Here is a 144,179-nt window from a genome sequence, read left to right as displayed (position 1 = left end):
GATTGGATATATTTTCTATGAGAGAATTTAATAACGCACGGTTAGACAGTTCTGCTGTGAAACAATTTCATTATAACAACAGGGAGCATATTTTACGAAATAATTCTTGATGTTATGAAATATTATTGTATATGCCAACGTCTGTCGGGTCAGCTAGTATTATATAATAATCTAGTGATATCCAGTATAAGTTGTCAAAAAAAATTAATTTTTATCGAGATTTTTTTGGCAAGGAACTGCCGCGGGCGTCCCCAGAACATTATTAAAGCTTAATTACAACAGGTTGTTTATCAGGTAAATGGTAAATGGTTTATCAGGTAAATGGTTTCGGAATGCAAAGGGAAAAAACATACAAATTGATTTTTATTCATAAAGGAAGAAGATGATGTTTAGATTTGGAAGAGCAATTCTCAAGACAGTTTCCTAATATGGAATAATAATAATAATTGAGCAGGCTGGACACAGTTGAACAAATATACCAAGATTTATGGACAATACGTTAATAAGCGTTGGTGGAGACCACGTACGTTAATGTACAGAGACACGAGCTCGATTCCCGCATCTTCCTAAAAATTTTGATAAATTTTAAATCTTACCATATTATATACGAGCAGTTGCTTGGAATTATACCATAGTATACTGCGTAGAATTCGCTTACAATCATCGGACAACGGCAATTTTTTAATCCTTTAATTAAACTTACTATTCCCACGTATGAATTCAGTTCGTTTGTTTCCGTTTCATAGATGTTTATATATGTCTATAAGTATAAATTTATTTTACAATTTTCAGGACCAGAAGTTCTTGCGGCTGATCCACCTCCTGCGGCATATTCCGTAGAGACATTAGCACTAGCTGTCGCAGCAGGAGCTCTAGCGGCTTTAGGAGCAGGATTTGCAGCAGGATATATCTGCGGAAGACGATGCAAGAAAGATGACGATGATAACATGCCATACCCAGACACAGAATACGAATATTTTGAACAAAGGCAAAATATTAATAGGTAAGTTTACATTTATGAATTACTTTAGCATTCATCTGTAGATTAACTTTTTCGTAACAGCAATAATTTCACGAGCTGTATGTTATTTGATAAATTATATTAATGGGCTATCTAACGATAGCACAACACATACTACGAACATTTTAAGAGGAAAAACCTAAAAGTGACGTCCAAATTAATAATGCAAATAGCTAAATGACTTACTCCTTAAGGCCACTCCTTCTATATATTGGTAGCAATCGTGGGCAAAGGAGAAATTGTACTTTTCTTTGCTAAGTAAGTTTTTCCTTTTTCTTGCGTTCATCATCATCTTATGCTCACTTAATGGTACGGGCCTCGGCACTACATAACTAAAATGACTTCATGACTGTTATCAATTTAGAAGGCCAAAATTCCATCCAGGGGTTTCGACGAACATTACGCCATAGAATAAATTATGCTAAGTTACGGTTCAGATTATATTTTAACGGTCATGGATAGATGCTACTGTTAAACGGAAGGGTGTGCTTCTTTCCTCACTTTTACCCATAAAATAATACGAAACATCAAGATTAAATAATTATTGATTGAAGAACTTTACCTATTTTTTATATAATTCCAGAATTCAGGCAGAACCTAAGCTCCTGCAGCAGGTCGAAGAAGTCACATACGCAGAACCAGTTCTTGCCCCTCAACCGAAGCCAGCATCACCAAGAGCAACCCTGCGCAAACACCCTCCATACCACCCTCATCATGAAACACTCTTCCAGTTCCAACCTGACTCATACCGGCGGGACAACTTCGGCACTCTTCGCTCGCATCAGGTCAATGTCAGTTGTGCTTCTTTATATCGCATGGTTTAACCTTTAAATTGTGATCATTACAATTTAATCCAAGAACAAAACATAAACGCAAAAAAGAATAGCGATCTCAAAATGAGGTGAAGTCGTACCCTAATATTATATTGTTAAATTATTTAGTGAACAAAATCGTAACATCATCAAATCAACCATACGACGTCCAATAGGGGATATCTTTTGGTTTGGTGATATTTATCCACCGTGAGAAACCTTATATATTAATTAAAATTATCACTCCACATCAAAAATAAGGAAATTAGTTTTTATAACCATGATCACACTTTTGATTATTATTTTTTACAATTTAACTGCACTAGATCAATGTTGTCATTTTATATTAACACACCTTTTATCATTATTGAATGTCTTATATGCTAACATTAAATTATAGTCATATCTATCGTCATCATTGCTCATCAAAAATTGCTTGAATACCTTAATCTCACATGCAAATTACTTGGTTTTTGGTCTTGTATTAACCTCTGCTTTCATTGTTGGATATATAGCAATTTTTATAAATAAACGATACAATAACTAAGAAGAAAAGCTATATTAGCTATAATTATGTTATAGAATAATAATTAATTAAGATACTTTAGAAAAATACCAAGCCTGACAGGCATATGACTAGATCTGCTAAAAGATTATCATCAAATACTTTTTAAATCTCTATAATCGTGTATTTTGATGATATAATCGTAGTTATTTAATAAAGGTTGCTATATCCGCTTCTCATCACTAACGCGTCATTAATTTCATTTTCCCTGCGGCATGTCAGTTAACGCAGGAATATTCGGACCGCAGGGGGATGGGTACCGGCGCGGGAACGACAACGGGTTCTCGACCACGCGCTCAGTAAAGAAAGTGTACCTCTGAGAAACAAGCGGGGCGGATTCGCGCGAGCAGATGCATCATCACAAACATAGTACGCATCATCACCACACGTTGGGTATGTTTGTTTAAGTATTTTTAGATTATTCAACCCTCAGGATTAATATGCATAGACATATTTTTATTTCACATCACACAAATTGTTTAAAAAGTTTTACTAAACAACTAAAATTAAAACATACCAATATCGTTTATAGCAAAGTAATATTTGTTAAAATACATAATCAAGAATCAGCGTTGCCCAATACGAGACAAACTCGCGCCGTGGTTTAGAAACGTTTGAAATTTTTTTAGATACTTACAGGATAACACATACTTAAAACTGAAAAACCTACCCAAATAACTAATACATAGAAAATACAACATTGAAGAATTAAGATAAATATGATACACAAGAAAACGTTGCGATTAAAATAAAATAGAAGCAAACATAAAATAGAATCTGTATCACTTCGTCGTGACAAATTCGATATAACCATATTTTATAAAATCATAAGTTATATCATTGACGCCCCTGCGTTATTACAGAAGAATACATTTAGGATACCTCGTATATGTGAACGTAACAGTAAAAAAACCTTTATTCTCAATTCCGATCAGTAGAAATTGTTTTACCCACAATAGTTTCATAAGACGTGCCTGTCGACTTTATAATAACTCCTTTAATCATATTGATATATTTTGCAACTCCATAAATAAATTAAAAAGATACCTTAAAATCAAAAACAAAAGTGATATATTTAAATAAGTTACATACTTTCCTATAAGATATTATAGTATCTATACATATTTTATATACTTAAATACTTAATAAAATTCACCTTCTTACACGTAAAATTTATGTATATGAATGCGCCATAACCTGTTTATAACACAGGGAACTAAAGGATTATATTAACTCATAGTTATTAAGATAGTTGTATGAAACTGTTTGTTCCTTATGTAAATAAATTATATAAATAAAAAAATATATATCAAATTCAAATAAAGCCAGTTCAGAAAAAAAAAAATTTAAGAATAAATGTTTATTTTAATAGCACTGGGTATAATAATGAATATATTTTTGCAAAGAAAACATGAATAATCATTTATTGACCGTGTGTGAATATCACAAATATTTATTTTTGTTAATAAAAAAAGGGATATGGGATATTTTTCACTTACTGATGGTTAATAACAAAAGCACCCTGAGCTGGTGCATGTCTAACTAATTTTAATAAATTAGATCTCAGAAATTTTAAACTCATTATGTGCATAAAGTCTATACAAACCCGATTGGTTACTGCTTATGTAATATTAAACAATCTGTCAGTTGTTAATTTGGTTATAAATAAAAATAAAATAAAATAGCCTTTATTGCTGCTTTTCCTTACAATTAGTATATCCATGCCTACTTACTAAACACTTAATTGATTTAATCTATTCTATTATTTGAACTATCGGCAACTGGATGTTTGTGTAGGACAGCTTGTCTGTCGACAAAGGCCACTTCTAAAGATTTCCACGTATTCCTGTCTCTTGCTAAACGTGTCCATACCGGTCCAGCCCCTTTCTTCTTAAGTGTTTAAAACATGGTATAGTTTTTCTGAATTGCCAGTAGCCACAGTGCGTTGGGGAAGTTTTATAGTTACAACAACGCATTGTAAGCCGTTTTATCCCACAGCATCTAACGCCACCTATTTTTGCCGTGAAGCAGTAATGTATACATTATTATTTCGCTCTGTAGGGTGCTGTAACTAGTGAAATTACTGGGAAATGAGATTTAACATCTTATGTCTCATGGTGACGAGCACAATTGTAGTGCCGCTCAGAATGTTTGGGTTTTTCAAGAATGCTGAGCGCCACTGCATTGTAATGGGCATAGCGTATCAGCTGAGCGTCCTGCTCATCTCGTCCCTTATTTTCATAAAAAAAAACTCATCTATTACTCAAGTATAGACGGTTAAATAGAAAGGTTAAATATTATGTATATTTTGTAAATAATCCAGTTCAATAGTGGTAACCAATATTCCAGTGTCTCAGCGCAGCAGTGGCTCGGGGTCGCTGTCGGCCGGAGGGAGCTCGTCGTCCCCCTCGCCCCCCTCGTCGTCCCCGTCGCCGTCGACCGAGCGGCCCCCCCCCACTCCGCCGCCCCCCGCCCCTCAAGCCTGCGCCTACATCTACCGCAACTAAAGCGACCGCCCCGCAACTACCACTTCTCTGACAAATCCCTGAATGGACGTTCCAAAGACATTCCACGAAGGTGCGTGATTGTTATTCCGATTGTGTAAATCTTTGTTATTGGATATGGATGTTTTGCTAATGCAGGAGGTAAATTAGGTTATTTTGGCTCTGTTAAGCGTAAAATATTCGAGTTTTCGGCCAATATAACCTATATTATTCAAACTGTACGTAGACTGGATAAAATGAATTCAGTCGTTGTTAAATATAACTTAATTGTTCATAATATGTACCCTCTTTAAAGTGTGAAATTTGAAATTGCTGTAATTTCGACTGGCTACGATATTGTTTACGAAATACTTCGTGCAAGGAGAATTGCCTGTTATGAATATTAGAGTGGTCGGTATAATTCCAACACTGGAGGGATTCCGTTAGGTGAGTAACGGTCTCTTCCAAAGATTTATAGCCTGCTACGAAACGCAGCTAAGTACATAAAAAATATATTTAAAGACATATTAAATGTAATATGTCTATGGATGAAAATTGAAAGTACAGAAAACATTGTAACAAATTTGTAGATTGTTTAGATTATATTACATAGTTACATATATTATATAGGTAAATTATAAGTTTTGTTGGTAACATGTTGATACGTAGTTAGTGTATATAGGTGGAATAATTGCATTTTTAACCATGCGTTTATACTTACAAAAATATCGAACGCAATAATATAATTAACTTGCAATCTCAGTTACCCATTCATTTTAGTGATGACGTATATTGACCGAAAATGCTTTTACACAAATTCAGAATAACTTTAAAATTTAAAGAAGTAATTCAAATACTGGCAACTTTATTGTCAAAGTTGCATTTAATATTGCATTGAAGGGGATTAGATGTTTTAACTATCGTATATCGCTAAATATGTGATGTAAACAAGTAATTGGTGTATTCGTGTAGTCATTACGAGTTGAACCCGAAGTGTAAAGATTTAATGAAACAACATAATATGCAATTTATACCTACCTAACTTGTATAATTGTAAATATTCTGATAATCATTCGTAACATTAAAGTGCTTCTTATGGATGTATGTAGACTAGGATAGAAACGTTTTGACTATTCGGTAATGTTATAGATTTAGCCATTATAATATATAGATTTATAGTGTAAGCGATGCCAATTGAGATTGTTGGTGCGAACATTTTATAATAATTATTCATTCTATGGACATGTTAAAGCGCGATTCAGTCGATAAATTCACTATGTCCACGTGTAGTATTAGTCGTCGCACTAGCCCATGTTTTGGTATAATTATTTACAGACTACAGATTTTGTAAAACTCTTTACTCTACAGAAAATAAATGCTCGTTGCATATGATAAAAACAATTAAAGTCGAGCTGGCAGCACGCATAATGGCTGTCAGTTGTCACTGCTGTAATCACTTGTCAAGTGACACTTGATATCGAACGCACGTCAGACGCATGTCTGTCTATGAGTAAATGATTACAACAAAACAGGGATGTGTAATACGACAGCAATGATTCTAAATGATAACCATAATTGTGGGCCAAACGTTAAATGAATTTCGTTTTGAAACGTTCCTGTTGCTAATATTTTATAGATGAAAATCTTCTTGGACACTAGTGTCCAAGAAGATTTTATGCTACCTAGGTAGCCTTTTCGATTATAGTGTTCAAAACTTCACATATTGTTGACAATTGGATGTATATAAGAAATGTCAATTCTATTTATAATGACATAGTGCCTAAGTAGGTATGGCGGAATAGTGATGTAACATATGTTATTCAGTCCAGTTAATCGCACAAGTATGTACGTACTCTGACAAAATTTCTTATCTTATTCTAATTTTTTTTAATGAGGTTAGTGGCTCGAGATGCAAGTCCATAGGCAGTCTTATTGTAATTATTTTCAAAATGTTATATACAAAAACTACTTGATACGAACTTATATAATTTTCTTTAAAGCATGTCAATAATGCATGGAAATTACTATATACTTGTGCGTTTCATTGGGCCCTTTTTATATATTGAGTCGACTGAGTTAGTACGACGTAGATTAGAGCGACAATAGTATTTAATATGTTAGGCTGGGTGCACATGTAACGAATCCGGTGAAAAAAAACTTTGGAGTGAAAGAGAAAGAGTATGCGTCGCAATGCGAGTGAATGGAAGGAATACTTTCGTTTGCTGTTGTTCGTTATATGTGGACAAAGCCCTATACAAAGGTTTCGCTTAGTTTTTATATTGCCAGCCCATTCTTAACATCTTAAAATTGTTCTTATTACCATCTTTATTTTGATGACTCCATTTTTTTTATTTACCTTTTATTTCAGTATTTTATTATAGTATTGAAAAAGTTCTTAGTCCTCTCTCCCGATCTTTTATACATTATAATTATAAGTTTAGACATTATAATAATGGAAATATTTATTATAATGTAGAAACAGACATATTAGAAAATTTATAGCGCCTCATAGATAGGTAAGATGGCATTCTAAAACCTTATTAATATTTAACAGAATACTCAAAGTAACTTACGATTACATACCAAAGACGATTGTAAAGAGTAATAATAATTTATATTTGATATTAGTAGTTTAGCGTGTATTCCTTTGTATTTTTAATTATTTTTTATCGATACTGCCAATTTTAAAATTTACATAAAACGCACAGCACTTTGGTTAAACTTATTTATTCTATTAAGGCTTTCGTAGACTTTTCAACATTAGATACCGTTGGACTATTAAAAGCGGTATTGGTAAATATAATATTAATTTCAATGAATTTTAAAATGTCAACGCAAAGCAGCGTCCGTTGAAACTTCAAAGGATACTTATCTGAATATTTACCTCATTTTAAAATTCTGAGAAATTTTCTTAAGAGGAACACGCAAGTAACGTAAATGTATATAAAAAGATTTGTAATTTATGAAAACGTGGAGAAAATAGAGTGTTAAGCGTTAGGAATTAAGTGCTAATTTCGAAGTGTTACGAGTTGTTTTGTAATGACAAAAATGATAGAATGTACAATAACCATTTCTACGTTCAAATAACTGAACCACATTTTTATACTCGTCAAAACATGAACATGCCTAGGTAACTTATGTAAGCGTAAATTATTTATTAAATATTGAAAATTATATTAGAAGTATCATACCTACCTAACGTATTTAAGGATTATAGACCGCTTAATTTTGTTTGAAAACTTGACGCCTTAGTGTTAGAATTTGAAGACTTTTATTATAAATATGTTAAATGTAAGTACAGAGAATTCGATTTAATTAAACATCAAATAATTTAATTAAAATAAAATTATGGTTAATAGCGCATTAACATAACACTGTTCTCAAAGTTAACCATCACGTAAGTAATACAAGAACATATTTCAATGCATTTCAGGTTAGATTAGTTTAAATATCCAGATGGAGTATTGTGTTTGACATAAACGTTGAACCGTGCGTAGAGGCGCTTAACAAGATGGCTATAGCTATGTCGGCTGCGTTATTCTGTACTCTGGTAATACAACACCAAATATCCTATTTTATAATACTATTGTAATAGTAATTGTAAAAATAATTAAATCGTACTAAAAACAATAAAGCTCAATCAAAACAACTTGATAAAAAAATTGTTACGAAGCATTCAAAGGATTTCAAACAACTTATAATTTAAGCAAATAATCCATCTAGATATTAATAATTTAATAATACAAACTAATAATGTACGTTATATAATTATTAACTTGTGTTATTTTGTTTTTGCCAATTATGATTAAATCAATGAATTTCGGTACTATAATCTATTAACACCTATTACGCTGCCGTTAAGCTGCCCGTCACAAACAGTTTTACCAGCTTCAAGCGTAAAAGCGTTCTTGTTTAAATTGAATTAATGTGGGTGCTATGACGTGCATTTGCTAAAATTTCTAAGCACGTAAGCACTATAATCTGAGAATACTCGATTATTTTCTCTCTCTCTCATCCTGAATGAAATAGTTAGGTCTTGACCAGACAGTAAATGAATAAACAGAAATACACCTATCACGCTGTGTAAATTAATAAATGAGACACTATAATAGTTATTTATGCAACTGTTGAGTAATATGGGGTATAAAAACGGGAATGTACGTTTGAGAATAGTATCACATGAGTGTTTTAATACCCAATTATCAACAGTAGCAAACAAGACTTTATCTGCACCCATAATATGAATCCTTAAAAAAAGCCAGTCCTAGTAACCATTACATCATCCAAACGAGTGTTGTAATGTTGTACTGAATTTCATTACAACATCCGTTTGGATGATGTAATGGTTATTAGGATATTGGGTGTTTGAATGTTGGCAATAAGCTTAAGAATGTTTAATAGAGCAAATAAAGCATGGGTGTAGATAAAAGTTTATTTAAAAATTATAATTTAAAATAACATAGGTACATGTCTTTGGCCAGCACATTAGTTTTGCTTACTGTTAATAAAGTTAATAAGTTCTGTGCTGACCCATATATAAATATCTATTAATATTTTATGTTGATGCATTTCTCTAATTAGTTCATAATTGTTATTTACACCGAAAAAGTGACGGGACGAGGAAGATGACATTGATAGACAAAAATATTATCCGTGCGTATAGTATGAAACTTCATTGATTAATTATATTTATATTTCTGTTTGTGCAATATTTTTCTATTTCCATTTCAAATAGCTTTCAATTCATAATTATTTTATATTTGAGAAGTCAGTACTATAAAAGTGCCTATGTAATTTTGATTGCGTCTCTAGGGGTACATACCCTTACTTACATCCATCAGTTTGCATCCGCTGTTTCAGTCTTAGTATGTTTTTAGCGTGCCTTTAGCTATATCTAGTTACCATAACCATCAGAATGGCGTTAGCTTGGATTTGAAGAAAAAATTTGCGTACACTTTAAAACGATATACTAGTGGTGCGTTATATTATTCACATGTATTATAGTATAATGATAATGATACAATCATATCAAAATTGAGTTATGAACACAAAACTGGTCACGTGATTCATATTAACGGACTGACAAAAATGACAGCCCTACTGTCACTCTTTAAATGAAATCATGACTTAGTAGCCAAACCCACACTTTCTATGGTATACAGTGATAATTATTAAACTTTAACCACGTATTCTTATCCGAGCTTGATGCTGATAAGTCGATCGTGTTCGCAACACCCTGCCTCTCATTTTTACAGCATTTATATTTAATAATAAAGACAGTGGGTATTTAAATAAAACACTTTTTAAAGGATTAAAATGCATGGAATTGTTTTTGTATTTTTTTACATTAGGGTTTTGCGTAAAAGTTACAAATTTATTATTATTTAGTTACGCCGACCTAAGATGATCTAAGATTTAAAAAGTATTTGTTTTAATAAATGTGTAAAACTCGTGTTAATAAAAAGAAATCTAAGACGGTTGTAATCACAACCACACGATACAAGTGAAAACAAGACGAGGTTAATAATACGAAATACAACCATTTTAATGTTCTATATTCACTATTAATATTTGTAATATTATATATTTAATTAATTATTCAATGTGTATAAATAATTTGGTCTGACTGATCGCGCTCCATTCCAATTGTCTGGAGACGACGTTACCCGAATGAGCGTTACACGTGCGTTACAAAGCCGAACGTGAAGCTTAGACTCATACAAAATATGCACAGCGCAGCAGCGAAGATTTTCACTTATAAATGCCTCATTTAAATTCTGGAACATTTTGAGACGCAGAGTGTAAGAGAGCTATTGAAATCTACAAATCTAAACAAAGACTGACATTAAAATAGGGTTTTTGAATTATGAGGAAATGCACACAGCATTAATGCTTCACCATTTAATAGGTACCTTATTAGATATTTACTTAAACAATACAGTCTGTGTTCTAAAACACTGAATAAACTTTAAATACATTATCATTATGATAAGTTTTCATTGAAAAAAAATGCCAATTTAGCTAGATTTGATGTAACTTTATTCAAACACCAAGCTAATCGTCATTTGAGTGGTTCATTTAAAATATTTAATAGCGTATATCTTTAAAGTTCCCTTGTGAATATAACTCATTCTAAAACCTACCTAATTAAGTTAAATACGGCATTGGTTTGCTTCTTAGACACTCCATAGGATAAGTAGGAGTTTTATAATGCAAAGCGCAGTGATAGGACTGTTACACGACAATCGCTGCCAATATTTATAGAGTGCAATTTTTATAACTAGGAGCAAGATCAAATGACATTGATTTGTAAAATACAAAATGGTGTTGAGCGATATTTGGACATTTTGTATTTTCCTCATCATGTTGCAAATGTTATGATCATTTTCTCATTAAATATTATTAATATATGCTAAATATTTTAGCAAAGGATAAAGTGTATTCCTTTTCTTTAGTAAATAAAATATTGAAACTTGAATTTTTCATTTTATTTTACGCCTATTATACGTGCAAAAAGCCAATTGCATGTTTTAACACTACCGTTGACTTTGTGATGTCGAAAGTTGAAAGAATCATGGCCAAATTTGTATAGGAGCTGGACTCGACTTTTATTTTTGATGTCCCAAAATAAGTTAGATTTGATTGTGCTCTAAACATAATTCCGTTTGAGAATTATGTCTAAATAGCTACGATTTTTTATAATAACGTTAACACTTATTTTGAGGTTAGAATTAAGAACTACCTTTTCCCCGACTAAGGTGTAGCCTACAATTGTATATTCGGCGATCTCGTTTCTAATTAATTCAGTTTATTCTAGAGTTATATACTCACAAAATAGAACATTTGCCAAACCGCAATAAGAAACTAAAAACACTAGTGAGAGTAAGTCGCTAAACGCCCTCTTAAAATCTACTATTAAGTCACACTATAATATAACTTTTATTGCACCAGATTGCCTCGGTGGTACAGCGATACCATAAGCGACTGCGAACCATAAGGTCCTGGGATCGATTCCCGGGTCGGGCAAGTGTTATTGGGTTTATTTGTCTGGAAATGTGCCCGGTAAACGGCAATAGGCCAGCCCCCTATTTAAAAACATAGTTGGCGAAGCGTGGGCGTAGTAATACACCTCTGCCTACCTCTTTGGGAATACAGGCGTAAGACTGTATTATAACCAAAAAATGGAATAATTGAATTTTATAGAAATAAATAATAAATATAAGGTACTATAAAAGTAGGATTTATGAGTACATAAATGAAAAATATGCTTGATATAAACTCTTTATTCATAATTCTCTCTTACAACTACAGCATCAAGGAATATTGTGGGCTGATACCTAGCCCACCCGAGATACCACACCAATGTCATTAAATGTGCACAGCCCCCAACCGTTCTTCTTCCAACTAAACAATTACAGCAATATTCTAGTATAGCTTTTCTTCCAGACTCATTATTTTCAATTAATATATAAACATAGTATATTTTGTTTGAAATGTGTTTGGATTTAATTTTACCTTTTATTAGAGAATTATTACCGCTTCCTCTCAAACCATACTCTAAAACATTTATGTTTTCTTTGCTTATTTCAATTCTATATCCTCCATGAAACCTTGTATGTTCACTATAATAGGATCTTGCTTGTCGGATCTGGTATGTTCCTAAGGCAAATAATATTATTTCACTATATTCTAGATGGGGAAATATAAAATTATTATTGGAATGAGCTGAAATACTAGTAAAATCAGATGATTTTCTATTCATGATGATGGTTTATCATATTTACATAATCAGAAATATTATTATTTTTAATGGAAATGGTTCCCTAATAAGGTTAATAATTTGTTCAGCATCATTCCTATTTTTTAATCGAACACCGAATTTATTTAAGAGGCTTGCAGCTATACTGAACATTTGCATCATATGGGGTACAGATTTATTAAAGAAATCTTGTCTAAATATTTTGTAGTCTCGTTTGAAGTAGCCATTAACTACTTCTACTACCCAACGGCATATGGTCACGCAGCGACTCCTATTTGCTTGTTCAGTGGTTAGCTGATGTTCACCCTCAAGCAGCGAATCTGGCATATATGTTTTAAAGTTGCAAGCATCTAACAAATGAATTGAATCTCTAAATCCCCTGTCTAGAACAAAAATATTATTGTTTTGAAAGTATTGTCTGAGAGAAAAGTTTTCATCTCTGAAAAGAGACTTCATTATATCTGCATCAGATGTGGTAGGTTTGTATGGGCCAAAGCAATCTACAATATAGCCATCAGGAGCCACCAGCAAAAATGGTTTTTACAAGTTTTTATATTTATGTAATGAATATGTGTCCTTTTGGAACATATAATTTGAACTTTTATTTATATAAATGTAGGCCATCACATATAATTATTGTATTTTCATTATTTCTTTATAAATTGCATTTGGTATCATCAAATTATGTTGCAACAATTGCTGTCGAGATATGTGTTGCAGTCCCAGATTTCTAGGAACAAAATCCTGCACTAATATTTCTCTAACTGAGTCCATTAGTCTTTCTAAGGTTCACCTTGGAACCATTAATAATTGGGATAAGTGTTCATCTGAGTCACCAGTTCTCATCTTTATTAAAAGTGCTCCTAAGCCCAAAATGCCTCTATGTGCTTCAATGAGTCGAGGAATTTCATATAATATCCGCTCAAATTGAGCTTTACTCATTCCAAGCCAGTAATGAAATAAATTCTCATCAATTCTTTGAATAGTTTCCATACTTGAAAAATCTAAAAATGTGTTCGAAGCATTGATAAGAGAAAAAGCATGTTCTATTTGTTGAGCCGTAAATGTACTATTTTCTGAATTGTACAGCATATCCCAATCTGTACTAAATGTATGTTCAATGTAAATACAAGCATTTATAGGCAAGTAATATTTGTGCTGGCTCAGAGATCCTATGTAGATCTCTGGTTTGGCAGCCAGAAAAAACACAATGTGCTGCAGTATTACCGCTCGTCTATAATGTGGTAAACTAATTAATGTAGGTTCATCACCATGCTCCTCAATGTTAGGAGGGCTTTGAGGTTCTTGGGGTGGAGGCTCTAACTCTGGCACTGGTTGTGCTTGCTCAATATCTTATTGCATATTGCGCATTGCAGCCCTTTTGAGTCATAACCAACATGCATGACATGTCTGATGAGGTTGCCTGAAACAAAAATTCAACATTATATATATATTATAACAAATGTTTGGGCTCATTATCATTATACACAAAGAAAAGAACCAGCTGCTAAAAAACAAGTTTAGATTAGAGTGATTAATTAAATAAATATCCCCGGACAATTGAACATGGCCTCCACGAACTCCACAAACATAACCGTCCTTTTGGAGAAGTCGGGTAAAAAGTACATAATAAACAATTCATAATTACCGGGCGTGGAGCTATTCTATTTTCAAATTCTATATGTATTGATTGTTGTAAGCGAGATGGATTCTCTCTCACAATGCGGTCGCGTTTGCGATTCCGCAAAGAACACCCACAAAGTGTAACTAACATGTATGTGGCTACGAGAGGATGAGGCGAGTTGACATATTGCATTGCCAATTGGTTGCAGGCATCACATATGTAATCTTCCTCGGTGATCTAAAATAAATATAAGAGTTATATTATGATGTGTGACAGTTGTTGTTATTTGTATTAAAAGATGTTTAAGTACGTACTATTATTAAAGGATTCCACTCGCAGATCGTAGAAATCACTCTCGTATCAAGATTAAGAACGAGATGACGACGAAATGTCTCAATGCGAATGTTACAATTAACACATTGCAATAGCAGAGCTTATTGTGAGGACTCCATGATGTCTTTCACAAACAATCCAATCCAAGAAGCAATATCGGTGTCCAGATGTCGAGCGCACAAAATAGTCGTAGTTATCAGTCCGTAAACAAAGCCAGGGTTAAAACAATAGAAGGATATCGAAAACAGTACGTAGGTATCACAATTCACAAGAACAAGGCAAGCGAGTAAGATGCGAATGATCGCCGGCTGTCAATCAATAGGTAACCCGGGTCGATAACAAATGATGTTCCGTTGTAAGCATTAAAAAAAAACAAAAATTGTACATATTATGATTTTTTTATTTTTAGCATAGTTTCATTTATAATTATTTTTAACATAATTTTATCGCTATTATATTATAGTTTAATATAATTACAAGTAATAACTTGACAGAAAACGAAAATATTTCTTTTTTAAAAACCAAGTCATTTTATACGTGAAATGAATCGTGGATGCAGGGTGCGTTCTGAACAACGCAACGTAGAGAACATATAAAAGACAACAACGAAACTAAAATATATTGATCTTTTTTGTGTGGCTATTTAAAGACACATTTCTATGTTTTTCGATGCCTTAAAATATTAGGGAATTTTTCCTACTAATGGCATATCGGGACGCCACCTTTTATCATCTGGTACGATTTGGCCATAGTTCTTTGCACTTGACATTCTTCATATAAAATTATCGAATTTAATATATTAAAACGATTAAAAAATAATTTAGAAGCAGTTGTTTGACAGCAGTAAAGTAAGTAAACGAAATAAAATAGGTACTCTATGCTGTTGCGTTCCTTGGAGTTTTCTTTTACGGAGAAGCAAACTGTGCAAGAATATCCTTATTTTTATGGAATAGGAGGACAAACGAGCGTAAGGGTCACCTGATGTTAAGTGATCACCACCGCTCATATTCTCAAGCAACACCAGAGGAATCACAGGAGTGCTGCCGGCCTTTAAGAAGCCTACTCGAATAGCATTATCAGCACACAGAAATGTATAAAATCGCAAGAAAGAACGCCTGTCTGAACAAATTAACGTTTTTTTTGGGATTTTATGACCTGGTAACTAAGACCTTTAAGTCAAAATTAACGTCATTATACTGAGTCTACCAAGAGGAATGTCATCCACGTCTGAGAAAAATGCTGCTTGATGAAATGAGAGATTCTAGAGGCGAACTAAGTCTAATAGTCATATTATGTACACATCTGTTACATTGTACAAGGATTTCATTTTATCTTTCTCTTTAATAGATCGGAAAGCAGAAATAATATAAAAATAAAGTTGAGGTTTGAATTACGAATATGTACCCAGCCTTGCCAAAATTTGGCAAACTATGCAATGGTGCTGGACAAGTCAAATGAAGAAGGTAAGTCTCCTGGGCTAAGATTTCAGTATCTGAAATTTGCTGATTCGCATACTATAACGAAGGTACTACTATACTATTGTACAGGATGTCCTAGAACGTAACGCTAACCTGGCATCGGGGGAAAGGTCCCCTTATGATGAGCCAGTTATGCTTGTATGTTTTAATGCTGTTGCGGCCTCGAGAGAGGCCAAACTAGTTTTTACGGAATCAAACAAACTTGAAACTAATGTTTTTTAAAGAAAAATAAGTAAATATCATCGTTACAATATGTGTATGCTTTTAATTAGCTATCCCTTAACTTTGACTACTCGTACTAAAGAGCAGCCGATTAGATTAGTAAAAAGAAATCGAGGGTTGTAACGAATCGAGCGCTTCAGATTGAGGTTCAAGTTAATTATATGTAGTAAAGTGTGCATTTCAATAATCTAACAATTTGAGCGTCACATAAGGAAATCGGAAAGTCACAAAGCTTCAATAAACAAATTTGAAGCCGTCAGGTAAAGGGAATTCCTCCACATAATATTCAGAATATGGGTCAGGATGACAAGGACATTACGATGAACCGTCTTTATAATAATCAGACGCGCCTGAGTATTTTATGGTCACGATTTTTTTTTGCATTTTCAAAAATCGTTCATAACTTTTGGTCACGTCCAAATCATCAGTCTTTTGAATAGGAGCTACAATGGGGTTCACTTAATATCTCGTTACCCTTCGTATGGCCACCCCCACCATGCAAACCGGCAGATTAATATTTTTCTGTGATGAGGAACACTATTAAAATTATCTGGAGCGCTTGAGTATTTCTTCATAACTGTTTTAGGGTTCCGTAGCCAAATTACAAAAAACGGAACTCTTTTGGATTCTTCATATCTGTCTGTCTGTGCGTCCGTATGTCACAGCCAATTTTTTCAGAAAATACAACCACTGTTTTTTTGTTGAAACTTGGTAAGAAGATGTATTCTGTGAGCCGCATTAAGATTTTCACACAAAAATAGAAGAAGAAAAAGTTTTGGGTAGTTTTAGTAGGTTTTAGTTTTCAACCACCGACGAAAACAGTGATCGACTGGCAACGGCTGGAAAAGGATCTCGAGTCTATCAAGTCCGACGACCTTGACCTTATACCGGACGTCATCGACTCGGTCGACACGGCTCACAGTGCTATCTCTCATGTGACGTCACATATACAGAATAGGATCAAGGCCTGCTCCAGGCAGGTTCCGACGATGCAACCGCATCGCCTAAACCTGCCACCAGAGGTCAGGAACTTACTCACACAGAAGCACAGAGCCACTAGACTTTACGATAGGTATCCGTCGATCGAGAATAGGCGCCACCTCCGCTACCTACAGCGGGTGGTACGGGAACGTATCGCGGAACTCCAAGTTTCCGAGTGTCCAGCTCGCTCAGTACGCTGACGACACGGCACTCTACTTTGGCTCCAACCGCTCAACCTTGAGCAATAACATTAAAGTGCTTCAAGCCGCCGTGGATGAACTAAAGTACCCGTCACGAGAAGCTATAAATTATGTAAACAAGCATCTTTTACTAAGTAAACATTTTATACTGCGAGATAATAATAAATTGACCCTATTCAATCGACATGAAATATAGACGGGTTATATGAAAGTAACAACCTATTTAATTTAGTCGGATCATATTTTAACGACGCAAAGCGCTATCGTTTGTTTTTCTTGGTACCGGAGCACGTCCGTCGCAGGGATTGTAAACTATAGGGACGCCATTTTGAAATAAACGCGTCATTCGAGTTTCGAATGCGTACGAGTTTGTTTCATTGCTTTGCATATATCGCGGATCTGGATGTTATTGTTAATTTTGTTAATGTTTCGTTATCACTTTTTATTGTTATTACTTTAATTGTTGCGTTAATTTTATTCGTTATTACGTATAATGGAGCCAGTACATCTAAGGAAATAAATTCGCCACGAAAAAAACGTCAAAAGGTGCGTAATACAATTTATCTAAAATATATAATAAGTAAAAAGAAAGAGTTGTTTGTTCAAACGCGCTAATCTTTGGAAACTTAAGGTTAATATTAGAAGTAGGTTTTAAATTCTGAAGTAATTGGTTAGGTTAATTTATATACCTGGAGATATAGCTTGAGCTTCGTGTGACAAGTGACTACAGGTGATTTTTACAGGTGACGAGCTTTACGGCTAATGAGAAAAATATGGTGATCAACGTATATAAGTACGTGAAAGAAAATTGGCCATCGAATGAATATCCCTACAAAGCTGAAATAAATAATAAAACAGCATCGATTTTGGGAATTGGCATAGCATCTGTGTATAATATATTAAAGGAATATAAATCAGAAGAGGGAATAAAATCACTTTAGAGACTGGGCGTTTGGCGATTAAATAAAACAACTGCTTGACTGTGAGGAATATGTGGAAGATTTATGGAAGATATGATTTATTAAAAGTTACACGATATATATATATATATATATATATATAAACAAAATCCTTAAAACTAGTTACCCAATTACAATCGTTACTTAAAAAATATTTACAAGTTCAGAAAATACACACCAATACTAGAGCTTACATTTTAACCAATAGTAAAACGTTTCATTCAATAAAATTTGAGAATAATATTATGTGTTCTATCACGCTCTAAAACTAATGCTATCGCAGTTTGTGTAAACTCGCGTCGAACCTCGATCATACGATGTCAATGAGCATTCCTACACCTACGGCTGTTGCTCATTGATTAAAATTGCATGAATAGCGATCGACGCCCGAATCCCGACGCGTCATTCGAGGACACTCGGCCTTACTATGCGGTTGTGTAACGCGGAGTATATGACTGATCACGTGAGTATATCTGCGATCGTCGAGAGAAAGTACGATGCTTGAAACTTCACTGCGATGACTACTGGTGATCTGTATGATTCTATGAGTTGATGTACAGCATTATGAAATGGTTCTTATCAGAGCTAATGTTACGTTATACAAAATAAAATGTTCTTATCAGAGCTAATACTACGTTATATAAAATAAAATGTTCTTGTCAGAACGAATCTTTCGGCATACGCTTATTACAGTTATTATGCACGATTACTATTTCTACGATCTATAATGCTACGTTACAAGTTAGATATTAGACATTTGTGTTAATTGATATTATTGGTAGTAGGTACAGCTACATCACCTATCAAGTCTAAAGACGGGCCTAAATTTTATCAGAAAGTAGACGATTTTGATAAATCCGTAATTAGGAAGAAAATTCACAGTTTCTTTTTAAATGGCCAATTACCAACAATTCCCGAGATTCTTCAGGCAGTCAATGACGATGAAGATTTGACAAATTTTAGCGAAACAACTCTCAGGCGGCTGATAAAGCATTTAAACTTTAAATATATAAAACGACAGCGAAATAACGCACTTATTGATAGAGATGACATAACAATATGGCGGCGAAAATATTTGAAATCTATTAAAGACTATAGACAACAAAATCGCCAGATATTTTACATGGATGAAACATGGGTGAATGCAGGTTAGTTTGTTTTTTTTTATTGCAGTGAAACGGCAGACTACCATACGGTTCGCCTGATTGTAAGCAAATACCGTCGCCTTTACCGTGAAGTGATGTGTATAATACTGCAAATCTATTTGCAGAATATAACCCACGCACCGCCGACCTTGAGACATTAGTTCTTAAGGGCTATCACAAGTGTGTATTAATAATAATATACTTGAACTCTTTTACTGCGCAAGACGCTAATTAACAAATGTTTAATTGTTTTTACAGGACATACCGTAAATAAAACTTGGGCAGACAAACAAGTTAAAAGTAAGAAGCAGGCTTTCCTAGAAGGACTTAGCATTGGTGCACGTAACCCAACGTCAAAATGTAAACGATTAATAATTACCCATATCGGCAATGAGAACGGTTTTGTAGAGGGCGGTGAAAATATATTTGAATGCAAGAAGACGGGATTACCATGAATCAATGGATGCAACACATTTTGAACAATGGTTTGAAAACGTTCTCCCAAAACTTGGAGAAAATGCAGTAGTGATAATGGACAATGCACCATACCACTCAATGCGTCTTGAAAGAATTCCTACTACCGCCTGAAAAAAAATGATATACAAAATTGGCTTGTAAGTAAGAATATTTCTTACGACGACAATGAAATTAAGACTGAATTACTGCTAACAGTAAAAAATGTTAAAGACAATTTTAAAACATATGTAGTGGACGAGCTCGCAAAAAAATATAAGGTGGAGGTATTAAGACTCCCGCCATATCATTGTGAGCTTAATCCAATTGAGCTAATTTGGGCCAACGTAAAAGGATATGTTGCTCGCAAAAATACAAATTTTAAATTTGACGAGGTAAAACAATTATTACAAGAGGGACTGCAGCAGATTACTTCGGAAAATTGGAAGCGTTGTGTGGAGCATGTTATCAAGGAAGAAGATAATTTTTATTCCAAAATCGATGAGATGATTGATAAAACTGTAGACAGTTTCGTGATACATGTCACTGATTCTGACACAGAAATGGAAACATCGGAATCTGACGAATAATTATTCTTAAATAATATATGTTAATTAATATTTGTTACTTAATAATTTATTAAATCTTAAATAAATTCATTTTTTTTGGTGGTCCAAATGTTGTGAACTCCTGAACACTTGTTTACAAAATTTATAGCTTCTCATGACGGTTACTTTAGGCAACTGGTTCAGAAAATGGCGGATTGAAGTGAACCCCACCAAGAGTGCAGCAGTACTCTTCGGTAATGCGAATAGCATCCGCGCTAAAAAACAACCGACCGATGTTATTAAACTGTATGAAACACCCATACCGTGGGTGAAGGATAACAAATACTTAAGAGTCACGTTCAACAGCAATATGAACTTCAAGAAACATATTGATACGGTATGCAATAGAGCCCGATTTGTCCTCAGTCGCCTTTATCCACTTGTGTGTGGGCGAAGCAAACTTCCGCTCAAACACAAAGACACGGTGTACAAAACCATCGTACGGCCCATACATCATACGCAAGCGTCGTTTTCGCGCACACCCGACCGAGCTACTTACGTCGCTTGCAAGTAGTTCGAAATAAATTCACGCGCATGGCAACCGGAGCCCCGTGGTTCATCCGAAACGTAGACCTTCACCGCGACCTAGAGCTTCCTATGATAGCTCAACACTTTAAAGAGATCTCGCGACGCTTCTTTGACAAGGCACCTAACCATCCCAACATCTTGGTTAGGAAGGCATGTGGGTACACCCCCCTTCACCATAGTCTCATCCCAATAAGACGTCCCAGACACGTCACGGTAGACCCGGATGACGACATCACCATCGCGAACGCGACACCCACACAAACACCGACACAGACACGCACACACCGCCTTCGCAGGCGTAGGCGCGGTCAACCACCGCAAACCACTGGCACTCGTCACTCTGACGATGGCCAGTGGCCCGCACCCTAGATACACCACACATTGTTTTGATACCCGACGAGGCGTTAGTCCTCGTCCTGTAATCGTTTCACTACACTCACTCCCACACGGACTGACATACAACACTTACACAATCACAAACACAATCCACAAACAGACACAAACACTAACATACATGCACACAACATTCCCATTACTTACATACATATAAACATACATACATACAATCATAATCACATACATACACACCTACATACATTACACAAAACATCACAACACTCGCCGGCAAATGTGTTCTTCTCATCTTCATCTTCATTCTCTCTCCTTCCCACAAGCACACAGCCGGTCCGAGGTTCGAGTCTCCTTAGGAGACGCCCCGCTACTGTTGTTGCGTAGTCTTTGCGGCCTCCACGGCCCACGTCCTACTTCGCTGTGAAAGCCAGGGCTAACAGCACAGAGGAGGTTTTAGTTGGTATGGGGCGTCCGCTTACGCGGTCACTCGAGTCCGACATATTACGCCCTGTTCCGGGGCGAAAATACGTAACAGTATTTCCTCCTCTCAAAAAAAAAAACCCGACGCGTCAGTCGAGTACGCTCGGCCTTGCTGTGCGGTTGTATAACGCGGAGCATATGACTGATCACGTGAGTATATCTGCGGTCGTCGAGAGAACGTGACGATGCTTGTACTTCGATGAGCTGACTACTGGTGATCTATATGATTCTATGAGTTGAATTTCAGCATTATGAAATGGTTATTATCAGAGCTAATATTACGTTATATATAATAAAATGTTCTTTTCAGAACGAATCTTTCGGCATACGCTTATTACAGTTATTATGCACGATTAATATTTCTACGATCTATAATGCTACGAAGGTATTACGTTACAAGTTAGATATTAGACATTTGTATTAATTGATATTATTGGTTGTAGGTACAGCTACAGGAGTCCCCTTCAAGTGAAACGCACCGGCAACTTGATGTGTCGGCCTGTCCTTGACATTTTGATAGGCTGGGACGTCAAGTTGTTCGTAGGGTCCGGTAACGTGGTATTTTGGGTATTGGTGGTATGTTTTTCAGGTATGGTATTGGTAAGGTTTTGGGTAACTTGTACAGGTAAAGGTAATGAATATAATGTATTGTTTTCTTCAGTTTCATTTAATAAATATGCAGGTTTTAAACGGTCGATCGATATGTTTGTTTGTCGACCTGGTAACTGAATGGTATAAACTGTACCGCTTCGTTTGATAAGACAACCTCATGAAAACTATGGGAGTTAAACGGATACGAAGTACTAGCTATAACCCAAAGAGTAACGGAAAGGTAGAACGCTTTCATCGTTGCTTGAAGACAGCCCTTCGTTCAAGGTTAACGAACACCTGTTCATGGATCAATGAACTACCAACCGTATTATTAGGCCTGCGCGCAGTTCTACGATCGGACACAGGCGTTAGCGCCGCCGAACTAACATACGGCTATAACCTTCGTCTACCAAGTGATTTCTTCGGAATAAACATACAAACATCATATACCTCATTGGATCATACCTACGTTGATAAATTACGTACCCATATCGCAGCTAAAAAACCACACTCACCTACTTCACATCGTAATAACAAACACATATTTGTTCATCAAGACTTACATACATGCAGTCATGTGTTTATTAGAATAGATTCAGTAAAACCACCACTACAAACACCATATGAAGGACCGCACCGTGTTATCAAACGAAGCGGTATAGTTTATACCATTCAGTTACCAGGTCGACAAACAAACATATCGATCGACCGTTTAAAACCTGCATATTTATTAAATGAAACTGAAGAAAACAATACATTATATTCATTACCTTTACTTGCACAAGTTACCAAAAACCTTACCAATACCATACCTGACAAACATACCACCAATACCCAAAATACCAAGTTACCAGACCCTACGAACAACTTGACGTCCCAGCCTATCAAAATGTCAAGGACAGGCCGACACGTCAAGTTGCCGGTGCGTTTCACTTGAAGGGGACTCCTGTAGCTGTACCTACAACCAATAATATTAATTAATACAAATGTCTAATATCTAACTTGTAACGTAATACCTTCGTAGCATTATAGATCGTAGAAATATTAATCGTGCATAATAACTGTAATAAGCGTATGCCGAAAGATTCGTTCTGAAAAGAACATTTTATTATATATAACGTAATATTAGCTCTGATAAGAACCATTTCATAATGCTGAAATTCAACTCATAGAATCATATAGATCACCAGTAGTCAGCTCATCGAAGTACAAGCATCGTCACGTTCTCTCGACGACCGCAGATATACTCACGTGATCAGTCATATGCTCCGCGTTATACAACCGCACAGCAAGGCCGAGCGTACTCGACTGACGCGTCCGGTTTTTTTTTTGAGAGGAGGAAATACTGTTACGTATTTACGTCCCGGAACAGGGCGTAATATGTCGGACTCGAGTGTCCGCGTAAGCGGACGCCCCATACCGACTAAAACCTCCTCTGTGCTGTTAGCCCTGGCTTTCACAGCGAAGTAGGACGGGGGCCGTGGAGGCCGCAAAGACTACGCAACAACAGTCGCGGGGCGTCTCCTAAGGAGACGAACCTCGGACCGGCTGTGTGCTCGTGGGAAGGAGAGAGAATGAAGATGAAGATGAAAAGATGAGAAGAACACATTCGCCGGCGAGTGTGGTGATGTTTTGTGTAATGTATGTAGGCGTGTATGTATGTGTTTATGATTGTATGTATATATGATTATATGTATGTAAGTAATGGGAATGTTTGTGTGCATGTTACGCATAGCTAACCCTAGCGAACCGCTGCATAAGCATAGTCCCATAAACGTTGCACACGGCACTCGAGGCACGAGGCGCAAGCGCAGCAGAAACGTGACTTAGGTGACATCATGACGGCGTTTACCCGATCGTGGGAAATATAATTGTGTGCATTACTTGATCTAGCATCGATCAGTAGACATTAGGATAATTAATTATAATTAGTGATAACTTTCTTTTAATAAGTTGAAGTAAATTTGCATTTTTTTGCATCTCCTGGCTGCAACCAACGTAATTGGCGCAGTCGGTAGGATAGTCTAAAATAATAGAGTCAGTGAATCGATCACCGATAAGGGCTATTAGAACCTACTTGAGTTGCGGCGAGGTAGAGTATCCGAAAATCGATACAGCAGAGAAATGCAGATGATTTGGTAAGTACCTAGATCTTACTAGAGTTGCGCACCCTTTTTAATTGTAATTTTCCTGTGATTTTTTTTCTTTCCTTTTGTTTTCCAGTGTAATTTCCTCTGTGTACCTATTAAATTTAAAAAAAAATCCATCCACGGAAACCGAGGACCACTAGGTCAATTAGTATTAGTAGAATCTCGCAAATTGATGCAAGTAGGGATTTAGAGGATATATTAGAAAGTAGCGATAGCATAGAATTTTCTAGTTTATTTAATTTGCATAACATATTAATTCAAAAATGAGTGTAGATTTAGTAGACCAAGTTTTCAAGGCCTTACGCTTGTTACCCGAGTTCGATGGAAATCCGAACGTACTTACGCGGTTCGTGCATTTGTGTGATCAACTGGTAGCCCAATTTATTAGAGTGGAGCCAGGATATGAACTCAGTAACCTTTCCTTATTAAATGGTATCCTTAATAAAATTACCGGACATGCCGCGCGCACAATAAATTCAAATGGCATCCCCGAAAATTGGCAGGGTATTAGAAATGCCTTAATTAATAAATTTGCTGACCAGCGATATGAGACCGCTTTGTATAATTTTTCTGGGTTAAAAGTGCTACTTTTAACCCAGAAAAATTCATCACCTCAAGAATTTTATGAAAAATGTCAGAGTCTGTTTAGTACAATAATGACCTATGTTACACTTCATGAAACGATAACCACTGATGATGATGATGTCCTCCCAGACGTATCCGTCGACAGCGACACCCTTAGCTCGTCTTCGTCTGGGCTCTTGCATGAGCGCGAGCATGACTCGCAAAACCAAATTTTGTTTTGAAGGTCCTATTGCAAGAAGCGCAGTAAAGAGACCCACTTGAATTGCGAGTATAGTTGTAGGAGGGCTTGGGTCGAGTTTTTCGGATCAGGCGTTTGGCGTCAAGGTCTTCAAGACGGGAACGCTCAAAGTTTTCTATACCCGTGTTGACAGCAGTTCGCCACTCCGACCTCTGCGTTGCAAGCTCCTCCCATGACTCACTAGACATGCCAATAGCAGTCAAGTGGCGTTTTAAGACATCCCTGTAACGCAGAAACTGTCCTCCAGGCTTTCGTTTACCTGAGCTAAGCTCAGAGTAAAATACCTTTTTTGGTAATCTGGAAGACTCCATGCGTACAAGGTGTCCACACCAGCGTAGTTGGCCTTTCATTAGCGTACACTCCATTCCAGCGAGCTTAGCTCGACGTAGAACCTCCGAGTTTGGCATACGATCCTGCCATCTCACCCGAAGAATCGCCCGAAGACACTTCATGTGGAAGGTATCAAGGTGTCTGATATCTCCCTTGTAAAGACACCAGGTCTCCGAGGCATAGAGCAACAATGGTAAGATTATGGCCCTGTAGACAGCGAGTTTTGTGTGGAGTTTCAGGTCATGTGATTTCCAAACTCGTCGGTTAAGACCACCGAAAGCTGCAGCTGCTTTGGCGACTCGCGCAGAGATCTCAGACTCTAGACGATTATCACTGCGGAAAATAGTTCCTAGGTATCGGAATCTACTTCTGGCAGTGGTGTTCCTCGTAGGTAAACAACACCATCGTCCGCAGATTTACCTTTCGCAGGTTGTTTTAGAATCTGGGTCTTAGAAGCACTGATTACTAAGCCGAATTTATGACAGGACTCATCTAATTTGTCCAAAAAAACTCTGTAGGTCGTTCAAACTGTCAGCCATAAGTGCTACGGTTACGGGGGGCTTAAATGAAACTACCCGTACCGGCCTTTAAATGATGTTTATTTAAAAATAATTATAAATACAATTTGAGCAAGGGTCGTAGGGTGTATTGTTGGTTGATCTAGTTTGTCCTTGTAGCTCGGTACTCCCCTGACGTTGAAGACGCCGGTGCAGGCCCCTCAGCTGGAGGTTATGACTCGACGTGTCACAGGTGATTCCCGATACTCGGTGTCCGGGTAACTAATCACCGGAACTTGGTGGAATCATATCTTTTAACGTTCCAAAATCTTATCCTGGAACCCTGTGAATGATGTCCACAGTTAAGACCACATTCTTATGTCTCCGTTGATTGTGAACCACGTGCGTCCGTGTCTATCATTAAGGGTGAAGCCGTAAGCAGGAGGTGTAGTTGTTCACAATCAGAACGGAGTTACAATAATAAAAAAAAGAAAAGAAAGCGAAAGCAAAGAAAGAATAATTAATTTTGAAAAGAATATTAAATGTTTGCTAAATTTAAAATGTAGTATTTTAATACTACATTTTAAATAACTACTTCAAAGTTTTACAATTACTCAAATAATATTAACACGTGTCCAACACTTACCCTATCGGGGTGACGATAATCCTTGAAACTTATTTTTATATTATGTTAAGACAACCGGTGATTAAAAAAATTATATAACTAGGTATTTTACGGCAAACGTGATAAGTCACTGCACATAATATAATGACGTGTTGCTATTACCGAGCGCAGCCGTGGTATGGCGATAGCCGGGCGACGGGTGACGCGAGCGAGCCATGCATTTTTTATGAACCGCAAAAAAACTCGCCTACGCTCGCGCACAAAAGTGTTTACGTTTTATTATTTATTAGTTTTATTATTTTATGTTATTAGTTTATTTTTATTTCATTAGTTTATGTAAAATAACGTATGTAATGTAAATACAACGTTACAAAGGCAGACATCGTCGGCATACAGAACATCTATTACTGAAACAGAGTCTATTTTGCGTTTTGCTCTGAGACGTGCGAGGTCGAAAACGCTTTTGTCCATGCGGACATTTATGGTAATCTTGTCATTACAGCTTTTAAGAGCGTCATTCATTACTGCAGCGAAGTAGATAGCGAAAAGGGTCGGAGCTATTACACAGCCTTGCTTGACACCGCTAGTGACCGGGAACTGGTCTGTAAAGTTGTTTTCGTGACGCACATGGGCTGTCATGCCTTCGTGGCGCACTAAATTGACGAACTTTGCAGGACAGCCATATTTTTCTAGAACAATCCAGAGGGCGGTCCTAGAAACACGGTCAAAGGCCTTTTCCAGGTCCACAAAACATAAATAGAGGTCGCGGTGTTGTTCAAAACTTTTTTCTTGAAGTTGCTTGACTACAAAAATGGCATCAACCGTACCTCTTTTAGGTCTGAACCCGCACTGGGTCTCCGAAAGGAAGCATTCAGCTAAATTACTAAGGCGACTATTGATGATGTGCGCCAGAATTTTGCCAGCTGTGGAAAGCAATGCAATGCCTCTAAACGAGCCATAATTGGAGAGGTCCCCTTTGCCTTTATATAGCTTGCTAGTAGAAGCATCCTTCCAGTCTTGTGGAACCATCTCAACATCCCAAATCAGTTTGATAAGTTCAAAAAGTCTGGACCTGATACTCGGTCCACCATATTTGAAAATTTCAGAAGACAGACTGTCCGAACCAGGTGATTTACCATTTTTTAAACGGTTGATCGCAGTAACGAACTCAGCGTACGAAGGCGGGTCATCCAAGCCCGAAGCAGATAGCAAGCTCTCAAGTGAATTAATAGAAGACAGATCTGCTCCTTGACTACCGGGATTGAGCACTTCATTAAAATGTTCAGCCCATCGAAGAAGTACCTCATTTGGATCTGTCAACTTCTTAGCTTTATCTCGCGAGTAAACAGGGGCAGTCCTTTTAGCGCGGGGTCCGTAAACGGATTTTAGCCCTTCGAAAAATTTTGCTGTTTGGCTAGTGTCAACTAACCATTGTAGTTCTTCGGCTTTACGGCGCCACCAACTATCCTTTTGTTCTCGGATCTTTGCTTTAAGATCCTGCTGAAGAGACTTGCGCTGCCCTGCACTGATGACTGCTCTTAGAGCGAGACGATAGTTTTCAACAAGCTGCCGTATTTTCACATCAGAATCATCGAACCAGTCTTGATGTTTTTTATGTGGTGTGCCAATAACTCGCTGAGAAACACCATAGAGAGCCGTGGAATATGTACGCCACCTGGCATCCACTGAGGTAATATCATCAGTGCTGGGCATTGCTGCCTCAAATTCCGCATCTAGCTCACGACACAGTCCCTCATCACGCACCAAACGCACACAAGCAAGTCGAGCTGGAATCCTGTGTTCTGCTCTACGCGGAGGCTTGTAGTAAAGCTTCATCCTGGATCTAATAAGACGATGGTCAGTCCAGCCTTGGGCACCACGCATTGCTCTTGTAATAAGTACATCTCTCAGGTCTCGCCGGCGTACAATGATGTAATCAAGAAGATGCCAGTGCCCAGAGCGTGGGTGCATCCAAGATGTCTTGTATTTATCGGGTAGCCTGAAGAATGTGTTTGTTATGCTGAGGTTGAATTCGGAGCATAACGTCAGGAGAGCAACACCGTTGGTGTTGCACTTACCCACTCCATGTCTCCCCAGTACGTTCTTCCAGGCGATATATTCTGTGCCAACACGCGCATTAAAGTCACCCAGCAGAATCAACTTGTCATAATCTGGAATCCCCAGCAAAACATCACGCAGATTCTCATAAAATTGAAGTTTGTCCTCATCAGGTGTTGTCATAGTAGGCGCATACACGCTTACAAGATGTAGGTATTTCCTGGGAGCCATGTGGAGTCGTAGTGTCATGAGCCTGTCATTGATCCCTTTTGGAGGCTCCACTAGCGATCTAGCGATGTTGTTTCGGATCGCAAATCCAACACCATTTGCGGCTCGTTCATTTGCAGGTTAACCCTCCCAGTAATACGTATATCCACCCAATTCCTCACAGAGCTCACCGCTATCCGCTAAATGTGCCGCACTGAGTGCGGCTATGTCGATGTTATAGCGGGACAATCAGGACAGAGGTTGTTTTCATTGTCCAGTAGCGTTCTTACGTTCCACGCAGCTAAATTTAAGAATGCATTTAATTTATGTTTCTTTCGACCGCTTTTAATTGGTGACCAGATGACCGCGGTTAGCCACCTGGGTTGCATTGCGATCCCTAAATAGGGCTGCTTTGTCGTCGGGTTAGCTGCCGTACCAGTTCTCTCGCCTCTAGTGAGTTCCAATACGACCATCACCACCCAACCGCCGTACGTGCAAAGATCTAGCTAGGGACCAAACTCACCTGCTCAGTGCCCACCGCCAGTCCTCATCGCCGCAGGACTTGCACTCTCCGTCCAGTAATGAGCCAGGGGTCATCAGCGCGGGAATATATTAAAGTGGGTAAGCATTTGCGCATACACGAACCTACTCTCTCGTCTTCCAGTCCTTGTTACCAGTGGGGTGGAAGTCCGCTACGACTGATAAGCACTAGAAGATGCAGTGTCTGGCCGCATATCTCTTGGATCCCGACATACCCCCTATCAGGCATGTCACAGGTGCCCTGCTGCAGCGCCACGGTCGCCGGGTTTGAAGCCATACTGACGGTGTCCGCCTTCCGAGACGCTGCTGACTTTATGCAATTTATGGGGGAATCAGCCCATTAAACTAAGTTTGTGAAACTCAGTCCCCTTCACTGGATTTAGCCCGTGGATCGACACGGTTTACCGGGATACGGCCGCTGCATGCACAACAGCTACTTGGAGCCACCAGTGAACAGATTTATGGAATGTTTATAATGTAGACAGAATCCACCATCTGCGATACAGATCGATCGGTAGTATTCTGCAAAATTCCACTGCAAAACATCCCACTTATATACTGAAACGATAACCACTACCGTAGCAGAAGCAAAGCGTATATTATATAAAAAGTTAACCCTACAAGCGTTTGTACGAGGTCAGAAAGACCCATTAGGTTCACGTATTCGGTGCATGCGACCGGATACAATAGAGAAGTTATTAGAGTTCGTACAAGAGGAAATCAACACCTTATATTTACAGCAGCGCAATGACCAATTACCAGGTGAACGCAGAGTGCAGTCTACGTCTTCATATGACGCAACAAACAAGTATAATATTAAGCCTTTTAATTTGCCACCCTCGCGGCCTTTTACTTTTAATTCATTCAATGTCGCACCAGGAACTCCAAAGCAAAATTTTCAGCCATCGGGGCCATTGCAAGTCTGGCAACCCCAAGCACCGCCTAACAGGGGCCCTACGCGTACACAACAAATTTACAGCGCACCTCCACCTAATTACAGACGGCAAAGCAACGTGTTTAGAGTTCCTCAGCAAAGGTTAGGACTCACACCTAATAATGACGGTCCTACACCCATGAGTGGCGTAAGCCACTATGTTACTAAGCCATTGCCTAGACCGATGATAGGACGTGACTGGAGACAACATGGAAATCCACCCCCATCTAATTATTTCAAGACGCGTGAAATAAACTTAAACGATGTTGACTATTGCAATTATTACGAATACCCTGAATATGACTATGACTATTACGAACAGACGTACTCAGAACCTTTATATTATGAGCCAATGTACGAGCAAGCGTATAGTGCTCATACTCCCGCTTACGTCGAAGAGAACCATGATGAACATCCTTCTGATAATCAGGATTTTCAGGAAACTCAAAAATCAGAAAAACCAAAACAGAAATTAATCTACAAACTCAGAGACAACTTCCATTCATTCAAATAGCAGATCCACCCTTAAAATTATTAATTGATATAGGTGCGAATCAGTCCTTTATCAGCCCTGAAGCTGTCAATTTTTTTTTTCAAATGTTCCGTGTAATTATGAACCCTTTGAGGTAACTAATATTCATGCGACCACTAGGAATAATTATTCAATTACCATACCGTGCTTTTCTGAGTTTAACGAAGATAGTGAAATAACTCTTTTTATATATAAATTTCATAACTATTTTGATGGTTTAATTGGCTTAGATTTATTAGAAAAATTAGAGTCTAGCATAGATTTAAAAAATAAAGTCTTAGTTACACGTAAGTCGACCAACCATTATTATGTATGTATGATTCGCGAAATTGTTATCTTTATGAAGATATAATACCGGTTAACACATCCAAATTGATCCGAATACCTATTAATTTTCATGATGGTGACGTTTTAGTGACAGAACAAATAATATCCAACTGTACTATTCGCGATTGTATTACCACATTCAAGAACAATCGCGGTATAATAGAGATTTTTAAGTAACGCAACGTCTAGTATGTCGGATCGGTGGGCGACGTCATCCGGATAACGTGTTGGTTGTCAGCGTGTCTGTAAGAGAATCTAATAAAATTCCGTTTCTATTTCTGGCTCTACTGTTCCAGCTGGAGTGTTTGGCGTTAAGATCGCGCGCACTATGACTGCGGCCCCGCGGCCGAGTAATGCTTCTATATCTCTGTCTAATATTTGTTTGTTAGGCGGAAGATAAGCTGAAATAAGAGTGATCGGCTGGTGATTCGCCATACTGACTCGGATGGCAGAGGCCTCGATGTTAGTGAGGACCGGAGGATCTATAGGTATACAGTGTAGAGACGTTTAAAATAAATGAGGGATACGCGGATCGCGTATACTGGTTTTAGAAATGTCTCTTGCACTAAGAATAGGTCTAATTGATGTTCGTGAGCGAACTCCTTCACCAAGTCTAGTTGAGGCTTAAGGCCTTGGGCGTTAAAATACGCTATACGGAGCGTTTGTGGTTTGACCCGTCCGCTATGTAATTAGGCATCGCGAATGTTTTTAAATTTTCCCCTTATATCGGAGATGGCACGGAATATTTTGGCGTTGTCTGCCATAAGTTGTAGGAGCGACGCCGGGTCGTCCCGGGCAGTCACGAGCCTGTTGGCCAGGGCCGTGATTTCGTCTATGTCGTACTGCTCCGACAGCTCGAACATGAAGGCAATGGCGGTGCCGCCTAGGTTGCCTGTTGACGCGGACGCGGACGCCGGTGGCCTCGGTCGCGGGACCGACGCCGCCGGGCGGGACGCTAGCGGTGGCCGGAGGGGCGCGGGGGCCGTGGTAGGCGCTCGTGCTGTCTCCTTGATAGGAGACTTTTCCCAGGAGTTCGTCTTGGGCGGTGGGGCCGGAATGAAGGCCTCTGGCTTCTTGTTCGGCCCCTGGGCCTGACGCAGCCTGGGCGGACCCTTGCGCTTTGGTTTGGGTGCCTTGGGACACCCGCTGTAGTTTGCAGGGTGTCCTTCGGCAACACAGAGCACGCATGCCGGAGGCTCCGCGCACACTGTAGGGCGGGTGCACTCAGGAGTGCCATGGTTGCCAAGGCACTTGACGCAACGAGGTTTCTCTTCGCAGTTGCGGGCAGAGTGGCCGTATAACTGGCAGCGATGGCACTGCCCTGGACCGCCGCTTTTGTGCGGAGCCTCCCTTTGATGCCGTGTAGAGAGCACACGACCTTCAGATCGAATATCGCCTTGCCCTCCTTAGTAAGGTCGAGAACGACCAGCACCAGGTTCAGCGACGCGTCGGGGGTCGATCACTATTCATGCAATTTTATTCAATGAGCGACAGAGTAGGTGCTAAATGCTCATTGACATCGTATGATCGTGGTTCGACGCGAGTTCACACAACCCCGCGTTCGTTGGCCGGCTTACTGCGATAGCATTAGTTTTAGAGCGTGATAGAACACATAATATTATTCTCAATTCTTATTGAATGAAACGTTTGGCTATTGGTCAAAATGTAAGCTATAGTATTGGTGTGTATTTTCTGAACTTGTAAATATTTTTTAAGTAACAATTGTAATTGGGTACCTAGTTTTAAGGATTTTGTGTATATATCATGTAACTTTCTAATAAATCATATCTTCCACATATTCCTCACAGTCAAGCAGTTGTTTTATTTAATCTCCAAACGCTCAGTCTCTAAAAGTGTATCGTGGACAAATGTTAAAAAAAGTACGTTCACATTTCTAAAGGTCTAGCAAAGCTCTTTTCTCCATAAAAAATCCTGAGTATCAAACGGGCAAGTTGGTATGATTTTTAACAATTAGATTGCTTTGTATTACGTAAGATGTAAGGCATGCCTACCCCACAATTCTATTTTATCGATACTTTACTATACATACACCAACAAGATAAACGAAGCCTACAAACTATAACAAATATTAATAAATTAATGAATGGGTAAATTTTGTAAAAAAGAAATTATTTTCGTAAGTTTAACTTACAAAACCACTGTTTTCTGAGTGATTTTTTTGAGCAGCAAATAGGTAAGTTGGTACGATTTTGTTTAGGTTGCTTTCAAATTACGTAAGATGTGAAACAAGTGATAAATCGTTATTGTTAAGTTCTTCCTTATTCACAATAATTATCTCTCAACTCCTTTATAATTTATAAAAACAAAATCACGAAGCTGTTTAGTTTTAAATACCTGTAGCTGTACCTACAACCAATAATATCAATTAATACAAATGTCTAATACCTAACTTGTAACGTAGCATTATAGATCGTAGAAATAGTAATCGTGCATAATAACTGTAATAAGCGTATGCCGAAAGATTCGTTCTGACAAGAACATTTTATTTTATATAACGTAGTATTAGCTCTGACAAGAACATTTTATTTTGTATAACGTAATATTAGCTCTGATAAGAACCATTTCATAATGCTGTACATCAACTCATAGAATCATAAAGATCACCAGTTTAGTCATCTCAGTGAAGTTTCAAGCATCGTACTTTCTCTCGACGATCGCAGATATACTCACGTGATCAGTCATATGCTCCGCGTTACACAACCGCACAGCAAGGCCGAGCGTCCTCGAATGAAGCGTCGGGACTCGGGCTTTTTTTTTTAGGAGGAAATACTGTTACGTATTTACGCCCCGGAACGGGGCGTAATATGTCGGACTCGAGTGTCCGCGTAAGCGGACACCCCATACCGACTAAAACCTCCTCTGTGCTGTTAGCAGCCCTGGCTTTCACAGCGAAGTAGGACGTGGGCCGTGGAGGCCGCAAAGACTACGCAACAACAGTCGCGGGGCGTCTCCTAAGGAGACTCGAACCTCAGACCGGCTGTGTGCTTGTGGGAAGGAGAGAGAATGAAAATGAAAATGAAGATGAAATGAAGATGAAAGATGATAAGAACACACTCGCCGGCGAGTGTGGTGATGTTTTGTGTAATGTATGTAAGTGTGTATGTATGTGTTTATGATTGTATGTATGTGTGTTTGTATGTATGTATGTGTGTTTGTATGTATGTACGTAGTGTAAATGTTTGTGTGCATGTATGTTTGTGTTTGTGTCTGTTTGTGGAGTGTATTTGTGATTGTGTAAGTGGTGTATGTCAGTCCGTCAGTCAGTCCGTGTGTGAGTGAGTGTAGTGAAGCGATTACAGGACGAGGACTAACGTCTCGTCGGGTATCAAAAGAATGTGTGGTGTATCTAGGGTGCGGGCCGCTGGCCATCGTCAGAGTGACGAGTGCCAGTGGTTTGCGGTGGTTGACCGCGCCTACGCCTGCGAAGGCGGTGTGTGCGTGTCTGTGTCGGTGTTTGTGTGGGTGTCGCGTTCGCGATGGTGATGTCGTCATCCGGGTCTACCGTTACATGTCTGGGACGTCTTATTGGGTTGAGACTATGGTTAAGGGGGGTGTACCCGCATGCCTTCCTAACCAAGATGTTGGGATGGTTAGGCGCCTTGTCAAAGAAGCGTTGCGAGATCTCTTTAAAGTGTTGAGCTATTGTCGGAAGCTCTAGGTCGCGGTGAAGGTCAACGTTTCGGATGAACCACGGGGCTCCGGTTGCCATGCGCGTGAATTTATTTTGAACTACTTGCAAACGACGTAAGTAGCTCGGTCGGGTGTGCGCGAAAACGACGCTTGCGTATGACAGTATGGGCCGTACGATGGTTTTGTACAGCGTCACTTTGTGTTTGAGCGGAAGTTTGCTTCGCCCACACACAAGTGGATAAAGGCGACTGAGGACAAATCTGGCTCTATTGCATACCGTATCAATATGTTTCTTGAAGTTCATATTGCTGTTGAACGTGACTCCTAAGTATTTGTAATCCTTCATCCACGGTATGGGTGTTTCATACAGTTTAATAACGTCAGTCGGTTGATTTTTAGCGCGGATGCTATTCGCGTTACCGAAGAGTACCGCTGCACTCTTGGTGGGGTTCACTTCAATCCGCCATTTTCTGAACCAGTTGCCTAGTTCATCGACGGCGGCTTGAAGCACTTTAATGTTCTTGCTCAAGGTTGAGCGGTTGGAGCCGAAGTAGAGAGCCGTGTCGTCAGCGTACTGAGCGAGCTGGACACTCGGAAACTTGGGAATGTCGCTCGTGAAGAGCGAGAAAAGAGTGGGAGAGAGGACCGAACCCTGTGGCACGCCAGACCTGATGGGTCTGGGTGAGGATAGGGTGCCCTCTACTCGATATCGGAAGGAGCGATCGGTAAGGTAGGCTCGAATGATGCGCACGAGCCTGTCTGGCACTTCCAGTTGATACAGCTTGAATACTAAGCCGTTGTGCCATACCTTGTCGAAGGCCTTCGCGACATCGAAAAACACGGCTGCCGTGGTAGCGTGAAATTGACGCCGTATGAGAATGTACTCGGTGAGTCGGTGAGCCTGCTGGGGACACGAGTGAGCGGTTCTGAATCCGAACTGTATGTCGGGTATCAGGTTAAGCTCCGCGATGTAATGATTAAGACGCGCGAGAATTAATCTTTCGTAAAGTTTCCCGATCGAGTTAATTAAACTAATAGGCCTATAGCTACTCGGATTAGCTTTATGTTTATTGGGTTTTGGGATACCGATAACAATGGAATCCTTCCATTGTTCGGGGAACGCGCTATTATACAATAGAATATTAAAAATGGTAACCAATAAAGTAATAAGAGTCGAGGGTAGGATTTTAAGAACCCTATTGTTTATAGTGTCGGGCCCCGGGGCCTTCTTGGAGTGAAGCTCCTTAATGATTAGTTTCACCTCTTCGTAAGAGGTGGGTTTTATTACGTCGCCTGAAGGGCTCAGAGCGGAGCGACGTTCAACTTCACGATCAACTTCGTCAACGTGTGTCGGGTCGGCTGCTGCATTTGGAGAGCACTGACTCTTGAGACTATCGGCGAGGCATTCAGCCTTCTCATCGTCATCGAGCGCCGGCTGCAGTCCCGGTCTGTCCAAAGGAGGCATGACAGTGGGCGGCTCCTGTTTGAACGCGCGAGGCAGCTTCCAGAAAGCCACATGTGATGGCTTAAGGTTGCCGAGCAAGCGGTCCCAACGTTCGCCGCGGAGTTCCGCGATACGTTCCCGTACCACCCGCTGTAGGTAGCGGAGGTGGCGCCTATTCTCGACCGACGGATACCTGTCGTAAAGTCTAGTGGCTCTGTGCTTCTGTGTGAGTAAGTTCCTGACCTCTGGAGGCAGGTTTAGGCGATGCGGTTGCATCGTCGGAACCTGCCTGGAGCAGGCCTTGATCCTACTCTGTATATGTGACGTCACATAAGAGATAGCACTGTGAGCCGTGTCGACCGAGTCGATGACGTCCGGTATACGGTCAAGGTCGTCGGACTTGATAGACTCGAGATCCTTTTCCAGCCGTTGCCAGTCGATCACTGTTTTCGTCGGTGGTTGAAAGTTAACCGGTGGGCCTAGATTTAGGACGACGGGCCGGTGGTCTGACTCTAATTCGTGAAAAACCTCGATTGAATTTACATTGAGCGTTACGTTTTTAAGTAACGCAACGTCTAGAATGTCGGGTCGGTGCGCGACGTTATCCGGATAACGTGTTGGTTCGTCGGGTGCTATTACTGAAAAGTTCCGCGTGTCTGTGAGAGAGTCTAATAAAATTCCGTTTCTATTTGTGGCTCTACTGTTCCAGCTGGAGTGTTTGGCGTTAAGATCGCCGCCCACTATGACTGCGGCCCCGTGGCCGAGTAATGCTTCTATATCTGTGTCTAATATTTGTTTGTTCGGCGGAAGATAAGCTGAAATAACAGTGATCGGCTGGTGATTCGCCATACTGACCCGGATGGCAGAGGCCTCGATGTTAGTGAGGACCGGAGGATCTATAGGTATACAGTGTAGAGACCTTTTAAAATAAATGAGGGTGCCACCCATACGGGTGGTGCGATCATTCCTAACTAAGTTATAATTAGCGATACGCGGATCGCGTATACGTGGTTTTAGAAATGTCTCTTGCACTAAGAATAGGTCTAATTGATGTTCGTGAGCGAACTCCTTCACCAAGTCTAGTTGAGGCTTAAGGCCTTGGGCGTTAAAATACGCTATACGGAGCGTATGTGGTTTAACCCGTCCGCTTACGTAATTAGGCATCGCGAATGTTGTTTTTATACTTTAGCCCTATATCGGTGAGGGCACGGAATATTTTGCCGTTGTCTGCCATAACTTGCAGGAGCGACGGCGGGTCTTCCCGGACAGCATCGAGCCTGCTGGCCAGGGCTGTTATTTCATCAATGTCGAACATCTCTGACAGTTCGAACATGAACGCAAAGGTGCTGCCACCTTTGTTACCTGTTGCCGCGGACGCGGGCGCCGGTGGCCTCGGTCGCGGGACCGACGCCGCCGGGCGGGACGCTAGCGGAGGCCGGAGGGGCGCGGGGGCCGCGAGAGTGGCCTCTGTGGCAGCGTTGGCAGCCGGAGGAGACCTCGCCCAGGCGTTTACCTTCGGAGGCGGCGCAGGTTTGAAGGTTGGGGTGAACTCCACCTTCTCTGCTCTGCCTTGCGGCTGGCGGCGCCCTGGGTGACGCTTGTGTTTGGGTGCCTTGGGACACCCGCGATAGCTCGCGGGGTGCCCCTTTTCCCCGCACAAGACGCAGGCCGGGGGCTCCGCGCATTGCGCTGGTCGAGGGCACTCTGGCGTGCCGTGTTTCCCTAGGCACTTCACACACCTCGGGGTGTGTTCGCAATTGCGTGCCGAGTGCCCGTATAATTGGCATCTGTGACACTGACCGGGCCCCCCGCGGTTGCGAGGAGCTTCGGTACGGATGCCCTGAAGGGAACAAACCGATTTAATGTTGAAAATTTCCTTTCCCTCTTGCGTGAGGTCGAGGACTACGAGAACCATGTTAAATGGTTGTTTGTTGTTGGTTCCGCGCATACGGTGCACCTCGTGTGCAGGGTAACCCTGCTCTTTGAGGTCCGACAGAATGTCGGCCTCGTCTAACTCTTTGGGGACGTTTCTAATAACGACCCTCAGACGCTTCTCCTCAGGCAGGGCGTACGTGTGGAAACCCACACTCAGCTCTCTAAGAAGAGATGTCAGGGCGCGGTGGTCCGCTACCTCTCTGGTCTCTAGTTTGATTAGAGATTGGTACGCCCTCGCCTGGAAGGAGAGCGTCTTCGGGATCCTGTTTTTGATGGCTAACCATCGGCCTCGGTCCCCTATAAAAATAGGAGGCGGGCGCTTGGTCGGAGGCGGTACGCGGGCTTTAGCGGGCGCGGGCGCGGACGCGGGAGCGGAGCCAGTCGTGGCCGCGGCTTTCTTCGCGGGTGTGCCATCAAGAGAAGGCGATTCACGACCGCGCTTCTTCTTGCGACTGACGGTGATGAAGCCGTCAGTATCCGACGCGACACTCTCCGCTCTCGACGGTAGAGCGGTTTCCGGCTGGGCCGGTGAAGCACTGGAAGCCTGAGGGGCTTCCGTGCGGTCAGGACTGACCGCGGGGACCTTAGGGGTCGCCTGCGCGTCAAAGTACGCCTGAAGGACAGGCGGACGGGCTGATCGGGTGATCACTTTCCTCGGTTTGACCGAGGCCACGGAACTTGCGTCGGACGCATTACCTATATCCATTTCGGATTCCCCGTCGGAACTCGAAACGTCGGATGATGATTTATATTTTTTGGATTTCGCTTTAATAGCGGCATCCACTGACACATCTATAGATTCCTTAATTAGCGGAACGATCTTCTCCGTAAATAACTTATCTAGCAGGGCGCTTAGAAGGCCCTCGTCGGCAACCATTGGTGAAGCCATGGTTGTTATTAATAAGTTAAGCGGGTGACAACCCCCGCTGCCCGAGTCAGGCAGAGGGGGAATATAATGATAAAGTGGACAACTATAGTTTAGTTGTGCACTTGCACATTAATATAATACTATTAATAATAATAAAGTGTGCAAAATTAAAAGAAATTAATAATAATAATTAAGCCTAAGACTTAGCTTTGCTGGATGTAGACTGGCTGGGCCGGAACCCCGATGTACGCTGTGCAGGCCCCCACGGAGAAGACACACACGGCACGATCTGCAACACTCACAGCACACACGATTAGCGTGCAGAATCGCGAAACACAGCACAGGTGCTAACTAACACGATCGTAAATCCGGGTAATTAACACTTATAATAACTAAGCTACGTTCCGCGAAGGAACCTAACAGGTGCGAGACTCAAAGAGTCCCGAACAATAGCGCGCGATAACAATAGCTAGCCCAGGTGGCCTGAGCAGATAGTGCGATAACGCAGGTAATAAAAATATTCGAAGGAGGACAGATAACGCGGCACGTGTGCTCGCGTTGCCTGCCTGAATCGAACTCTGGGACTCGGGCGTCGATCGCTATTCATGCAATTTTAATCAATGAGCAACAGCCGTAGGTGCGGAATGCTCATTGACATCGTATGATCGAGGTTCGACGCGAGTTTGCACAAACTGCGATAGCATTAGTTTTAGAGCGTGATAGAACACATAATATTATTCTCAAATCTTATTGAATGAAACGTTTTACTATTGGTTAAAATGTAAGCTCTAGTATTGGTGTGTATTTTCTGAACTTGTAAATATTTTTTAAGTAACGATTGTAATTGGGTAACTAGTTTTAAGGATTTTGTATATATATATCGTGTAACTTTTTAATAAATAATATCTTCCATATATCTTCCACATATTCCTCACAGTCAAGCAGTTGTTTTATTTAATCGCCAAACGCTCAGTCTCTAAAAGTGTATTTTTACAACAATTATTACAGAACAATTTTAAAATAAACTTAAACAACTTATTGTTTATCGATTACAACTCCCTTTAAAGAAAGCTAATTATCGATAGATGTCTTTACGCTACCCCGCCCGTACTAATTTCGAGCTAGCTTTGAATCGCGCCGCCCGCGACAGTCAAAGAGTCACCGCCGGCACGTGTACGCTGTCAAAGAAAACTGTCACTGGCGGCAAGGCCGTCTTATGACATTATTGAAATATTCATGTTCATTGAACCATTGACCCAGATAACTAATACTACACAATACGTATAAATTTGCGCAAAATGAAAAGTCTACTTTTTGACAAAACCAATGCACGGATTTCGTTAATTTTTGGTATATCGTCAGCAAATATGCTAACAAGTATGTACCTACATTTAATTCATAGAAGTTAGTTCCATACTGTAGATGCATAAGAATAGTGGTATTGTGGTATTCTGAACTCCCTTTTGAATTAACCCGGCTTGTTTTGGGTTGTTTAAAATATAAGGTTTATGTCGATTTCTTTGACACATTGCAATCTCTGCACACGGACGAGTAAAAAAATAAGGACTCCGTGTCACCTTACATAACAGTGAGGCACAAAAATAAGCCGGTAAACGTGTAAATACATAGCCCCACGCACACACACTAATACAAGCCAATCGGCTGCCATTATGGGATTTGCCATCGTCTGTGACAGACAGGTTTGCGTCGCAATAAAATATTTTAAAAATGCCGTCGTGCGTTGTGAAAAATTGTAAAAACAATACTATAAAAGTATTTGTGGATATATGATTATTTAAGGGAGAAAAAATTGTGTAACTGGTATACCCCGTAACCGCACACACACTAGCATATAGGTGGTTCACTTGCTAATATCACGGCGCGAAGTCCTTCTTTTTTTACTAGTCCGTGTCTCTGCATAATATTATGTACTGCTTTTTGGCTGTCATTTTACACAAAAAGGGGGCCGCTCCAAATATGACTGGACTGATGGACTGATATATATACAACCTTATACAACCCACCTTACCAACCCACAGTTAACTTACCAATACAATAGCGTCAAAACCATAGATAATACCTATACTTACTGAGCGAAGCTGAACGGAGCTCCCACCAGGTGACTCCAATTAATTTCTGTGTTAAATTGTTTCTCGGCCATTTCTGGACCGATTTTAAAATTTTTGAACTCATAGAAAGCTTTCGAAATTTTCTAGGTTATTGTCGAGACAGAATTTTGAATTCCGACTTGATTCAATTATTATAATTAAAAACAAACATGATTTAATTAGCACGCGCTATTTGATTTTTTTTTTAAATTGAGCCGGTTGATCAAATCTTATTTTGTTTTTGTACAGAGACTTACTTCGCTTTGCTCAAATATACGCCGCAACGAAGCGGTAAGACGAGCGACTGCCGCATCCTAGCATAACTAATTATCTAGAGAGTCAGATCTATAAATACAGAAGCTCTGTATTTAGAATATTCAGCTTGAGCCATAGACCCAGTATAGTTACTAGATATGGGCTTGGCCTGGCCAACATGAAACAGATAATATCCTATATACATACGTACATAATAAATACAAGTATTCTTTCACTATCACTTTTACATCGTAAAATACAACATCGCACCATATTTCCTTCGATTCTACTTAAAATTGTCACTGATGTTGAATAAATAGTGGGTATTTTCAGACATTCACAACAATAATAGCTATTTTTATAGACGCAAATATAAGTAAATATAATATCTGTGCAGCGCTGTCAAGTTTGTTTAGCAAACTGTGTGTGCTGACATTGTACAAACCAGCACGCATGGCGAAACAAAAATCTTTTCTTTTTCTCGTGTGAGTGAGACGGAAGCTATTTATTATATAATATATGGCTTGATCACTCACTGGCAAAGAAAATAATACTCAGCAGCAGTCACTCATACATCAATCAATACGTCAAAATATTATTATGAGGTAGACTTTTGACTTTTTCATTCAAAGTCAGAAATCAGAATTCAGATTGTCAGATCACAGAGATGTTTTGTTTTCAAATTTTAATTCACATGTTCACACTTCACAGTACATTATTTGTAATTAATATTACGAACATATTTCAATATATACAATAAGTGTGGTTTTAAGAACTTCATAAGATGTTTGCCAATCCAAAAATATCGGCTAATGTAATAAATACATTCTTTTTAGATCACAAAGCTATAATAATTGATGAAATAGCACTAAATGGGTTAGAGGGAATTGGCTTTGATTACTTGTGGAAATGTGTAAACAAACGTCTATCATGCGAATTAACACCTAAAATAAAAGAAAAATTTTGGAATTTTATTGTCAAAAGTAAAAGTATTTCTTTTTATTCACTTCCAAATCCTTTGCCTTTAGTAGAAATCTATGACAGGTTTAATATAGTCAATGAAGAATTTGGTCAACTGATGGATCCAGTGAGTACTTCCACATCTTAGTAGAGTTTCTCTGTACATATAAATTAGGTACAATAAGTTTTAACATTTCTAATGCTGTTCCATCTTCAATCTCCTCATATCGATATAGCTAGATGGCAGGTTTATCATGATTAAGATTTCGCAATAAGGTTTTCTTTTTAAAATAAAAACACATTTTCATACAACCATGACTTTAGATAATAACAGTATCAGAAATTCAAAGTAAATTAAAAGAGAAAAGTAATTGGTACCTACTTGGCTTTCCATTACAAAAAGCACAAGGTCGTATTACTTATGATGATTCTGTAAAACATAAAATATTGGTTTTGTCTGAGTACTGTTTATTTTCATGTTTTATTTATTCAACATTAGCCTATGAATTGGCTATGGGCTGGGCATATGAGTAGAGGGAAGAAGAAGTGGAACAAAAAGTTCACATAGAATGGTATCCTAGGAATGGCATAAGAAACAGGGGAAGACCCCTCCAAAGATAGGAGGACGACCTTGCCAAATTTGCAGGAGTGAAAAAAAGAGAAAGGAGTGGAAAAGGTTGGAGGAGGCCTATGCCAAATGGCAAACAGCTGAAGACTAGCTGGATTTTATTTAAGTTAGATATAAGATATTGTATTGTTTGTTTTGAGTTGAATAAAAGGCTTTATTATTATTAGCCTATGAATTAGTTAGTGCTTAATCTCATAAAGCCTTCCCAGAGATATATACTTATATGAATAATATAATTCTTTTAAATCATATTAATATAATTATAGACTGAATATCTTGATGGGCCATATGAATATTGTCCAATAAAAAATGAGCATGGATCCTGTTCAACATATGAGAAAAGGAAACCAATTCCCACAGATACACTAGAGAAGCCATATGAAGATGTATATAAAACACATGGTAACTATTTGGTGATGGTTGCATCACTGGAAGAAAGATGGAAAGCTCTTGCCTCTCACCTTCCCATTTCAACACTGTCATGTCTTACAAGTGTCCATTATTGTATATTGGAATTAGTTGGAAAAGGAAGAGAAAATGTAAGTTGTTTCTGCTTTTACTACATATACAGTATGACTTGTGAGACACTAACAATACTTGACACCTGTTTATTACATTAATGCCTGTTTTTAAATTTTGGTTACTAAAAATTATATGTAAGAAATGAATTATTATATAAGTTAGATATTCAATGCTTGAAAAAATTCATCATCGTGCTTTGTGTGAGGCTGGGTATTGGGCCATTGGGTGTTATCGGCCAGTTGCTGAATTCATCTTCTTCACCATAGTAATAATATAATAATGGTTTCTTCACTAAAAGAAGTACATTTGTTTTTTAAATTAGATTGTCTACAACATTTTTTTATTTATGAAAATAAGGGATGATACGAGCATGATGTTCAGCTGATGGTAATTGATACGCCCTGCCCATTACAATGCAGTGCCACTCAGGATTCTTGAATAACTCCAAATATTCTGAGCGGCACTACAACTGTGCTCGTCACCTTGAGACATAAGATGTCAAGTCTCATTTGCCCAGCAATTTCACTGGCTATGGCACCCTTCAAACCGAAACACAGTAATGCTTACACATTACTGCTTCACAGCAGAAGTAAGCGCTGTTGTGGTACCCACTATCTAGCCGGCATCCTGTGCAAAGGAGCCTCCCACTGGCAACATCCCTTTTTGAAATTATCTGAATTACTTGGAATATACCGTATAATATACAATATCTAGTTGGTAAGCCCTTTTTATAAATTAATTTTTTTAAGGGACAAATGACAGTGGGTAAAACGAACTTGAGCAAGATAATAAACGAATCTAAACACCTGTTCTATAACCGGAGACATTTACAACAATTGAATTTAGTGAAAACGCAGAGTATAACACAGATTTTTATGGGTAAGGGAATGAAAACCTTGATGTTGCGCCTACCACGTTTTCACCAACCATTAATAAAATCTCAGCCAAAACAAGGGAAAATCTTTGATAAAATAGAATACTTAAAAAACCAACCAAATTTGTGTGAAATAAATGATGAGATGATTCGTAAAGGGCTTTTAACACCAAGTGAAAGTAAGAGGCTGCAGAAGACAGTAAATATATTTAAATTTGTAAGTAATGTTCGTAAACCTTTCCTAGCTCATATGGTATTTATTTCCAGGTTCAGTACCAAACTGTATTACATATTGCTTTGTGAAACTTGAATGTAAAAATGATCTCAGAACTTTATTTCAACATTCCACAGTAGTACTCTGTGATACAATAGCACATAGCAGGTTATTGCAAAAGATTAAAAAGCGATTAAATTACCCTTTGCTGAATTGCTTATAATGCCACAAGCCCTTACTTAAAAGGGCCTTGGCCCCTGGACTGTGGATATCCGGGGGTGGTAACTTCACCATTTTCCATCACATGAGACTCTTTCCTGTTTGCCCCAACTATATTATATTTATAATCTTAAGCACTACATGGCTCCAATTACGCAGGATATTGTTTAATCCAGCCCTAACCTGGTGTTAAGTGAACACCGCCACCCACATTGCAACACCAAAGGAATAACAGGAGCGTTGCCAGACTTTAATAAAGGTGTACGCGCTTCTTTGAAGGTACACATGTCGAATCGTCCCGGAAACACCGCAAAACAATTTCCACCACTTGGAAGAAAGTTCCTTGAAAACCGCACTGAGGACACATCCAGATGGTGGCGATGATATCCTAATTTGTGGTGTGTCGTGCGAAGTTGGAACTCGGCGGCAGGAATCAGGTGAAACAGCTCTTCGAAGCACTCCCCATGATAAATGCGGTAGAAAACTCACAATGAAGTGACGTCTGTACGCAACGCGATCTAGCCGTTCTCAGAGCACTGGGTGCCCGACCATTCGAGCTGCTCTGCGTTACACGCGGTCAAATGGATCGAGACAATATTAGGGTACGCCAGACCAGAGATGACAGCAATACTCCATATGTGGCCGGACCTGCGCTTTGTAGAGCGCTAGTATGTGGGCGGGCTTGAAGTATTGCTGTGCTCTATTTATGACGCCCAGCTTCTTCCAAGCCAATCGCTCGAGATTTCGAGACCCAGTATTCCGATGCTAATAACCACAAAACAGTATAATAAATAAACGTGATTTGTCATCCTAACGGACAAACATTTTACATTTTATTTAACATGAAGTAGAGGGAATAGCTAGACATAAGTAATTATATAATAACAGAGAGCAAAAAATGTTGAAAATTTGAACTCTTGCTGAAATGTTTTCCATATGTTCTCATATGTGCTAATTGATCGAAGTTAAAGAAAGCGTAATGACGGTAGTAATTTGGGGAATGTTCACTTACAATTAAAAACGAACCATATACTTATCCGTTAATGGCTATGAAAGACACTTAAATTTACTAAAAATAATTCACAGGATGAAAGAGAAACAGAAGTTTTTTCTAAAAGCAAGAAATCTAAAGGTACTACAAAAAAGAAATACATTTCTTTGCAATACATCAGTGAGGAATCTTCGAACTCTGACGAAGAATATAGCAGTCCTGAGCTTAAATGTCAGTATAAAGTTGGTGTGAGTATCATAAGGCAAGCATACGATTGCTTTTTAGAAGCTGGGCTCAAAGGCTTAACGCAGATAGAAATTGCCCAACTGCTAGGCGTCGAGTTTTACACATGTAGAACAATTTGTAGGATTTTTAAAAAAAGGGGTCTGGTACGGGAATTTTTAGAAGATAAAGGACGACAAAGAACTGCTAGGTAAGACTACGTAATTGTAAGATTACCATAAAATAATAATAAAATCGTAAACGTAAAATATGTACTGATACTAAAATTTATATTTTTTATGCAGATATATTGCTATTGCAGCAACTAACGAAATTGATATGAAATTTGCTGCAGAAAAGAAGAAATTATTGGAATATTTACACACTAACAAGAGAAAATCTGAGAATATTGAATCGAATATCGAAAAGAAAAAAGCGAAATTAAGTAAAGACAGTACAGACACAGCAGTTGATGATATAAGCAGTAGAATTATACCAGTCACACTTATTGATGGGATAAAAAACCAAAATTGTGGCTCGTTATTAGATAGTTCAAAAAAACCAACATTACGACAGTTGAAATTTGCGACGGGTATTTTGAAAGTGGTTAAAGAAAAGAAAATTGTTGCTGGTTATCAGACATTATCTACATTGGTATCTCAAGAGACTGGGGAACCAGCGATGGATACAAAGTCACTAAAACTGTTTTTACAAAAACTGATCACAGATGGTCAACTAAAAATTTATAAACTGAAAATCTCAGTCTTTGATAAAGAAAGGTATTGCATAAACATCTGTCCACCTTCCATTATGCCAGATGATCCATTACTGAGAACCAGATACAAAGAACTCAGTATTAAAGCTAAGCACAATTATAGGAAGACACGAGTGAACAAAGTTATAAATAGGCCAATGACTACCTACACATACCCACGCTATCTGAAAGTCCAAAAACTGCATGAACATATTATTAAACTTACTCATTTCAATACAGTAGAGTGCAACCTCGAACCTGGCTTTATCTCTTTATATGATATAATACCAGAAATGACTGTTGAATGTGCATTAGGTAATATAACGTTTGTAAATGCTGCATATAATGTGGTCAATTTAAAAATAAGCGACGTTGTTCTAGAACAGAAATTAAAAAATGCACCTGAAAATATCAGAAATATGGTATTGAATTCAAAAAGTTTGCATAACTCAGTAAGAGATTGCCTCAAAATCCTAGCAGTCCTAGGACTCGTTCAACTTATTGGTGATCCAACATCGAAATCGGCCGAGCAGGGCAATTTCGCAAATTGCGTGTTTTATGTAAATCGAAGAGCTAAAATACTGGATACGACTGGTGTATGGCCCCGAGCAAATGAAAATTCAGCAGTATTAGAAAACTCATATTACTTTAATACCTTTGATGACGTAGTCAGCTTTTGGGAAACCGTACAAAAAATAAGCGTTAGTACGACAATAATTACTGGTACTCAGCGCTGTAAATATAAAATCGTTTATCCAATACGAAGACAGCAAGATGTGCTTGACAATGACGTTGGTAAACGGTTTGGAGATGGTTGTGGCCCCTGTGGCTTTGATTCTTCAATTTTTATGGACCTAACGCGATACTGGCGTTCATTTGCAAACAGAAATATGTCTCCCAGGTTTTTGAGTATAATGAGAGCTCAAACAAAGCCTGAAAAAAATTTAAAAGATAAAAAGAAAGTGAGAACACGAAAGGTTAGATCTCGTGCCTCTCGGTCAACTGCGAAAACCAAAACAGCAGTGAAGGAAAAGATAAAGCGAAAAAATAGAACTGATCCTTTAGTGAAATGGACAAAACAAGATGATAAGATACTTACCATGCTGAAAGTAGTAGTAGCAATAATGGGACCAGTGTCTGGTTGTATCACGGTTAGAAATAATGTGGCTAAACTAATATTAACATCTAGGGATCCAAAAAAAATTGCATCTCTTTGCCATAGACGATCTGTCCATCTCGAAAACAATCCAGCCTTGTTGCATGAAAAACTTTGTGTTTTAAATGAATTGCGACGGCGTCGAAGCTTAATTGAAAAATACGACGGTCTGTTTAAAGTATTGCGTCTACGGCATTTTGGTAACTTTCCTAAATTTATACAAGAAGCAAAGTTGCATGTGATGGAATTACTTTGGATCTCTTTACAAGTAGCTAAAATTATTCCGTTTATTCAGCGTACACCATCAGTTGCTGCAAATCTTGAAGAATTTCATAGTAAATATGCCATCAACGCAACATCTGCTCACAGGTGCCTCAGTTCGTACATTACTACACTAGATTCAGACCCTACACTAGCTGTCTTAAAAGAAGGAATTATCCTGACCGTCATGCTTTCATTTTATAAAGAAATAAATGCAGAGACATCACAGCAAATTTACAAAATTTTTAAAAATTATACAGAAAAATATTTGCGTGCGGCAATCGAAGACCTACGAAAGTGTGGAGCAATTTCGGCAAAAGAAAAAGTATTCAACAGTCATTTAAGTAAAATACACTACAATGATATTGTTCAGTCGTCGTATAAAATGTCATTTGTTTATAAACGTCGATGGCAAAACAGACTGTTATTAAAATTTTGTGACAGTTTTGCTCAAATAATAGACTCCGAAGTACCACAGAATGGAATTAAAGGGTCATCCGTGATCAATTGTTTGTTTTTTGAAATGCAGGCTTGTGACTTATTGGACATAACATCTGTAACAGTTCCAGTTATAGTCGGTTCAGCTGGATCCTTGATAGAGGAAGAAAAATTGAATGTGATTGATATCGAGGCGAAGTTTAAACTAAAATCAGGCACAGTCGGGTGGACGGATCTATCAAATGTAAAGAAATTCTCTAATTTATGGCGAGATCATCCCATAACTTCCATATTTGCTTCAATGTCTAGGTAAGCTTAGTTTGTAGTTGAGAATGGGTGGGGGAAAGTATTTTCGCATATAGTTGGTATGTATAATAAATGTGTAAATAATCTCTTTGCCAGTACTGTGTGCATGTGGATGGTATTGATGACACTAAACAGGTTACGCTTAAAAAAAACAAATTAGGAAAATTTTGTTTCCACCTTTTTTTGCTATGGTTATCTTTCTGTCGAAATGAGTTAGTCTATTGACGGATTTTTTTTTTATTCGTTTTTTAACAAAAAAAGAAAACATGGTACGCAAGCCGCGAAAAAAATGTTACCTTTATCAGGCCTGTCTCACTCCCCGTGTAGGTATCGAAATCGTTAGTATGTGTGGCGACCTCTACACAGTAGGCCAGTCAGTAGGGAATCTCGAGCGAGCAGAGACGCACGCGCAAGATTGGTTGTCATCTAGTTCGCTGATCCGATCGATATTTTAAAACTGGAAAAACAAATAAAGCAAAGTATATTAAAAGTCATTACGATCCAAATTTAAATTTTTTAAGCTTCTTAAGCCAGTCTCGAACAATGTGTGATGTTGACATGCCACATGTTTTGTTCAACTTTGCTAATAATTGAAACTAAAATACCGGGTTGTGTAGTAAAACTTTGTAAAAATAATACTACAAGATATAAGAAAGACACTGGGGTCACATAATATCCTCAGTAAGTGTTTTGTATTTTATTAATTTCAATGTAAAATAATACCAAGCGTATGTTACAAAATTTGAAAGATGCCATTGAGTGTCAAGATACAACGCACACGAGCATCTAATAGTTGTAATAAAAAAGCTATTGTTCTTAGGTAGTGCGGTATCTACTTGGAACGCAACGGATAGCGATGCTTAATCTAAGACTGACACATTTAAAAAAATCTATATATCTACACAAAAAACCGTGTACTTATTTGCGATTCTTTATTGAAACCAAACCGTATATGAAGAGATTAATAAAACGATGATAAATGTAGATCACGTACGAAGAGAACTTCTAAGAAAGTTTGTGGTCTAAGGTCGTTCAGGCTTCGCGGACTGGCAACAACTGGGTGAACTTACAATTAGGTGATGTCGTGTTTATGGTGGGATTAAAAGGGCATTGTATATGAGCTTTTACCGCCGGATGGACCATAGATTCGGAGCTCCACTGTCTACACCGTGGCCGGAATTAATCAATAGAAAGGGTGTGCTCTTTCATTACGATACCGCTAGACCTCACGTAGTTTTGCCAAACCGATATGACTTATGGCACTGTAAAACTAAAAGTATTCTTCCAACTTAAAGGCAGGCAACGATTCCTTGATGCCTTGTTGCGGATGTCAATGGGCGGTTGCCTCACCATGTCCCATCACATGAACCTCTTGCCCGCTTGCCCCTTATTATTCATAATAAAAAACCACTCGGCAAAAATTAAAAGAGTTTGGTAGGGAGGTGCCAATGCAGTCGCCACCTATTTATTATTATAAAAAATTAAAACTTTTAAAACTCCCGTTAGAATTCAATCTATTTAGTTTCTTCCCTTTTTGTAATATTTACGACCTATAAATCAAGGAACCGTGTTGTCTACGGCTGCTGTCAACAGGTCGACTTGGTAGGTACCTACTGAAAATCAGTGTTGGAATTGGGGTGATCCTTATTTCAATTCCATAAATGCTGAGTGGGTGTCCTTTTCGTAACGCCGTATTTTTAAATTTGTTAATTTTACTATGTATATAATGTTTTGTGATGTCGTGAATAAATGAATACTTTACATAGCCCTGACTTTGCACCTTTACATTTCCAACTGTTAGTGTATCTTCAAAATTCTTTAGACATTGTTAGATTTAAATCAAGAGAGGACTACCAAATTTACTTGCCCCCTTTTTTTAATGAAAAATCGCAAAATTTCAACAGCAACGGGATCATATCACTGATGTTGATAAACATTCAAACACAAATGTCTTGAGTTTTCATATTAGATGCGAAAAAACTTTATCCCCTACCTATTATGAAGTATTTGGAAAATTTGTAAACCGAGGATATCCAGGAATTGCAACCTTTTAATTTTTAACAATAATGAACAGTGGTTACTTAGATCATTTATACGTCTAGAAAGACTAGGACAGCTGTGAAAGCGTCGAAAAAAATTGAGTTTAGAACTAACATCTATTTTGAGAAATTCACGCATGCTAACACAAAGTGTCATGCAAATCGTGGGCGTACGACGTAGCTTGTCACGCTCACTAAACTTATTTTCCTGGCCTGTTTTTATCGCTTATCTAACAGCAAGAGACTATCTAGATGTATAAATTATCTAAATTACAAAATATCATTCGGTCTATCTGGAAAAAGCTCATTTGAACACATTCACGTAATTTTTTTATTTAATTTTAGCAATTTTTGTGTCGATGTAACTGTTGGTGATGAGGTGAAAATCGTGGATGAAACTTCAGTTATTGTGGACTTTGTCGAAGGTTCTGGTGAAACAGGGCGCACTTTTAAGGAGTTGCAGGTATGTGTATATGTATAATGATAATCTAGCAACTGGACTGTATTATTTGAAATTAGAAATAATTTTCTCATCAACTAATATTTCTTTACCATATTATTCTTTAATTGAAATTCAATCGATCTAAACAAATTTGACTGACTAAAAATTAGTTCGTTTCTAGTCGGATTTAATTTGTGTTAGTAAAATTTATTGAATTAGGCCTTATCTTCCGGGAATCCGTAATTTTCTAAGTGTTATTAGTTATCTTAAGTGTGAATTCCGCTAATATTTTTTACCCTCCTTCTAGCTCTAACTACTACTAGCTCTAGCTTCGAAGCTGTCCTTCTAGAGTTCGGAAATTCAAAACTCTTGAGGATGCCTCGTATAGAAGCGTGTCGAATTTGTTGAAGCAGAGTTTTACGTTGCCGATTAAGGCCCGATTTCCACCAAAGCGAAGATGAGATGTGTAGCGGGGTAGAGATGTGAGTTTTGTATAGCAGGAATGTGAGCTGTGAGAGCTCGAAATCAGTCAACTGATACTTACAAAAGGAAGACGATCTCCTTTTTTAAAGTTAAAATGCGTCGCTTAACTAGTAGAGGCAGTTAAAAAAACGTAAGGAACGTCTTTTGCATTCAAGATAAGTCAATCCAATAAATGACGCTTCGGGTGTGCGATACGCGGGGAGAAGGTGCTGGGAAAAGAGCACAAGAGCGCGGGCGCCGCACTGCCCGTGCGCCCGGCTGACATCTCACATCTGCGCTCGCGGCACAAAATCAAAGAAAAATGAGACATCTCCTCTCCTCTCCGCTTGATCCATTTCCACCGAAGCTAAGCGGAGAGGAGATGTGGAAATAACGAAATCTGATTGGTTATCAAAACGCATCTCCTCTCTTCTCCGCTTTGGCGGAAACCGGGCCTAACCCGGTCGTTCGGTCGAAGGGATTAGGGCCCGGCCACAACACTGCGTTGCGGCGTCGCATCGTAAAAACTTACGACAGGTGTCAGTAATGGGTGCACCCAGTACCTTCTTTTCTGTTTCTTTTTCTTAATTCGTCTAAATGCAAGCAGAAGTAGAACACGCGCAGTGCGGTCCATGTCTACTAGCTACACTGAAGAAAATGAAGCGTTGGTTAGCGTCTTTTCGTACGATGTCGTATCCGATGTTATTTTTGCGATACGACGCCGCAACGCCCTTAAGCGTGAACTGATTCTTGTTTGGAGGACGCTTATAAGCCCTAACTTTAAGCCATGGCTTTCAGTGCATTAGGCATGTTGACTAACCAATATTAGCGAAATTAACCCGTAAGATACTCATAGATTCTACTCTTATTTAGATCTTTTGTTAAGGTTTAGACACTCGTTTTATCTTTAATGCAGGGTCAACCTTGTAATTCATCTTGAAAGGATATGATAAAATAATTGTTGGTTGCCAATGTATTCCCAATATAGCAGTCATGCCATAGTTTTTTTTAATCATAATTTCATACTTGATCCTCAATTGTTTTGTAACTTACACTTAAATAAGTGGTACGCTGTAATGGCCCTATATTTTTGGGAGCTTCATAAATTAAGATTTTAATACAAAAAAATAATTTAATATTCTTTATTGACCAAATTTTTAACGATAGCAATTTGACGTACTATAATCACATCTATCATTTGCCATAGACTTAGAAAGTACTTATAACCCGATAATGGTTTAATATCCAAAATAGATAATAATAATAAGCAGATAATACCAAGCTGGCTGTTTACGACTTGTCAATCAAAATCGGTTACACTAACAATAGATTCGCGTTTTTTCCTTGCTGTATCTCCGTAAGATATATATTTTCTCTGTGGCATTCTTTGTTAATATTTTTTTAATAGTTTTGTCAGTCAATGGTCCAAACTGCCATTATAGCGTATCACTTTCATAATTTCAGGTATGATTATGTAATAATTATAAATCTTATTCTGCAGAATTCAACTGGCTTGGATAATGATATTCTGAGAGAAAAACTGACAGAGTTAGAATCTGCCAACATAATAATCCGTGTGGGTTACTTTGACAACCGTGTTGTTCATAAGAAATTTGTGAAAACCTGGCTCTTCCAAACAGACCCAGATAAATACATAGTGCCCGCACCATGGCTTAATCTATCCGGAGAAATTCAACATAAGATATTCCTGAATTGGTTATCCACTGTTATGAACAAGATATTCGAGTGTCCTGGGTCATCGATACAATTCCTCTGTGAGCTCTTCGAATTCATATCAATGAGAAATCTCACATATTTGTGTACATTCTTGGAGAAGTGTGGATTTGTTTCAATAAAATGCATCCGAACTTCAGATGTAGACTTGTTTTCAGACGACGATAGTGTGCAAGAGTTGGTTGATTATAATCCATACGAATCCTATGAATGCACTTTAGTGTTTCCTATGAGAGATTCATTGACAAAGTTTACTTTTTTGAAGAATAAATTATCTGAAACTGTCGATGCTTAATAGAATAAGTGTTACGTTAGTCGAATAAAAAATATTTATTATTTAAAAGATTTTTGTTTCTGTTATACCATTTCTGATATTATCTCTAGTGGGTCCAGGCGCACGCTTCAAAAATAGCGTTAACTAAGCGAAACTCTATGAAAAAAGCGATTCACTCGATATAGGAAACGTGCAGATTCACAAATGACGGCTATAATCTTGTAAAAAACGGAGATAATCGAAATCCACTACTTTTAATACAACTGTTCGCTTTCAAACTTAGCCGGATTATACTTAGTCGCCAATCGCCATACTGTAATCACCTACTATTTAAAAATTTATGTCAAGTCACTGCACGTTTCATACTCAACTAAATTTTTAGGCATCCCGTCTCTTATTACGTAGTATTTACATCCTCTTTGAATAGCGTTAGGCTAATCAAACGAGTCTGCTGACATACCGCTTAAATGCAGACTTACTATGACCAAAAATCATGATTATATACCGGAGGTTAAGACCGTTGTTAATACACGCTTGTTAAAAAGTGGTATTCCTACTTTTATTGCATTGTCATACACTCATTCTCTGTTTTGATAAATTTGATGTGAATTTTTTAACGGCGGAGACTTCTATATCTTATAAGGCATGTGCCATTATTAGCCTAAAACCCACGATAGTAAACAAAATGGCCGATATTTGTTTACTATCGAAGCTGTTTTTTCTCCGCATTTATCACGGGGTGTGTTCCGAAGAGCTGTTTCACCTGATTCCTGCCTCCGAATCCCACCTTCGCATGAGACGCCACAAATTAGGATATCATCCCCACCATCTGGATGTGTGAAGGTCCTCCACAGTGCGCTTTTCAAGGAGCTTCCTTCCACGTACTACTACACTTGTGCGGTGTTTCCGGGACGATACGACATGGGTACCTTCAAAAAAAGTGCGTACACCTACCTTAAAGGCCGGCAACGCTCCTGTGATTCCTCTGGTGTTGCAAGAGAATGTGAGCGGCGGTGACCCGTACGCTGGTTTGTCCTTTTTCCATCAAAAAAGGTAATTTTGTATAAGTACGATAGAGGTATAATACACAATAATCGAAGGTTTAACGAACGATTACGAAAAAATAATTTTATCGTACGTTTGATAGGCTTAGGTAGGTACGTTGTGCCTATTATACGTTTAATCCTTCGACAAGCGTTTTATATTGAATAAGGTAGTGAAACTAAAAGGATTAATTAATATCTTTGAAGAATTCTACAAATTTTATACGATTCGGACGTGGCTTTACAGCAGTACTGTTTTCTAGGACCTTTCTATCACGTACAACCATTCAGTGCAATGCTTTTTCTTGCGCGGGTTTCGATAAGGGTAAGAACGCAAAATGCACGCAACCCAGCTCAAAAGCCGGTAACACTCGTGTGATTTCTCTGGCAATGCAATGTTATGCAAAGAGTTTGCTTAAACGTCAGTAACCCGTTCGTCCTTATCCCATTAAAAACAATTCGATAAATTTAAAAAGAAAAACATTCTGCAAAAACAACAAATATTAGCAATCACCTTATTATCTTTCATAATATAAATAAGTAAATAAAGCTTTCATAATAATATATCTTTACTATTATATAACTAGATTGGTTGAGTTCTTGTGACAGGCTTCGTCATGTTCGCTTAAATGTCGTTCCCTATAATTTGGTATTTATATATTAGATAGTGTGGTGCACCATGTTCCTGAACGGGTGCTACTTGTGGTGGTAAATGTTGTCTCAAATTGACGTTAAGATAAGATAAGATCATTTATTTGTAGTCATGGGTATACATAGATGTTTCAAATCACAATAAAAGTTCTCCATTCCTTGCCCGCATGCTGTGGCGTACAAATAGTAATTAATAACAAGTCAAACAAATATGTTTATACACAATGACAGTTAATTAATGTACATATCAATAATTGAATATTTTGAAATAACATATAACAAGTGAAATTGGTAAAAAGAAATTAAATTAAGTAATATGATATTTAAAAAATGTTAATTGAGTGTTGTATCTGAAAAGAAGTCTTTTATGGAATAGTACGATTTTGTCACTAGCATATTAAATAGTTTCTTTTTAAAACACTTCAACTTAAGTTCTGTGATAGTTGTAGGTATCTTGTTAAATATTCTCGGCGCCATTTCAAGAATACTATTGTACATCGAAGCTGTGTTGCTGCCATGTAAACGTAATCTATCCTTGCTTCTCAAATTAATATTGTGGATTTGAGATGTTCTGACAAATGTATCAGGGTTAGTTTTTACAAATAATGCTATTTCATAGATATATAGTGAGGTCAAAGTAAGAATTTTAAGTTGGATAAAGAAGGGTTTACAACTATGCCTTATTTTAAGACTACACATTGACCTAATGCAGCTCTTTTGGGCTTTAAAAAGTATATCTTTTTCGCATGACTTTCCCCAGAAAATTATGCTGTAACTTAAGTTGGATACAACAAATCCATGATACGCTGTCAGAACAATTTGTCTATTAGCGACTTTTGAAAGCTCATGCAGTGCGTACGAGAATTTACTTATTTTCTTACTAAGTTCTATTGTATGTGCCTTCCAATTTAATTTACCGTCAATGTTAAGTCCTAAAAATTTTGTTGTTTCGACACTTTCTACAACACAGTCATTGTATGTGACGTTAATTTTTTGAGGTGTGATTTTTGGTTCTCGCAAACGAAAGATCATAACTTTAGTTTTCTGTAGGTTTGCTTGCAAATTATTAATGTTAAGCCAGTGTAGTGTCCTTGCTAGAGCATCATTTATATTTACTTGAAGTTGTTGCAGGCTGTCACCTTTAATTTTTTTTTTTTTTGTATTTATTATTGAACCAACAGCACACAAAAATTAAACTAATAACAAAAATATTATGCGATGGCCGACTGCCAATTACAGGTTCACACTATTTATGGTATAACATTTAACGCTCTAATTAAACTATGATTAAATCAAAATAAAAAATAATTAACTAATAAATATAAAGGTGTGTATGAGTGTATGTGTGTATGAGTGTATGTGCGTATGAGTGTATGTGCGTATGTCTTAAGTCGTTTTCAACTCTTCGATTACAGTATACTTAAAATGATTTCCTTTTTGAAAGAGCTTTTAGTATGGACGAATATATCTATTGGTAAGAAATGTTTATTATAGCAGCTAAGGGTACGGCAGACCACCGAATTCTGTGCATAAATAGAGTGAGTAATTGGGACATTAAAAAGGGTGGTATGCCTTGTACGCTTAATCGGGATTCTAAATTGCATGAATGAAGATGTAAGTTCGGGGCAGTCAATTTTGTTGTTGCACACGTCATACAGAAATAACATATCTAGTAAAGTTCGCCGGTCTTTCAATTGCCTTAATTTATGGTGGCTACAGGATTCCTCATAACTAGAACCATAATGCTGAAGGCGATATTCTAATACCTTTACAAATTTTGATTGTATATTCTCTATTTCATCGATATATATCCTACAGTATGGGTTCCAGATATTACAGCAGTATTCTAAGACGCTACGAACATATGAGAAATAAAGAACTTTTATACACTCTAAACCTGAAAAAGGTTGACTTACACCTAGATTCCTGTAAGCTTTTTCAGTTACTGCAGCAATGTGATCTGACATTGACATTTTTGTATCAAACACTATTCCTAAGTCCCTAATGCTATTCGTTCGTGTTAAAGGAACATCAAGTAATGTGTATTGGTATTCTAATTTATTTCTTTTTCGCGTAAAGGTGATTTGAAAACATTTAGTTACATTGACTCCAATACGGTTGTCATGACAATAGTCACACAGTCTGATTAAATCACTCTGAAGGTTTATTGAATCTATTTCAGTCTTAATGCGAGCGTAAATTTTAGTGTCGTCAGCATACATAAGAAATTTAGCAAACTGGAAACAGTCGCCAATATCATATAAATAAGATAAATATAGTAATGGTCCCAAAATTGACCCTTGCGGAACTCCAGAAGGAACATCCACAAGGTCAGAACGATGCCCAGCCAAGACCACAGCTTGCGATTGCACAGGTAAGACTCCATCCAACGAAGAAGATCACCACGAATCCCTAGTTCCTGCAACTTGCGTAAAAGTATAATATGGTCGACTCGATCAAACGCCTTCTCAAAATCAGTATAAATTACGTCAATTTGATAACCATCATCCATTCCACGCTGAACGTAATTAGTAAACAGCAAGATTGGTATTAGTGGAGCGACCATGTATGAAACCATGCTGCTCTAGAGGTAAGTGACGAATGATTATGGGGTACAGGTAATTGTGTGTTACCCTTTCCATTAATTTACCTAACGTATTAAGTATTGATATAGGCCTATAATTTTCAACAGATGCTTTAGACCCTTTTTTATGTATTGGTACAATATTAGCAGTTTTCCATATTTTTGGGAAATATCCTTCAAGAAAGCAGCGATTAAAAATTAGTGTTATAGGCGCTGATGCAGAACAAGCGACCAGAAAGCTTGGTGGAATTTTATCACAACCCGGGCCTTTTGATGTATCAAGAGTTTTTAGTAATTTTTTTACCTCGTCAATCGTAAGTTGAATATTGCTAATTGTATCATGACAAATAGACCGTTCCTCTGAAAAAACTTTATATTGCGATGCAGGTGAAACAAAATTTTTGAAGAAGAAATCATTAAAAGCATTACAAATATCATATTGATTTGAGATAGTCTCATCTTTATAAAGCATCACGCCAGGGTAAGCAGATTTATTATTTCTTTTGGATTTAACATAAGTCCAGATTAATTTAGGTGTAGATTTTATTTTATCCTCCGAGTTCCTAATATATTCTGAATAGCAACTTTTTTCAACATTTTTAACACGCCGACGTAATTTAAAAGGAAGCATAGTCGTTCGGATTATTGTATTTTTTCCATAGATGATGATATTTTGCTTTCTCTTTTATTATATTTATGAGAGCCTTAGTGTACCACATAGGATATGTGTAAGTGTGCGAAACAGTTTTATGAGGTACAAATTGCGATATCGATTCATACAATATGGAGTAAAATTTATCGATCGCGTCGTGCAGTGGTAAGCATTCAAGCGAAGTCCAATCGTAATTAGAAAAAAAGTAGTTTACAGCATTATAATCTACCTTATTATATAAATAACGTTTCGTATTAGTACGTTTTATTGACGGTAATACGATATCAATAACACAAATATCAATTGCAGGGTGGAAAATATCCTCTTTAACTAAAGGTGATTTTGATTTATTGATAATTAAAGATGTATTGGAATAAATTAAGTCTAGTAGGTTGTTATGGGTATTAAAAAAGAAATTATATTGTATTAACCCAAGAAATGCTGTTAAATTTAATAACTCCGAGGCAGTATTCTGGATAACGATGCTTCCTTTTTTTAGTACAATAGGATGCCCCTGTTTCCAATCAATACATGGCAAATTAAAATCCCCTGCCAGAATAAAATGATCATCAGGGTGGGAATTAAATAATTGCGATAATATCTCGCAGAGTTTCTGTATCCATGATGGAAGTATCTGGTTAGGAGGAATATAAGCACAAATGATATTTAAGTCACATAGTGAGCCTAGAGTGCGGGCAGGTATAGATATGCACATACATTCCAGATCATCGTGTTCAAGGTCAAAGCGCCGGCGAGTACCGAATCGGTTCGCACAAGCAATTAATACTCCCCCACCAAACGCATCACCTCTCGTGGTACGGTCACGACGAAATACGTCGAATCGCGCAGAATCGCACAATTCCGAGTCTAAAATACTAGGACATAACCACGACTCAGTAATAAGTGCTATATCTATTTGTGATATTGATAGGTTATTAAAAAGTATGTTTGTCTTTGTCCGCAGTCCTCTTACATTTTGATAGATTAAGTTTAATCCTATATTTTGCCTATTCAGTGTGGAAGACATAATGAATAAATAAATAAGTAATTATTTTAAGCATTGTCACGTAAAAGTTAATGATAAATTGAATAGAAAATAATGATTTAAATTTTATTTGTAATTTTATGTAATTATTAGTTGATTGTAACCGAGAGTTATCAGCACTAACTAATATGTGACGGGAATATAATATATATACAGTATCTACTATCAGGAAAATAAGTATAAAAAATATAGATACAAAACTTTTTGCAAGTGTTTGGAAATACATTATTATTTTTGAAATTACTGTAAAAGAAATTGTTTTGTGAAAGAGTTGTGATGTATTATGTGTGTAAAACAGTTTTTTAGTGTGAATGTGAGTTATTACTAAGTTGTGTAGGTATACTTTCGTATAGTTATTGTATGTGTTGTTGTTGTGTAAAGTGTATGGTGTGATGCATATTAAATTACAACAAGTGATAAAAACGAGAAACAAATTAAAACTAAACAACTGTACATATAAACGAGGTTATAATAGAGATAGGTGGCGAGGTTTCGTTGCGACGTACAAAAATTCGGCAGTTTTTTGTCCAAATAAATTTAAAATTCATATCTTTACATTTTTGTTTGCATTCTCTGAACAGTGTACGGTTATTCTTAGTAAGATGTTCATTTATCTAAATTTTGGTATTATCTAATGTACTAACCTCGCCACGTATTCCAACATCAGACGGTTTAACATTCCGGTTTTTACGGGATGCTGCTATGATCGCGTCCTTAGTACAACGATGACGGAAACGAGCAATGATGGTGCGACCCTTAGCGGCACTACTTGTTCGACGGGCCTGGACTCGGTGCGCAAATTCCACATCATCACTCTGAATGCTAATACCTATCTTTTCAGCCAGTTTAAGCACTATGTCAGTAGTATCTTCATCTTTCGATTCTGGTACACCCACCACCTCAATATTCTGCAAACGACTCCACTGTTGTTGGCCTGCATTTTCTTCCTCCAAACGTTTTATACGCGTGGTATGCGTGTCGACATCTGCTCGTAGCCGTTCGTTCTCTTCCCTCAGACGTTTTAATTCGGCAGAAGTGGTGCTCAGATTTTTTATCAAATCGTCATATTGATTACTTATGTAAGTGAGAGTTGATTCTATAGATGAAATTTGGCTTTTAACCGACGACAGTTCACTTTTTATAGCATTAGAAATTAATAAAGGTAGCTCGTCTTTTAGCGCACTCGGGCTGCCCAAACTGTATTCCGTGGACCGAGCAGTTGATGGATTAGCCTTCCTGGTTGTGATATACGATACATCCTCGAGACATTTTACCGGAGTATCTGTGTTGTCACCAGCTCTGGGCAGTTTGCTCACACATAATGGACATGTCCACGAAGGTATTTTCTTAGCATTGTCTAAACTCAATCCGACGCATTGGTAGTGATAAGATATCGTACAATTAGGACGACAGCAGATAATTTTCTCAGATTGGCGCACTGATTTTTTACATGCGTTGCAATTAGACATTTCAATAGAAATCAAGTGTAGCAAGCAGTATTAAAAAACAGACGGTAGGCGTCAACCGGTTTGTCCGCTAATGCACAACGTGCTCACTGCTATTCACACAATGATTCTTATATTCACAAAACTTTGCAATTGTTTATTTATTACAACATCATTGTTTGAATTGTATTATCTATAATTAAATTTATTCACTAATTAACAATTGAACTGTGTACAATTTGACCACAACAAAACATTTGAAACCACTTATTAATAATTTAAATTAGGAGATACCGAAAGAGCGTCTTATCTAATCCGCGACGGTGGTTAATAACTATAGTACTGTCATCTGCAAATAAAATCGTAGGATATGGTATATTTGAGGGCAAGTCGTTTATATATAACAAAAACAACGTTAGATGTCGTAGAGCATGAACAAATGAGTACAGGTGAAAGGATGAGATATCAGTTATCATGTAATTTTAAAACCGTCACCATATCTAGTAAATATAAAGTATACTCGTGTTGGGTGAATATTTAATATAGAATACCTCCAGGTAAGAAGACGATCGAAGGTAGGAATTTTATACTTATTTGAACATCCCGTAGTGCGAGTACACCGAGCAACAGCTTCAACTAAAGTTGTCATTTAACAGCCGCTCAGAATTTTTGGGCTTTTCAAGAATTCTGAGTGGCACTGCTTTGTAATGGGCAGGGCGTATCAATTACCATCATCTGAACGTCCTGCTCGTCTCGTCCCGTATTTTCATAAAAAAAAACAGTTCTAAGATATGTATGTGATAATCGAGCGTTCACTCCAGTTGACTTTTGACAGCTCTGTGAAATTTTGCAAATTTGTCTTCTGCCTGAGCGGTTTTGAAGTTTCAAATCCTGGGTTCGAAAAGGTTAATCTCGCCAAAAACGATTCAAAGCAGCGGCTGATAAATAGCACTGGCCGCTTGTAGTAAAGGTTAAGGGAAATTGCTAATATTTCCCCGTATCAGGTATTCTACAGGGTCAAAGTACCAATCAATCCTGGAACTGTTGCGGCCTGTCTTTAACATTAATTAGACACCACCAATATCTACTACTAACATAAATAGCTACCTCTTTATAAATTAATGAATAATTATTTGATTTGGTGTATTGGATTGCTTCTTCCGTTTTTATATATTTTTTATTATATTCTATTCAAAATTAAATTTTAACACACAATCACATCTAGGTATATTTTATTTTAATTTATCAATAGGCCGTTTATTGCTTATAAAGGATCAAATAACACATCCATGACTGCCCTCTGAATATACTGTTGCAACAGTATGACATACAGATAGTTTCTAATAAGCGAGATATAGATATTTTTTGAATATATAATATAATGTTATATAAGTTAATATACTTAACGTTTTTTTAAGTTAAAGAATGAGAATTAATTTTAAATAATCTGTCCGAAACGTAATTAAATTTTTTATGAGGTCGTATAAGATCGTTGAAATTGAAACAGTAAATAATGGAGCTACAAGAAGGTGAACTGAATTCTTATCCAAAACATTAATATTGAGGGCCAGAACATTAAATTTATTGGTAATATCAACCCGGTCTGAAATTTGGAAATTTTCGCCGATAAAAAGTTTTAAGTTAAAAGATTGAGCGAAACTTTCTATTACAACTTTCAAATCATCTAAAACAGAGTTAACTTCACCACCCAAAGTACCATCATCCAAGTACCAAACATTAAATTTTGATTTTAGTTTTGTTATGGCGGAGTGAATGGCTAGGCTAAATATTGCTGGACCAAGAGGGTCGCCTTGCTGACAGCCAACGGAAGACCAAATGGACCTAGTTATGCAGAAAACAGCCATAACACATTTTTTCAAAAAATGTGTTATAAAAGCAGCCATGCTAATTTAGACATGGCGGTTTTTTTACAAAAACACATGAAAATTGTGTCTTCTATCGAGTCCTCTCTTGAGAAGAATTTAAACCCCAGAAGACTCAAGTTTGCGTTGACCCATTGCACATAATATGTGAAATCTGATTTTGACAATGAATTTAACAACTGTTTGGACAAATGTCGTGATTCGGCCAATCTAGAAAGAGAATATGTCTTTACGCCCCTGTTAAGCAAATTATGGCCGAATGGAAAACCTATCGCAGAGTTAGGCTCTGGCTACGTTACATCATATCAATAAGACATCTAAAATTAGAGGATACTCGATATTTTAATAATTATATATATTTTATAATTACAATAATTTGACAAGTGGACAATATATTGAAGACGACATCGACGGATTTAACACTTGAGTTAGATTTCTATTTTAAGAGTGATCACGAAAATTTGTCTAAAGTTCAGTCTCGATTTTTTTTTAAACTTAGCCACATTTAGCTTCACATAATTTTAACTGGACAAGTGTTTTGTATTAACAATACGTTATTACTTGCAAAATTTCATAGTTAGTTTAACGGAAAATAACCTATAAATTTTAATTCCCTTGGGAGTGTCGAAGTATACGTTTTTTCGGCATAAACGGCTGTAACTTTTGTTTACGTTAATTTAGAAGTTTGATTTTTTACAGCTTTATGAGACGAAGGACTTGAGTATATCGTTATAACTGTTATATTTCAACTGAATACCTCCACAAGTTCCCGAGATATAGAGTCTTGACTGACAAACAGACAGACAGGAGGGGCAACAAAGTGATCCTATAAGGGTCCAATTTTTTCCCTTTGAGGTACGGAAACGCAAAAATACGAAAGCAGCAAAATAATTTCGATTGTTTTGTATTTTAGTTTTGTTGCTATGGATTTTTCGTATGCTTTTTTATTTATTTTGTTCTTTAAAAATAATTCAAAATACAGCCAATTCATGTGGCTGGATTAAGCTTTATTGTGATAAGTGTAAAATATGCCTTTCTGTATGAAACACGTCTAAAACGTAATTATTTGCTTTAATAGCAACAGTTCATAATACTGGATAGGATAAAAAAATAAATAATACTTAAATAAATATTGTTCAACTTAAAAATTACCAGAAAAACAAAACATAACCAAAGTGTAACTATAAATAGAAAAATGCTTATAAAATATCTGTTCGTACTTTTACCCACATGGCTGTTTTTTGCGTAACGAGGTCCAAATATTATGATTTTTGAATAATAATTTCGATGGTTTACTATGACATTGCCAAAAATAATGATAGATTGGAGGAATTGAATTTTTTACTTCTCTCAGCAGAGCTCCCCTATCAACGGAGTTAAAAGCATTTTTCACATCTAATTTATATCACCAGAGTAACTCTCCAAAAAAGTACGCGCTGCGTGGACTGCAGCTTCGCAACCACCTTTGCAGCCGAAACCCCTATGTAGTTAGGATGAATTCAGTTGATAGGAAAGGAGAAATATGTCTACAACAAATTTTAGAAAAAAGGCGTCGAAAGGTGCTGCCCACGGCTATAGGACGAATACCACCACCTTTTTTCTTAAGATTACATATATTCGCTGGGGTGTCAGTCCATTGGGGCCGCCGGCAGAATCAGTCTTAAAGGATTATTGCTTTTAATACATAACCATCATTAGCCCGTAGATGGTTCCAAAGATGAGGATGTTTGGGTCAGAACAACTAGGGCAATTCCGGGGAAACCCGGACGGATGGCAACCCTAAATTGTACGAGCACAGCTAGAGCTCATGAATTTTGGTTTTTCATCCCGTGCCATAAATTAATTAAAAAAATATTTTGCGTATTTGGAGAATGTCAAATGTCAATGATAGTCGAAACTCGAAATCCGCTGTCCGAGTTTCGTTCGACTTTCAACAGATCGCCATTTTTATTGTGCAGTGAAAAGAAATTCATTTAATTTATCAAGCTAAAACTGCCAATATTCACTGTATATTGTAATTGATTTTTGATAGTGTGAAGCGTTTTTGAAGTGCATATAGTAAAAATTTTATTCCTAGCGTTTTTATGTGTTGGTGTGCCGCTCAGCTACTTCAATGGCTCTAATATTGAAGTATTAATAAGTTGAGTAAATTTACGTAGTTCGGGAGAAACTCCGTACTGTAAGGACGAAGTGGTGAAGTGGTTAGAAATGAGCAGGCCTCAAGGCGGACGCATTCAAGTCCCGGATGACCTTAGAGAAATTCTATTGGAATTCACCATAAGTTACCTATTGGAACAGCCCGGCGATGTTATCAACTATGCTGTCGAATTCTTCACTAGGTTACAAAACAATCGGACCACCACTATAGCTCGTGGGCCGGCGGCGGGCACACCCGATGAATCTATAATATCAGATGAAGAAGGTAACATAATATGAGTATGGTTTTTATTGTTAATGTCAGAATTTATCACAGGATAAATCAAATGACCCATATTTTGCATGAGTTATAGATTAATATGTCTTTGTCAAATGCCAAATATCATTCAGAATTCATTGCAATTTTCATAAGGTCTCTCAAAATATAATTAAACATTCATCATACAGCTATTTTACTTATTGTATTTACAGTAGGAACTGTTGCTAAAAACTTGAAATTTTACAAATGAACCCTAATTTAATTAAAATTCATCAAATCACGCAAAAGCAGTACTTTTGTGCAAAGTGTTGCTGTAGTTGGAACATTACATTCTACGTTGAGCATTATGCCTGCATAATGCGCTTTAATGCTGTCATTGAAAAACAACCATATCTTGCTGTCTGGTTATACTAAAAAAATGTTTAAAGTAGAAAGTAAAGCATATATATTTTCTTGTACTTGGCTAGACCTTAAAATTCAACCCAAACTGCCAAGTGTCCATCTGGAGTGGTACGGAGATATAATGTACCTCATTTGGTTCCTGACAATAAATAATGGCTTCACATAATTACATTGACACTTTTTTCTGTCATCTAAATTTACTAATAAATCTCATCTAAATAATTTAATCTACATTTACTCTATTCTATAAATTTGTGTAAGGCATAAAAGCATTGAACACATTAAACACGGAAACAGTCTTGTTAAAAAAAAATTCACATAATTAAGTCACAATTCAGTAAACTATTACTGCACAGTAAAAAGAGTATTAGGGAGCACAGTATTTTATTGTATTTTTAAGTAATATGTCTACTTACAATCTGTATAATTTCTACACCACTTTAACACATAAATGTATTTTAAATCCTTGTTTTATCTGTTTTTAAAATATCGTCTGGCAGGGTTTCAATGGTACCCACTCGCTTAATCAAACTGATCCCCGATCAGGTACAGTTTGTAAGCCCTGCCCACTAACAGTATAGTTTTAGTTGGCTATTTTAAGGTGTCAGAAGTGCTTCCATTTTTTATATGTAAAACTGCATAAAAGGCATTAATTTTCTCAAAATTGATTCCTTTTTAATTCTTTATGATGTCATTTCAAATACAACTACCGCTTCGGAAAAAAATGGTGGTCTGAGAGAGAAGAAGTGGCGCAAGAAACTTTCCCAGCATTCTTTTTAAGAACATATACAATATTTTACTGTCAATGTTATTGCTATGAAATAATTAGAATCTAGTCCCAGGCTGTCTGATCACTTAGATATTCAGTTGTGGAGTAGTAGGATTTACGACATAACCATTTCTTAATAAATCATTTAAATTTATTTATAGATAATGTCCAAACAGTGGCTGAGTCTTTATTATAAAAGTGTATACATTTAATCTTAAAGCTTTTATGTAACTTATGTATGTAACAAATCTACCTTCATCCCATTCTGTCAAGACCAATTAACTTCAAATTTTCATAGCTAATTAATTGTTAGCTTAATTTATTATAAACATCTTCTTTTGTGGCAACCTTTAGAAAAACAAATATTATAATCTATTTCTCCAATATTATTTGTTTTATATATTATATATATATTATCTTTCATCCAAAACATACTTGGAATATTCTGCAAAAATACTTTTGGCAAGAAGCCATTTTAATTCTTGACTTATAAAATTTTGCATTAAAAGTAACATGTAGTAAATATAGGTTATTTTACAATAAAATAAACTGCACATTAGCATTGTACGTTACCAGCTGCTAAAAATTATCTACAATTTAGTTACATTTTCAGAGAAATCTGTTTACATGTTGGCAGTCTGCCATACCTGATCCATTCACTTGTTTGCATTGAACTGAACAATGTTTACATTGGTTTTATTATAATCTACATGGTGATAAAAATTAATTAGTATTACTGGGTTAATGATTAACACTCAATTACAATTTGAATCAAACAACTTAACCAGTGATATACTAGGTATCTTATACTTATTTATTTATTAAAGCACACCACATCATATACAATATTCTTAATCTTATGTTACAATTCGTAGTTCTAAATTTTATGTCAATTATGGTGAACATAAAAATAACAAAAAGTACTCCCTAATTACTTCTGAATATAGAACTAATACTATCACTACAATAAAGACAAAATAAGAAATGAAAGTACAAATTAGAAATTTAACTTATTAATTGAAATAATGGAGATGAAAAAAAAATACTTATTTGACCAATGCAGATTGAGTAAGAGCTAAGTGTTTAACAACACTTTCTTTAAACCAGACCAGCCCAATATTGGCTATCGGTAGTGACGGAATATTTTAAGTTCTGAATTGGTATTGTTTAACTTATTGTACTCTCAAAGAATTCGAGTGAGAGAAACTCCAAAATTTTTCATTTATTAATATTTATTAGCAGTGGTATACCATTCATCAGCTGGAAAAAACTAAATCTAGATTGACAAAGAACATCTAAACTGAAAAATAATGGATAGATGTTCAGTTCCAAAGATATAATTTAACCAAAATTCCAATAATAAATAAATAATTAAAAATATTACACTTTTATTTGTAATTATTCAGACAATGGTGTCAATGAAGTTTCTAAATTGGTGACTCATGTATAAATTTTGCACACAAAAAATACTCACTCTATAGGCCGTTCCCAATATTCTATCTCTTACTTGAGATAAAAATCGTAACTATCATTGGCTTTTCTGCCCCAATAAACTTATTTCTGGTAACTCACCTTATCCGTGCATTCTGTCTGTCAATGGGACAACATATAGCTTACCAGGGATCTTGTTCTTCTTCATACGGGCGCTTTCCGCAACTCGACGTCCATATGCGCCTATTTTGCGTGCGAGGGTGGTAGAAGCTACTCCAAGAAGTCACCCAACCTATTAACGTCGCGGAAGACTTCCTGCTTCGCCCTGTAGTTTGCCACCTCACTGCATTCCAGCAGAACGTGAGCGGCTGTTTCCTCTGCCCCCAGGCAACCTCTGCATAGAGGGCTGTCCGTGACACCTAAATTAAACAGATGCCTGTTAAAATTGCCGTGACCTGTGGCCGCACATAATATTAATCTTAGTCGACACCAATTAAGTTGTAAGATTTCCCTGGTAAAACGCAAGTCGGCGCAAGGTAAAGCTGCTTTGGCTTGCCTGCACTCCTCAAGGCTATCCCAGTATTGTTGATGTAGTGCTTTTATCGTTTGATTTAAGTGGTTCCTGAACCAACTATGTGGCAGAGGCAGGAAAGGCTCTGGTCCAAGCGGTTGGGTCTCAGAACCCCTTCTAGCTAGTTGGTCTGCTGCCTCGTTGCCCCTGACCCCACTGTGACCTTTAATCCACTGAAGTGTTAGGTTGTTGTTTTTACCAGCCACCATATTTAATGCTGAGTGGCATTCAAGTAATAGGCTGGAATTGATTATCTTACCTTGAAGGGATTGTAATACTGATTTGCTATCAAAGAGTATTCTAATGGAGATATCTTGAACCTCTCTGGCCAAGATAGCGTTGGCAGCTAGCAAAATCCCCATGCATTCAGCCTGGTATACAGTGTTAAGCTTACCCAAGGGCTCGGATATGCTGATATTTAGATCTTCCGAGAAGACTCCCGTACCTGTGCCTGAATATGTCTTCGAACCATCTGTGTAGAGGTCGAGCTCATAATGTGTAAGGACACTGTCGTTCCTTTCCTCGAGCTCTATTCTGTCAAAAATGAAAGTCCGCTCTATTTTATCACTAGCTCCTTCCACAAGTGGCATAGCTGACCATGCTTCTGAAAGTATGCTAAGATGTCTTACATTGTCAATTCTCTGTGTTTTCAGATGTTTTAATCTTAGCACAGCCATTGCCGCTTCTTGATATATAAATAAGTGTAGCGGAGGGATGCTCAGGGCTATTTCTAAGGCGGCGGTAGAAGTTGTTCTCAAGCATCCCGTCACCGCACAGCATGCCTTTGAAATTTTTGTAATTTGGCGATGCAAGTTGTAAATCTGGTCCTGGTCCACCACACTACACAGCCATAAGTGAGCTGCTGTGTAAAGCCATAAGGTGAGCTTTGGTTGGAGACCCCATCTCTTGCCAATCATCTTGCGGCATTGCCATAAGGTGATACTCGCGGAGTTGATTTTGTATTCAAGGTGGCTGCTCCAGTTCAGTTTGCTGTCTAGAATCACACCTAGGTATTTGACCTCTTTTGATAACTGAAGTCTTGTATTGAAGATAGTGGGCAGTCTGTGGTTCCCTACCAATCTTTTGTTAGAGAAGAGTACTACCTGTGTTTTCTGTGGGTTTACAGAGAGTTCATGGTCTTTACACCATTCCTCACATACCATGCTGGCATTATCGCTTGTGTTTAAAATGGTGATGTCATCGGCATACTCTATTGTGTAGAATATAATCTCTCTCTCATAATCTCCTCTATATCTATGAAGCAACCTAGACAGACTAATTTATTTTGTAAGGCATGTTCAATTTTTCTTACTACCTGGTGAAGAGCCGATTCTGTTGATCTGCCTTGGCAGTAGGCATGCTGATGCCTGTGTATGGGTGTGTTGCGTAACGCGTTATCTCTCAGGTGTATGTCGCATATTCTCTCTAAAGTCTTTAGGAGAAAAGACGACAGACTGATAGGTCTAAACGATTTAGGATTAGTGTAATTACTCTTACCTTGCTTGGGTATGAAGATGACCCTAACTTCCCGCCAGGCAAAGGGAGTGTATTTGAAGGCCAGACAGGCCTGATAGATATATGTCAGTATGTACATCAACTTATCTCTTCCCCACTGTAGCAGTGCAGGAAAGACGCCATCTGTGCCCGCTGACTTGAAAGGCTGGAAGCTGTCCACCGCCCATTTCACCTTGTTGTAGGTGACGATCTCATAGGCGGTTTGCCAGCAGTTTCTGTAACCAAGCTGTTAGGTATCGTCCAAATTGGTTCTTGTATTATTTTACAGTCTGGAAAGTGTGTTTCTAGCAGTACCGTGTTAGTCTCCTCCTGGCTCAGGGTCATTGTGCCATCGGCTTTCCTCAGATTTCCGACAACGCAAGGACCCTGTTTAGCCGGTACCTTCCTAATGCGTTTTGCTTGTGGAGTGGAATTAATGTCTTCACAGAATTTTCTCCATGAGTGAGACTTCCAAAATCTAATGCGTTTTTTATATAGACTATTGTTCTCCTTGTAGGCATCCCAGTCTACATCAGCGCCTGTATTCATTGCTCTATTGAAGGCTTTCCTTACTTTTGTTCGCAGCTTTTTAAGTTCTGTGCCCCACCAGCCCATGGATATGACCCCAGTAACCCCAACAATCGGTGTTACCAGAGGACAGGCTTAATGGAAGCAGTTTATTAAGGTGCTGTTTAAGTTACTTACCTGTTGATCAATTGTTTCTATGCTATCTAACCTAGTGGTAGGCGGCTGTTTTCCCAGCTCTAGTTCTACTAGAGATCTATAGAGCCTCTTGTCAGTCTTCCTCGGGTACCTTGTAGGTTGTTCGGGGTTACTGGTATTTTTTAAATCGTATCGAATCCACCTGTGATCAGAGCATGATGCCTCTGATGAGACATGCCAACCCGCTATTAGACCAGCAGCTCTGGGGGTTGCCAGTGTCAAGTCAATTATTGTTTTGCACCGCCTACCCACAAATGTGGGCTCGTTACCTTTGTTTAATATATCTAAATTAGTAGTAAATAGGAAATCAACTAGATCATTACCTCTAATTGTTCCTTGCTTCTATCCCCCATAGCGGATGATGGGCATTGGAGTCCGTTGACACAACAGTTCCCATCCATTATGTTCGCAGAATCTGACGAGTGTGTTGAGTCCTTCAGGTGGTACCGCATCCGCCTCATGCATGTAGGCTGATGCAATAACGATGTTGAGTTTTTTTATGTCTTGGTTGGAATTCAGCCTTATGGCACACAGATCTCTGGAACAGAAATCCACAAGAGGCTGTATATTTATATTCCCTTTAACGTAAATGCAGGCTCTCACCTCTTCGAAATTGTTTTGGAAGAGCTTACCACCAATATTGGAGAGTCCGCATACGTTGCCGTCCCTAATCCACGGCTCTTGGATCAGTGCAATGGCTGGTGTAGTAGATGCAACCTCCAACCATCTTCGAAGTTGAGCAGTAGCAGTAATGCTATGATGGAGGTTGCATCTTACCAGGGATATAAAGTTTGAAATTCGGGCGCCGTAGCTAGTGAAATTACTGGGCAAATGAGACTGAACATCTTATGTCTCAAGGTGACGAGCGCAATTGTAGTGCCACTCAGAATTTTTTAATTTTTCAAGAATCCTGAGCGGCCCTGCACTGTAATGGGCAGGGCGTATCAATTACCATCAGCTGAACGTCCTGCTCGCCTCGTCTCTTATTATCATAAAAAAAAATCACACGTCCCAATATAAGGCGTTAAGAATTGTAGGCATTCCGATAAGAATGACTTATCGGATATATTGGGACAGCGTCAGATTATTGACAGTAGAAGGTAGTAATTAATCTCTATCTGTAGATAGTATATTGGGAATGGCTGTAAAAGAATCTAACAAAGTGATAATGATGGCCATCTGAAAAACTTCTGTGTATCTAATTCTAAATTAATAATATAGTAAATATGTTGATTATACTGCCAACAGATGGCACTGTTCATATTTCATTATCCTTTTTTTAAGGAGAATCTATTATTTTAAATATGTCTGTTTTTCAACAATATCCTTTCAAGTGTCAAAGTGAATATGGTCCAGAATTGGGCAAGTGTGGAGCAGACAGTGTAGGACAGTGCATACTTGTTCACTTTATCACATCTCATCTTTTACCTTAGTTTGACAGATGTTTTTAAAGAATGAAAGCTCTCAGTGGCTCTTAAATTTAGTCAATTTAATCACCATGAAAATATGCACACTAAACAATACCAAAAATGCATTCTGTTGAGAAAAAAACAGGCCTTATACCACTAAATAACCAATCCTTTGTAAGCCACATACATTAAACTCTCACCCACTTGTCATTATTGAGTTTATTTTGTTGGCAATTTAGTGCCACATCTGGTTTATTCTGTTGTTATTTGATTAAAACATAATTTATTCATTTAAGTGCCTGTAACCCCAAGCTGGGGCAGAGGGCATCCACAGTGCATCTCCATAGTGATCGGTCCTGAGTATCTCTCTTGATTTGAACCCAGGTCTTTCCGTGTCTTTTGCGTCATCAACGACAGTCCACCGCCAGGTTTGGGATGAAGGGGTCGATGACCTTCGAAAACCCATCCATGATAACTTTACATACCACCTTGGAGGGTATTGATAGTAAAGTAATGCCTCTCCAGTTGTTGCGTTGTCTGAGGTCTCCCTTTTTTGGAATGGTGACAAGAAGACCTTTTCTTCGTCGTCGCCAGATGCGCTGGAGCAGGGGCGTCACCGCATTTGCGGCTGAAAACATGTCCGCCTTAAGCATTTCCGCGGTGATAAAATCAGCTCCTGGTTATTTCAGGGTGTTAACTAATGTAAACAAATTCATTCTTTGACCCGAAAGTAACAATGAAGACTCTAAAATACCCTTTATTCCTATAGAAAATTATAGTGATATATAGACTAAAACATTTTCTTTGTTTTGCAAAATTGTTACAATTATTAACACAGCATAAAATATGCTATCTCAAATAAATACAAACAATGTTTTATTCATTTACAAATCAAAACTTTTTCAACACTCAAACTGAACAAATTTTTGAATTGAATTGAAGTGGAGAGCTTAGTATAGATTAGGCTTTTTGCACAAATAATTGCTGTAAAATTTTAAGCAATACAATATTTTCGTATGATTACTATTAAATTACTGGCTGTCACTGTCAAGACCATCATCATTAAAGCCAAGAAAAACATGATTAAAGCTGTAAAATTTATGCATAAAATAAACGCATTTTTGGCACATAAAATGTGAGTGTTTATTGCAAAAGACATTATACTCACAGATTCGAGAGTATCAAAGACAAAATGTCTTTAAACATAAAGGAGTCGTTAACCCCACAACGAAACTCAAATACTTCGAAAGTGTTCAAAATTGTCAGGTCTGGGTTTCTCAAAATTGGCCCATGAGTGGTTGTTAGGATAGCAAGTTTTGATATGCGACTAGTTGGCAAGATTTCAGAGCGTCAATAAGATCTTCGAAAGTTTAGTTGTGTTGTCGAAGGAATTGAAGCGTATACTAAGGTATATTATTCTTATTATTTGCACCTACGTATCACAAAAACAATTCATAACTTTTTTTCAATAATATCAACAAAGTAAGTAATCCATGTTTCCATGACACATTTTTCGATATGACCGTCCATATGCGTATCTATACTAGCCAAAAAACAATAATACAACTTTTGGCGTCATTGCGTGTCTTACTTGAGTGTCGACTGTAGCCGTCCGGCACGTGGTCAGTGAATATGCATGGTTTGTTTTTGAGTCGAAATATGAGAAACATAGTCATTTTACATACTTGGGAGGCATTCTTATGATATAAACATTACATTTCTATAAATTCTTATGAGTATTGGGCAGCAAATACAAAAACTATTTATAAAATAGCAAACAAAAACTTTTGGTTAACCAACACTCAACACATTAAAATTTGTGTAAAGATGTATGAAATGAGTAACACTGAAAACCTCCAAAGCAACAACCACTTCACATAATAAAGTTTGCAACTGAACAGAATTCTTGAAGCAAACTTTAGACGTTATTTACTAACGATTTTGTAAGGACTTATGGGAAATTTTATGTTGCTTTCTTTATCATTTCAAAGCGATATTCTACAGATTGAAAGGATAGAAATTTTAAGTCATACACAAATTCGGTTTACACAACCCGCTTCTGATTGACTGTTCCACGGCAGGTAACACTTCGCCATTAATTTTTTCGGCGACACTTGAGGGTAGAATATCAAACATAGGCTGATGAAATGAAACCTTAAGGAAGTTATGCTACCCTGAAACACTTCTAATGTTACAAGCAGTACCAACTACTGTGTTAAACTTCCATTTACAACTGTGTAAAAAGCTCCATAAAGAACAGCAGCTTATACTATACTCACTTTTGGGAATTGATTAGTAACACAAGTCCAAGTTGATAAATTTATCTCCATTGTTATTATAATTCTAAAAAAAAATTTGTTTCATTAGTATTTTTACTGACATATTATACAGGGAATATTTTCCCTGTATATACCAAGGCTCTAAGGTTCGTTTGGTAGTATTAACAAAATTGTTAATTTATGCTGTGAATTTTGTATAACACAGTATATATGTGGCAGTGGCAGGATGTGTCCTGTTATCAGAAACTCTTCTCTTCATGTTATTGTAGTTTAAATTATTTAATATATTTATATATACTTAGGTATTTTTATACTCACCAATAAATGCTTGCACAAAACCTTTATTTATATTTACAGTGTGTGTAGATTGATGCATCTACTGTACTCAATAACTATTGTGTTTTTACTTATTAATTTACATTACTTTTTTTCAATTGCTCATTGAGAATTAGATGTTTGAGAATTTTTGTTGCATCACTTTACATTTAATATTTTTGTCAAATTATGAAGCTGTGAATGTTGATTTAAAAAATAGGCAGTGAGTTTCTTGCCACTTCTTCTCATTAAAGCTCAACCTTTTTCAAGGAGATGTAAAAGGAAAAAGAAAACTTTTGACATTCATAAGTGTCATTTCCTTGACCTACATGAATAAATGGATTTCGATATGATTTATTTATGAAATATCTCAAAGTCCACAATTCCCGAACTAAAGTGAATAGAAATCGATTTGCAGAGCTAGTGAATTGCCCATATTCGAGCCCTAATTAGATGTGTAACAATAACAATATTATTGGTAATAATTGTATGTTTGGAAAATATAAATTTTTATTCTTATAGTGTTACTAATTCTTATCATCAAAGCTTGGTTAGAGCTGATTTCAAACTAAAAGTGATGTTTTAAATAGTTTTACAAAGATTCACACATTTTTATGGCCCTAAGATGAATTATTCTTCCAACACATAAATCAATGGTAAAAATAGATTTTTTAAACATAGATAAGTATTTTGTTTACAGTAAAATGACCTAATTTCTTTGTTTGTTGCCATACTCTTTGAAGTTTTCTTGCTTAAATAGATCTAGTTTTTTACCATTCATATGTAGGTTCAGTGGATTAGTTCTGTGTAGAAGTTTTATTTTAAATACTGCTATATGGTGTACCATTTTTGCCGAACCGAAATAATAACATATGAAATGAATCTGTAACTGACCAAAATATATAAATTATTTACCTTAATATTAGCCTAACTTTTATATCTTACTTTCAATTCCTACGGATTTGGTCCAAATTAAATGACTATTTAAATAAAAAGAAAATTTTTCTCATAAAACTATTTAAATAGTTGCAATTACAATTAAGTGGTAAATGAACCTGTCTGACACTTCCTTTATCCTAAAAGGCTGGCAACAATAGTGATTCTGTAATTAATATTCCGTCACAACTTGCAAGATTGTTTGTGTGACAGTGATCACTTAACTTCAGATCACCTATACACTTGTTTGTCCTCCTCTTACAATTAAAATGATTAACACATTAAAAGCTTTTTATTAACATCAAATACTTGTCTGTAAAATAATCTATATTTCAAATCAACGCAAAAGATGTGACATGTACACCAAGTTTAGATTAAGGATTGGTCTCCTCTGCGATCCAACTAGATACCGCAGGAGGAGTCACAAAGTGGGTGTACTCGAGCCAGTCTCGAGCAATGTGTGACATTGACATGCCACATGTTCTGTTAAACTTTGCTAATAATTGAAACTAGTAAAACTTTGTAAAGGTAATACTATAAGATAATAGATAGACATTTGCAAGCAGACAAAACTGAATATTACTATGTCCAAAGTGTTGTATCGAAAACTCTGCCAAATAGACGCGTAGGCAGAGTTTTGCTTCAGACAATTTTTGAGCGTGATTGTGTGTAATAGTTGCTTATTGTATGTCAATGCTTTTAGGTTAAAAAAAATATTAAAAAATTACAAGTACATTCTACACACTACACACCATCACTCTACACACTACACACACATTAGGTAGGTTCGGTGGAAGCTAGAGGTTCCAGGTTCGAATCCCAGTAGGTGCAATCATTTATATGATGAATATGAATGTTTGTTGCTGAGTCATGGCTGTTTATGTAAGTATATTATATTAAATATATTGTTGTCTTGTACCCATAATAAAGGGTATGCCTAGTTTGGGGCAAGATAATTTATGTAAGACTGTGTCAGTATTATTATTATTATATAAAAAGTAAAATTGATACAGCATTGAAATGCTGTGAAACAGGTGCACATTGAAATATAAGTTGCTATGTTTCATGTAGAATTACTATTTTTAAAATCACACATGGTCTACATTGCAGTAACCATTTTGCAATGTTAGATAAAGGATTGGTCTCCCCTGCGCTCCAACTAGATACCGCACTACCTAAGAACAATAGCTTATTTATTGCAATAACTTTTAGATGCTTGTGTGTGTGGCATCTTGACACTCAATGGCATCTTTCAAATTTTGTATCCATACCTTTCGTTATTTTTACATTGAAGGTAATAAAATACAAAATACTTACTGATTCCAGTGTCTTTCTTATATCTTATAGTATTATTTGTACAAAGTTTTACTATGCAACCCTGCATTATATTTTCAATTATTAGCAAAGTTTAACAGAACATGTGACACCTCAACGTCACACATTGGTAAAGCCATGATGTAGTGCATTCAGGATCTATTGTTTAGTTTAGTTTTAAACTCAATGACGCAATAATTTCACTGTCCCGTGATATAAACATTTCCATTATTATCTATAATTTATTTCATGACACAACGTCCTCACTAAATCTGAAGAATCATGACATTTTAAGCCTGGCTTTAAGAGTAACATTATTAGTTGTTGGATTAAGATGTAGCCAATGTTACATCATGCAAATGTGTTTTATTATCGTCTGTGCAATGATTTTTCTCAACAAATTGTCGGTTTTAAGTTGGTAGTAAAGATGATTGAAAAATGCCGGTAGTGTGTAATTAATTTTTGGAATTATTCACAAGAAATAACATGATTAAAAATATAAAACAAAACATCTCGAAAAAAAGTGTGTGCGTCAGCTCCGACGCACGACTGGAGTTTACTCCTCAAGAACCTCTTCATTATCGAATCATTAATTATCATAACTGAAACTACAAAAATAGTTACTTACTAGAAAATAAAAATTAATAACTTTAAAAAAATTATAGATATTAAAATAATAAAATAATAGGTTAAAAATTGTCTATTTGTCGTGTAATGCGCTATATATACTCTCCATATCAAATTAAACATTTAATTATGTGCATAGCTCATATAAATTTGTATGACCTATATTGATAATTCAATATTAATAAATACAAAGCACACATGTTTATATATACAATATATGTTATATTAATGTATGAATTGTAACTTACTTAGTACCCACCAGCTTATCAGATTTTCCGGCACTATTATTTTCACCACTTTCTTCCATAATTTATAGAATTTTCACTTAACTTTATGAAAGTATAATAATAAGTAAATTTCAATAATCTAATATCTAAAATTCTCGTGTCACGATGTGCGATGTCCGAACTCCTCCGAAACGGCTCGAAGAATTCTCATGAAATTTTGAGTGCATATTGGGTAGGTCTGAGAATCGGACAACATCTATTTTTCATCCCCGTAAAAGTTAAGTTTTTGACATTTTTTTTTAAATTTGTTTGATTATGAGTCAGCATTAAAAAATACATATCTACAACTACAAATTTTCACCCATCTACGATCAACGGTTACTTTTGTATCGCGATTTTAATATCGGCAATACAATGTTTGCTAGGTCAGCTAGTATAATATAATAAAGCTTCAAAATACAAGAAAGTGAAAGGTGCGCGAGAAATGATGCGCACCAATAACGTTACTATTCCATTTGATGAGTAGGTTTTACTCTCCATATTTTTCTCCTACCGGGCGCCTTATATGAAAATTGATTCTTAAGGACTAAACTATATCCTATAAACTCCAACAATTCTTTTTATCGGTGCGAGACTGGATTCAGAGAGAATAACATGTAATTTGTTGAAGGAATTGAATTGCCTAATCAGAGGATATTTTTGGATATAAAAATGGTGTCCGAATATTATATTAGGACTGATTTAAAATAGTACCATTTCCATTTTATTTTTATATTTTGTCCTTATCTTTTTAATCAACACATATATGTATACACAAGTACCAGAAAAATGAACTACTTGAGTATAACATAATATAATAAAAGGGTGATTTAACAGTTGGCCAATTAGTATATCTCTAATGTAAACATGGTATTTGATGCGATATTTGTGACACTTATTTTTTTATGAAAACGAGACGAGCAGGACGTTCAGCTGATGGTAATTGATACAGCCTACCCATTACCATGCAGTGCCGCTCAGGATTCTTGAAAAACTCAAATAATCTGAGCGGCACTACAATTGCGCTCGAAAAAAATTGATCACTTTTCGATGTTACGTTTGATTTATGGTGATGTAGATAATTATTGCAAAACACGAACACCTGTATAATGGTCCCAGCAAAAAACGTTAAGTTTTAATTAAAAAGTTCAAGTTTCAGCAATGAAACATAAAAGAGCAAAGTCAATATTGTGTGCTTTTCTATTGAATGTATGACCTGTTGGTTGGTGGTCAATAAAGTATGGACATACTTTCTTGCAACATCATCATCATCATCAGGAATCACAGGAGAGTTCGGGGTATTTTTAACCGACTTCAAAAACGAGGAGGTTCTCAATTGGAATGGTGTTTTTGAAGTTATACTTCTTTAGGCGCGTTATTGGTTCCTAACATTTTCTGACGTTTGACGTCATTCTTTATTATTTTTTGTTTTCTTCGTCCATTATTAGGATAGGCAAAGGGTACAAGCCCATACAGCCGTATTCATTATCTAATAATTAATTGTCAAGGCCATCCTTGCAAGATTTTTACAAAATTGTTCTTTCTACAAACGTAGAATAGCACGAGGAATAAATCATTTTAATGATTTTTGCTTCGTTAGGCCCAAGAAGTATAACTTCTTGCGTGCGTACATAAGTACCTACACACACACTTTTGTTTATGTATGTACACCGATTACGCTGAGATTTATGAACAATTTACGTGATTCTTAGAATAGTTGCCATTTGGTCCCATAAAAATAATTATTCGTATAGTTTGGTCCAGTAGTTTTCATTTTATGAAATTTTTTTTATGAACATTCATGTTTACGTGGACGATGTAATTTTATTTTGTGTAAGGCTTTTTAAGACTTTTAATTTTAGTTGGATTTATATATTATTGACCCGGGTCCCGATAGGTGGGTCTTAGGCTACCTGTCATTCATAACTAATAAACGTTCTCCACGATGTTTCACTAACGGCCGTTTTCAATAACGTAACTCTAGTTACGGATACATTGCTGTCACCGTTTAATGACAAGATCTTATCTATCCATAGTTATGTCCAATGTAGTTATAGTCCAATGCTTTATAACCTTTTGAATAACCCTGACCTATTTTGTTTAGCACTGGTTTTTTTATTTATTTATTTTATGAACACGTTAAGATATTAGAATTCTTCATAACTTCAAGCTTCGATTAACACCAGGAACAAATTTAAACTTCATATCCATTCTAGTGGGTGGGTTTAGTATTTTATTTATGTTTTATCTTTTGTTGGAGAATATCTTTATATATATAATTCTTCTGTGGGTGTATGTCACTGAACTCTTCCTTAACGGTAGGATCCATTTTGATGTTTTTTTTAATGTTCTTGTGAATTCGAGTATGTCTTAGATTCACAATTCAGTCCACTGGAAAATAAAACATTTTCGATTCTCAACAGAACCACCAGTGGCCCGATTCAACAACCGCCGCAAGTCAGTGTTCGCGGAGACGTATGACCCTGAAGAAGATGACTCCGACGAAGGTGCTCCGGCGGTCTTCCCCAAGTCTGACGCCCAGCGCTCCAGGCTCGCGGAGGCAGTGCGCGGCATACTGCTGTTCCGCTCGCTTGACGCTCAGCAGATGCAACAGGTAAGCAAAATAAAAAAGCTTTTGAAAAAAATACTTAATTGAGCGACATCTACCACATCTACCACGGGGTGAGACCTGATTGGTGCCCTCGAACTCCAACATCTCCATATCCTCACCAACTGCATGAGTAAAGTTCCTCTAAAGTCCAGTTCCAAAAAAAAAAATTCAAAAAACCATGTACACTTTAAAAGGCCAGCATCGCTCCTGTGATTCCCCTGTTGTTGCGCCAGAATGTGGGCGGCGTGACCACTTAACATCAGGTGATCCGTACGCTTGTTTAATATTATATACATATACCTCGTCTGTTCGAGAACATTCCAGACTAATCCTTACATGTATCAATAGAGGCGTATTTTTTTTTGATTAGTAAATAGTTTATAAAGATTGGTTAGTAATATTACTGACTAATGCGAAAGAACGGACTAGTAAAAAAAGAAGGACTCCGCGCCGTGATTTTAGCAAGTGAAGCACCTTCATGCTAGTGTGTGTGCGGTTACGGGGTATACCAGATACACAATTTTTTCTCCCTTAAATAATCATATATCCACAAATACTTTTATAGTATTGGTTTTATACTTTTTCACAACGCACGACGGCATTTTTAAAATATTTTATTGCGACGCAAACTGATCTGTCACAGACGATGGCAAATCTCATAATGGCGGCCGATCTGCTTGTATTAGTGTAAGTGTATGCGTGGGGCTGTGTATTTACACGTTTACCGGCTTGTTTTGGTGCCTCACTGTTATGTAAGCTGACACGGTGTCCTTCTTATTTTACTCGTCCGTGTGCGAAGTGTAATAAGTTATTAGCGGAATAATACTGGTAGTTTCCTAACCCTATTGTACTGATACGTAACAGTATGTATCATTATTACTATCCGATGTTAGGTTACATGTTAACATTTAATTATATTTAAACTAAGATCTAAGATCAGACAGATATAATGCGCTCTCCTTTGTATTTTGCTCTACGAATCGTATGAGCTATGTGTTCTTTGAATTGGTATCATGTTGCATTTTATAGCCGCCTATTTATTAGTCAATCTCGTAATTCAATTACTTTGTTTTATGACACGATGTTTTATGGTCCCATTCATTTACATGCCATGCTTATGAGTTATTGCTATCGACGTGAATATATTTTGTTATTTATTACGTTAGCGACCAAGAAATCGAGACCAGAATTGAAGTGGCTCGGAGCAGTAGTAAAATGAAAAAAGTACTTTACAACCGCGGTCTTTAGATTTCATTGCGCACTCGTTTACTGCGCTGTTTCATCTGGCCTATACTTGTACTATATGACTATTAAAGAAGACCTCAGGAAACGTATAGAAGCTTTTGAAATGTGGGCATATAGACGTATAAGATCACGAATGTGGAAGTTCTGCGCCGCGTCAATCAATAACGCGAACTCATGCAAATCATCAAGATGAGGAAAGTCGCATATTTGGGGCACGTGCTTAGCCATAAAAGGTACGACCATCTTCAACTCATCATGATGGGAAATGTAGCCGGAAGAAGAAGAAGAGGCGTAGATCGCAGAAAATAGTCTTGGCTGCACAACATGCGCGAGCGGACAGGAATCGTTAGCTCTAAGCGGTAATACGACAAATGGGGTTGTTAAGTGGTAAACGCGCAAGTCTTCTGGGGGTTAAATTGGACAAGGTTCAATTCACCCCATTCCGTGACCTTCTCAAGAGAGGATTTGATAGAAGACACAAGTTTCTCCCCGCACTGGTCGACGATTTCCTCGGAGAGACTTGCATGGCCCGTGTATACGACATCACTAGTGCTGTCGTCTGCATATCAATGTATGTTGGAGGTATCTAATATACCATTGATACACATAAGAAACAGTGTAGGAGGTAGCTCACATACTCCAGCGTTCACGTGGTTCGGGTTTTTGTTTCATGGTTCTGTGTAGCGAGGAGCTGGCAATGTAATAATGGTGTTATCGGTTGCAGGTGCTGGACGCTATGTTCGAGAAGCGTGCCGCGGCCGGCGAGTACGTCATCCGTCAAGGAGACGACGGCGACAACTTCTACGTGATCGAGAACGGCGTGTTCGACGTGTTGGTCACCAGCGATGACGGCGTCGAGAAGGTGAATTACATTACATTTTAATATAAGTACAATCAGCGCTACAAGCAATTTATTTTTATGTGAATTATCTAGTTCGGCGGTATCGTCAGACCTGACTTGTATTCTCAGAGGCGTACATATCATATAGGCAATTCTCATTATGAATCTAAGTAAATATACAATTATTTAGCAATAAATATTAAATTAAATTTAGTTTTATTTGGTGCGGCTATTTTGTTACCAAACTTCTATTGAACACAAAATCATAAAAAAATTTCTTACTCTAGATACTAAATACCTGCGGTAAGCAATATTTACTTATTCCAAAGCTCATCTACGACTAGTTAGATCCACAGTGCCTACCTTACTACAAAACCAATGCACGCCCCTGCTTGTATTTCAAAACAACTCTTGTGTAGCGTAATACGGTGTGTCGGATCCATATACTAAGTATATGAATGATTTACCAGTGGGAGGCTCCTTTGCACAGGAAGCCGGCTAGATTATGGGTAGCACAACGGCGCCTATTTCTGCCGTGAACCAGTAATCTGCAAACATTACTGTGTTTCGGTCTGAAGGGCGCCGTATCTAGTGAAATTTCTCGGCAAATGAGACTCAACATCTTATGTCTCAAGGTGACGAGCGCAATTGTAGTGCCGTTCAGAATTTTTGGGTTTTTCGAGATTTCTAAACTGCACTGCATTGTAATAGGCAGAGCGTATCAATTACCATCAGCTGAACGTCCTGCTTGTCTCGTCCCTTATTATCATAAAAAAAATAGCTCTACAAGTAATTTATTTTTATGTGTATTATCTAGTGGGCAGTATCGTCTGGCCTGACTTGTATTTCAAAACAACTCTTGTGTAGCATAAATACGGTGTGTCAGATCCATATACAGTCAAAATCTGTTATAACGACATCGAAGGGACTACTCATATTGAGTCGTAAAAACCGATAGTTGTAACAACCGGTGACAGGTATTAATAGGAAAGATAATATGTATATTCATGTAGGAAATTAAACTGCATTTTGTTTACTTCAATACAAACAATATCATTTTTCCATCATTTTTGTATGCATAAAATCTGTAATTTTAGTTTGTTTGAAACACTTCTGTCGTGCATACACATTTTGTAATTCACGTTGGATTTTAATCAGCGTATCGTCACAATTTCCCTGCATGTGGAACTCTTCATTAAAAAGAACAATCTTTCGTAATACACTAACAGCATTGAGACCGTCAATCAAAGTTGGCACTGTAAATTGTTCTTCCGAGTCTTCCTGTTCATTTTCATTTTCCTCTTCAACTTCACGTACAATATCATCCTCCGTAACTGGTGCACAAATTGCAATAGACTGATCTACATCAATGAACTCGTCTGTTTCAGTAGTAGATAAAGCAGGTCGTAAATTTTGGGCTAATTGAGCCAAAGAAATATTGTCCTCTTCATCGTCGTCAATCACATCATCTGAGGTTCTTGTTATAAGACTTGTAAGATATTTAAAACCTGCATGCCCAAAGCAGTTATCTATAGTTTTTTGTGAAACTTTTTCGCATGCTTCGGATATCATCAAGATGGCATCAAGAACCGTAAAGCTGTTCTGATTATTACTGTCAATGCTTTGTATTAACTTTAACACTTGCAGTCTTCTATAATGAGATTTTAAACATCTTATTACACCTTGGTCCATAGGTTGCAGTACAGAAGTAACATTTGGTGGTAAGAACACGAGTTTAATACACTTCAGATTAGTAACAGCCGGATGAGCAGGACAATTATCAACTAAAAGAAGAACTTTCTTATTGTTTGCTTTTAATTCAGCGTCCCAGTTTCGTAACCATTTTTCAAAAATTTCCGATGTCATCCATGACTTCACATTGTTTTCATACGTTACCGGCAGTGAGCGTATGTTTTTAAAGCATCTTGGTTTCTTAGATTTTCCAATAACTAAAAGCTTCCTTTTACAGGATCCTGTCATATTTGCTGCAAGCATGATCGTTAGTCTCGTCTTGGACATTTTTCCTCCCGAACAATTCTCTCCTTTGAATTTTAAAGTCCTGTCTGGTGTCATATTGTAAAAAAGTCCGGTTTAGTCTGCGTTATAAATGTCTTCTGGACTGTAGCCTTCGCATAATGTAGGCCACTTTTGCGTAATCCATTCGTCTACAGCATCTTTATCCACACTGGCAGCTTCACCACTCATTTTCCCGCCGACAATGCCATGTCGAGCCCGGAAACGTTGAATCCAACTAGACGAGCAAACAAAATCTTCACCAAAACGTTGAGCAAAATCGTTTGCTTTTTGTTGAAGAATTGGTCCATTTATTGGCACATTATTTGTCCTTTGATATTTAAACCACTTTAACAAAGCATCCTCAATCTTCGTATGCCGCGTTGTTCTGGCTCGTTTCATTTTCAAAAAATTCTTGTCGTAAAGGATTTGAATTTTCTCCCTTTCTTTCCAAATGGTTGAAATTGTCGAGTGAGATACACCATATTCTTTTGCCAGGTCTTTGTTTGGAATTCCTTTCTCTAGCTTTGAAATAATATGCGATTTTTCTTCGATACTGATTTGTTTTCTTTTTTACGACATGTTACAATTTTCACAGTCAACTCAACAATAATGTTTTGGTGCGTCTTGTGTAAAGATAAGTAACAAACTGACTTAAGAGATAGGACGAAGCGGGCCTTAAGGCTACGGCATGCATGTGCTTTGTTTCTAAGAATTACAAAAGACCCTAAACTTTGTTTACTTTTACGATAATAGCCATTGACTATTATACTGTGCCAGATGTGTATACAGTTACCTATTCAAATTGTTTACAATACAGCTGAGCCGGTCGTTCTACAGATATAATTCTCCGAAAACATTAACCAAATGTGGTCGCTTAATGCGGTATGTCGTAGTAAACAATGTCGTAAAAACCAATGTTTTAGATAAGGCGGTCATATAACATTCAGCCAGGACCTTTGATTTTGGTAAATTTAACCGGTATGTGGTTCTAAACGATGTCGCCATAAACGGTTTTGACTGTATCTTTTTTTTTATGAAAATAAGGGACAAGACGAGCAGGAAGTTCAGCTGATAGTAATTGATACGCCCTACCCATTGCAATGCAGTGCCGCTCGGGATTCTTGAAAAACCCAAAAATTCTGAGCGGCACTACAATTGCGCAGTCACCTTCAGACATAAGATGTTAAGTCTCATTTGTCCAGTAATTTCACTAGCTACGGCGCCCTTCACACCGAAACACAGTAATGTTTACACATTCCTGCTTCACAGCAGAAGTAGACGTCGTTGTGGTACCCATAATTGAGCCGGCTTTCTGTGCAAAGGAGCTCCCACTGGTGAATAGTATATTTGCCTAGTATATACTTTGGCATAGACGACCCGGCAACCTGGCAATGCGCGACTAATAATTAATTACCTACTGTTAATATAAAAAATTATAAAAAAAAATTTGTGCTAATGTCAAGCGTGGCTGACTGTTTACGACTTGTCAACCAAAATAGGTTACAGTAACAATAGATTCGCTCACCTTTTCCATCTAGCTGCATCTCCGTAAGAGATATTCTTCTCTCTTGTATGCTTTTTTGTCTATACGGTAGTATATTGTCTGTGGTCGGAACTCGGAACACATTAAACTAATCACTTTTAAATCAGGTTGGAGCCTTTAAATGGGTCTTGTTAAAAGCAACTCGTACGAATAGCATATCTTCTATGGGCTATGTTTTTCTCGGTCGAGTCATTCTAAGAACGTTTTCAATAGTTCCATGTCTTCTATAATGGCCAATAGCATTAAAAACTTTCCTTACAGAACATTTCAAATTGTCGGCTATTCTCCTGTACATCAATTTTTGATCGAAATGCAAATTAACAGTTATTTGTCTAGTTGAAACGTCACAACTTTTATTTTTGCCCATTTTTTACAAAACTTATTGTGTACAAAATTCCAATTTGATGTTCAATTGCCGCCAAATCGGTAAAAAAAGCGATAAAAGAGGTTTTTTTCACTGACCTGTATAAATATACAAATAGACAGCAAATTTTTGTGCTTATTTGAAGCGCCACTCGCGAGTGTACAGAGAACTAACTACTAACTACTTTGACGTATAATGCAAATGGCTGCAAAGGATCGTACAATACTCTGAAGTATTTTCGCATTTTGAATTAATTTGTTTGCTGAGGTTGTCATCACTAGTTTTAGTACCGCACACTCTCGCTACGTGGCCAACAGCGCCAGATTGGCGAATATTAAACAGGCACAAAAGCACTTTGACAGCCGCCAATCCAGTGGTACATAGTAGAGGTCAGTGGTTTTTTTTGCCATGATTTCAAGAAGGGATCGAACCATGGATGTTTTTCTAAATTGTTTCTAATTAGCCGTCAAAGCGGTTGGTAACATAAAATACACCTATAAAGGCTTAAACTCTTTTTGTGATTAAAGTTACATGTACTTTGTTTTTTTTTTTTATATATTTTTTAGAGTATTTTAATTGAGCGGCTATATTCTTGCATGAATATTAATTATTGGATTTAGATATTTTTCACGAAATTTTCACGTTGATAATGGCTCCTCCTTTGTTTTTGCTTAGTGTTATTTCTGACCTACACGTAATATACTATACTAGCTGACCCGGCAAACTTTGTTTTGCCATATAAAGTATAATTCACGCGATAGTTTTATAAGTAATAAAATATTGCCTATATTATAGCATCATTTTGTTCTATTGTCAATAGTTTTTGCAGCGCTCGCAAAAATAGGTTTTTGATTTTACACCTTGTGTTACAAAATAGCAATTTTATTACGGATCCCTAATTTTGAATGGACTACCCAACACTGAAAGAATCATTCAAATCGGACCAGTAGTACCAGAGATTAGCGCGTTCAAACAAACAAACACTGCAGCTTTATAATATTAGTATAGATACTGTACATAGAACCACTGTAAAGAGTAAAAAACATTCTCAAGTATCTAATTTTACTGTAACAGTTTTTCTTTAGTCTGTATGGGTTCCATATCATATGGAGCCGAGACTTGTGATTTTAGTCGCTTTCACATTTCAAAAAAATTTACACCACATTTCACATAACAATAATTACTTATGTAATTTTGTAAATCATTTGTGCTCATAAAAATGAAGTCTAGAAAAGTTCTTGAAATAGAAAATTACTGTCATAACACACACAGTAGACTGTATTTATATTGTTATTTGTTAAGCTAACCGTACCCATTAGCAAGTAGCCTATTTGGTTCCATAACTTCATAAATCTATTGACATTATTATTCATGACACAAATGAGTATTGGCTCATTAAAGGAAAACATTAACGCAAGCCGAATGAATAACATCGTAAGGAGAAAAAAAGTTCCTTGGTAATAAAACCACGTTAGAAATCGGTCGCCATACGAGGTGACTTGTGAATAGGCTGTGTCGTAATAGCAGTTGTACCAGATTACTGGGGACCTAACAAGTACAGTCAACATCAAAAGTGTTCAGTAAAAATAGTCATTGATATTTTTTATGATGATTACTTAGCCCCTGGCGCAAATGGCGAGGGTTCACTGAGCAACTCATTTGAGTGTGATTTAAAGAGCGGGGTGATCATCTACCGACCTGTGAAACCTATGCTCGTCTTTTAATGGCTGAAATAAAAAAATACATTCCATCATTGCATCAGAGTCGATTTATCAATGAATCGCGAATTTGAATCGATAATAATATGCTAGATAATGTTTCTCCACGCCCCATGAGTGTATTTAATGCAATTCAAGTATTTTTCACGGGTTAGGAAAGAATAATGTTCCAATGCGGTCGTGAAATATATCTGACGGTTTACATCTAGTAATAGTATTGTATTTTCTCATACTTTTAGTGGCATAAAAATCTTATTTTATATATAACTAGCTGACCCGACAGACGTTGTTCTGTTCATAATAACCAGTGGGATGCTCCTTTGCACAGCACACGTGGTATCACAACGTGTGTCAAATGTGTAAGCCTTACTATGTTCCGGTCTGAAGGGCGCCGTAGCTAGTGAAATTACTGGGCAAATTAGACTTAACATCTTAAGGTAACGAGCGCAATTGTATTGCCGCTCAGAATGTTTGTGTTTTGGGCAGGGCGTATCAATTGCCTTATGTTTCCAGAGATACCGTGATGAATCAATATATGGGTGGAAATATATATCTCATATATATAGAGATTACTAGGAATCTAGCAAATGTCAAATTACACAAAGTGATCGACTGTACAAATCATTAAAGTTTTCCTAGCCTCTATACAAGTGCTTATAATGACAAACTCGGATAAAGGCTACTTGAATTCAACCTTGTTTTTATGTTACTTATTGACAAACGTGTTTGGAGCTAGAAGAGTATTATTGATAGTTGGAACACATTTCATGAAGAAACAAATACATTGATTCAGAAAATTACAAATTGTTTTATTCATATTTGGTTTACGTGGAATGCTTTTTTTATGAAAATAGGGACGAGCCGAACAGGACGTTCAGCTGATGGTAATTGATACGCCCTACCCATTACAATGCAGGATTCTTGAAAAATCTAAAAATTCTGAGCGGCACTACAATTGCGCTCGTCACCTTGAGACATAAGATGTTAAGTCTCATTTGCCCAGTATTATCACTAGCTACGGCGCCCTTCAGACCGAAACACAGTAATGTTTACACATTATATATATTGGTATATTGCTATGGGGCAACGCTGCCGATATTAATTCAATATTTGTGCTGCAGAAGAGGGCTATTCGCGCTATTTATTACCTAGGTCCTAAAGAATCATTGAGAGAAAAATTTAAAGAAATTAACATGTAATGTATGTTCATAGGCACATAAGTGAATTTGCCAGAAACTGTCATAACCATAATGTTAACACCAGGGACAGACATAAACTTATGATGCCTACTACTCGGCTAAGTCGAGTTAGTAAGTCTTTTGTGGGGCGATGTATATGTTTTTACAACAAGATCCCAGAAAATGTTCAAAACAAAAGTATAACGTTATTCAAAAGAATTGTTAAAAACCGTTTGTGTGGTAAAGGTTACTATAACATAAATGACTTTCTTAATGATACCACAGATTCAAATTCAAATATTTTTATTCAAAATAGGATTTAAAATCACTTATTGAACGTCAAAATCTACCAGCCATTCAAAAGAGACTGCCTCAGACCTGAGAAGAATGGGCGCAAGAAACTCAGCGGGCTTTTTTTTTTAAATATAAAATATGGATTACAATGTAATATCGTACAATAAACATTTATAATTAAAGAGCCTGAGGGTGTTCGCTTTATTCCCAGTCCGTGGTGTCATTAAGAAAATCGTTTATGCTATAATAACCTTTCCCACACAAACGTTTTTTAACAATTCTTTTAAATTTCGTAACACATTTGTTTTGTACATTTTCTGGGATCATATTGTAGAAGCATATACATCGTCCAACAAAAGACTTACTAACTCGACCCAACCGAGTAGTAGGCATAACAAGTTTATGTTTGTTCCTCGTATTAACATTATGAATGTCACAGTTTCTAGAAAATTCCTCAATGTGCTTATGAACATACAAAACATTATCAAAAATGTATTGAGAAGCAACAGTCAAAATGTTTATTTCTTTAAATTTTTCTCTTAATGATTCTTTAGGACCTAGGTTATAAATCGCGCGAATAGCCCTCTTCTGCAGCACAAAGATAGTATTAATATCGGCCGCACTGCCCCATAACAATATACCATAGGACATAATACTATGAAAATAACTAAAGTATACTAATCTCGCCGTGTCTATGTTAGTAAATTTTGCCCATTCTTCTCAGGTCTGAGGCATTCATTTTGGAATGGGTGGTGGTAGTTTTTGACTTTCAATAAGTGATGTCACATCCTATTTTGAATAAAAATATTTGAATTTGAATATTCGAATTTATTACTGCTTCACGGCAGAAATAGACACCGTAATCAAACTAGTATTATGTCGAATCTTTAATTAAACTAACTTTCGTTCAAGCGCTGACCAACTACGCTCTTTAATTCAAGATCAGATAAGATAAGCCGTATAAAATGAGACATAAGGTAGTTCAAAACAGAGCGATTACAAGCTGTTTTTATATCAGCCCATTCTGTAGAACTCGCTAGCCCCACTACTCCCAGAAACCTGAGAGGATTTAATGAAGCTTCTTCATTTTTTGGGCGAAGTTTGACTGGAGTATGGTGCAACAGTGAACGACCTTCTTTATCCGAATGTGAAGTGTTCCTTTCCTGTTATTCCTGATACGTAATGTGTAAATCGTCGAAATCTAGCCGGAATCCTGTGTAAAGAAGCCTCCCACTGGTAATGTTATAACTTCCGACGAGCCAGATAATTATATTATCCTTGATGTATTTGTACAGGTGGTGCATACATACGAGGGATCAGGCTCTTTTGGCGAACTGGCACTGATGTACAACATGCCGCGCGCTGCCTCAGTCCGCGCGCAGACTCCCGGCGCGCTCTGGGCCATGGACCGTCACACCTTCCGCCGCATACTGCTCAAGAGCGCCTTCAAGAAGCGCAAGCTCTATGAGGAGCTGCTCGACAAAGTGCCCATGCTGAAGGCTCTGCAGGTATGTACTTTACGCCATTATTGCAGGGAAGTAAAATTGGCACCGGAATGAAGACCTGCCAATCTCGTTACGTTGTCGCAGTTTTTGGAGTTTATGTGAGTTTACTCCTTAAGAATCGATTTTCGTATAAGGCGCCCGGTATGAGAAAAATATGGAGAGTAAAACCTACTCATCAAATGGGATAGTAACGTTTTGGTGGGCATAATTTCTCGCGCACCTTTCACTTTTCACTTGTGTGTGTGTGTGTATATACTTGTGTGTAGCCAGCATACACAGTATCCTGCGTGATAGCTTACGCATGTAATATAATATACCTAGTAGGGTGTGCCAAATTGTAACTTCCTTGAAGGACCTTTTAAAATTGGATTTTTGAATTCTGCTTTTAACAGGAGGACATATTTTGAGATTTAAGGATTTATTTGATTTTTTTAATTAATACGCTTTTATTAGCTTCTGCTGTATGTCTGTTTGTAACCGACTCCATTGGACTTGATTTAGTTTAGTACCTGTTCAAAGACAATCGTTCTTGAGGAGTAAACTCCAGTCGTGCGTCGGAGCTGGCACACACACTTTTTTTTTTCCAATAGTTTTAGCGGTTTCACCATGATTGTGATATAAAAATATTTTTTTGTAATTGCATGTTTTTTCGTATTTATACAAAAACTCGAATCGTCGTCGACCGAGTGCTCTGTGAACGGCTGAATCACTTGGTGTTGCGTAGAGACGTCGCTTTATTGTGCGTCTTCTACCGCATTTATCGCGGGGAGTGTTCCGAAGAACTGTATCACCTGATTCCTGCCGCCGAATTCCACCTTCGCACGACACGCCACAAATTAGAATATCACCCCCACCATCTCGATGTGTGGCGGTCCTCCACTCTGCGCTTTTCAAGGAGCTTTCTTCCACGTACTACAAAGCTGTGGAATTAGCTTCCTTGTGCGGTGTTTCCGGGAGGATACGACATGAGTACCTTCAAAAAAAACGCGTACACCTTCCTTAAAGGCTGGCATCGCTGCAGTGATTCCTTTGGTATTGCAAGATAATGTAGGCGGCGGTGATCACTTAACTCCAGGTGACCCGTACGCTCGTTTGTCCTCCTTTTTCCATGAAAAAAAAAAGAATTAACGGTATGGTTATGCTTTGCATATGACGTCATAATTTTAATGACGAGTTTGGGTCAATTTATAAATTAACATTTTCGCAAAGTTTCCACAAAAAAAATGCATATTATACTGTAAATGTGTACCAAACTGATGAAACTGCTTTGGCAAGTGAATAATAATCGCATTGATCACTATTTTTCGATATTTTTTATTTAGCTTTTTATTGCTTTATTTTAATTAGTGTTTAATTGTTTTTGTCCTTTATGTAAGTGGTACTATGTTATTTAATAAGTTACAATAATACTCTTTATATTATTATTCAAAACAAAAGAGCTTTTTCTGAATTTATTTCCGATTCAGTCGTGTAAAGTGGGTGGCTATAAAGTCTTTCTTATAGACCTTAGCTAAGGTATAGTGGCACACTGCTGTCGTTATAATAGTAGAGGATCCGGCTCAGCCTCGACCTTAACTGAACACCCAACCAGGTGAAAGTTTTTTTATACAATGAAATATATTTAAACAACACATGTTGCGAATGGGTTCGCTGAAATATCCTGTCAAGCTTAGATTAAGGATTGGTCTCCGCTGCGCTCCCAACTAGATACCGCAGGCGTAGTCGCAAACTGCGGCAACTAATACTACGCCCAAGTGGGCGTACTCGAGCCAGTCTCGAACAATGTGTGACGTTGACGTGCCAAAAAATTGCTGTATTATGTTTGACTTAAAAGACCTGCTGAACAAAAAAAAATCACACTCCCACAAAACAACTGTAAATGGACTTGTGCTATGATATGACCAACAGGAGTATAATGTAGTTTAAAGCGATAAGGTAGGTCCGGTGTCGATGTGTGTGCTGCTTGCATTTAGTTGAGCGAGTATGTGGGTGACCCCCCCACGAGGATCGATAGACGTGTCCGTCAAACGAGACACGCTAGGATATTATTTTGCGTTATAATATCGCCGGCGGGTCGTAACAAATTATTACTTACATTCTAGGTACTGAAAATGTTTAATTTGGAAGAAACATCTAAACGGGAATAGATAAATTTTTGCTCAAGCAAAAAATACGATGTTCAATATTTGATTGTTATATTATCTATGGTAGAATCCAAGACTCTCTAAGTAGATAATATTTACTTTTGTAGTTTCGCTAGATTCGCGTCGAGGCTATATATGGAATCCAGGCACCGTGCCAATAACCCCAGCTATTGTTACTTTACTGGAATGCTACAACGACTCGTGTTTTTAACGCCTTTAATAATTACGAATGGTTGTTACATATTACTCGGTATAAGTATGCTACAGTTATTTTTATACAAATATTTGCGTCTTATCTAAACAATATCGTTCCATTCGGAGATATGGCAGTGCAGTTTTCAAATAACATTTTTGCTCCAACACATACTACTCCTTTGTACAGAATGCCGGCTAGATTATGGGTACCACGACGGTGCCTATTTCTGCTTGCTTAATGCTTACACATTACTGTGTTTCCGTCTGAAGGGCGCCGTAGCTAGCGAAATTACTGGGCAAATGAGACTTAGCATCTTATATCTCAAGGTGACGAGCGTAGTTGTAGTGCCGCTTTTGGTCTTTCAAAAATCCTGATCGGCACAGCATTGTAATGGGCAGGGCGTATCAATTACCATCAGCTTAACGTCCTGCTTGTCTAGTCCCTTATTTTCATTAAAAAAACATTGGTTTTTTATGAAAGAGAAGGAGAAACGAGCAAACATAGGGGTCACCTCATGGTATGTGATCACTGCAGCTCATACTCTCTTGCAACAGAGAAATCACAGGATAGTTGCCGACACATTCGAACCAAACCGGGGCACCATCCCTTTCTAACTATTGCGCAACTAACGCTAGAACGTTAACAAAAAAAAATACTCCGGGAGTGGCGGCAGAAGTGAAAACTTGAACATTGACTTTGCATTTTTGAATATTTTGGAATGGTTAGGGAATAATTTCGCACGCATTGCTTTATTTATTAAAGTACCTACTAGCATTTATGTGGATAAATACAATATTCATTAATTGCGCTATCCTACACAAAAATGACAATTTAATTTTATTTTATTTTATTTTGGCATCAAACAGTCACAAAATTACAATTTTAATGTTAGATGTGATACTGCAGGGCATGGATATTTTTATACCAAGCTCTGTAGTACCGATCGGTGGCAGATCATAGCCCTGGTTCGATGCGTCAGTTAAAGCAGCATCTGACTGCAAAAAACAGGCGTATCGAACTTGGGTTGCGGCGCTGGGCACAAAGGATCCGAACTGCAAAGTTCTTAAGAGGAAATATAACCGTGCCTCCAGATTTTTTAAGCGGCAAATCGCCCGTGCGAAGTCTAAGCACGTCGTCAAAATCGTCGAGCAGCTTTCCAGTTATCCGACCGGAACACGCAAGTTCTGGTCGTTGTCGAAAGCTGCTCTTGGTAACTTCAACCAGCCGTCCATGCCGCCGTTGCACATGAGGAATGACACCCTGGCCCATACGGCAAAAGAGAAAGCCTAGCTCCTGTGCGCTCTTTTCGCCTCCAACTCGACTCTTGACGACAACGGAAAAACACCGCCGACCATCCCGCGGTGTCAGAGCTCTATGCCTGAAGTACAGTTCAGACAGAAAACTGTTAGGCGAGCTCGGTTTTCGTTGGACGTCAGGAAGTCGAACGGGCCGGATGGCATTTTTCCAATCGTGATAAGAACGTGTGCCCCTGAGTTGACGCCGGTGCTAACGCGTTTATTCCGGCACTCTTATTCCAAAGGCGTAGTCCCTGACTCATGGAAGTCAGCCCTTGTCCATCCGATCCAAAAAAAAAGGAGACAGTTCGGATCCAGTGAACTACAGGCCTATTGCTATCACCTCCTTGCTCTCTAAAGTCATGGAGAGCATAATTAGCCGCCAGCTTTTAGTATACCTACAGGGTCACCAGTTGATCAACGACCGACAGTACGGCTTTCGCCATGGACGGTCGGCAGGTGATCTTCTGGTATACCTAACACATAGATGGGCGGCGGCTATTGAAAGCAAGCGGGAAGGCCTGGCAGTTAGCCTGGATATAACGAAGGCCTTTGATCGTGTATGGCACAAGGCGCTCCTCTCAACACTTCCATCATTTGGTCTTCCCGAGAGCTTGTGCAAGTGGACCTCCAGCTTCCTCACTGGGCGTAGCATACAGGTCGTTGTCAAAGGATATTGCTCGAACCCGAAGCCCGTGAATGCTGGAGTGCCCCAAGGCTGTGTGCTATCTCCTTCGCTGTTTCTTCTGCATATCAATGATATGTTGGACACCTCCAACATACATTGCTATGCGGACGACAGCACTGGTGATGCCGTATACACGGGCCATGCAGGTCTCTCTCGGGAAATCGCCGACCAGTGCCGGGAGAAACTTGTGTCTTCTATCGAGTCCTCTCTCGAGAAGTTCGCGGAATGGGGTAAATTGAACCTTGTCCAATTTAACCCCCAGAAGACTCAAGTTTGCGAGTTTACCACTAAAAAAACCCCATTTGTCGTATCACCGCTCTTCGAGAACACTTCTCTTAAAGCCGCGCCTAGTATCGGAATACTGGCCATCTGGAGGGCAAAGCCAAATTGGCTTCGAAGAAGCTGGGCGTCATCAATAGAGCACGGCAATACTTCAAGCCGGCCCACATTCTAGCGCTCTACAAAGCGCAGGTCCGGCCACACATGGAGTATTGCTGTCATCTCTGGTCTGGCGCACCCCAGTATCTGCTCGATCCATTTGACCGCGTGCAACGTAGAGCAGCTCGAATTGTCGGGGACTCAGTGCTCTGTGAACGGCTCGATCTCTTGGCGTTGCGTAGAGACGTCGCTTCATTGTGTGTCTTCTACCGCATTTATCACGGGGAGTGTTCCGAAGAGCTGTTTAACCTGATTCCTGCCGCCGAATACCACCTTTGCACGACACGTCACAAGTTAGGATTTCATCCCCACCATCTGGATGTGTGGCGGTCCTCCACAGTGCGGTTTTCAAGGAGCTTTCTCCCTCGTACTACAAAGCTTTGGAATGAGCTTCCTTGTGCGGTGTTTCCGGGACGATACGACATGGGTACCTTCAAAAAAAGCGCGTAAACCTTCCTTAAAGGCAACGCTCTTGTGATTCCTCTGGTGTTGCAAGAGAATGTGGGCGGCGGTGATCACTTAACACCAGGTGACCCGTACGCTCGTTTGTCCTCCTATTCCATAAAAAAAAAAGATAATTACTAAAAAGAAGACTTATAGTGCCGAAAATTACAATGTTAAATTAAATACCTAGTGCTAAACATAAACATATAGAGTTAACATTTACAACAAACGCGTACAATACAATTACTTAACTATATTTTATTAATTAACTAACAATTTCTATATTTTATTCTCTATTCGTAACAAGATTACATAAGTTTGAGAATTAATTTCTTTCTAAATTCTTTATAAGGTAACCCAAAAACATCCATATCAGAAAGAAATTTAACACTTCATAACTATTACAATTATTTTACATTAAAAAATTTACATACATACATAAAATCACACCTCTTTCCCGTAGGGGTAGGCAGAGACCACTTCTTTCCACTTGCTACGATCCTTACATACTTCTTTCGCTTCGTCCACTTTCATTATTCCTTTCATACATGCTCTCCGGTTTAGGGTACTCTTGACCTGGCCTTTTTCAAGACGTCCCTGATTTGATCTTGAAACGTCCGCCTAGGTCAACCCCTTCCAACATTTTCATTCACACTGGCGTTATACACTTTCTTCGTCAATCGTTCTTCATTCATTCTCTCGACATGTCCAAACCATCTCACCATACCTTTCTCAATTTTTGTCACAACATCTTCTTTCAGACCACAACGTTTCCTTATCTCACTATTTCTTATCCTGTCACTCAGTTTAACTCCTATCATACTTCTCAACGCTCTCATCTCAACTGCATTTATTCTGCTTTCATGTTTCTCCTGCCATACCCAACTTTCACTTCCGTACATGAGTGTTGGAACCAATACCCCCTCATGCACAGCCAAGCGAGCCTTATTAGACACCTTCTGACTGTTCATAAAGGAGTGCAAAGCTCCATTCACCATGTTTCCTGCATTCACTCTTCTTTCAATATCACTCTCATACTTTCCATCTCTTGTAAATTTAGAACCCAGATACACAAACTCATTCACCTGTTCAATTTTTTCATCTCCAATCACGATATTGCAGTCTGTCACTACCTCATCTCTTTCAAACACCATCACTTTCGTCTTCTTTACATTCATCTTCATTCCCTTTCTACCAAAAGCTCCATTCATAGCAGTTACCATCTCTTGCAACTCCTCGGCTGAAGATGCAAGTCAGCATAGAGAAAACATTTGACGAGTAACTCATTCATTCTCAACCCACTGTCATTCTCTTCTAAACCTGTCAAGCAATTATTCATGAACAGATTAAACAGCCACGGTGACGCTACACTCATCACTCTGAGACATAACATGTTGTCTCTGTCAAGCCCACTAATATCACTATTAAAAATTATAAAAAATATTGCAAGCATTACTATTAGAAACATTGATACTTCTTTACACATCTATTGGTCCACCTTAGAGTTTAGGTTTCGATGGCCCTACCTAAATATGATTGCTAGATTGAACAAAAACTATTGATGCAGTTTTCGATCGTATTGTTTTAAAATTTAATTCAGAATACCACATGACATGGAGCTACGCCTAACAAGTCGGGTATGCGCCTTGATGAAGGCAGTTGAATTTTGAATAAAAAACATGTTTTATCAAATAAAGGTTTAATTTAATAACGCGTGTTGCATCCATGGGTATCTACGACAGCTCTCATAAGATTAGGCAACATATTATCAACCGCTCTATGAAATTTTAAGGGATCATCTCCTATTCCTCTTCTATGGCAAGTTTTCAACTCCTGCATCGTCTGGGCAACGGGCTGACGAGCCCTAACACGTCTTTTTAGCTCGTCCCACTCACCACTGAGCTCAATCGGGTTCATGTCTGGGCTTCTGGCTGGCCAGTCCATAACTGTGATGTTCACATCCCGAAGATATTCCCTGACGATGCGGGCCGTATGGGCTCTTGCATTATCATGCATAAAAAGGAAATTTGCGCCCACATAGTCCGCGTATGGCATCACGTGAGGTTCTAAGCACTCACGAATGTACCTTTCAGCATTTAATGTTGGCAGCCGTGGTCCCGTAACAACCTCAAGTTGAGTTTTGCCGCTCGTGGATATACCGCCCCAGCCAGTCCATGAGCCACCGCCATAAGCAACCCTCTCTTCTAAGCAGCATTGTGCAAAACGCTCACCCTTACGTCGGTAGACGTTCTTCCTTCCATCATTGCCATGTAATGCAATTTTAGACTCATCAGAAAAGAGTACACGGCTCCAATGCTGCTGAGTCCAATTTAAATGAAGGCGCGCTGTTCGATAGGCTCGCGTTAGTTTGGGACCATTAGCTGGCTTGTGTGGTACCATATCGCGTTCTTTTAACCTTCGCCGAAAAGTTCGAGCGCTCACAGATATTCCGTGGAAGTCGCGAAGATGGTTTTGTATCTCAATGGAGGTAAGGTGTCGATTTCTCAAGCTGGTCGTCACGATGAATCGATCCTGCCTTTCAGTTGTGACCCGAGATCATGGCCTTCCTTGGCGACGAACAAAGCCGCCAGTATCTAGGTACCTCTGATAAACATTTCGGACCGCAGATCGACTTAAATTAAGCACTCACATTTGTTTGGCTGTGTCCGGCCTGGATAACTGCCACAGCTGGGCCGGTGACTTCAGGCAAAGTGTCTATAGATTATTGATATATATATTAATGTTTGTTGCAAAACCAAAGATTATATTGTTATTACTTATATTTTTTTAAGAGAGTTTGGTCAGCAATATGGAAGAATATGTTATTAGTCTCGTGCCAGATTTTGGTGACTCATCATTTCCTGAGGATGCCTCATGTAGAGGCGAAACACGTGTCGAATCGTTTGAATGACAAATATTAGCGCAATTAACACTAAAGAAAACTCAAAACATTTGGATATGTTATTTGTATATAAATGAATAACGTATTGCCCAGTTAATGTTCTACGGGTGCGGTTGGAGCTTTGATCTAGATTCATGCGTTTATTTATATAATTTTGCATATTTAGCCTTGATACTCACTAGTGCCACAGATGGGACTGTAATAACATAATATTGATAGTAAATGGTAATCTAATATTATTGTTTCCAGCTCATATCAGTTCAAATACCTACTGTCTGTATTTTATGGGTGTGTAGCATCACTATAAAAAAGTAACAAATTGTTTAGATTTTCAAGAGCGACATCTCAAGTCAATTTCCTAATATGCAAATATTGGGGTTGAGCAGGTTATCAAGTGTAAAGTAGATCCTGTAGATGAAGCCACAACCTGACAGTTGAACAAAGACATAATATTTATGAAGCTTACGTCACACGAACGGTTGGCTCAGTGGAAGAGCGCTCCCACGGAACGCGAGTGGTCGCAGATTCGTAATTAATCCCAGAAGTAAGGATTTCTCAAAATTTTACAAAAAATAAATAAATTGTGTAGCATACTTGATAGTGAAACTGTCAAGGGACTTTCGTGTGCTTTTTGGGCGGCGGTGGTCGCTAAACGTCAGCTAAACCACATGTCTTTTTGTCCTCTTATTCGCTGAAAACGTGAGAAACCCAAACACACCCAGTAGGAGTCATTTTTTGACAGTTAGTGGGCTAGCTGGCTTCCACAGCGGCGCCTTTTTATACCGTGAACCAGTAATAAAAATAATAATATTGACACACAACTTAACTAACTTACTTTTAACAAAAATTATCTTGCCCCAAACTAGGCATAGCCTGTACTATGCGTACAAGACAACGATATATTTAATACACACTTCAGTATACATAAATACATATAAATATATGTACAAGAATTATTGTATTTCGATTTGAAGGGCGTCGTGGTAGTAAAATTACCAAATCACTGGGCTAATTGTACTTAACATCGTTTGTCTCAAAGTAACAAGCTCAATTCGTCTTTTTCGTCTCAAGAAATATTTGAAAATACTTGGAAAATCCACCTACCGCTACCAGCTATGACTAAAATCAAAGAGACTTAGATTATTTATACGTCTAGATAGACTATATGACAGCTGTGAAAACATCGTAAAAAATTTAATTTAGAATTAATCTCTATTTTGAGCAATTCACGGACACTAAACTAATATTCCTGGCCTGTTTCTATCGGTTGTCTAACAACAAGAGACTCTATCTAAATGTATAAATTAGGAGATACGAAATTATTTCATCAAAATCTAACACGCGCTCCAGTCTTTTCTACATAGGCACCATAGTACCTACGCTAAAAATCAGCAGTAGGATTAAATCGAGCAATTCATGGGAATGTTTTGATTGTAGTATTTGCACACATTTATATGTTTCAATACAATTACAAAACATCGTACCATAAATTTATAGAACGAGATAAGCAACCACAATTTACCGCCTTCGCATTTCGTCAGTTTTTTTTAATAATTTGTTTATAGCGTCACGGCATAAAATATGTATAATAACGGCTACGCTGCGAACGCGATTGACGCAATGAAAACGTGTTTACGTGAAACTGTTATAGCTTATGGTCCCTTTAGATATATGCCTTGATGAATACTGAAATCAGCGATACTGCCGGGCTTGTTTGTAAAGGATGGGCCATCTAATGTTTTAAATTTGAATCGGCTATACAAAAACTTGTATTGTTTTATTGGATAGGTTGAATTTTGTCATTTAAGAATGCAAGACAATATCATTCATATGACCAAGACGACTGGCAGGTAGTACCCCATCCGATCAACCCAATTTTTCAGTACATTTTCGATTGCTTCTGCTTGAATCACTTCAATGGCACCTTCAATTTCACGTTTCAACGCTTCAATTGTCTCTGGATGGTTTGTGTAACATTTATCGTTGATGGTTCCCCACAGAAAATAATCCAAAGGGCTCAAATCACAGCTCCGAGCTGCTTTTCAAAATATAATATAATATACTACCCATTCGAAAAAGTAAAGTAAGTTTTTAATATTTCCCAATTTTGTTCGAGCATATAGCGTCCTACTTTGCTAATGTCAAACATAAAACTAACTTCCTGTCAAAAAATGAATGTTATTCTACATTTTAAAGTAAAAGTAATCGGTTATTCAAATTTAAAACCCTTTATTTCCATTTATGAAGTAGACGCAAGCGATGTGTGATTTTTATGCAAATATCGCATCCAGCGTATTCGCGGCACGCTGGTTCACTATCACTGTTCCTACGCGACTGTAGGTAATAACTGAGTGTTTTTTTCACCCACTGCTTAAGATCTATTTCTATATTATATTTGTAACCAGCGACAAAAAGAAATATATCGTGTGCGTTGCCATCGGATGACATTAAAAAAATCCTTCCTTTAACTTCCTCCATATTTTCATGTACTTGCTATATACATTTTGCTGTCATTGTCCATAAAACACTTCTTTTAGGTCCTTCTTTGTTAGGTCTGAGCCAGGCTTAGAACGGAAGAAGTATATATCATACTAGCTGACCCGACAGACGTTGTTCTATACATATTAAATGAAATACTGTTTTTTATGAATTTGTCAATAAAATATTCTCATAACATGAATAATTATTTCGTAAAATATGCTGTTGTTATATTGAAATTGTTTCACAGCAGAACTGTCAAACCGTGCGTCAATATAGAAAATATGTCCATACAAAACAAATATCGGAAATTAAAAATAATTATGGGTCCCAGATCGAAATGAAAACTATAGGTATATCCTATCTCTCAAGTTGGACTTAACTGCACTCCATGAAGTAATCCCCACTAAAATCCGTTCATTAGTTTAGGAGTTCTCTGGAAACAAACATCAGGACATTGGATTTTTATATATTAAGATTTAAAATCTTTATATATAAAATTGTAAAAGTGATATAGCTGCGGGCACCCAGCGACGTAATAAATTCAGATAATAACATTCCCGACGCGTCGCTGGGATTGATAAGACAAGTCTTAGCGGCGAGTTCAATATAAATGGATCGATGTTTCTGTCCCACAAGTCCTGATGAGCTCTTCACAATCCACAAGGATCGTATTTGATTACGTGCTTTAATAATACAATAGAATTCAGGGTAAATTGTTAATTTATCAATATATATATTTAACTTCATTAGATTAGTAGCGTTTACGATTATTAAAACACTGAAGACGATGTCTGCACCAATAATTTACCACCGTACCGTATAAATCATTTTGTATACAACACATCAGTCATTAAGAACTGTTGTATTCATCGGAAATCAAATTCTAAATAGTTGCTGAGATGTCGGATCATATTTTTTAATTCGGAAACTTAGCGTAAAACCAGAAAACCATTTTTTTAAGTTTATTATAGGTACCAGTGGGAGGCTCCTTTTCCTGTGAAGCCGGCTAGATTATGGCTACCACAACGGCGCCTATTTCTGCCGTAAGGCAGTAATGTGTAAACATTACTGTGTTTCGGTCTGAAGGGCGCCGTAGCTAGTGAAATTATTGGGCAAATGAGACTTAACATCTTATGTCTCAAGGTGACGAGCGCAATTGTAGTGCCGCTCAGAATTTTTGGGTTTTTCAGGAATCCTGAGCGGCACTGCATTGTAATAGGTAAAGCGTATCAATTACCATCAGCTGAACGTTCTACTCGTCTCATCCCTTATTTTAATTAAAAACAAAGAAAGTTCGGTAGTTAATATTGTAGCGGCCGCAGCTAATACTTAATTAAAAGGTATACAATATATTTATTTGTTCGCAAGTTTTTTTTTCATAATACAAATTATACAGGAAAATCTATGCACTCTCTGTTTCCTTATTACTGCCATAACAAAGGCTGCACATAACTCGTTCAAAGGTCCTGCGTTACTTAACGTTAGTGTATAGATATTACCTTCTTCTGCAAGGACCCGTATAGTGGATACTTTATTCAACTATGATATTAAAATTCCATCAGCATAAAGCGAACGGAAACTTATTCGACGTGGTGTTCAGCGTGTGTTCAGTTTTGAAGGTGAAACTATAATTAGTTGGAACATAGTTTGTGGTACGACGGAGCAGTTCTCTATATTATGATGTGTATCTTTGACACAAGTATTTCGTAATGTTTGCGGCTACAATTCCTACATATCTTTATGAAGAATTATAATTTGTTTATTAGCGTCGTCAATGTTAACAAGATATACACGACAGCGAAATTACCACTTGTGGCTTTTGGTGTTGCCGAAGCGACCTATTTTTGCCTGAACTGCCTTCATCTACAGTCTTGTTCTGCACACTTCGTTCAATGGTTTCTGGTCGGCTTGTGCATGTTTTTGCATATGGTGGCTGAGTTTGAAGCTATTTTCGTTGTAAGGTTTTTATGAGCTCATTAACTTGTGGGCGAAGTTTATCAGATATTATCAAATTAATCTCACGCGTGTATACCAATTCTCGCCTCGATAGCTAACACTCTCTTCTGGTTTCGATTGGATTCCTTGATGATCCTTACTCGTCAGGGTATCGTCTCCTTAACAAATTTACTGGACTTGCTCCAGCAACGCAAGTTATATAAATTTAAGCTTCATATTAAGGAAATTTTAATGAGGAAAGCGTATTATAAAGTTCAGGAATCTATAGATGATACATATGTATGGATACTGTGAAAACTAAAGGGAGGATAAACTGGTTCTTCTCAGAACAAGGCCTCCTCCAGTAGTCTCTTGAACCGATGGCATCAAAATTTAGTTTCATAAGCGTACAAATTTTACTTAAATGAATAAAGAAATATCATTTTTATTTCAACGAAGTGTGAAGTGGCTTACTTTAGAGAGTTTTTAGAAATGTGTTTCCGGCACCTGAGGTGAGGCTGTCCTTGAAAGTCCTTAAGGCGTATTTTTTCGGGAATATTGTGGTCGCTAGCTAATTACACGAACTAGTCGTTCTGATTTATAATTGTCTTTAATAGTTGCAAAATGTCGCTGACTAGAAGAGAAGTATAAATCTAAAACTAGTTCTTTTTTAAAATAAAATTAATCATGCTCATACCATGGCCAGTAGAATGACTCAAGAATTGTTAATCAATATAATACCTTGAAAATTACAGTGTTAGATCGTTGAGTCACACAGCGGTTGCTCTTGTGTTTTTGTTTCAAGATACAATCAAGTCACATGTTTGAATTATGAAAGTAATGTGATCGTTTTATGGCTCTTTGATCGTTAAGTTACTTTACGTTTGAGTAGTTACGGACGTACATATAACTCCTATTTGAATGAAATATTTAAGCTGCAAAAAAGAATATTAAAAAACTTTTGCCTAACAAAAATTATAGTGACTATTCCGCAACCGAACTTTAAACATTGCAAAATTTTACCGGTGCAGGTACTGCTGATATATTAAATTTTAAAAGAAAACTTTTTCCTACTAAACTAAATACTGGGATAAAGTGTTACATCCTATATGCACGCGTGCCGTCACTCGGGGCCGCTTATGCGCTCCTCAATAGATAAGGCGAACGCACGAATGCTTACCTAGTTCCTCGCCTAATTAATGAATTATCCACTGATGTACGTAACTGTATGAATCCTCGTAATATTAAGAAAAAACTGAAATCATACTTTTTAAGTCACTTAAAATAAATATATACACAATTTATTTAACTGGCGCTAATGTTCTGTAGTTAACGTACCTAGATTTAACTCTTTGTTTGCATATATGACAAACCCGTGTGGTTTTCTGATGCTAGCTTTAAGTATTTTCTTTCTTAAATTTAATATAAATAAATAAATAAAAAAATGTCTAAGCTAGTCGGTGAATTTTATTCAAATCCAAATAGTTTATTTCTCAAAATAGGATAACTGATCTCTTTTTAAAGTCACAAGAAAATATATATATATATATATATAATTGAATATACTGCTTAAGAATTAAAATAATGCAGAACTTAAAATTATTTACATTGCTTCAATCCCATGCACTTTTATCTATTAAATAATCTTTAATTGTATATTAAGCTTTTTCAATAGTTTCTGTTTAACAAATATTTTAATCTTTTTAATTGTAGTTTTCAATTTCTTCAGGGATTTTATTATAAAAAGGGACAAAATGTCCCCTAGATGATTTGTCTATTTTAGTTAGTCTTGTGTGAATCAGAGTAAAATTATGTTTATTTCTAGTGTTACAGCTGTTATGAATGTGACTGTTTTTTTTAAACAGTATACATTTTTATGCAACAAATATTATTTTTCAAATATGTATTGACATGGTACTGGTAATATTTTGATCTCCTTAAATTTATCTCCCAGTTAATATCAACTAGATTGTACATTGCTCGAAAAGCTCTTTTCTGCAGCACAAATGTTTAAATATTAGCAACGTAATATACCGTTGTAAGTAAGTACCAGTAAGTAACACAGTAATATGGAAATAACTAATATATACGACACGTGCTGTGTCTTCGTTTGTGAGCTGGCGAATTTTCCTTACGCCAAATGCTGCAGAACCAAGTTTATTCGTCAAGCCAGCTATATGTGGGCGCCATTGAAGTTTCACGTTTAAAGTAATGGCTAAAAAAACTGGTGTCTGCAACTTAGTTTTATGCCTCAAGAAATATTAAAAAATTACGTATAATTACTTGCCTATATCCATTTCATTCCTTATCCATTAACTTAAGTGTGTGTCCTCAAAGGAACATTGTCTCAATAAAACACTTTTAAAGAATTAACACGCGTGTAATTGGAACTGTTTGATATTGATAAAAAATGTTTTATTCAAATGTGTAACACTCGCGTTAATCAAAGAAACATTGTCTGAATTTGTAATTAAAATGATATAGAACGGGGGACATTATCCGCGTGTACTTCGTTGCTTGAAAGTGTGTTTTGACGGCCGGTTATCCACCTTATATTTCCGGAACCGATAGCGATGTTTTTAAAGCAACGGTTTTTTGTTTTGGTGTTTTGAGAGGACAATTATTGTCCCCACAAACACTGGATCATTTCACATCTCATGTTTAGTTTTAATCATTTCAATGTTTTAATTATTTAAATTTTATCAATGTGTTTAGATATTTAGTTTTTATTATTTCTTTTCTATTTTATCATCGGCCATATTTTTAGAAGCTCTATCAAGAATTAACACGTTTTTGAACTTGTTGCGCAACCTATCCTTACAAAAAACACAGTGAACTGCCTAGTAAAATCATAACCCAATCTTCAGCGAAGTTTTATCCTCCGCACCTATTGACTACTTGTTCGAATCGATTCTGTATTTAATCAATAATGTTTCTGATATCCTTCTGAGGCAGTTGATCCCAGTGAAATCTGAGCTGGTCTTTCAGCTGCTGGCCCGTTGGCCACGGCTGATTTCAAATATTTTCCTTCTGCAGACATTTTTATGCATCGATGTGAAATTAGGTCCTATTTTTTGTGGAATAGAAAATAGAACAGCGCAATGATTCAGCACATATTGCATTTATTTTTAGAATTCAGTTTGTCATTTGTAAGAACGAGTTTAGTTTTACGGTTTATAGCTATTCCAGCGTACTAAAGTCGAGCCGGTGTATGGGTGGATTTCCTTGACACATCTCGAACTTTCAGCATTTTCTGCGCGACTATAGACCCTCACACTTCTCGTATCGGAAAACCGAATCGAGATTCGTCGCATTGTAATTGTTAGCCATTGTTGTTGCGGCCTTCGAGCTTATTGGATGCCGTAGACGTGATACTCATGCAGTGTGTTTCGAGGAGTTTGGAGAAAGACAGTAGCACCATCAGCATTCTATAGCCTTGATGTGATCTCTAGTAGAGTCAGTTTTGGTTCACGTCTCTTACTGAGATGTAAATCTATGTGTTTTGTTCAAAAGGAGAATCTGCGTCATTATTATACGAGGGCTGCACTAAAAGTATCGGGAATGGCATATTTCCACTGTTCATGTCATATTAAAATCTTTTTAATTGAAAACTCTTTGGTGTTAAAAATCGAATACCATTTATATATTTAAAAAAAGGTTCTCGGTCTTGTCACAAGGTCTTTTCAAACTTGTTTAGTCGTTGAGAAAATATAATTGACTCGAGAAAATTCTAGAGCGATGATTGATTATGACTTTCGATGTGGTTTAACACAAAAACAGTGTGTTGACCGGATGATTTCTGCATTTGGTGATGAAGCCCCATCCAAAACCACAATTTATCGCTGGTTTGCTGAATTTCAACGTGGACGTGTCAAGCTCAGTGATGATCCCCGTCAAGGTCGTCCAAAAACTGCAGTCACCAAAGAAAACGTTGATGCTGTGCGTAAGCTGATTGAGGAAGATCGACATGTGACATACCGCGAAAGTCAGCCTACTTTAGACATTGGCTTGAGTCAAATACAAAAAATCTTGCATGAACAATTAGGTGTAAAAAAGTTGTTTTCCCGATGGATACCGCATTTGCTATGTGAAGAACAAAAAGCGGCTCACGTTACTTGGTGCGTCAGAACTCTCGAAAGATTCCACGCAGGATCCTCAAATGCTGTATACAACATCGTATCAGGTGATGAATCCTGGATATACGCGTACGAACCCGAAACAAAAAACCAATCACGAGAATGAGTTAAAGCCAACAAAAATTGTTCGTTCACGGAGTGTTGCAAAAAAAATGATGGCCATGTTTGTCTCCAAAACCGGCCATGTTGCGACTATTCCTCTTGAGGGACAAACAACGGTTAATGCAGAATGGTATGCTAGCATTTGTTTGCCACAGGTCCTTTCTGAACTCCGTAAAGAGAACTGCAACCGCCGCAACATCCTCCATCACGACAATGCGAGTTCTCACACCCCGCACAGAACAAAAGAGTTTTTAGAGCAAGAAAACATAGAATTATTAGACCATCCGCCGTACAGCCCCGACCTAAGCCCTAATGATTTCTATACTTTCCCTAAAATAAAGAATAAATTGCGTGGTCAGAGATTTTCATCACCTGAAGAAGCTGTGGACGCCTACAAAACGGCCATTTTGGAGACCCCAACAATGATTGGTTCTATCGTATGGAAAAATGTGTCAAATTTCGCGGAGAATACTTCGAAAAGCAATAAATACATTTTGAAATAGAAATGTTGTGTCACTTCCTTCATTCCCGAAATTTTCAGTGCCGCCCTCGTACCTCCGGAGTAGACAAATTATACTACTATGGACGCATTATACATCATATTAAAAAGTAAATGTACACACATGCGAAACATGTTGCATAGTAATTTAGTTGAATTGCATCATTATTCAATCACATGTAATGTTTATATACTATAGAGCTTGGAGCACTACTGACTACCGTTAATTGACAATTTGAGTCTCCCTTCAGCCGCGAAAATTGGTCAATCGTGCTTCCATACATTCTTCTAAGGTTTCCTTTCTAGTACTCAATTCGTGCATGAGTAGAGGGAATCCCAAGCTCAATCAATTGCAAATAAACCGATGTACCTCGCGGAGATTCCGATGCCCATCGCGGCTCGCTGAATTTTATGCTCATAGGAATTAATGCCGACAGTACCTATTATGTTGTTTTTATTACAATTTGTGTTTCGTGAAATTTACGTCATGCAAACGATTATTCCGAGCAGTTAATGATAAGGCGACGATACAGGAAGTACTCAGTACTGTTGCTATAATGTTTTTTTGTCTGATTTTACTTGCTAAGCCAAGGTGACGCCTCACCTTTAAGTCGAAGCGTTAGGGTACCTAAGTAGCAAATTCCTTGCAGTGGTAGAAGTATTTTATTTATTTATTATTAAATTGCGTTACATGTCAAGAAGTGCTTAAAACAAATAGTTTGACACAGAATATTTCCTTCTAATGCAGTTTCCTAAATTTCGTAACGATTGGTTACCTAATATATGGAGGAGGTAATTTTGAACCAAATCTTTAATTTTTAGCTTTTTACTCCCGATTTTCAATGGGAGCTGCTTGCAGTTGTCCTTATCTCGCTGATAATCGTCTCGCACCCGTTAGCGCGAAAAAATGTTCTAGAATTGTTAAATGATTTCCGCAATAATTCGACAAGAGCGTTCAACCTAATATGTTATCGATGCAAAATCTCTTGCAATTATAAAAGGCATTAATTTTCTCAAAATTGATTCCTTTAGAATTTTTTTTATAATTGGCGTAAAAGCCTAACAAACAAAGTTACATTCATATTTATAATATTAGTAGGGATGTTTATATACAATTTAGATAGATTTAGATTTGTCAGAAGTCAACGTCATGATGCCGTTAACCGTCTCTACAGTAAGAGCGAGCGAACGTCGACGGCTACTGACTAGTAATAAGTAGATGGGCATACATCGACGTTAGGTTCTCGGGTAAAATTATACGGTACTGAGGCTTGTTTGATCACGTTACGTAAACTTGACGTCTTGGAGTATTCAACCAAAAGAAGAACTATTTATTTATTAAAGGCTATTACAATATTAAAACTGTTAGTAATTAATTTACAATATTTTATATATCCTCCCACTGCTGGGCAAAGGCCTCCCCTTCTTCTTCCATTCGTCCATATTGTTTGCTGTGCGAGACCACTCCTTCGTAATTTACTAGATCATATGTCCATCTAGTACCAGGTCGACCTCTTCTTCTTTTGGCATCTAATGGATACCAGTTTGTTGCTAAACTGCTCCATCTTTCGTTACTTGCCCTTGATAGTGGCCTGCCCAAATCCATTTTGCAGTTTTTGTGATTCTTATTATGTCTTTCAGTTTACTTTTTTTCCGTATTTCATTCTTTTCTTATTTTGTCTTTTAGTCTAATACATAATAAGTTCCGTTCATATACTTTCAATATTTAATAAGTAAATGAGTATTTCATAGTGAAGAATGTCCGTGACTGCCGCCTCCAGTCAGTTTAAAACCGCACGGCAAACATATTGGTGCCAACGTGCCAGGGCACAAATATGAATAACAAATACAAATCAATTATTCCCAACTCGGTGCACAAGGCCGTTACCACCTCCAACTGCTAATTGATATGTATCTGTAACAAGACATACGTATTTAACAAAATGCTGAACACCGTTTGCTGGTTTATTGATTTATTCGTGCAAACATCAAAGCTTATCGAAGTGATGCTTCGCTTATATTATCAACTTCCGGCTTCAATATTACCGGGAAGGTACAACTTTGAAATCTTTTATATCAGACGAATGCTCTCAGCCAATGACGTTCTATACATATAGACAATGCACGCTTCAACTGCTATGTCTATACATTTCTTATTGTGTCCTTTTATCTGTCCCATTCTGACAAGCGGCTCTTGTCTGGGGACTTGTCAATAATATTGTACCATATTTAAGGACACGTGGAGCGAATGAGTGAAGAAAGAATGACGCATCAAATATATAAGGCTAGTGTGTGTGGGCAAGTCGGTCGCAGGAGACCTCTTAGAACATTCGTCGACCAAATTGGGGACATTTTGAGAAAAGGAGAGGTCCGAAGCACCCGCAACCGGCGAGCATGTCTGAAAAGAGTAATGAATGTAGAGGAAGCGCGTGAGGTTTGTAAGGATAGAAGCAAATGGCATTCTATTGTCTCTGCCTACCCCGACGGGAACAAGGCGTGAGTGTATATTACATGAAAAATATTCGTGTTATTAAATTACTTCCGCTTTTTGCATATCAATCTTGTATAATAAAATAACCTTACCGATGGATAAGTCACACCATCTTTTTGAGTCGTTAATGTATTATTTAAGCACTTTTTATAGCACACTCAGGCTTGTTGATTAACACACAGTTGACACCCGACTAAGGTGAAAAGTGTGCTTTCATTGGCTTTAAGCACAGTTTTGCCGTTCCGTTATCAGACTGCGAATGATATGTCCATATGTACAGAACGTCATTGCTCTCAGCACATAAACGTATCTGACTTTTTGTGTTACAGAAGTCAAGTGAGATCTTAGCGTATTCTACTTTCTAGGCAAATTCTGGGAGGGTGATAGACCCTGCCAGAATTTTGCGGGTAATAATCGTCGCGAATAGTTTCCTCTAAACCCTATAATAAAACTTATTATTTGCGAGCACGATTATGTTGCAAGAACCCAATTTATTAATTATAGTTATTTTAGTATTATAATAAATATTGCATTCACGTTCATACCACAAACTTGGATTTCATCGGCATGCCATACATCTGGATGTGTTCCCGCTGGAATGAATGAACTATCTTCCAGGATGATACATCTTGAGTATCCTTAATAATGCACATAAACCTTCCTAAAAGTTCGATAATGCTCTTATGATTCCTCTAGGGTTCCAAATTAATTTGAAAGGCGATGACCCTTCTATAAAAAAATACTTCTAGTCTTAAAATTCCCAAATTTGCCTCCGTATATCTGCCTAACCATGTGGGAAACAGGTCTACAGATTTTATTGATTGTATTAACTAGCCACAGTTCATGCGCATGCAGCTTCTTATCATTAATACGTACAGAAACATATTAAATAATCAAAATTCCTCGTTCGATAGATAGCAACAAAGACACGCCGATGATATCTCGTGATATAATACGTTACGGCTCTGTGATGTCATTTTGCTATCAATGATATATTGAATGTGTGACGTATCATAAGTATTATTCAAGGAAATGTATTCAATATACGTGCAATTGGTGCGAAGGATTGTCGATATATAGATATAATCATAATATATAAACTCTATAATCAATAAACTTTGTGAATACATCATTACATAGAAGCCTTTCATAAATTATTAGTAATCATAAGTCTATAGGTATATAGCGTAAGGGTAACGTGGTGTCCCACAATGGTCACTTCTAGTCCCACACCTTTTTTTTTTTTATGGAATAGGAGGACAAACGAGCGTACGGGTCACCTGGTGTTAAGTGATCACCGCCGCCCACACTCTCCTGCAACACCAGAGGAATCACAAGAGCGTTGCCGGCCTTTAAGGAAGGTGTACGCGCTTTTCTTGAAGGTACCCATGTCGTATCGTCCCGGAAACACCGCACAAGGAAGCTCATTCCACAGCTTCGTGGTACGAGGAAGAAAGCTCCTTGAAAACCGCACTGTGGAGGACCGCCACACATCCAGATGGTGGGGATGATATCGTAACTTGTGGCGTGTCGTGCGAAGGTGAAATTCGGCGGCAGGAATCAGGTTGAACAGCTCTTCGGAACACTCCCCGTGATAAATGCGGTAGAAGACACACAATGAAGCGACGTCTCTACGCAACGCCAAGTGATCCAGCCGTTCACAGAGTACTGGGTCCCCGACAACCGACCTATTTAATGTGTTAATTTCATCAGCTAATATTTTCTAATTTTTTTTGCTGATTGAAGATGATTTTAACCGTTTTGATAAATATTGCACCATCCTGTACCTCAACTCTGTCAACTGTTACCTTTACATGCAGACTAAATCCCGTCATTACCTCACGCTTGCTAAAAAATACCCTATAGCGCACCATGACACCATGAATATAAAGACCTCAGGATAATATCTCATGATTCTGTTTATATCTTCGACAGTCAACCATTGTCACTTAAACACATTGGGTGCTGCAACAGAGTTGTTGGGTCAACGGAGTAGCGAGAAAGGCTCGTTTTGTTATGTTTATAATAGATGTGTTGTTATATCGAATATAGTTATGTATCGAAAGTCAAAAATAGCTCAATCGCAGTAGTCTCCAAATTTTAGGCGTGTGAAAACTATAAACGTATTACTGTACCCACTTTTGTTAGAACAATTTTGAATACTTTGAACGAGTTTATTGTATACTTTAAGAATTGGTCTTAGTTCTGCAGAATAACTGCATGCAAGCATCGTCATTACCTTCCGTTGAATATAAGGCGAGAGAAGAAAGTGAATCTAATTTAAGTCTTTTGTTAGACTATGTACATAGTATGCTCTTACAACAGGATCCTAGACAAAACACATGTGTTGCGAAACTCAAAAGAATCGTTAAAAACTTTTATGTGGACTAAGGTAACATAACATGACATTTTGAATGATTACACACTTTGTGAATGCAGCGACCGCCTATAGGATATGAATTGAATAAATTTTATTGTAAGCTGTTTCGCCCGCTCTTCTCATGATGGGAGATTTTGATGTTAAATGATTTCATAATCCTTAAATGTCTAAATGTAACTGATTTGATAATAATTTGTTGATATGAAATAGATTTAATATTGTTTGTCCTTCAGTCGTACGAGCGCGCCAACCTGGCGGATGCCCTGCTGCCGCGCACGCTGATCGACGGCGAGCTCATCATCCGGCAGGGCGACTCCGCCGACGGCATGTACTTCGTGGAGGACGGCTCCGTTAGCATCCGCATCGCGCGCGAAGACGGCAACGAGCACGAGATCAAGCGACTCGGTCAGTCAACGATTCAATTTATTTTGTCAATATTGTTACCCGTGAGGACTGCAGGGTTCGGCAAACAACATTATAACTCCGCAAATTATTTATTATAGCTCTTATAATGCCTCTAGGATTGCAAGTGAATTTGAACGGCGGTGATCACTTAACATCAATCAGATGATGATGATAACACTCGTTATTTCTCCTCTCCTTAAAAAATCTTCTCGTCCTAAATTCGAAGGGTTGAAACTCCAAATTTGCCTCTGGAGGTCCGTTCATCTGCCTAACCATGTGGAAAACAGGTCTACAGAATGTTTTGATTGTAATACTAGCTACAGTCTCCTAGTAACTACGTATTACCACTAATTATATCTACCACTATCACTAATAACACTGTTGTAATGCGCGGCCTTTTCTATACCGGTAAGGATAATTCTAGAAAGATCTCGAACTGTGTACTTACACAGGAACAAGAAAAACATGTTTTTGTAAACAACTTGAAGGCCACGGCCCTAAATTTCCTTGATGGCTTTTCACCTTTGATTTTCCATTGCGTTGACTACTTTGTTTACTTTCAGGCTCTTACTATCGAATCCAGATTTCACAGATTATTGGCAAGATAGTTTCTTCCATCTCTAAGATTGTTAGGCGACATTCCACACACCTTTGCTTATCAAACGGGATCAACATTCTAGGCACGCTACGAGCGATCACCTTAGACATCACCAAATGTGCTTGAATTATTTCATGAACACGTTGTTCCTTGTTGATTTCTTCTATAGCTATGTTCCACTGTTCGGTTTGGCGAAGATACTAAAGGCCCGTCCTATATTCTGTACGAAGACCTCGGTTCGCCGACGTTCCGCGTTGCGAATGATTTCCATACCCTAAAGGGTATAAAGTTGTAGAAAAAATTCATAGAGTTTGTAAAATTATTAAGTTCATCATTCTATTACCAAGCTATTTTGAGGATAACTGATTTTTTAACGGACTAGGTACATGGTAGCTGCATTGGATAATACACTTTTATGTAACAAGCTTTTTACTGCTTATATTAAGAAATGTTGCTAGAACCCATTAGATAGATTAGTATTCTGGCATAAATTACAGGCAAAGGCGATTACTTCGGTGAACTGGCTCTGGTAACCCACAAGCCACGCGCCGCTTCTGTGTACGCCGTCGGGCCCACTAAGGTTGCATGTAAGTTACTACAATCTTATCAATTAAAGCTATTTTTATTATATACACACATGTATGAGACACAATATACATTATAGAGATCTTACACAAATAAACAGGCCTTTGATCGTGTATGGCACAAGGCGCTCCTCTCCAAACTTCCATCATTTGGGCTTCCCGAGAGCTTGTGCAAGTGGACCTCCAGCTTCCTCACTGTGCGCAGCATACAGGTCGTTGTCGACGGATATTGCTCGAATCCGAAGCCCGTGAATGCTGGAGTGCCCCAAGGCTGTGTGCTGTCTCCCACGCTGTTTCTTCTGCATACCAATGATATTATGTTGGACACCTCCAACATTCATTGCTATGCAGACGACAGCACTGGTGATGCCATATACACGGGCCATGCAGGTCTCTCTCGGGAAATCGTCGACCAGTGCCGGGAGAAACTTGTGTCTTCTATCGAGTCCTCTCTTGAGAAGGTCGCGGAATGGGGAAAATTGAACCTTGTCCAATTTAACCCCCAGAAGACTCAAGTTTGCGCGTTTACCACTAAAAAAAACCCCATTTGTCGCTCTTCGACAACACTTCCCTCAAAGCCGCGCCTAGTATACGGAAATACGGAATACTGGGTCTCGAAATCTCGAGCGATTGCCAAATTCGTGGTCATCTGGAAGGCAAAGCCAAATTGGTTTCAAAGAAACTGGGCGTCATTAATAGAGCACGGCAATACTTCAAGCCGGCCCACATTCTAGCGCTCTACAAAGCGCAGGTCCGGCCACACATGGAGTATTGCTGTCATCTCTGGTCTGGCGCACCCCAGTATCAGCTCGATCCATTTGACCGCGTGCAACGCAGAGCAGCTCGAAATGTCGGGGACCCAGTGCTCTGTGAACGGCTGGATCACTTGGCGTTGCGTAGAGACGTCGCTTCATTGTGTGTCTTCTACCGCATTTATCACGGGGAGTGTTCCGAAGAGCTGTTTAACTTATTCCTGCCGCCGAATTCCACCTTCGCACGACACGCCACAAGTTAGGATATCATCCTCACCATCTGGATGTGTGGCGGTCCTCCACAGTGCGGTTTTCAAGGAGCTTTCTTCCACGTACTACAAAGCTGTGGAATGAGCTTCCTTGTGCAGTGTTTCCGGGACGATACGACATGGGTACCTTCAAAAAAAGCGCGTACACCTTCCTTAAAGGCCGGCAACGCTCCTGTGATTCCTCTGGTGTTGCAAGAGATTGTGGGCGGCGGTGATCACTTAACAACAGGTGACCCGTACGCTCCTTTGTCCTCCTATTCCATAAAAAAAAAAAACACAAATTAAGTTCAAACTTTATAATTATTGGGGTAGATTTTCGAGCTCTAAACGACTAATAGTAACTATAATCATTTAAAACACCATTGAAGACAGTTGAATTAACTAAAAAAATATGCTCAATCGTTTTTCACTAGAGCGCGACAAAAGGATAAACATACATACATATAATAAACATTATCCTCTTTCTAGGCACGCAGTCTCGATGAAGCTTCATAATTAATTAACGTAGTAATGTATGTACAACTCGTAGTCCGAGGCTTAGATCGTTTATACGTCAAAAAAAAAGAGTTCAGAATTAACCTCTATTTCCAAGGGACATACAAATCACGAGTGTAAGACGTAGCTTATCACGTACACTAAAGTAATAAATATGATTGTTTGTATCGGTTGTCTAACTGCTAGAGACTCCATCTAGACATATAACTTATCTTAGGTCTTGCGTAGAAAAATTCTAACGTAAAACAAATTTCGTAAGTTAAATATTGTCTTATGTCAACATTTCAGTCCTCGACGTTCAAACGTTCGAACGCTTGCTTGGGCCATGCATGGAGATCATGAAGCGGAACATAGACGACTACGAGGAGCAGCTGGTGAAGCTATTCGGTGATAAGAGCAATCTCACCGACGTGCGATGAGCGCCCTCTGCCGCCCCCCGCTTGCACCACACCCGACCTGACCTTCAAATTATTTATTACTTACTCTTTAGTGTGATTCAAATTATCTGTGGAATTTAGCTGTCGTCTATAGCGACAATACTATATTTGATCTAGCTATTACGTATTCATTGCTCTTTGGTGTTGTTCAAATTATCTGTGTGCCAATAAGCTGTCAAGTAACTACGATTGTATTTATTTTTATCTACACCCATGCTTTAAATCCTCTATTAAAGATTCTAAAACAGTTAGCTTATTGCCAACATTAAAACACCCAATGTCCTAGTAACCATTACATCGTCCAAACGGGTGTTGTAATGAAATTCAGTACAACATTACAACAGTCGTTTGGAGGATGTAATGGTTACTAGGACTGGTTTTTTTTAATGTTAGCAAAAAGCTAACTGTTTCAGAATCTTTTATAGAGGATTCATATTATTGGAGAAGATAAAGTCTTGTATGCATCTGTTGATAATTAGGTATTAAAACACTCATGTGATGCTATTATCATCCCACATTCGTGTTTAAATACCCTTTATTACACAACAGTTGCATAAATAACCATTAAAACTGTTTCTACTTTACCCGTTCACTTCGACAATTGACTTGTCGAAACCGTATTGTTTGGTGTAATTAAAATTATTTGTGGATTTTAGTTGCATTGCCAAATAAGACCTAGTTTAACTTTTAGATTCTGTAGCTAAATTGAAACTATAAGTTTGTTTCCGCTGCTAGCAATCAGTTAAAGACCTTATCACTACTCATAACTAGACTGAGTACTGTGACTCTAAATACGACCTGAACGTAATGCTATACAGCATTAGTCTTTTCTAAATTCTTATAACACATTGGCAGATTATTGAAAATAAGATCTCGGCTTCGTGCTCAGATTCAAATCACTTATCAGTTCTAATAAATTGTTTGACGGCCCTGGGTTCAAGCCCTTTAGCGCCTTGGTGAAGTATCCAGTATTGCCATACTATGAAATAAAATTAGCAGACATTTAAATAAAAACTTTCATAAATAAAACAAAATATTTGTCGCAACCACCATATTGTAGCATTCATAAAGATCCTTAAGATATTTTAGGAGAAAATATAGATAGTTCTTGTATTTGCCACAATATATCTCACGCTGGTCGTTATAGATTCTCAGTGATAACACTTCTATTTTAAAATTTCTACAACCTAGATTTTGTTCAGATTAAAATCTAGTGTAGGTATATCAGTGAACAGTCTAGTCATCTGTATAAGGTGTTTGTAATAAACAAGCCGTATACATATATAGACAAATTGTTGTCTATGGATTCAAACTGCATTGATAATGGCTTTCTGTCAAACTGGAGTTTTTAATGATTCTGTTAATTTTTAGCTAGTGTCTGAACCATAGAAGTGCTCTAAAAATTGTAGTCTGCGTAGTTACTTATCTACTTATAAAAAATTTATTTGCATTAAATACTTTATAATTATATATTTAAATTCTTTATAGAGGTAAATAGCTAATCGCAGAAATCCAAATTTTTGGTGCTTTTGTACAAATTTCTATTTTCTTTTAAAGGAGAGGAATGTAGGTCTTTTTTTCACAGATTTGTTGGTACCATCATGAACTATTTGAAATCCGAATTGTGAGGGTAGTCTTAAATTAGCAATCTTCAATTAGTACTGTACTTGATCAATGATACGCTTATTTTAGGTAGTGAAATGCCTTAGTAGATATGTAAATAGTCTTTTTACACTTTCGCTGGGATGGCAATGTCGAATGTTTGAAGGTTTTATTGTTGTGCCATAAATAATCACTAAATATCAATTTGATCAAATTTCTAGATTGTATTAAACGCATACAAATGCCTGTCTATAGAATAGTATTCGAATCTATTGAGTTAGATTTATTTATGAACAATGCGGGACTCGAACCTCTCGTGTTCCATGCGAGTGCTCTTCCAACTGAGCGAACCGTTCAAGTGACGTAGTGTTGATAAATCTTGTATGTCTTGTTCAACTCTTAGGTTGTGGCTTCATCTACAGGATCTACTTTACAGTTGATAACCTGCTCAACCCCAATATTTGCATATTCATATCTGAACAGTTTTGTTTTCAAAATTTATTTGTGTAATTAATCCTAGAAGTGAGGGAAATCACTTAAAAATTGTCATGAGAAACTATTTAAATATTACATTCTTAACAAGTCAACAATTCCATCATTTATCTATTTTAAATTTAAATTAAGTACTAAATTCATTAAATATAATTATTCCCGTCGGTCGGACAGAGTTGCCAATACCAGGTCAAACTAATAGCTTAAGTAACTAATATTTCACTAGGAGGCATATATTGTCAAGTTCTAATAGTCTGAACTAGTAATGTCTGTGCAGTACTATTTGATGATGTTACTCAAAGTTTGAAAGTATTTAGATGGAAATGTGATGGTTAGACATTAATTGGATACAGATAATGTTAATTTTAGGTTTGTGTGCATCACTACCCAGCTTCCAGTAAATAATTTATTTATATATTGTCAAATGTAAATAGAAATTAGACATCCCTCGAATAAAAACATCTAATCTTTGAATTTAAAAAGCTGGGACGCGTTGATATCAATATTAACCTTTACCGCAAAACTTATTTAAAATATAGATTTAACTAGTGACTAGATGAAATCTTTTCACTTATAATATTTATTTATTTATTCTGTCGAGGATAAATTATTTTAAATATTTCTGTTGATTTAGAAATATACATTCAGACATAAGTAATATAGAGTAGAGGTCACGAATTATCAAAAGTTGCGGTCGATGACCCTACAGGTTGCTTGTCTTTGTCGCACGCGTACAGTTACATTATCTTTTTCTCGCTCATATATATCATAGCCATATTTGTAAATTTTCTACGCCGCGACACACTACGTTTACGCGTTAATTAATTATATTGACATTTTATGTTTTGCAGAGTATTTTAATTGTATAAGATGTGTATTATTTAGAACAGAATTTGTTTTATGTTGTTTGAGATGTTTATGCTTCACTGCTTTCTATGACCGGAGTTCCTATTGTTTTGCTCTTGATGCTATACAGATCTGAGGTGCAGGTTAAATATACTTTCAGCTGATCAGCTCAAATTATCCACAAACTATAATTCTTTGGTGTGCTCATATTATAATATATGAAAATAATGGTAAGTCTTCGCTTTGTTGCATATTTGTAGTACCCTCAGGTATATTGGTGTATATCCCAGTATTAATATAATTATTGTGCTAGCGAAAATGTTTTTCATGAGTCCAGCCAATGTAGGGTGAGCGCATTGTACGATGTGTTACAATGTCTATGTACTGTTGTAGTACTAGTAAATAGTTTTTACCACTTCTTAATGTAATTTAATATATTATTAGATTAGGAAATTCTATAGAGTATGATGAGACCCAGGTGGTCGTCGCGACTCCTTGTGACAAATGTGTACAAATTGTATCAGTTGCCATACATATTGTTTATAACATAATATTATACAGCGTGGCGCTATGCTGGGGACATTAAATAAATACACGGGTAGAACTTCTAAACCGTTATCATTAAAAAAAACATGTGCGCAATGCAATTCACACGTGGTTTAAGTCAACCTTAAATAAATTTGGCTTCAAGATAGTCAGCACTTGTATAATAATTTTAAGATGTGCATTGTGCATGAACCTCTGCACTGCATATGAAGTCCTGGTACTTGTTGCTAGGATTTCAACCGCTATGAAAGACATTACTAACACCGCTACCATATTTTTGCTCTCCTGGTGTCTATGCAGTTATAAGTCGTGCGTATGACATAAGAATATATTGGATATATATAGGAATACCTACTCGCGTCATACATAAAAATAAAATAGTATACATATTTCTGTCTCATTCTTTGCCGGCTTCATCCTACACATTTTTGTATTTGTGTAATTCGAAAGAAGTTTCACTTCAAAAATAAAATACATAATTTTTCACCTAAATAAATCAAATTTTCCATAATATTATTTCGAAACAAAATCTAGTAGCTGCGCACTAATAATTGTAGGCACTGACACCTTCGTGCCGTCCTATGCGACCGGTGATAAAAAATTTGTTTCGTAAATGTTTGAAATAATTGTAATTTGTTTGTTTGAAAATTTCAATTATTTACTTAAAATTTAGAATTATCTTTTTATGATTGAAGTTAGATTCAACGGCGTCTTATTCAGCCGTGAAACAGTAATGTGTAAGCGTTATTGTGTTTTGGTCTGAAAGGCGCCATAGCTCGTGAAATTACAGGGCAAATGAGACTTAACATCTTATGCCACAAGGTAACGAGCGTAGTTGTCGTACCGCTCAGAATTTTTTTGATATTTTTAAAAATCTTGAGCGACGCTGCATTGTAATGGGCAGGACGTATAAATGACCATCAGCTGAACGTCCTGCTCGTCTCGTCCCTTTTTGTCATACAAAAAAATAAGGATAGCCGTGTGTTCGTTTAATGTCGCCATTTAAACGCCATGCTGTATAACCAATTGTAGTGTTAGTTAATGTTGGTTGTTATTGAGTTTTTACTAATATGTTGATTACTATGCAGTGTACTCATCTGTTTGTGTACATTGCGAGTCCGTTGGTTTGTGTTTGTTTTTGCTCTAGTTTTGCTCACATTCCCTTGTTGCTTATTTTTTTAATATTTGTTGCCGATTGTTCGCTTTCATGTCATGCATATTATCTTTGGTTTTAGACAATTTTAATTATTTAAATGCCATTTCGTGATAATATTATATTGTGTTCTGTGAATTAACTGTGAGAGATTGCATATTTTAAATTTATACAAATATTTCCCTGCAATAACTTTAGCTGGTATAATTACGAATCATTTTACTAAAATATACTTTATTTTCATCTTGTGTTTACTTTGAATATTTTACGTTTAATAATTCGTAATAACCTAACATGTTTCCTATTATAGTACCTAATTTAACTTATGTAATAAATATTTATATTCGATGTAAATTATATAACTACAAACATATTTAAAACAGGGGTTGGAATTACAGCAATATCTCTTTGTATGTAGCCAATGTCAAATAATTTTTATTTATTCTTATAGTTGATATGGATCTTTTTTATATCAGTGTGATGAATGGTATTTTCTTCCAAATGTATATGTATTATTTACAGAACAGCTGGTATACACCATGCTGTGTATATGTTTGTATGTCCCTTATGATCCCGTAGAAAATATTGTGCAATAAGTAATTGTGTATGAATTAAAAAGAATAAAAATTGGTGTGAAATTATAGGTAATTAATGTTTCCTTCTTAAATAGTGAAAGGCTGCAAGTGTTCTTTAAAGCCATTGCATTTGACAAGTTAAAGCACAAAATTATGATTAAGCGTTGATGAGGACTTTGTCTTCCATCGGGACGCACATATCGGGGCAGTGTGTTATATGACATGGTAATGTTATGTAACCGATACGCTTGTTGTGTAGCGTACCTTATTATAAATTACTAGTCATCTGTGTAGATTGTAACCAACAGCACATTCGTATTTGAAATTTTGAGTCTTCATATTTCACATTAGTGTTAAGATAATTCTGTTCCACATGCATATCAAGATTGTGAGTCCGAACCCTGTCTCTGCACCAACAATGCCCCGCTGGTCCTCGCTGGCCGCACTCCGCTTCACCTCATGAGCTTACCCTGTACATTTATAAAATTATGAATCGTAAAATGTTAGAAAACTGAATTATATTTGTTTGTAGATCTAACGTGCTTTTTATTTCAATTACCTACCAGCCAATTCATATGGATGTACCTGGAGTGAATGGACGAGTGAACTTAAGTGCAAGTCTTGTACCAACACACATATTTATTACATATAACATCGAGTAGCTATGTGATATCACGTACTCATAGCCCCTCCCCCGCGCTAGTCGAAATCCCAATCATTTTTTTGCTATCTTTTTACGTCAATCTTTAAAGGATTATGTGAAGCCGGCCTAAATTAATATTATTGACACACACAAATTATCTCGCCGTATGGCAACTGCATAAGACAGGACGTTAGTACTACTAGACCACCGTTTAGTACTCTGTTATTTGTTTAGCATACAAGACATTAAACTAGGCATATCCTTTGCTTTGAGTTGAAGACTTAACGATATGTATTTTTTATGGAAAAAGAATACAAACAAACTGATCACCGCCGCCCACATTCTCTTGCAAACCAGAGGAATCACAGGAGCGTTGCCAGCCTTTAAGGAAGGTTTACGCTTTTTTTAGAGGTACCCATGTCGTATCGTTCCGGAAACACTGCTCAAAGACTCGGAAGGGCCGTCATTCCACAACTTTGTAGAAACTGGAAGAAAGCTCCTTGAAAACAGCAACACGTCCAAATGGTGGGGATGATATCCTAACTTGTGGCGTGTCGTCTGAAGGTGGATTCGGTGGCATGAATCAGGTGAAACAGCTATTCGGAACACTCCCCGTGATAAATGCGGTAGAAGACACACTGACTGTGAATGAAGGGACGTCTCTACGCAACGCCAAGTGATCCAGCCGTTCACAGGGTACTCGGTCCCCGACAATTCAAGCTGCTCTGCTATGCACGCGATCCAATAGATCGAGATGATACTGGGGTGGGCCAGACCAGAGGTGACAGCAATACTCCATGTGTAGAGCGCTAGAATGTGGGGTGGCTTGAAGTATTGCCGCACTCTTACTCGCACATTAATCATGCCCAGATTCTTCGAAGACAATTTGGCTTTGTCCTCCAGATGGTCACGGAATTGGCAATCGCTCGACATTCGATACAAGGCGAGACGCCTTGTATTGGAATACTGGGTCTAAGGGAAGTGTTATCGAAGAGCGGTGATACGAAAAATTGTGTTTTTTAATTGGTAAACGCGCAAACTTAAGTCCCTTCTGAGGGTTGAATTGGACAAGTTTCAATTTACCCTATTCCGCTATATTCTCGAGAGCGGACTCGATAGAAGACACAAGTTTGTCCCGGCACTGGTCGACGGTTTCCCGAGAAAGACCGGCATGGCCCGTGTATACGGCCTCACCAGTGCTGTCGTCTGCATAGCAATGTATGTTGGATAACTCCAACATATCATTGAAATGCAGAGGAAACAGCGTGGGAGATAGCACACAGCCTTGGGGCACTCCAGCGTTCACGGGCTTCGGGTCCGAGTAATAACCGTCGACGACGATCTGTATGCTGCGCCCAGTGAGGAAGCTGGAGGTCCACTTGTGCCATACACGATCTAAGGCCTTCGCTATATCCAGGCTAACTACCAGGCCTTCCCCCTTGCTTTCGATAGCCGCCGTCCATCTATGTGTTAGGATTTTACACATTACGATTACGACATTAGATACCAGAATATCGCCTGCCGACCGACCATGGCGAAAGCCGTACTGTCGGTCGTTGCTCAACTGGAGACCTAGGTATACCAAGAGTTGGCGGTAAATTATGCTCTCCGGTACATAAATACTAAAATCAATCTAAACAATAATACACACATACATGACTCGGAAACAAACATCCATATTAATCATATAAATGTTTGCACGAACCGGGATTCGAACGCGGGAGCTCAGTAGGCAGGGTTAATAACAGTAACGGTTCATGGCTATATAATATATGGGCTGTACATAAATCCGTATAGTTCACAGAATAAAATCGAGAGCTATATTTTGGTATCGGCAACTCAAATATCCTATTTTTGCTTCTTTCCTGTATACCTGATAACGAGTGTGCGCATAACTTCATGAAACACCTTGAAACTGAAAATATAAACCGAATAAAAAGATACGACCACTGAAAGACTAATATTTGAACACTATGATAACATGTTGGGTAGGTACATATTTCTCGTTGTTCTAGAATGATGAATATTGACCAGTTTATATCTTATTATATTTTTTGTTACGAGTGTGTCAGTATAGGTAACTGATCTGATATATCTACCTTGATGATGAGCACCACTTAGCGCCTAGTCTTTAAAATACCAGTAAATATTGAAGTTTTGATATTAGTTTAAAATTCTTGGAGATTTAGATAAATAAATTGGGAGTTGTAGAAATTTGAAATATCATGTTTAAAAACAATTAAATTATTAATTACAATTTATTTTTAAAACATTAATAAAACAAAAACACTATTTCAACAACAACAGTATGTACCCATTGAACTTTTCACTAAATCCATTCAATTTCACATATAAGAATAGGTACACAGCACTAATGTTGCACAATAAGTCAGATACACTGCTATAAACCAAAAAGTGTCCTTGTAACTATATATATTTATATGAGCATGTCGCTGATCCGAAGTGTGCCCAACGCGGCTAAAGAAGTTTTCACTTTAAAAATATACAAGGCTGAACCTGGCAGTGGTGAGCTGCCACCTTTTCCAATTAAAACTGGACCGACTATGAGTGGTACATATTCACGCTTTTTGCGCACTTTATTTATTAAAAGAGACAAATGGGCAAATAGGTCAACTGATAGATGAAGATGTAAGTGATCAATAGCCCCACAAAGTGTCAGGCTTTATGAGGCAAAAAAGAGGCGGTAGCGGGCTGCCCGCCATCAAAATGATGCTGGTGGAATTCACATTATGACGCAGGTAATTTTCGTCCGTGGTGAAAACCCATTGTTAATCTGAGAAACGCTAGTGATATTTGCGGTAGAAGATGTAGAGAGACCCCAATATCTCTATGCAACGGCAATGAATCAAGCCGATTGGAGATGAGTTGTTCGTTGATGATTTGAGCCGTTCTTCACTATAGTATACAGTTAAATGGATGAAGCTGGTACTGGGGAGCCACAGCTCAGAAATGAAAACAGTACAGCATGTGCGGCCGTATTTGCGTCATATAATTGCAGACGGTATCTTGAAGTGTAGCACTGTCTCCCCTTACTAAGCACTTCAAGCTTTTTTGAGGCCAATTTGTTCTTCTCTTCATAATGAACCATCACTCAACTTTTTATCGAAAGCCAAGTAGATATCCTGATACAGCTAGTAGCAGTAAGGAAAGTGTTCTCAAAGCAACATATTATATTAAGATTGAACACACAAATCCGAGACTTGGTAGGGTTGAACTGTCCTAATTTAAACCGGTACCACATTCTATTAACTCTTTGGTATGATATAAAGCATACAGGACTTGGAAGGAAAAGCTGCAGTGATTGTGTATCAACTTGAACCTAGTAAAAAGATTGCACATTTTTTGTAGTTGTCAGAGTAGAGGTAAAATCAGGTTCTAAAAAACTGTGCCCTTGTTAATCTGTGACTACTTAGCACAAATGTCAATTTTTGAACTTATACAATTTATCCTAGGTGTGTACAAAGTAATGTAATGTACTAAATGGTGTACATCAATTTGGCACACATGTCAGCATGTTACTTCATATAATACTTTAGTTTTTATTGTCTGAGCCCTAAGTACAACCTACAATACAATATTACCTGAAAAGAAAAATTACACAAAATAAGAAGTAGGTATGCTAAAATATAATATGAGAAAATAATGAAATTAAAGTCATTTATTCAAATCACACCATTTCTTAAAGCTAAGTATAACCTACATCAATCAAGAAACAATATAATAATGGATCATCAGCCACAATACAATAAACCTGTACAACAATTATATTAAAAAGTATTATAATAAGTATTATCCATGAACCACAGCTTTTAATTTGATTTGAACATTATTCTTTTATTATACAGACAACATAATATTATGAATTCAAGTTAAGTTCATAAGTAATTATGTACATACAATGAATTAATTAATATGTTATCAATGCTTGATTTCTTAACCAATCATATTGTGTTCAATATTGTTGTCATAATCCTTTAATTGTTAGAACTGTATAAGATGCATGAAGATATGAAAAACACATACAATTTGTAAATATTCTATTGTTTATCATGAATAGCTTTAGCTAGTTAACTATTCAAAAAATATTTTTTCATTAATTAACTCTGTAAGAATTTTCTTCAATATTTTTTTATTGATGTCATTCATCAAAAGTATTTTATTATAATAATTATTATTTCCTGTCATATTTTCGTGCACATTGTTTCTTCACATTATAATACTTATTTTATATATTTATTTTCTAATATAATATATACTCTGGAGTCTTGCAAATTTTAGTATTAACATTATACAAGCTCCATTATTGTTAATATTGAACACAGTCTGAACTGCCAACAGTATGTCAAAACTTGCCGTCCATTCATATATTGCTTCTTAAATTGTAGAGCTTATGTAACTAGTTATATTGGTTCAGGTTCTCTGTTGTACACTTGCATAATTTTCTCCATAATCTCCCAATTTTTTTCTTTTTGCAAATCTTTGGTGAAAACCTGTAACAAAAGAACACCTTTTTTAGTGTTCCATACCTCAAAAGGAATAATCCAACCTTTATAGGATCACTTCATTGTTTGATCACTGTCTAAAGCTGTTATTGTATCATATGAAAGGGCTTCATTGGCACAAGGATAAAGACATTATTATTATGATGTATAGTTTGTAAGTATAGGTAGGTATCTAATATCATAGACGGCATAAGGATAGGTAGAGAATACTAATTGTCTCCACATGCCTTACTTTTTTCCCTACAAATCTTTTAAGTCAAGCTACTCTCATTCACAATCTCTACCTTTATGTAAACAGATTATTACTAATAATATTAAAAATAGTCACTTACTGAATACCAAGCTGAATCATCCTCTAGGGTAGATGCTAATGGCACAGATACACCCAACACATGCAGTGCCAGTGTCAAGCAAGCAACTGCTAAGTGTGGGGCTCTATAGTCCAATATTGCTGGCGAATGATGAAAGTCTTGTAGAAATGCCATTGCAGTTCTGGCAACTGGAGCTGATCGCCATTGATCTTGTGGAAACCATTCTTGAATAGATCTCAAATAATGTAAGAGATACTTGTGTGGAGAGGGTGTATCCAAGCTGAAACCAAGTAACCGCAGGACTAAAAGCTCTGCTTGCGCTACAGCACCTCGCCAGGACCAATACTCTTCTCCTAATTCCAAGGGTCCGGCACCACGATTGATTGAGTTATGAGCTACATTCACCGCATCTCTTGGTCTTACTGGTTCATCTCTTGACTTCCCAGCCACACAAAGACAGGCAGTACAAACTACGTAACAATCGTAATCGTTTTTATCAGCTTCTCTGAAAAATTTATGGTAAAATATCGCTGCAGTAGCGATGGTAGCCGGTTGCAAGCCAAGCTTTATTCCACATTCAAATATGAAATTAGTAGCCAAACTATGTCCCGGGGCACTTCTATAATCTGGTAGCCTTTTCTCACGTCTATTATTTTGAAGTGCCATCACATCTATAACATCCTTCATAGTGGATTGATAAAATAATGGGAAACTAAAATTAAACCGGTTAACAATTCTACCCTTTTTCTATGCACAAACAAAAGATATTTTAAGGTTATCAGTTGTCAATGACAACTTGTCACTAATAATTATCGTTTTCTGTCAAACAATTTTTTTGTTGTTTTATTTATTTATAGCATTGGTAACAAGGCCATCAGCTCAAACCATTATTACAATGATTTTTCAATATACTCGATAACAAGAAAAACCCCGTTAGGTTTATGAGCAAAAAAAAATTCTGTCAAAGAAATTCATTATGTTTTATAGAATATTATAAAAAAATATTTAAGATTGCCAGACGATTTCCATGGGTAATGTCCCATTACCTGCAGACGCTTAAAAAATAATTACGAAAGTACTTGTATCTAAATTGTATAGCTCTAATGACGTTATGGTATAAATTAGCAAAGCAGTTCATTTTAGGTCGTCAATTGAATCGCAATAACAAATCATGGTAGGTCCGCTGAGTCGAGCAACCATTTTCCCTTTCCGCGATCCCCATCCCGCCGTCGTCATCCGTAGCGATAGCAACGTAGCGCACTGAACACCCGTAGATTACTATTCATTATAATAATAATAATAAGTTTTTCATTAAAGGCAAAATTACCCAGTATAAATTACGAAACAAATATTATGAAACAAATAAGTTGTAATATTCTTATACATTATAAAAAAGTAATGATATTCTAATACATTATATAAAGATAAAAAGTAAAATATACACAAAAACTTATAATCTATCTGGAAAGGTTAATAAAGCTCTTCCCAAGCCTCTTCGTCATGTCACCGTCATTTAATTAAGATTTTTGTTTTTATGCACAGATTGCCAATATGAAAAAATATTGCTAGGCATCTCATCCCGTTTGGAGAATGCGGCTTAAGAACCGCATTCTCCAAATCTAAGGATTTGCGGAGTCTATCCCAGAAGGAAGCAACTCTTTTTCTCATCACAGCATAGAAATCAGGCACCCTCGATTCAGCAAACATACCCGAGGCACTGCAGTACCTAGGCAATCCCATCAATATGCGAAAAGAATCATTGTACTGCACGCGCATTGTCGTGTATGACTTTTTGAGAAATTTCGTCCAAATTTGGCAGGTGTAGAAGCACTGGCAATACGCATTAAACAGTACAATCTTGACGGGATTGCTGCATTTACCAAATCTTCAGGCCAACATATTGCAACGTATCGAGAGTGCCCTCCTCTCTCTATCAATATCACAGTTATCCTTCAGGTGCTCTGTAAGAACATGTCCCAGGTATTTAAGGTCTGTTACAACTCGAACCGCTGAGCCATCCATCAACACCTCAGGTACCCTCTCCGGACCTTTGCCCGCACGAAATATCAACATTTCTGTCTTATTAATGTTATATTTCAGATCGTGAGCATTCGCATAATGCTCACAGACTGAAAGCAACTTATTAAGTCCCTTGATAGACGGGCTGAGAACCACCATATCATCGGCGTAGCTGAGACTGTTAAAGCACGTGTTACCGATGTGACATCCGATATTTGTGGTTCTCAACTCCTCTATCAAATCATTTAGATACAAATTAAATAGATCCGGAGAGGTGATACCTCCTTGACGTACTCCGCAGTCTAATCTATAGGCATTAGACGTCGTGTCGCCCCATTTAACATTGTTTATTTGGTTTCCGTACCAGTATCTCAAGAGACCCACAACATCTTTTGGAACCCTTGAACGATACAATTTCGCCCAGGGAATATCATAATTCACCAGATCGAAAGCTTAACTCAAGTCCAAAAAACATGCGTATTTAGAGACTGAGCGTTTGGCGATTAAATAAAACAACTGCTTGACTGTGAGGAATATGTGGAAGATATGATTTATTAAAAAGTTACATGATATATATACAAAATCCTCAAAACTAGTTACCCAATTACAATCGTTACTTAAAAAATATTTACAAGTTCAGAAAATACACACCAATACTAAAGCTTAATTTCAACCAATAGTAAAACGTTTCATTCAATAAGAATTGAGAATAATATTATGTGTTCTATCTCGCTCTAAAACTAATGCTATCGCAGTTTGTGTAAACTCGCGTCGAACCTCGATCATACGATGTAAATGAGCATTCCGCACCTACGCTGTTGCTCATTGATTAAAATTGCATGAATAGCGATCGACCCCCGAGGCTACGTAGTTCGATTCAGGCAGGCAACGCGAGCATACGTGCCACGTTGCGTTATTTATTACCTGCATGCTGTTATCGCATTATCTGCTCAGGCTACCTGAGCTAGCTATTGTTATCACGCGCTATATTTCGGGACTCTTTGAGTCTCGCACCTGCTACGTTCCTTCGTAGAACGTAGCTGTTATTATCAGTGTTAATTACGCGGTTTTACAATCGTGTTTGTTAGCACCAGTGTTTGTGTTTCAAGATTCTGCACGCTAATCGTGTGTGTTTGTGAGTTGCAGTTCGTGCCGTGTGTGTCTTCTCCGCGGGGGCCTGCACAGCGTGCATCGGGGTTCCGGCCCAGCCAGTCCACATCCAGTCAAGCTAAGTCTTAGGCTTAATTACTATTATTAATTTCTTTTAATTTTTGTATACCTCATTATTATTAATATTATTTTATTAATGTACAAGTGTACAACTAAACTATAGTTGTCCACTTAATTATTATATTCCCCCTCTGCTTGACTCGGGCAGCGGGGGTTGTTTGCTCATTTACTCCATTTTAATATCAGGCAACGATGGCTTCACCAATGGTTGCCGACGAGGGCCTTCTCAGCGCCCTGCTAGATAAGTTATTTACGGAGAAGATCGCTCCGTTAATTAAGGAAACAATAGATATCCAGACAGCGAAATCCAAAAAATACAAATCGTCATCTGACGTTTCGAGTTCCGACGGGGAATCCGAAATGGAGATAGGTAATACGTCCCACGCAAGTTCCGTGGCCTCGGTCAAACCAAGGAAAGCGATCACCCGATCAGCCCGCCCGCCTGTCCTTCAGGCTTACTTTGATGCACAGGCGACCCCTAAGGTCCCCGCGGTTACTCCTGACCGCACGGAAGCCCCTCAGGCTTCCAGTGCTTCACCGGCCCAGCCGGAAACCGCTCTACCGTCGAGAGCGGAGAGTGTCGCGTCGGACACGGACGGCTTCACCACCGTGAGCCGTAAAATGAAGCGCGGTCGCGAATCGCCTTCTCTCGATGGCACGCCCGCCAAGAAAGCCGCGGCCATGACTGGCTCCACTTCCGCGTCCGCGCCCGCCCAAGCCCGCGTACCGCCTCCGACCAAGCGCCCGCCTCCTATTTTTATAGGTGACCGAGGCCGCTGGTTGGTTATTTAAAATAAGATCCCGAAGACGCTCTATTTCCAGGCGAGAGCGTACCAATCTCTGATAAAATTAGAGACTAAAGAGGTAGCGGACCACCGCGCCCTGACATCTCTTCTTAGAGAGATGAGTGTGGGTTTCCACACGTACGCCCTGCCTGAGGAGAAGCGTCTGAGGGTCATTATTAGGAACGTCCCCAGAGAGTTAGACGAGGCCGACATTCTGTCAGACAGAGCAGGGTTACCCTGCACACGAGGTGCACCGAATGCGCGGCACCATCAACAAACAACCATTTAACATGGTTCTCGTCGTCCTCGACCTTACGCAAGAGGGAAAGGAATTTGATATTTCAGGGCATCCGGGTTGAAGCTCCTCGCAACCGCGGGGGGCCCGGTCAGTGTCACAGATGCCAATTATACGGGCACTCGGCACGCAACTGTGAACACACCCCGAGGTGTGTGAAGTGCCTTGGCAAAGTTTTGTACCAAATTAGACCATTTATAACCACAGAATTGCGCATACGTCTTTGTGAGGCTCTTGTTCTATCCAAGTTTAACTATACCGATACAGTGTATGGTCCGAGGCTGCTTGGCAGAACAAGAAAGTCAATACAAAGAGTACAAAATGCATGTGCTCGTTTTTGCTGGGACATACCGGCCCGACAACACATTTCTCCATACCTCAAAGAAGCAAATATTTTAAATATGGATGCTCGTAGACGACTTCATTTAGCCACGCTTCTTTTTGGTATTATTAAGACAAAAACGCCGAAATATTTATATAGTAAATTGGAATGGCTAGGTCAGCGCAGCCAGTTAAATTTTGAAACAAGGTTCGCATTCAATGTCCTGTCAGTCCCACTCCATCATTCCGCCTCTTTTAGAGGAAGTTTTAGGTACAGTGCTGGAATGATATACCACCACCGTTTCGCAATCTGAAGACTGTTGGAACTTTCCAGAAAAAAGTTAAAAATCTCATCCTTACGTCTATTTAAATTATTAAGTATCTGCTTACAAATTATGTGCATAAGTCCTACATTATAAGATTTATCTTATTAATAATACATAATGGGATCGAAGTTTTAGTTTGTTTCTGCAAATATTTCTAAAATTGCTGTTATTTTAATATTTATGTATGTATGTATATTTATGTAATATTCTGAACAAGTAGAAGCTAATTTCAAATTATCATCTTTAAAAATAATATGATGGAACCTTTAATAAAACTAAATTTATTTTTTAACATTAATAGTTACTCAATGGGTCACCTGGGGGCTGCTGAAAATCAGCGCTGTGTTGGTATTATTCCAATGCAGCATGACGCTGAGTCAGTTCCTTTTGATAACAATGTACTGCTACACAGTACTTTTAAATTAAGATAATCACTATAATATTATTCATACATTTGTTTCATTTTTTTTTTATCATTTGTATATTTTTATGCTAAGTATAAGTTTTTAATTATTATTTTTTTACCTCTAAGTCTTTTTTAGTTGTATTATTCTGTGTGGTTTGTGTTTGTTATTAATAAAGTTTTCATTCATTCATTCATTCATTCATTGCAAACACGATACGCCGGAGTGCCCTCGACCAGCGCAATGCGCGGAGCCCCCGGCCTGCGTCTTGTGCGGGGAGAAGGGGCACCCCGCAAGCTATTGCGGGTGTCCCAAGGCACCCAAACACAAGCGTCACCTAGGGCGCCGCCAGCCGCAAGGCAGAGCAGAGAAGGTGGAGTTCACTCCGACCTTCAAACCTGCGCCGCCTCCTAAGGTAAACGCCTGGGCGAGGTCTGCTCCGGCTGCCAACGCTGCCACAGAGGCCACTCTCGCGGCCCTCCGGCCACCGCTAGCGTCCCGCCCGGCGGCGTCGGTCCCGCGACCAAGACCACCGGCGCCCGCGTCCGCGTCAACAGGCAACCAAGGCGGCAGCGCCATTGCCTTCATGTTTGAGCTGTCAGAGCTGTTCGACATAGACGAAATCACGGCCCTGGCCAACAGGCTCGTGACTGTCCGGTACGACCCGCCGTCGCTCCTACAAGTAATGGCAGACAACGCCAAAATATTCCGAGCCCTCTCCGATAGAGGGGGTAAATTTCAAAACATTCGCGATGCCTAATTACGTAAGCGGACGTATTCTTAGTGCAAGAGACATTTCTAAAACCACGTATACGCGATCCGCGTATCGCTAATTATAACGTAGTCAGGAATGATCGCACCACCCGTATGGGCGGTACCCTCATTTATTTTAAAAGGTGTCTACACTGTATACCTATAGATCCTCCGGTCCTCACTAAAATCGAGGCCTCTGCCATCCGAGTCAGTATGGCGAATCACCAGCCGATCACTGTTATTTCAGCTTATCTTCCGCCTTATAAACAAATATTAGACACAGATATAGAAGCATTACGCGGCCACGGGGCCGCAGTCATAGTGGGCGACGATCTTAACGCCAAACATTCCAGCTGGAACAGTAGAGCCACAAATAGAAACGGAATCTTATTAGATTCGCTTACAGACACGCTGAACTTTTCAGTAATAGCACCCGACGAACCAACACCGACCCGACATACTAGACGTTGCGTTACTTAAAAACGTAACGCTCAATGTAAATTCAATCGAAGTTTTTCACGAACTAGAGTCAGACCACCGGCCCGTCGTCCTAAATCTAGGCCCACCGGTTAACTTTCAACCACCGACGAAAACAGTGACCGGAAAAGGATCTCGAGTCTATCAAGTCCGACGACATTGACCTTATACCGGACGTCATCGACACGGCTCACAGTGCTATCTCTCATGTGACGTCACATATACAGAATAGGATAAAGGCCTGCTCCAGGCAGGTTCCGACGATGCAACCGCATCGCCTAAACCCGCCACCAGAGGTCAGGAACTTACTCACACAGAAGCACAGAGCCACTAGACTTAACGATAGGTATCCGTCGGTCGAGAATAGGCGCCACCTCCACTACCTACAGCGGGTGGTACGGGAACGTATTGCGGAACTCCGCGGCGAACGTTGGGAGCGCTTGCTCGGCAACCTTAAGCCATCACATGTGGCTTTCTGGAAGCTGCCTCGCGCGTTCAAACAGGAGCCGCCCACTGTCATGCCTCCTTTGGATAGACCGGGACTGCAGCCGGCGCTCGATAACGATGAGAAGGCTGAATGCCTCGCCGATAGTCTCGAGAGTCAGTGCTCTCCAAATGCAGCAGCCGACCCGACACACGTTGACGAAGTTGATCGTGAAGTTGAACGTCGCTCCGCTCTGAGCCCTTCAGGCGATGTAATAAAACCCACCTCTTACGAAGAGGTGAAGCTAATTATTAAGGAGCTTCACTCCGAGAAGGCCCCGGGGCCCGACACTATAAACAATAGGGTTCTTAAAATCCTACCCTCGACTCTTATTACTTTATTGGTTACCATTTTTAATATTCTATTGTCTAACAGCGCGTTCCCCGAACAATGGAAGGATTCCATTGTTATCGGTATCCCAAAACCCAATAAACCTAAAGCTAAACCGAGTAGCTATAGGCCTATTCGCTTAATTAACTCGATCGGGAAACTTTACGAAAGATTAATACTCGCGCGTCTTAATCATTACATCGCGGAGCTTAACCTGATACCCGACATACAGTTCGGATTCAGAACCACTCACTCGTGTCCCCAGCAGGCTCACCGACTCACCGAGTACATCCTCACACGGCGTCAATTTCACGCTACCACGGCAGCCGTGTTTTTCGATGTCGCGAAGGCCTTCGACAAGGTATGGCACAACGGCTTAGTATACAAGCTGTATCAACTGGGAGTGCCAGACAGGCTCGTGCGCAACATACGAGCCTACCTTACTGATCGCTCCTTCCGATATCGAGTAGAGGGCACCCTATCCCCACCCAGACCCATCAGGTCTGGCGTGCCACAGGGTTCAGTCCTCTCTCCCACTCTTTTCTCGCTCTTCACGAGCGACATTCTCAAGTTTCCGAGTGTCCAGCTCGCTCAGTACGCTGACGACACGGCACTCTACTTTGGCTCCAACCGCTCAACCTTGAGCAAGAACATTAAAGTGCTTCAAGCCGCCGTCGATGAACTAGGCAACTGGTTCAGAAAATGGCGGATTGAAGTGAACCCCACCAAGAGTGCAGCGGTACTCTTCGGTAACGCGAATAGCATCCGCGCTAAAAGACAACCGACCGACGTTATTAAACTGTATGAAACACCCATACCGTGGGTGAAGGATTACAAATACTTAGGAGTGACGTTCAACAGCAATATGAACTTCAAGAAACATATTGATATGGTATGCAACAGAGCCCGATTTGTCCTCAGTCGCCTTTATCCACTTGTGTGTGGGCGAAGCAAACTTCGGCTCAAACACAAAGTGACGCTGTACAAAACCATCGTACGGCCCATACTGTCATACGCAAGCGTCGTATTCGCGCACACCCGACCGAGCTACTTACGTCGTTTGCAAGTAGTTCAAAATAAATTCACGCGCATGGCAACCGGAACCCCGTGGTTCATCCGAAACGTAGACCTTCACCGCGACCTAGAGCTTCCGACGATAGCTCAACACTTTAAAGAGATCTCGCGACGCTTCTTTGACAAGGCGCCTAACCATCCCAACATCTTGGTTAGGAAGGCATGCGGGTACACCCCCCTTCACCATAGTCTCAACCCAATAAGACGTCCCAGACACGTCACGGTAGACCCGGATGAAGACATCACCATCGCGAACCCGACACCCACACAAACACCAACACAGACACGCACACACCGCCTTCGCAGGCGTAGGCGCGGTCAACCACTGGCACTCGTCACTCTGACGATGGCCAGCGGCCCGCACCCTAGATACACCACACATTGTTTTGATACCCGACGAAACGTTAGTCCTTGTCCTGTTATCGTTTCACTACACTCACTCACACACGGACTGACTGACGGACTGACATACACCACTTACACAATCACAAACACACTCCACAAACAGACACAAACACAAACATACATGCACACAAACATTTACACTACTTACATACATACAAACATACATACATACAATCATAAACACATACATACACACTTACATACATTTCACAAAACATCACCACACTCGCCGGCGAGTGTGATCTTATCACCTTTTCATCTTTCATCTTTATTTCATCTTCATTTTCATTCTCTCTCCTTCCCACAAGCACACAGCCGGTCTGAGGTTCGAGTCTCCTTAGGAGACGCCCCGCGACTGTTATTGCGTAGTCTTTGCGGCCTCCACGGCCCACGTCCTACTTCGCTGTGAAAGCCAGGGCTGCTAACAGCACAGAGGAGGTTTTAGTCGGTATGGGGTTAATTATTAATACAAATGTCTAATACCTAACTTGTAACGTAGCATTATAGATCGTAGAAATAGTAATCGTGCATAATAACTGTAATAAGCGTATGCCAAAAGATTCGTTCTGACAAGAACATTTTATTTTATATAACGTAATTTTAGCTGTGACAAGAACATTTTATTTTATATAACGTAATATTAGCTCTGATAAGAACCATTTCATAATGCTGTACATCAACTCATAGAATCATACAGATCACCCGTAGTCATCTCAGTGAAGTTTCAAGCATCGTACTTTCTCTCGACGATCGCAGACATACTCACGTGATCAGTCATATGCTCCGCGTTACACAACCGGACAGCAAGGCTGAGCGGACTCGACTGACGAGTGAAGCGTCGGGACGCGATCGCTATTCATGCAATTTTAATCAATGAGCAACAACGTAGGTGCGGAATGCTCATTGACATCGTATGATCGAAGTTCGACGCGAGTTTACACAAACTGCGATAGCATTAGTTTTAGAGCGAGATAGAACACATTATATTATTCTCAATTCTCATTGAATGAAACGTTTAACTATTGGTTAAAATGTAAGCTTTAGTATTGGTGTGTATTGTGTGATTTTGTATATATATCATGTAACTTTTTAATAAATCACACCCATTCTTGTCTCGGCCCCCGCGCCGAGCAAACTACTACACGCGCCTGTGCTCACGCCCCGCTACGCCGCCACGCTACGCCCAGTGCTACGCTACGCAGCTCCGCTACGTGTGGTACGAGGTATACTACGCCAAGTTCGAAAGGTTACGTCGAATTCGTTCCAGCCCGCAGCTTGTTTACAGCAATTTTTATTGTAGTGAGTTGCGTGTCATCGCGGTTGAGCTGAAGGATACCTAACGGTGACAACTAACTCGGCTAACGTTGACCCGGTGCGTTTCTCAGGCCTCCTGACCGCCGTGATAGCCCAGATTGTGGCTTTGCTTAAAGCCGCAAATCTCACACCCGAGGAGGCCCAAAGGATCTTCAAAGGACTCACTTCCGTGACCACCACCCCAAGTCAGCCGCTCGCTGACTCCCCCGCGTCCCCCGACGAGCCCAACGCTCATGCCCGGACTTCGCGCTGAATGACTCGCTGACGGCGAGCACGGAGCGGACGTGGGCTGGCAGCAGCTTACTCCATATCATGCGGAGGGTGGAGTCGGTAACCTTGTCCCTTGCAAGGTTACGCATGCGTCGCAGTAGCTGTGAAGGCTTCTGGTCTTCAAGCTCCATCTCGGCGAGTAGCTTCTGGAACTTGCGGCTGTCGGATTCTTCATACGCCGATATCAGACGTTCCTTGATTGCTGAATATTGTTTGTCTCTCGGTATGTTAAATAGGATGTCGGAGATTTGTTCGATGTCAGCCTTTTCTAATTGGACGAGCACTCGCGGATTTTCCCGCCAAAATGGTGGTATGCGCATCGACAGTGAAATGGTGAAGATTTCTGTCGCGGTGGGCGCTGGGAGTGGCTGAGCCTGGTTTGTGTCTTCCATGTCTTCGTCGGGTTGATATTCCTCGAGCAGAGATTTGTCGAACAGGAATTCGTCGTTTCAGAGAGCTGATGGAGCTGTTCTTCGATGTGTAGCCGGGCAGAGGTTCGGTGTTCTTCTGTTCTGGCTTCCTTCCGTCGGCGTTCTTGTTCGGGCTTCCTGGCTTCCTTTCGTCGGCGTTCTTGTTCGGGTTACTTCCGTCGGTGTTCTTGCTCTGGGTCACCACTTTAGAGACTGAGCGTTTGGCCATTAAATAAAACAACAATATAACAACAGGAATATGTGGAAGATATATGATTTATTAAAAAGTTACATGATATATATACAAAATCCTTAAAACTAGTTTACCCAATCACAATTTTTACTTAAAAAATATTTACAAGTTCAGAAAATACACACCAATACTAGAGCTTACATTTTAACCAATAAGAATTGAGAATAATATTATGTGTTCTATCTCGCTCTAAAACTAATGCTATCGCAGTTTGTGTAAACTCGCGTCGAAGCTCGATCACACGATGTCAATGAGCATTCCGCACCTACGCTGTTGCTCATTGATTAAAATTGCATGAATAGCGATCGACGCCCGAGTCCCGACGCGTCATTCGAGGACGCTCGGCCTTGCTGTGCGGTTGTGTAACGCGGAGCATATGACTGATCACGTGAGTATATCTGCCGTCGTCGAGAGAAAGTACGATGCTTGAAACTTCACTGAGATGACTACTGGTGATCTGTATGATTCTATGAGTTGATGTACAGCATTATGAAACGGTTCTTATCAGAACGAATCTTTCGGCATACGCTTATTGCAGTTATTATGCACGATTACTATTTCTACGATCTATAATGCTACTGATATTATTGGTTGTAGGTACTGCTGCACTACGTTACAAGTTAGCTATTAGACATTTGTATTAATTGATATTATTGGTTGTAGGTACAGCTACACGTACACTGATGTTTCTCGACTTGTATAATAGTCTACGGCATACTTTAAGCTAAGAATTGCTGAATCCGTCGAGAGACCAGGACGGAAACCAAATTGCACATCGTCAATCACAATATTCTTCAGCAGATCGGGTTGTAACATCTGCTCCAAAATTTTACCGGTGATAGTGCCTAGTGAGATTGGGCGGTAGTTATTTGCTAAGGCCAAATCACCGGTTTTATTTTTGACAATCGGTACTACTACTGTCTTCATTAGGTCTTTGGAAGATAACAGTATCTTATACACAACTTGTATAGCCTACATAATATAATGTTCTAAGCTAAGCTCATCATGACCTGGTGACTTACCACGTTTCATTTTGCCAACTATTTTAGTCACCTGGTCAGGAGTAAATTGCACCACAGGTTTATCGGGTGCAACTGAAGGATGACAGATTTTAGCTCTTAAGTCAGCATCTATCGGTCTAGGAAGTACTTTGAACTTGCTAGCAAACATATTAGCTATCTGTACATGTTCATGTAACCCATTCACCTTTATAGGCAGACTTTGCCTGTGGTTAAACTTTTTGGTTTCCTTCCAAAATTTTGGAAAATTACATTCCTTTCTGTGCATAGCCAATATGTCTAGTTTTATAGTCTCTTCGTTCCTTTGGCACCAGCGAAGTCTATTTTTAAAATTCTTATGTGTAATAATCATTTTATCATATATTATTCCAGTGGAAGGTTTACCTGCCATTAACCATATTTCAAAATTTAATCTATAAATTTTACGACTTTCCTGAACATGCAGATTCCATCTCGTCACTTGTTTCTTATTCTGGGTATTACCTTGATTATAAGCTTTTCGTACTGAAGCTTTTGCACTTCGTTGCATGATTTCGACTATTTGGCTATACAATTGATCTATAAAAACATAATGTTTACCTAAATTATCAGAATATTTAAAGCTTTCACATTTCTTACATTCTAAAATATCAGTTATGTTATTCCTAACACGAACAGCGAATGCCCGTCTTGCCAGCATGGCCGTCATCAGTGATAGATCCCTCTGCAACTTCGTTGATGTTGCACTTGACACATAATGGAAAATGGTCTGACCACGTGACCTCGTACAACACGTTGATAGATAGTATCGTGTCCCATGCTGCTTGTGTAGTTACACAGTGGTCCAACCACCTATGATTCCATGGGCCTCACTTATAAAGGTAATTTTGTAATATCTGCCCAAATCCATTGCTGCTCGTCACAAAAACTTTTCAACTCATTACCAAAACTAGCAGTGGGATAAGCATTAAAGTCTCCTAAAATGTACACTGCTGAGACGTTAGATTCTTCAGTTATGGCGCTAATTCTTGCTAAACAATTCGTGTATTCGGGAAGCTTATCTAATTCATCTGTAGGCATGTACACATTAAAAACTAAAAATTACCTTAAATTTTACGTAATCCGTATAGCCATAAGTCTGTCATAGAACAATTAACTATACGTCAGAAAATCTAGTTTTTTGGCAAGACCGCCATATGGTCGGCCCCGAAATACGCCAGCTGAAACATCAACAGAAGAAATTGCAGCTCAGGAAAAGTCTTATCTATGGCATGTATAAAATCCAAGTCGTGGGGCAGTAACCACGTTTCCTGCAAAAGTAATATGCCTGCCTTACGACATAAGTCACGAATACATTGAAACGACCTCTTAATTGATTTACAATTAAAAGATATTATTGTGGTATTAATAATAGGCGTATTATTCATCATTGTTTATAGAAACTTTCTTAACATATTTACGATCATGAAAAACTCGATACTTGACACCTTCTGGCCAAAACTAATTTTTTTTAAATACTTCCAATTTATTACGCGATACTTTAATTTTAAATGATTTAAAGGACGTTTCATATTTTTGATTTAAAATTTGCACGTCACCATCGTTACACTCTTGTCCCATGTCACGAATATTAGTCAGCATATCTTGCGCAGTTGTAGTCTTCGCCAACCTCGATACATAAACAAAAGCAGGTATATCTGCCACTGTAATTTTGCATGCGCGCTGAGCGGTACCGCATAAGTTATTTCTTACTACGCGCTTTTTTCTTTGCACGAGTGTAAACTCGGGGTCGTCAAATTGAGTATTAATACCATTTGTATTTGAAGACGTACGGTTCACTGTGATGTGTGTCTTACTTGCATTCGGCACAATAATATCACGGTACGTAGGCGTATTAATCGTAGGTACGGAGTAGTTGTCGGATGGTTCAAGTGAAGGCGTTGGGCGGGGTATGTTTTTCGTCCTTTTCTTCGGAGTCGTCATGGTTGGCACGGTGGACTGATCACCTTTTGTCTTTTTTGTCTCTTTGGTAGATAAAGCCGTATTTATGGACATACGTTAGTCATTTAATTCAGAACTAACACTAGTTTGAAATGTAGTCAGTTCTACTTTAGATGCTACTTCACTACGTAGTGTAGAGAGCTCTGTCTTCATAGCCACTATATCTTTAAGAAGTCTAGTGACGTCTACATGGTCAAAGCTTACTGGTGGCAACCGATTTAAATCACGAGCAACAAACGTAGGCTGGATGGCCGGATCAGTCTCTTTCAAAATTTTGATAATATCTCTGATATTTTTCTTTTTCTTATCTTCTCCTTTCCACAGTACACGTCTAGTCTCCACACATGAATTATTATACAGTAAGGTTTTTCCCGTTTCCACATCCTCATCACTAAAACGAGTAGCGCATATTTGTGTTATACTGAGTTCATTGAGCACATCAATTTTGTTCTGGACAAATGTCAGAAACTTGTTTACTATTAGATTATTACCCGCCATACTTTTATAACATGGGCCTCATGTTAACGTCAAGCCGTGCGGTGTAAGGTAAAGTGTTAAGTGACTAACCGGTCTTATGAATCATCTGACTTGAGTCCACGAACGCTTGTCGCTCGAGTTAATGTTTACAATGTTGCAGATTCGACGTTTTATTTAATTTAATGTCACTAGCTATTATCACTTTTACTTTTATTAACTTTAAACACTTATCACAGTTAGCAAGTAGTTTACTTTATTTTATTAAGAACTGTTTTGTCAAAATGTATTAGCTTTACGGTTAATTTAAATTAAATTAATTAAATTTGCTTGCACAGAGACGGACACGTGTGATCGCGAGACGGACACGTGTGATCGCATTAACTGTCAAGCACGGACTAGAAAAAAATAAGGACTCCGTGTCACCTTACATAACAGTGTAGCACCAAAACAAGCCGATTAACGTGTAAATACATAGCCCCACGCACACACTTACACTACTACAGGCCGATAGGCGGCCATTATGAGAATTGTCATCCTCTCAATAAAATATTTTAAAAAAGCCGTCGTGCGTTGTGGATAAGTGTAAAAACGATACTATATAAGTATTTGTAGCCATATATGATTATTTAAGGGAGAAAAAATTGTGTAATTAGTATCCCCCGTAACCGCACACACACTAGAATAACGGTGCTTCACTTGCTCGTTCGTTATGTTACATTTTGTTCTAGCATCCGAACATAACATAATTAATAATAAATACTAAATATTTTTTAGTTGGGTGGAATATAATAAAATAAAATATAAAAAAATTCATTATTAATGCAGGTGAGTAGATGAACTGTAAATTTTTGAGGACATACACAATCGGGATATATTTTCAATTAGTTTCTATTCATTATTACATTATACTGTAGCTTAAATTTTAATCTTAAACGACTTAAGCGTCCTAAAACCTTAAAGGCATGGACATTAGCAAAAAACATTTAAAACTTGTAGAGAAATAGAGTCAATAAACTGATATTTTAAAATGGGTGAATGCATTTTTTTTTCCAGTATTTTAAGTGAAATGTAAATGTGAGTGATTAAATGGGCCATAAATCGGAAATATCCAATTACCTTACTATTGTAAGTTTTAGAAAACAGTTTACATGAAATAAAAAATGCAAATGGTTATCGTAAATTTTGCCAGTGCATACTTTCCAAGATAACGGCCAAAAGCTTTTTTCACGATCTTCATCTGGATCTGGC

General features: G+C 38.1%; 4 protein-coding genes and 1 long non-coding RNA gene across 8 annotated transcripts in view; 3 read left to right on the top strand and 2 right to left on the bottom strand.

Moving 5' to 3' along the window:
* LOC126979393 (semaphorin-1A) overlaps positions 1 to 11,359 on the top strand; it is a 543,171-nt gene extending 531,812 nt beyond the window's left edge. Inside the window, exons 14-17 of one of the 2 annotated variants that reach the window (XM_050828672.1) lie at positions 793 to 1,003; positions 1,605 to 1,806; positions 2,647 to 2,791; positions 4,748 to 11,359. In XM_050828672.1, coding sequence (XP_050684629.1) covers positions 793 to 1,003; positions 1,605 to 1,806; positions 2,647 to 2,718 — 485 coding nt within the window. In that variant the 3' untranslated portion in view covers positions 2,719 to 2,791; positions 4,748 to 11,359. Of the gene's footprint in view, positions 1 to 792; positions 1,004 to 1,604; positions 1,813 to 2,646; positions 2,792 to 4,747 lie in introns of both variants that reach the window. The other variant, XM_050828671.1, reaches the window with a different exon arrangement.
* A 790-nt stretch (positions 11,360 to 12,149) lies between these two features.
* LOC126979501 (uncharacterized) lies at positions 12,150 to 14,909 on the bottom strand. Its single transcript, XR_007732827.1, has 3 exons — positions 14,579 to 14,909; positions 14,289 to 14,501; positions 12,150 to 14,063 (listed from the first exon to the last, which is right to left on the bottom strand). It is a non-coding gene; the product is annotated as an uncharacterized LOC126979501 (long non-coding RNA).
* Positions 14,910 to 24,540: 9,631 nt separating this feature from the next.
* LOC126979373 (general transcription factor 3C polypeptide 1) lies at positions 24,541 to 54,442 on the top strand. 3 transcript variants are annotated; one of them, XM_050828622.1, is made up of 7 exons: positions 24,541 to 24,731; positions 43,732 to 44,004; positions 44,737 to 45,078; positions 46,381 to 46,718; positions 46,813 to 49,425; positions 51,807 to 51,924; positions 53,867 to 54,442. In XM_050828622.1, the coding sequence occupies exons 2-7, from the start codon at positions 43,882 to 43,884 to the stop codon at positions 54,392 to 54,394; spliced, it is 4,062 nt and encodes a 1,353-aa protein (XP_050684579.1). In that variant the 5' UTR covers positions 24,541 to 24,731; positions 43,732 to 43,881; the 3' UTR covers positions 54,395 to 54,442. The 3 variants fall into 3 exon arrangements, with proteins under 3 accessions (XP_050684579.1, XP_050684580.1, XP_050684578.1); XM_050828623.1 differs by lacking the exons at positions 24,541 to 24,731; positions 51,807 to 51,924; positions 53,867 to 54,442 and adding exons at positions 42,313 to 42,362; positions 42,487 to 42,964 and having other exon boundaries at positions 46,863 to 46,995; XM_050828621.1 differs by lacking the exons at positions 24,541 to 24,731; positions 44,737 to 45,078 and adding an exon at positions 42,487 to 42,964.
* An 11,118-nt stretch (positions 54,443 to 65,560) lies between these two features.
* On the top strand, positions 65,561 to 123,366 carry LOC126979444 (cAMP-dependent protein kinase type II regulatory subunit). Its single transcript, XM_050828753.1, has 7 exons — positions 65,561 to 66,098; positions 81,052 to 81,242; positions 83,209 to 83,346; positions 91,734 to 91,946; positions 114,308 to 114,479; positions 115,575 to 115,664; positions 117,466 to 123,366. Exons 1-7 carry the CDS (start codon positions 65,885 to 65,887, stop codon positions 117,594 to 117,596), a joined length of 1,149 nt encoding a protein of 382 aa, XP_050684710.1. The 5' UTR covers positions 65,561 to 65,884; the 3' UTR covers positions 117,597 to 123,366.
* Positions 123,367 to 127,132: 3,766 nt separating this feature from the next.
* On the bottom strand, positions 127,133 to 129,095 carry LOC126979469 (cyclin-Q). The gene is made up of 2 exons (XM_050828794.1): positions 128,327 to 129,095; positions 127,133 to 127,982 (listed from the first exon to the last, which is right to left on the bottom strand). The coding sequence occupies exons 1-2, from the start codon at positions 128,990 to 128,992 to the stop codon at positions 127,893 to 127,895; spliced, it is 756 nt and encodes a 251-aa protein (XP_050684751.1). The 5' UTR covers positions 128,993 to 129,095; the 3' UTR covers positions 127,133 to 127,892.
* Between the last annotated feature and the right edge of the window lie 15,084 nt (positions 129,096 to 144,179).

This window comes from Leptidea sinapis, chromosome 3 (assembly GCF_905404315.1).
Source record: "Leptidea sinapis chromosome 3, ilLepSina1.1, whole genome shotgun sequence".
Taxonomy (NCBI): domain Eukaryota; kingdom Metazoa; phylum Arthropoda; class Insecta; order Lepidoptera; family Pieridae; genus Leptidea; species Leptidea sinapis.
This window is presented reverse-complemented; position numbering and strand designations above follow the sequence as displayed.

What these genes read in the sequence shown, in the direction of transcription:
- LOC126979373 (XM_050828621.1), top strand. Translation starts at nt 42,662, where the DNA reads ATGTTTGCCAATCCAAAAATATCGGCTAATGTAATAAATACATTCTTT. An exon ending in GGACGACAAAGAACTGCTAG is followed by an intron (nt 46,719 to 46,812) that starts GTAAGACTACGT and finishes TTTTTTATGCAG; the next exon opens with ATATATTGCTATTGCAGCAA. An exon ending in GCACTTTTAAGGAGTTGCAG is followed by an intron (nt 51,925 to 53,866) that starts GTATGTGTATAT and finishes CTTATTCTGCAG; the next exon opens with AATTCAACTGGCTTGGATAA.
- LOC126979444 (XM_050828753.1), top strand. Translation starts at nt 65,885, where the DNA reads ATGAGCAGGCCTCAAGGCGGACGCATTCAAGTCCCGGATGACCTTAGA. An exon ending in CCATGCTGAAGGCTCTGCAG is followed by an intron (nt 91,947 to 114,307) that starts GTATGTACTTTA and finishes TTTGTCCTTCAG; the next exon opens with TCGTACGAGCGCGCCAACCT. An exon ending in CGGGCCCACTAAGGTTGCAT is followed by an intron (nt 115,665 to 117,465) that starts GTAAGTTACTAC and finishes TCAACATTTCAG; the next exon opens with TCCTCGACGTTCAAACGTTC.
- LOC126979469 (XM_050828794.1), bottom strand. Translation starts at nt 128,992, where the DNA reads ATGAAGGATGTTATAGATGTGATGGCACTTCAAAATAATAGACGTGAG. An exon ending in ATGATTCAGCTTGGTATTCA is followed by an intron (nt 127,983 to 128,326) that starts GTAAGTGACTAT and finishes CTTTTGTTACAG; the next exon opens with GTTTTCACCAAAGATTTGCA.